The sequence below is a fragment of the Apodemus sylvaticus genome, chromosome 5 (genome assembly GCF_947179515.1).
Source record: "Apodemus sylvaticus chromosome 5, mApoSyl1.1, whole genome shotgun sequence".
NCBI classification, from domain to species: Eukaryota; Metazoa; Chordata; class Mammalia; order Rodentia; family Muridae; genus Apodemus; species Apodemus sylvaticus.
The window spans coordinates 111402432-111524379 of record NC_067476.1 but is presented as its reverse complement, the minus strand read 5'-3'; the positions used below and the strand labels follow the sequence as shown (position 1 = coordinate 111524379).

The following is a 121948-nucleotide window of genomic DNA, read 5'->3' as shown; positions in this document are numbered from 1 at the left end:
TGGGGTTAGAGGTGTGTACCACCATGCCCCATATGAGAGTGCTTTTAGTGCCCTAGGAAGAGCATGAGATATGCAAGTACCTGAACATGACAGTTTGCTGTTGCAAAGTGAGGTGGGTGTTGTGTGCTTTGATGAAACTGAAAGCAAAGTGAAAATTTGTTCAAAAATTTGTGAAAAAAGGGTCCAGTGCTTGTAAGTAATTTGTTAAACCGCTAAATGTGGAGGGGTGGGCCAGTGCAATGGCTCAGCAGTTAAGAGTATATGCTGAGCTGGAGAGATGGCTCAGCGGTTAAGAGTACTGACTGTTCTTCCAGAGGTCCTGAGTTCAATTCCCAGCAACCACGTGGTGGCTCACAACCACTTATAATGAGATCTGGTGTCATTTTCTGGTATGCAGACATATATACAGAACATTGTATACGTAATAAATAAATCTAAAAAACAAAAACAAAAACAAAAAGGGAGTATAAGCTGCTCTTGACCCAAGTTTGGTTCCCAGCACCCATTTCACAAGCATCTGTGACTGCATCTCCAGGACACCCTTGATACCCTCATCTGGCCTAAGGCAACTGTTCCAGCTCACACACATTCCATTTCCATACACATAATTGACAAACACCTCAAAGAAAGAAAGAACCAAACAAAGGAACAAAGAAGGAAAGAAAGAGAGAGAGAGAGAGATATGTATGATGCAATATGTTACTTCATTAAACACAGTTGTATGGTAGAAGGCCAAGTTTTTGCAACTGTTGCTGTGTGCTGACTACATCATATATCATACTTCATAGCATGTGCTGGAAACCAGACTAGAAATACTAGGCTGTGAAATCTCTCTCTCTCTCTCTCTCTCTCTCTCTCTCTCTCTCTCTGTGTGTGTGTGTGTGTGTGTGTGTGTTGGTATGGAAGTGATGTCAGATAGTGTTTCAAGTCTCAGATCAAGGGCTTAAGGGATGGCTCAATTGGTTAAGTGCTTGTTGCATGGAGACCCAGGTTTGAGCCTCAGCACCCACTTAAAAGATCAAGTATGGTGGCTCAGTCTTGTAATCCCAGCACCAGGAACACAGAGGCAGGAGGATCCCTAGAGGTTAATGGCTAGCCAGCCTAGCCTAACCAGCCATCCTCAAGTCCTAAAGAGAGCCTGTCTCAAAACCCAATGTGAATCACACATAAGGAAAAGACACACATCTGGTCACCTATACATCTAAACACACACAAACGTTTTTCAGATCATTGTGAGGTAGTGAGCTGTGATAGGCAGCCTGGTACCTAGTGGAGCACAGGCTTTAAACCTAGGAGATGCAGCAGGTGACTCTGGCTTGCAAGGGACAAAAGGCATTTGGCTACGCCCCTCAGCCCTGTCTTCTGCCACATAGCTACAGCCTCCCACAATCCCTCTCAGAGAGGTTTGTGGCCATCAATCACATAGGAGTAGCATCAAGCCCTCCCACATGCAGATAAGGTATCTCCAAGCTCTCAGACCAAGCCAATGAGAAGTATCTGTTATTAGACCCTGACCCACCCCAAAACTGTATATAAGACTCCTATCTGGAAGGAATAAAGGTGTACAAGAACTACTCTGTCACCTGATAGCTTCTGTCTTAAGAGCTGTAGCACCACTGCTTGGGAAGAGGTCTGCTCTCCCCAAAGCCACCAGAAGCTCTCCTGTAATTCTTGAAGGCTAGTTAGCCTCTTGTTGGCCCAGCCCAGCCTGACTCAGCAGAGCAAGTGAGGAGGCACTGGCAGAGACTGAGGATGAGGCAGCTGCAGCAGCAGAGGAAGAAGGCTCACCCTTCCTGCTTGCACTCTCTCCCCTTTGCCTGAGCCCTTGCACCTGGCCGGGCCAGGGATCTCCGAGGAAAGCCTCCAGTACACATGCCTACAGAGCATCATGGTTCACTGATAAAGCAAATACTAGAGCAGGTTAGAGAGTTCATGGGGAGAAGGATCAGCATCCACAGTGCTTTGGACACGACAAGGTTCTGGCAGCAAATCGTCAGGAATCAGCCAAAGTGTCTAGAATCAGCTGGAATACCATGAGAAGTGCCACAAGAAGTTCTTCAGCACATTTCTCTCTATGAAGTGAAGACCAGTGACTACCACACGCCCTCTCAAGCATCCATCTACTCTAGCAAAATATCACATGTCCATTCACATGTCTGCTTCAGCAAAATATCCTCTCACAAGACAGCTTCAGGGAAAATATCACATGACACAACTGAGTTTCCAAAGAAACCAGAAATGTCCACTTCAGTATATGTAAATATGTGTGTATGTGAGAGTGTGTATGTGTATGTGAAAGTGTATGTGTTGAGTGTGTGTGAGAGTATATATGTAAGAATGTATGTATATGTGTGTGTGTGTATGTGTGTGTGTGTGTGAAGGAGCTGCTACTAAGGGCTGGACAGATTGCTTAGCAGTTAAGCATGCTTGATGCTCTTTGAGACCCGAGTTATGGGTGTTCCTAACACCCATAATAGAATTTTGGCTTCCACGTGAGTGCCATGTCACCTGTGAGTCCCCCACCCCCAATTCACACACCCATATACACACCACACATGCAAATAAATGAAAATGAATAAATAAAATAGAAAAGACTCTCATCCAGAAAGAAGCATTATTATTTTTAAAAGATTTATTTATATTCATATATGCATGTAATGCCTCTCCAAGTTTTCCCCTATCTCTCCCAACACTTTTTCTTTCAAAGTCAGTTTTCTTCAGAGATGCATCCCGAGAGACTATCCATGAGCCAGTAGATGGTCCCACATCCATGCACATACAAACAGCACTAAGTAGACTCATTGGGTATTTTTTTTAAAAGCAGGCTCAACAAGCCATGAGGAGCAAGCCATTATTTCACACTCCTCTGTGGTCTCTGCTTCAGTTCCTGCCCTCAGGTTCCTGCCTTGAGTTCCTGCCCCGACTTCCTGAATGATGTGAGATAAAATACACCTTCTGTTCCATAAATTGTCATTGGTCATTTTATCACAGCAATAGAGAGCTAAGATAGATCTGCTAGAGAAGGGCTATCAGAGTAGGCCTTGTGGTCATATAGGCAGAAACCACAAAGAAGCACCCTAAGAGATTTGCTCAATGTCCATCAATGACGGTTGAGATAACCTTTTTAGTGACTCCCTAATTCCCATCTTGGACAGCTATGTGTTCTGTGTTCCTCAGAGCGACCCAAGAATGAAGAGTACTGGTGGTTAGCCCTGTCTGGAGAGAGGATGAAGAAAAGAGGACAAGGGTAGGTAAAGAAGACATAACAAATATTGCACTGCCTGCACTTTACAACCAAATGCGACCATCTTGCAGATGGATGGATATGTCCCCTCAGTCACGAAGTGTAGTTCACAACAGGTTGTACAGTCAAAAATTCAATAGAACAGTCTATGGGAAAGAGAAAATAAAGGATAACTTATAAGTGTCTCCTTCCTGCCTTGCTCGTATTGGCTGTTAGGTCCCAAAGGCATTCAGGACAAATGGTTACTGAGATGCCTGTTAACAAATCAAAACAAATGTTGGTCACCAGGCTCTCCCAGCAACACTAGAGCCTGGCTCCTCTCAGTACTTATCACCCACCCCATCCCCAAACCTCTTCAGCTTCCCTTCCCCAATCATCCCCCCCCCTCATCACCCAGCCATTTTGGCCACAGGTTGTCTTGATTTCCGGCTTCTCTCTTGGTATTCAGGCTCTTGGTCCTCTTGGCTCTGCTCGCGGATCTCTTTGGGTTTGCTTGGACTTCTCTCTTTTCTTTCTCTTTTGTCCCCTTTTCCTCCTCAATCCTCTCATGGCTTGGTCTATTTTGCTGACTGTCTTTAGAACAGACTCTTTTCAGGAACTTCTGGCTGTTCTCTCCCTCATATCTACAATAAAAACCTCCTCAACCATATCTAGGAGTGGTCATGTCCTTGTTTTCATTCACTTACCAGTTTGCTCCCTACCATTTTGGGTTTCTAAGCATGGCCTCTTCAGAAGCCAATTCCCATATCCCTCATCCAAGTCTGGCAGTGGCAGAAGATATCACAGACTCAAGGAGTATGACAGTGGTTTGGTTGGTTAGAGCACGGTGGAGAGTGGGTTATCTTTCTACTCCGAGTGACTGCTGGCAGGGTTGATGGTGTTGTAGACAGATTGTGTTGGTCAAGAGGATGGAGAATAGAAGCAATGACTCCAGAGAGGCAACTTAAATGAGCTCTTGTTGGGTTTTCTTTTGTTTGTTTTTCCAGATAGCCTTGTTGGTGATAGACTTTTGTAGGATGGTGAGGTTTTGCAGGAAGGAATCAAGAGGTCGGCGGAGCAGAACATGTGGAATATGAGTGTTAATTTGACTGTTTTTGAATATCCAAGCAAGCGAATTTCAGCTCAACAGGCATTCCACTCACCAAGTTCTAAGAGCAATCCTTCCTGTTGTAGGGTCAGGACTTTTGGAAAATTCCACCAGACCCCCGACTTCCAGAAAAGGAAGGCTAATTAACAATCCTCAGAAAATACATTCTGCCGGACAAACTGTAATGGAGACTGACCAAATGGGCTGGGGGCTTGGGGGTTGCCATTCCTCCTTCCGGTTCAGGAGGACCCCAATGATTCCTGGCTCCGTGTTGTTTACTCAGGGGGTCCCCGGAAAGCTCAGGTTCTCCGGAGTCTTCCACTGTTGGAGTGCAGCCTCAAGCTCTGAAGGATGGCATTCCAAGGAAAGGGATGAGAATAAACTAAGATATCAAAGTGTGTGTCACAATACACAATTATAGTGAAGTTATCAAATTCCAACAAACTGCATTTCGGGCCAAAGAAGTGGACTGGAACTCTTTATTCTTTAGACAATGATAGGCCTCACCATTTTTTTTTTTTTTCTCTTTTAAACCTAGAGGTGACGAGCAGTTACCGGACTAAAGCCCATCTTGGGTGGGGGTGTGCGATTTCCGGGTAGTGATTTCCAAACAATCCTGGGAAAACGAGCGATCTCCCTTGCGCTCCAATTCCTCAGTGAGGAGGCACACATCCCCTTTTGAGATGAGAAGGAAACTCAACCAGCTGTAAAAAATAACCTAACTTAACTCAATTGAGAAGGTAGTTCCGGATCTTTGAGATTTGGTTTGTTAAAAAGGTAATGTCGCTACGTGGCTGCCTTCGTGGTAGGCACTCGCACAGACACCTTTTCCAATTGCGCAGGCGCTAGGTCCTCCGCCGCCGCGCGTCCCCGCCTTGCTCTGAGGCAGGTCGGGAAATCCAAGATGGAGACTTCCATTTGAGTTCTTCGCAAGTCTTTGATATCCCGCTGCGGCCCATTCTTCCTCCGGCCTCGGGGAGGGAAAAGGGATGAGAAACTGTGGCGGCGAGGAGCCATCGTGACCGTCCTGCCGCTGCTCTCGGGCCTTCGCGGCCCCTGTGCCTCCGGGGAGCTGCCGGGGCTCGCAAGCGCCTGACGCGTCCCGAGTCACTCAGGTGCGGGCCGGGCCGGGTAGCGCATTGCTGCAACTTGGTGTTGGGAGTTTCGCTGCAACGGGTGACCCAAGGGCTGAGCGCCCCGGGCCTGGCCTTGAGCTCCTGCTGGGGTGAGAAGGACCCCAGCCCCAGACTGGGCTCTCCGGGTTGGCCCGACGCGCCCTGAGCTTGATGCTCGGGCCGTTAGGCGGTTTACTCAAAAGCACGGAGAGCCTATTTTTGTAGAGATACAACCCAGGGTCCCGCTGTTTGCATATGTTCCCAGTAATCAGTAATAAGTTTTATTTCTAGCATGTCAACTCAGTGCTTTTATGTGGCCTGTAACGAATAACACGTTTAACAACTTTTGGAGAACCGTAAAAGTATTAAATATGATGTCTTTGGGTTAAAAGATACGAACTGCAAAAAAGATGTGGGTTTGTTTTAAGCTATAAGGGAATGACATTACATGTTTGGCCAAGGAAAAGTTGGGAAAGTTGCAGGTTCTTTAATGTTGACTGCTTTGTTAAGTAGAATTTGGATAGGCCAGCCACATTTTGAATTTTCTTTCCTACTTTTTATAAGGCGTATGTGGTTCTGTTTCAAGTTCTGTTCTCAATATTGATTTTATTTCTAGGAGGTGAAAGAAACTTGGGCCTGTTTTTGGACGTTGTCATCTCAGGGATAACTTTTAAGTCACAGCAAGGAAGATTTTGTAGCTATAGAGGGCTTTGTATAAACTAGAGGCTTTCAGATTGTTAAAAAAAAGTTTCAAGTCATATTTAGTTAGCAGTTGTTATTATTTATTTATTTATTTATTTATTTATTTTGGTTTTTCAAGACAGGGTTTCTCTGTGTAGTCCTGGCTGTCCTGGAGCTCACTCTGTAGACCAGGCTGGCCTTGAACTCAGAAATCCGCCTGCCTCTGCCTCCCAAGTGCTGGGATTACAGGCGTGCGCCACCACGCCCGGCTAGCAGTTGTTATTCTTAAGTGCCATTACAAACACTAACAGTATTGTGCTGCCATCAAATGTTGTTGTAGGGGTTTTTTCAAAGACAAGATCTGCATATACCATGCCACAGAATGTTAGAATGTTAGCTATCTTTATGTACTGTGTGTCTGAAATGTCTGTGTGGTGGACCCGCATGTTTCGGACATAGTTCCATCCAACTCTTTGTAGTAATAAATTAGTTTTGACTAGAAGGCTGACAAGAATGTGTTTGAATTCACACAGAAATAATGTTGATATTTGGAACCCATGTCGAACTTCTCTGAAGAAAGGGCAACGATGATTGCAGCCGGGGATTTGCAGGAATTCGTTCCTTTTGGCCGAGAGCACTGCAAGCACCACCCTAATGCTCTGAACCTGCAGCTTCGTCAGCTGCAGCCAGCCTCTGAGTTATGGTCTTCTGATGGTGCCGCTGGCCTGGTGGGATCTCTTCAGGAGGTTACAATCCATGAGAAACAGAAGGTTTTATTAATATTCTCATCATACTTTTGAAATATAGAATGTTTATATGAATAATTACTAATGAATTATGTATTAATGTAAAGTATTATATTAATGAATGTAATGAATGTAAAGTATGTACTAATGTAATGTAATGTGTTACATTACATTAGTACATATGTAGTACTAATGTAATGTACTAATATAAAGATACCTATGTGCATGTGAGAAATGAGCGTATGTTGGCATTTGGTTAAAAGCTAATGTTTGGTCATTTCAGTCAGTGCTGAAATACTGTGCTGCCTACTTAGGCATGCTATGTAACTTGTAATGAGAGTTGAGTACTTCAGTCATGGCTCGTTTTAAGCTTCTTCACTTTGTATGTGGATAATCAGGTTTTATACTCATTGATGACTAAATGCTAGAGATTAGAAATGGTACCTGCAACACGTTTCTAGAAGAGGGTTGTTGCCACATAAGAGTGTTGGAGCCGTAGTTCTTTTTATTTTGAGGTGGAGCCTTAGTAAGTAGCCCAGACTGACCCTGGACTTTTGATCTACCACTGAGCTGTACCTCTCTTCTTCTGCTTTACCTAATCTTCATATGCCTTTGGAATCCAATCTCTTGGAATGTAATCTCAGGAACGTTGTAGGTTTCATTCATCTTATGTGTGGGACAAGGGAAAGAAGATGAGTGTATTTGCAGCTGTGAAGCAAGGAAGTCCCCATTGAGTCCCATGTCTATTTTCTGCCTTCTACATACATTTAATACATACTTTTAGTTTCCCTTCAAGCATAGGTTTTTTTCTTATACTCTGTATGTAAAATATACTTTTTGTGTGCCTGTGTTAATATTTGGCAGAACAATACTAGGGACTTATAAGTATAAAAGAAAATACTTCCTATAGAGAATTTTTTGAGTCAGTTTTTTTTTTTAAAAACCTGTTGGTATGTCTGTGCACTGTGTGTGTGTGTGTGTGTGTGTGTGTGTGTGTGTGTGTGCAGTGCCCAAATGGGCCAGAAGAGGGGAGTCAGATCTCTTGAAACTGAAGTTCAGACAGTTGTGTAGGTGCTGAGAATCAAACCCCAATCTTCTAGAAGAGCAGCCAGTACTCTTAACCACTGAGCCATCTCTCCTACCTCTCTTAAGTTATCTCAAGAGTCCCCTGATGTAATGTACCCACTTTGCTAATTCACTTATTGTGCTCACCTGTGTATTGCAGTCCTTTTAGGAGTTAGTCTTGGGTTGAGACTTACTTCACAGGCAGATCTTGCTTCAGACTACTGAAAAAGAAGGAAGAAGTACTGAGCATGTCCTGTGTGTTAATTTATTTTTAAGGAAAGCTGGCAGTTAAGAAAAGGTGTGAGTGAGATTGGAGATGCAGCCGACTATGATGAAGAGCTCTACGTGGCTGGGAACATGGTTATCTGGAGCAAAGGGAGTAAAAGCCAGGCGCTGGCCGTGTACAAAGCGTTCACAGTGGATAGCACTGTCCAGCAGGTGAGTTCATGGAGTTTGCACAGCGAGCAACTGTTCATATAGCTGTTTGGGAAAGAAGTTTGTGTTTTAAAATGATAATAAATGACAACAACAGTGTAACAGTTGTAGCAGTTGGTTGTACATTATGTCATGTAATGGAGACTGGCAGGAAAGTAGGATTTTTATTTTAGCCAACATGATAGGGTCTCTGTAGCCCAGACTGGCCTGGTACTAGAGATCTTCCTGCCCCAGCCTCTGAGTATGACAGGCACTTATCACCATGTCTGGCTCATCACATTCTTATAGTTTTGGTTATGAGCCTAGCCTTTAACGTCTGAGCCATCTCTCCAGCCCACTTATCACATTCTTCATGTTATCCTTTGCTAGTGATATTTTCTTTTTAATCTTCTTTTTCTTTTTTTTTTTTTTTTTTTTTTTCGGGAGATGGGTCTCTAAAACCCTGGCTGTCCTGGAACGTACTCTGTAGTATAAGCTGGCTTTTAACGCACAGAGATCCCATTCCTCTGCCTCTTGAATGTTGATATTAAAGGAGCACCCAGCACAATCTTATTTTTATTGCTATTATTTTTGTAGTACTGAGGATTGAGTTTAGGCCCTTTTATATGCAAGGCAAGCACTTTTACACACACACACAGTATTGCAAATAATACTATTTTAGTGCTAGATGTGAGACTTAAAATTTGTTATTATCCACAAAAATTATGTGAGAATAAAAACACCTAAAAATACATGATTATTGTAATTCATTTCCAGATACTGATACATATAAATCATTGGGTTCACAGTGAAAGGAAATTCACCCTAATTTGCTACTATTGCAGGAGTCGTTGGGATCATTTCCTAAAATTGATAGAAGAAATTAAGCACTTACTACTTCAGGAAGATAAGTAATTTATCACTGTTAGATGAAGGAAACTCCTCACTTATTGAAGAATACCAACCTATAAATGTAAAAGAAATGGTAGAAGCAGAAATCATTTTCTAGTTTCTAGTGTGTTATCAGTTCAGACATGGTTGAAATGGTTATTTACACAGTTGCCGAAAAGAATAATACATGACAGCAAGATAGTACTTGCTAAGTGTAAAGAAACAAATGAATCTTCTCTTCAGAACTGTTTTTGGTTTCTCGCTCAGTCAAATGATCAGGTTCAGCTTAACTTATATTGTATGTACCTGTAGCTAGTTATAATACAGGGAAAAATGTGATGTCTACTATGTTTTCTTTTGAGAAATATGTAATGTGAATATTTAGATCAAGTGTTCAGTTTATAGTAAACTTGAAATCTAGGGCTGCAAATTCCAAAGTAGCATGATATTTGAGGAATGGCTTGGAGGTTACTTAGTGATGGCTGTGACCAGAAAGATGGCTAGGCTGATAAAGGCACTTTCTGCTAAGCCTGACAGCCTGAGTTTAATTCACAGACCTATATGCTGGAGAGAGCGAACTGACTCCTGCAGGTTGTCCTCAGACTGCTATGGTATACACAAAATAAATAATAAAGGTAATCATAAAGAACAGAGGCTGAGCTGGGCGGTGGTGGCGCATGCCTGTAATACCAGCACTTGGGAGGCAGAGGCAGGTGGATTTCTGAGTTTGAGGCCAGCCTGGTCTACAGAGTGAGTTCCAGGACAGCCAGGGCTATACAGAGAAACCCTGTCTCGGGGGGGGGGGGGGGGGGGAAAAAACAAGTCAAAAACAAAACAAAACAAAAAAAAAACGGAGGCTGGGTGTGGCTGTGCACTCCTTTAATCTTAGTGCTTAGGAGGCCAGGCGGATCTCTGCTTTTGAGACCAGCCTGGGCATATCCAGTTACAGGGCAGCATGGGCTCTGCAGAGAGACCTTGATTCAAAATGAATGAATGAATGAATGAATGAATGAATGAATGAATGAATGAAGCTTGCTGGCCAGAGGTGGTGAACGCCTGTACTCCTAGCACTTGGGAGGCAGAGGCAAGTAGATCTTTGAGTTCAAGGTGAGCCTTGTCCACAGAGCAAGTTCCAGGACAGCCAGGGTTATCCAGAGATACCTTCTGGGGGGGATGGGGGGGGGAACAAAACAAAACAAAAAAATGGCTGAAGGCTGATAATTATAAAAGCTGTGGATGGGGATAAATTGTGTTTCCTTTGTGTGTGTATCTGAAAATTTCTGTGATAATGAGTTTAAAAGAAAAAATAGTGAAGTGAGCAACTAGAGGTATTTGGAATTTGGGAATGTTTACATTGTGGTCTCTTAAAACGTGAATCAGGGAGGAGGAAAAAGTATGAACTGTTCTGGATGGCAGACACTAAAATGACATTACCAAATTCCTTCCTTTCTTGAACAGAGTTATACTATGTAGAACTCAGACTGTCCTTAAATGAGAACCCCCTGGCCTCAGCCACTGTAGTGCTGTGATTACAGTCATGTATTGTAAGTGCCAGGCCAAATGCAATATTTTTGAACCTTGTTAAATGAACTTTGCTTGAATTTTGGTTCCAAAAAATTAGGCTAAAAAAAGACTTTTGAGGGGAAGGTAGGGGGCATTGGAATCGTTAAAAGTGTGATTCACTATTAGGTGATATTAGAGTATTATTTTTTCTCTGAAGGCTTATAGTTTTGTGAGTTCTTAACAAAATATCTTCAGCTGGACATGGTGGTGGACACCTCTTCTCAGTACTTAGGAGGCAGAGGCAGGCGAATCTCTCAGTTTGAGGTAGCCTTGTCTACATATTGAGTTCCAGGCTAGGCAGGGATACATAGTGAGACCCTCTCTCAAAAGCAAACAAAAAGAGAGCATCTTTAGTTTTTAAATAAAAATTAGTAGCATTTTAATATTTTTAGAATTGTGGCAGACTATATACACACAACATAAAATTTATGCTTTACACCATTTCTAAGTGTTCAATTTAGTGGCATTAATAGGGGAAACTGTTTTTAAACATTCTTCTAATGTGAGCATAGACTCTAAAGTCTGCTGAGTCACTTAAGCTCTAGAATAATCCTTGTTTTTGTAAGATGCAGGCTTTGTATCTCCTGAGCTGATGTTAGAGCTGTAATTGAAAGACTTAGGTCAACTGAGTCTTTTGATTACTTTGTTTTCCTCTCTCTTAAGATTTAATTGTAAACATGTCTTCTTAGAGTATGTAGTATTTCAGTGCTGTAATCTTACTTTTTGTTACTCTTGTTTGTTGCCATGGTATGTATGACTGTGTGTGTAAATACATCTGTATTGAGCTGAGGGAATGGACTATGTAAATGTTGTTTCTGATGCCATTCGCTTGTGGATGATTATTTAGATATAATTTTCTTAGACAAACATTTTGTTTTGATTTTAGGCATTATGGTGTGACTTCATTATATCACAGGATAAGTCTGAAAAGATCTATAGTAAGTTTCTTTATGAAATTTTATTTTCCATGATTCTAAGCATTTATCTCATTGTGTGATATATTCATAAGCAACTCTTAATCACAGTGGCTCAATATAAATGTTTCGCGTAATGTCTTGATGAACTTTTGCTGTTTGGATTGAACTGTTTAGCAGGAAAATAAACAACTCATAAATCTTGTACTCTTCCCTTTCAGAGAGTCATGAACTAGAGAAATGCATCTGTATATTACAGAGCTCATGTATGAACATGCATAGCACAGACGGGAAGGATTATATAGCTTCCTTACCATTCCAGGTAAACTCAGTGTCGTCAGTCTCTGGTGTGTATTTTGTGTAACATGTAATCATGTGCAGCAGATGTTTAATGTAGGTCTCTTATATGTTAAAGGTGTTAGTTTTTATTTAACTGAATTTCAGTAGTTTTAGTTTACTATGTGACTATTCTTTCCACAAAAATAATTTTGTAGTGAAGTAAATTATGAAGCATGAGATGTTTGTCAGTTTAATGATGTTTACAAAGTCACGTTGGCTCTATTGTATTAGGCATATGAGTAATATTGGCCTTTTTTGTATCACATCATCTTTTAGTGCTCAGAGCTGTTACACTGTGTTAATGACATCAGCCCCAGTTTCACTTTGAGCACCTGGTTTGTGGGTTTTGTTTTTTTTTTGTCTTAGAGTTGCTTGTTAAAATCATAGATTTTGAAATACTATATTTTGTGATGTTACTTTGAAAGCCCTCAGTAAATTCAAAGAGAATGTTCTGTTTTCTGTCTGATTTTTGCTTAAACTGTAGTTTTCTTTCTTCTATTCCCCCACCCTTTTATTGATAGGTGGCAAACGTTTGGGCCACTAAATATGGTTTGCTGTTTGAACGAAGCAGTTCTTCACATGAGGTGCCTCCAAGTCTACCTAGGTATTCATTTTATTATGTTCAGAATATTATTTCTTGGGCTTTTATAGTGTTGATCCTGAAGTCAACATGCTAACCTAAATGTTTGGCTGGTGAGGTATCCATGGTCACAGCACAAGTATCGCACCATTCTCAGAAGTGCCAGTTGAGCTCAGCTCTGAGTGCTTACACAGCACCCCACTGCTCTGTGCTCTCCTGGGGACGCTGAGCCGTAGCTGGAGGACAGGGTTCGATTCTGAGCTCTGCCATGTCTTTGTTGTACCGCTTTGGACAGACCATTATCACTTTCTTCATTTTCATTTTCTTCCTTGTTTCAGGAATGTTCTTCGTTAGCTCTTGGGATCTGCACGGACTCTCACAGGGGGCCCAGTGTCTATTAAGTGCTTAGTCAGTGGTGGATGTCTGTTGATAGTGTGCCTGCTGAAAGGAGGAACGTGCAGAACAAACACAGGGTCTCACAGCAGTAGCAGACACTTGCTGTGTGAGAACTGTGCAGATTTTCATCTCTGTGTTCATAGAAAAGCTAGTTCTTCTCTTCTCTTTTTTTTTTTTTTGGTTTTTCAAGACAGGGTTTCTCTGTGTAGCCCTGACTGTCCTGGTAATTGCTCTGTAGACCAGGCTGGCTGCGAACTCAGAAATCCGCCTGCCTCTGCCTCCCAAGTCCTGGGATTAAAAGCATGCGCCACCACTGCCTAGCCAGTTCTTCTCTTCTTTACCTTATTGAAAATTTCAGACTTAATTACTTGAAGTATTTTTCTCTTCTTTTAAAAAATGTATCCATTTATGAACAAGTGTCGGAGGCTAAATTTCTTGCCTCCTGTAGACACACTGCAACTAGGAGAGATAAGGGACCAGCTTATCTCGAACCCATCGTTATTTTCGGGAGTCTATCCTGTGGCGGCTGCTCTTTGCAGATTCTACCCTGGACATAGTCAGCTTCCTTCTCTATGTGTGTATGCACAGAATTATTACAAGAAGAGTTTAGAACTAAATGGAAGATGCCTTGACAGTTTGTGAGGAATTTAGAAGGTCATTTTTTGAGATGGTAGCTATGATAGAATGCTTGACCGGGATTGCGGGAGGAAGGACTTACTTTGCTTCACGATTTCAGCCCTGTGTTCAGGGAAGGTAAGGCAGAGTTTATGGCAGGGCTGTGTGGCACAGGCTCTGTACGTCCTGGCAGACCAGGAAGTGAGTGAAATGAGGGATGGGAACAGGGCTGGGCAGTAACCCTAAGACCCTGCTCTCTCTAAGGCTCCACTGCCTCCTAAAGCAGTGCTGCAGCTGGGGACCAAGGGTTCAGACGTGAGCCTCGGTGGGCATTTCATGTTCAGTTGGTGGTGTTGGCACCGAGGTGCGCATCGTTCTGGTGACGGATTGTGTGTTTGTTTATTGCTAGAGAACCTTTGCCTACTATGTTCAGCATGCTGCACCCACTAGATGAAATAACTCCACTTGTTTGTAAATCCGGAAGTAAGTGCACTTTCATATTCTTTTATGTAAGTGTGTTTTGACATTGAGGGAAGAAGTAAAAAGTTTATTTTAAAAGTGACTTGTTTTATTAGAAGGTAATTTAAGCATATTATAAAAGTAACTTTTATCGTGAAAATAACTCATTGAAAGCAAGGACAAAAGTTATCTCAGCAAAGCCAAGGCTTATATATCACTGAGGGACACTGACATTTGATAATTTGCTTGTAGGTGTCTGTCCTTTAAAAATAAGAAAATGAAAGATATTTGGATGAACTAAAGTTTTCTTTTTTTTTAAGGGAACGTTCATAGGTCCTGATTGCTGGGTACATTTTATTATTTTACTGTCTTTGTTGAAGATTCCTGGGGTTTGCACTTTGAGTATTTCTAAAGTATTGCTGTATGCTTGGCTTAAAATTTAGGCTTTACAACACACAAATAGGTATCTACAAATAATAGACTGAAGACTAGAAGGGCGTTTAGAGTCTTTGGTCATTTTACTTGTACATTCCAAGTACCACTGAGGTGTTATCTTCTGATCATGAGTCCAATAGCCACTGGCTAAACCAAGCCTTTGTCCTGTTCTAGTAAAACACACCAGCTCTCTTTTAAGTATATATACTTACAATTAGTAAGTGTAGTATATAAGCACAGTAAAATTCTAATTTGACAAAAAATTGGCTGTGATGCTAAGTACCTATAGTCACAGCTGCTACTGAGGCCGAGGCAGGAAGATTGCTTGAGACTAGCACTTTGGGGACAGCCTCTCTTTCTCTTAAAAGATTTTATTATAATTTTTAGTGTGTGTGTACCCAAGTGTAGGTATATACACATGAGTTCAGATGTCCACAGAGGCCAGAAGATAGACTTGGATCCTTGGGGCTGAAGTTAAAGATAATTGTAAGCTACTTGACATGGGTGCTAGAAATTGAACTTGGGTCCTTTGCAAGATCACCAAGCATTCTTGGCCCAGCTATCTCCAGCCCTGTTCCTTCCTCTCCTAAAAAGAAAAGCCCTCTTAACTTTAGGATACCACTGTGTAGCTTCTTAACTCTATGTAGAGTTCCAGACTGGCTTCAGATTCACAAGAGATCTGCCTGCCACTGCCTCCCAAGTGCTGGGATTAAAGGTGTGTGTTACCATGCTTGGATAGTTTTATTATTTCTTTATAAAATTTTTCTATTTCTGAAGAATAATCATGTTTTATTTATTTATCAATTTTTTAAAAAAGATTTATTTATTATATGTAAGTACACTGTAGCTGTCTTCAGACACCCCACAGGAGGGCATCAGATCTCTTTATAGATGGTTGTGAGCCACCATTTGGTTGCTAGGATTTCAACTCAGGGCCTTCAGAAGAACAATCAGTGCTCTTACACCGAGCCATCTCTCCAGCCCCCATTTCCCAATATTTTAACCGAGAATGAAACTGTCAAGGATATGGAACTTGGTTTGTGATGTTATAGAAAAAATAACTGGACTCAGCTGGAAAAACTTCATTTATAATAAGAATGTGTAAAACACATTCTTTACCACTTCTGGGTTATTATTACAGAGGACAGAATAGAACCAGTGAGCAAGTCAGACATTTCCAGTAGATGATTCTAATCTCTAAAGAAGTTGATTGTTAGCTGGATGTTGTGATGTATACCTTTAATCCCAGCACTTGGGAGGCAGAAACATGTGGATCTCTGAGTTTGAAGCCAGCCTGGTGTACATAGTGAGTTCCAATACAGCCAGAACTACATAGTGAAACCCTTTCTCAAAAACAAAACAAAACAAAACACCCGTTGCCTTGGGCTGATGAATTTAATAATGAATCAGGACAAATCTTCACCATTTGAGTTGTATGTGTGTCAGGGTAGAACAGTCATGCTTTGTTTAAGGCATTTAAGGAAGTTGACAATTTAAAATTTGTTGTCAGTTACATTAACATTGAATAATTTTGTGATTTAATTGGCTTGATTCTCTTTTAGGAACAATGAGAAAATTCTTCTTAAAGAATTTTAAGAGCATAAAGCCAATATATTCTGTCCCTGGTCATTTCCATTTTGATTTTTAGGTCTTTTTGGCTCATCTCGGGTGCAGTATGTTGTAGATCCAGCAGTGAAAATAGTGTTTCTGAACATTGACCCCTCCATTGTAATGACCTACGATGCTGCTCAGAATGTGCACTCCGTGTGGACTCTCCGGAGGGTGAAGCCAGAGGTGAGGGACTGATCCTGCTCCTTCTCATGGCAGAGAGCAAACCCTCAACACTTGACGTTTGCGATCAGTTGAGTTTCTTTGGTAAAGAACAAGCCCTTTGTCTCTGCTAACTGCCATCTACATGCATCTTCAAGGCAATTTCAAACAATTTACTCTTTGTTCTGATTGTTTTCTTATTTTTCCCATTCCTTTGACTTAAGGAAGAGAATGCTGTTTTAAAGTTCCCTGAGCAGGCAGGGACCCTGCAGAACGCAGCCACTAGCAGCTCCCTGACAGCACACCTCAGAAGCCTCTCTAAGGGCGAGTCCCCGGTGGCCTCGCCATTCCAGAATTACTCTTCCATTCACAGCCAGAGTCGCTCGGCCTCCTCACCTAGTCTGCACGCTCGGTCGCCTTCCATTTCCAACATGGCGGCTCTAAGGTGGGTATTTGTTTTTGTTTTAAACAAGATAACTGAAGCAACAGAAATCTGCTATTTTAGCTCTCTTATGTTTTGAAGGATTTAAGGTTTCTTTTGACAACTCTTGGATAGTTTTTAGGGGACTAGGCAGAAACCCAACTATGGCTACTTTAGGACTTGAATATCCGTGATGCCTCAGTTTCCTATATCACATTTAGAACCTGTTCATGCTGCTGTACAGTTAATTTGTTTCTCCCATGAGGTATTAGCACTTGGATGAGCATTTAATTCTATAAATATTTTGTTAGTTTTTAACCTTAATTTATAATTTTTTGTTTTATTTTTGATAATATGTATACTTACATATGTTTTTATTGACATAGAGGCTCATAGATGATTCTGTATGTACTGTTTTGCTCTTTTGCAGAAGTCTGAAAGTACAGCATCATACTTTAGACCTTTTTGAATAATGAGTAATTTTCATATATATACATTTATAACTGAAAATGTGTTTATTCTTCAGAAAATATGGTTTAAGTGTTCAGTGTGTGTGTGTGTGTGTGTGTGTGTGTATCTCCTTTCTGTGTAGCCTTAGCTGTCCTGGAACTCAGTGAGTAGATCAAGCTGGGCTACAACTCAGATTTGCCTGTCTCTCCCTCTTGAATGATGGGATTAAGGCCTTGCCCCTTTATGCCTGGTATGACTGCATTTTAATTAACACAGGTTTTAAATAAAGTTTAGGCTGTCATAAAACGAGTTAGGACAAACCGTTTAAATAGCTATTCAATTCTGAAAATGTATATGTTACTGGGATTGTACCGTTAGTTCTTCCTGTGTGTGGGAGTGGAGACTGTTACCAGCATGTGTTAGGAACACAAGCTGCTCACAGTGACGTCCTCTCTGGTTATTTTGCAGTCGTGCTCACTCTCCTGCCCTAGGTGTGCACTCTTTCTCAGGGGTGCAAAGATTCAACCTTTCAAGCCACAATCAGTCACCAAAGAGACACAGCATTTCTCACTCTCCAAGTGGCAGTTTCAACGACTCATTTTTGGCACCAGAAACAGAGCCAATTATTCCTGAGCTGTGCATTGACCACTTATGGACTGAGACACTTCCAAATATAAGGTTTGGTGGATATAATTTTATGTTCAAAGAAAAATATTACTAGTGTTTTTGCAAGATTTTTGGTGTTGTACCTGGCAGTTTAACTCAGTGGTAGAGTGCTTGTCAAATATATGTGAATTTTTAAAGTATCCTTCAACATTAGATTATGGTATTAACACGGAAACTATGTAGAGATACATTTTTATACCACCTTAATTTTAGAAGAATAAATTATTGATACTAAAATGGTTGTAAAAATGTTTTGTCATCAAATATTTCTTTAAGATAGTAATCTTTAAAGGTTCTTCTTTTTCTTAAGGTTTATTTGTTTTCTGTATTCACCATTGCTCTCTTCAGACACACCAGAGGAGGGCATCAGATGCCATTGCAGATGCTTGTCTGCAAACCAGCAGTAGTTGAGAGCTTTACATCCTAATAGTAATCTTTGAGGTTTGAGGTGTTTGAAGTTTTGGGGTAAAACGTCTTAATTCTGTAGTGTTACAGTCAGGCTTCTATTGCTGTGAAAATACATCCTGACTGTAGCAAAACTTATAAAGGAAAGCATTTAATTGGGGCTTACTTAGGGTTTCCGAGGGTCAGTCCATTGCCATATTGGTGTGAAGCAGACAGGCCTGGTGCTGGAACAGTAGCCGAGAGCTTTACATCCTAATACATAGATAGCAGGAGGAGGAACAAGGCACTGGGCCTGAAGGGGGCTTTTGAAACCTCATAGCCTAGTTCTAGTGAGACACTCCAGCAAGGCTAAATACAACCCCAATCCTTCTTTCCCTGATGGCTCTAAACTGGGGACTAAGTATATAAATTTGAGATTGGGACAGGTTGGATTGAGGTGGGCCAATCTCATTTAAACCATCACATGTAGAGTCAGTAATTTGAGATTTTATAGCAATTTTTAGTAAGTTTTATCTTAGTGTTAAATGTCAGCTCTACTTTTTGAGAAATAACTCTAATCTTTCTATGATCTCATTGATACTCTGTGAATTCAGCCTCATGCCAGTGTGTGTGCTAATTGACAAGGTACTTGAAAGATACCTTGTGTCCAACACAAAGCTAAAGGCAGTGCTGCTGGAGCACTCAGTATTCTGTGGGTAGGGTTGGGAAAGACTGGCCCAGTGGGTGCTGTGATCCAGAGAGCAGTTCAGAGAGACAGCATGGACCACAGATACTCCTGGTTTGCTTTGTGATGGAGGGGCAGCCTGATAATGAAGAGGTGTGAGAATGCTCGTGTGTGGGCCTGCTTACATGTGCATAGAAGACAGTCAGCAGCACAGTTTGTAGGTGAGATGAGGCAAGAGAGGTAAATTAGGATTTAGAGTGTAGTGAGCTCGAGCTCTTGAGGTCCTTGGGGTCCTGTGGGGTTCTGGTGTGTCAGGTGACGGCGGTGTGTGTATTGTAAGCTTTTCCTGGGCAGTCTTTAAACATTTACTCACTCTTCACGGTAGTCTGTCACTCCTAACAAGCTAATGCTGAGTGGTGATAAAGGCTAAGGACAGGACTTGGGAGGCGGTGAGGAGAACTGCTACAGAGACAGGAAGTGACATCAAGTGAGAGTAGCAACGGGAACAGCACAACACAGGCATCTCAAGAAGAAAGTAGTGCTGGTATTTCCAGGTGCTGGTGCTGTTTGGCTCTGACCTTTGACCTTGGGAGGTATGCTGATACACTCACCTTAGGCTTGAGGGGTGGTAGGGAAGCTTGGTCCAGCAGGCCAATGGGAGGAGCGGAGTGAGCACAGGCTGAGAGAATCATTAGGTGCTGCCTAAGGGGGTTTCCGCAGTCTCTCAACTATGGATGGAAAGTAGTCTCCAAATTTCACCCGAATTTCTCACTTTGTATATATAAAAGATGAATTTTTGTATGTTTGTTTTTTACCTAGCTGCATAACCCTAACCATCACTGTGAGTAAAAATGGTTGTGTGGTTAGATAAAAAAGAAAAAAACCAACAACAACACCCGAATCCCTTCATTCCCCGCAGCCCCGAGGAGTATGTGTGTGTTTGCTTGTGTAGTTGCACCATATGTACATGTGAAGGTCTGGAGCTGATATCAGGAGTCTTCCTTCATTTTTCTGCACCTTGTTTATTGAAGTAAAGTCTCTTAATTGAATCCAGAGTTGACTGGTCTGGCTAGCCATCCTGTTCCTGGGACCCTTTGTCTCTGCTTTCCAAGTACTGTGTTTATATTTGGACTGTATACTCACCTGACATTTAGTTGGGTTTTGGGAATTCAAATTCCAGTCCTCACATTTGCATGGCAAGTGCATACTAGTTGGCCATCTTCCCAGCCCTCCATTTAACCCCTTGGTTCATCCTCTTCACGCCGTAGTCTAGTCTAAGGCCTAACATGAGAGCACTTGAGTGGGCTCTACTCAGTAGAGAAAGCGTTGTCTGTATAGAGAAAGGGCATGATGGATAAAGGAGGGAATCTGAAAGTGGAGGGATTAGTTTTAGAAGAGATAGTTTATCATATACACAGAACATGAAGTTTTTGTATCTTGATTATTGGTTGATCCAGGAATTACTTAGCTTTCTTGTAAAATGCTTTCAAAGAGTTTTAAGTTATTGAGGTAGATTTTTGGACTAATACTGACAGTTTAATAATGTGTCTACTTCAGAGAGAAAAATTCTCAAGCCTCCAAGGTATTTATAACGGTTGACCTGTGTGGACAGAAGTTCTTGTGCTTCTTAGTGGAAGCCCAGCTTCAGTTACGGTAAGTGTTTCTGTTTCCCATTATCTCTGACGACATTTAGAGCTGGTTCCTTCTCTCCCTTCTGTTTGTCCTTTGTAACCTTATTGAGAAGTAGGTTATATCATAAGATTAACTTGTTGTATCATGATTTTCAGTAAATTTATAGAGGAGTGTAGCCGCCAGCCATCACAGTTCAGGCTTAAAAATTTCTCTCACCACGCAGATCTTCTCTGCCAAGCTAGTCTTAACCCTGCTCCAGTCTCAGGCAGTCATTCTGGGGGCTTTCTGCCTTGTCTCTTGGTTTTCTATGGACATTTAATGTAATCTAGAATCATATATGTTTTTAATTTATTTTTTTTATTTATTTATTTTTTGGTAATTTTGTATCCTTGGCTGGCCTGGAACTTAAAGAGATCTGCTTGCCTCTGCCTCCTGAGTGCTGGAATTAAAGGTGCTTGCTGGATATATATATATATATATATATATATTTTTTTTTTTTTTTTTTTGGATCAACTTTTTCACTTTTCACAGTGATTTTTTTTTTTTTTTTTTAGGATCCACCCTGTTGGGACTTATCTGAGGACTTCCTCAGTGTTACTATACTGTATTCATTGTATAGATAGGTCATGTTCACTTGCTTACCAATTTAATTGATGGATAATTTGCTTACCTCATTGTGTGGCCCTGGTTGTCCAGAAACTTTGTGTAGACCAAGCTAGCTTTCAGCCCACAGACCCGCCTGCCTCTGCCTCCTTCTGGAGTAAAGGCATGTGCCATGATGCCTGCTTGTTTTCACTGTGTGATCACTGTGACTTAGGAACCTGTGGGCAAATGTCTTTGTATGGACATAAGTAATTCTGCTTTTCTTGGGTAGACATCTATCAGTGAAACTGTTGGATTGACTGATAAATTCAAGTTGAATGTTTCAAGAGATTGGCCAGTGTATTTTAAAATAGGCTATACTGTTTTTCATTTCTTCCTCCAGTGTGTGAGGTTCATGTCTCTATACTTTTTAAAATTAATTAATTAATTAATTAATTAATTAATTAATTATTGAAAAAGGAAGTGATTTTATGATAAAATTGAAGATTCACATGGAAAATATTTCTGATAAAATTCAAGAAATACATAGAAAAACACGTTAAAATTGACAATTTTCATGGAAAATTAAAGAGTAAAATGGTAGACATAAAAAACATTGCTAAATTAACTGAAAGTGAAATTAAAAACATTTTGTGGTAAAATTAGAAATTTACATAGGAAATATTTCTGATAAAATAGAAGAAATATATAGAAAAGCATGTTAAAATTGAAGATTATCATGGAAAATAATACAGATAAAATGGTAGACAAAAACATTACTAAATTAATTGAAAGGAATTATAATTATTTTCTGATAAAATTGAAGAGTTACTTCAATATTTGTTAGTCTATGTCTTTTTTTGGGGGGGGGGATTTCTCTGTGTAGCCCTGGCTGTCCTGGAACTCACTCTGTAGACCAGGCTGGCCTCAACTCAGAGATCTACCTGCCTCCGCCTCCCAGTGCTGGGATTAAAGGTGTGTGTCACCACCTCCCGGCAGTCTATATCTTTTTATTGGGGAATTGAGTCCATCGATGTCAAGAGATATTAAGGAATAGTGATTGTTACCTCCTGTTATTTTTTATGTTATTTTTATGTTTGTGTGGGTATCTTCTTTTGGGACCATTGGAAGATTACTTTCTTGCATTTTCTAGGGTGTAGTTTCCCTCCTTGTGTTGGCATTTTTCATTTATTAGCCTTTGTAGGGCTGGATTTATGGACAGATAGTGTGTAAATTTAGTTTTTATCTTGGAATATCTTGGTTTCCCCATCTATGGTGATTGAGACTTTTGCTGGGTGTAGTAGTCTGGGCTGGCATTTGTGTTCTCTTAGGGTCTGTATGAGCTCTGCCCAGGATCCTCTAGCTTTCATGATCTCTGGTGAGAAGTCTGGTGTGATTCTGATAGGTCTGCCTTTATAAGTTACTTGCCCTTTTTCCCTTACTGCTTTTAATATTCTTTCTTTGTTTAGTGCATTTGGTGTTTTGATTATTATGCGATGGGAGGAATTTTCTGTTCTGTTCCAGTCTGTTTGGAGTTCTGTAGGCTTCTTGTATGTTCATGGGCATCTCTTTCTTTAGGTTAGAAAAGTTTTCTTCTATAATTTTGTTGAAGATATTTGCTGGCCCTTTAAGTTGTAAATTATTTGCTCTCTTCTATACCTATAATCCTTAGGTTTGGTCTTTTCATTGTGCCCTGGATTTCCTGGTTGTTTTGTGTTACAAGCTTTTTGCATTTTGCATTTTCTTTGATTGTTGAGTCAATGTTGAGTCAATGTTTTCTATGTTATCTTCAGCACCTGAGATTCTTTTCTTCTATTTCTTGAATTCTGTTGTTGATGCTTGCATCTATGACTCTTGATTTCTTTCTAAGATTTTCTATCTCCAGAGTTGTCTCCCTTTGTGATTTCTTCATTGTTTCTACATTTTTAGATCCTGGATGGTTTTGTTCAGTTCCTTCACTTGATTGTGTTTGCCTGTAATTCTTTTTGTTGTTTTTTTTTTTTTTTTTTTGAGACAGGATTTCTCTGTGTATCCCTGGCTATCCTGGAACTTAATCTGTACACAAGGCTGACCTTGAACTCAGAAATCCGCCTGCCTCTGCCTCCCAAGTGCTGGAATTAAAGGCGTGAGCCACCACCACCACCACTACCACCACCACCACCACCACCACCCGCTGTAATTCTTTAAGAGATTCTTGTGTTTCCTCTTTAAGGGCTTTTATCTGTTGACCCATGTTCTTTGTATTTCTTTAAGGGATTTTTGTGTTTCCTCTTTAAGAGCTTTTACCTGTTGACCTATGTTCTCCTGTATTTCTTTAAGGAAATTATTTATGTCCTTGAAATCCTCTATCAGCATCAGAGATGCAATTTTAAATCCAACTCTTGCTTTTCCAGTTTGTTGGAGTATCTGGGACTTTCTGGGGTGGGAGAACTGAGTTCTGATGTTGCCAAGTAGCCTCGGTTTCTGTTGGTAGGGTTCTTGTGCTTGCCTTTCACCATCTGGTTATCTCTGGTGTTAGTTTGTCTTGCTGTCTCTGGCTGGAGCTTGTCCCTCCTGTGGGCCTGTAAGCCTTGTGTTCATACTCCTGGGAGACCAACTCTCTTCTGGCAGGGTCTGTGCACAGAAGGCTGTAGAGCTTCCTGGCTCCCTGGTGCAAATGGCGACCAGAAGGTTCCTGTCCCAGTTGCTGCACTGATCATATGCCCTGTGTACTTATAGCTGTTCCCCTCCAGAGAGAATGTCGAGATCTCTCCTCCACACTCAGAAGTGGAGGCACTGCTGGGAGATCACTTTCTCCTGGCGGGCTGTGCACAGAAGGCTGTGGAGCTGCCTGGCTCCCTGGTGCAAATGGGAGCCGGCAGTCTCTATCCTAAACAGTGTTAGATGTCATCAGTATCTTTGATTGTGTCTGTCCCAATGAAGCATCAAGTGGTTTCTATTCATATTTCCCTGATGCTTTCTTAAAAATAAATTATTTTGTATGTATGTATGTTTTGCCTGCATGTATGTCTGTGTACTATAGTGCCTTCCATGGTACCTCACAGTGGTTCTTGGCAGAAGAACACGTTGAATCCCTCGGAACTGGAGTTACAAATGGTTGAGTTGTTATGTGGATATTGAGAACCAAATTTTGTTCCCAAGAACAAGGTTGTCTGGAAGAGCAGTCATTTATTTAGGAATTATTATAGCCTTCAGCAAGTTGCAAAATTATAGAGCTGCCCTTCTATGTCACAAAGTCTTTTTAAATTTAAACATTTTTAAAAGTTTTGTGTGTGTGTGTGTGTGTGTGTGTATCATATGGCATTCTTGTGGAGGTCTGAGGGCAAGTTGGAGGAATCTGTTCTTCACTATATGGCCTGTGTTTACACCCAGGCTGTCGAGCTTTACCTGCTGAGCCTTCTAGCTCCCTGGCCCCAAGTACTTTTTTTCCCCAAGTGGTAACTGTATCATGTTTTTTTTTTTTTTAAAGATTTATTTATTATATGTAAGTACACTGTTGCTGTCTTCAGACACTCCAGAAGAGGGCGTCAGATCTCATTACAGATGGTTGTGAGCCACCATGTGGTTGCTGGGATTTGAACTCAAGACCTTCGGAAGAGCAGTCAATGCTCTTAACCGCTGAGCCATCTCTCCAGCCCCCTGTATCATGTTTTTAAAATCAGGAAAGTGGTATGAATATGACCCACATATCTTTCTTTTGTTCACATGTATTCATATACATATATATTTATATGGATTCAAGCACTTTTCTCATATGTGCAGATTTGCATAATAGTCAGAACATCCCATACTGTCTGTCTTCTTGCTCTCCAACTATACTGAACACAGACCCTTCCTTCCCCCACTCCCCCACCCCCTCTGTGTGTGTGTGTGTGTGTGTGTGTGTGTGTGTGTATCCCTGACTGTCCTGGAATTTGCAATGTAGTCCCTGTTGTCCTCGATCTCACAGAGATCTACCCACTTCTGCCTTCCAAGAGCTGAGTTTAAAGGCATACGCCACAGCGCCCAGCCCACACTCCTATAACTCATTTTGTTTGTTTGTTTTGTTTTTATTTTTATATTTAGCTGTGTAAAGTTTCAAGAGAGTAATGACAAGACCCAGCTTATCTTTGGCTCTGTTACCAACATACATGCAAAAGACGCAGCCCCAGTGGAGGTAAGCACACAGTGAAATTGTTATGCTTTATCAGAGTTATTATGGGAAATTATATTAATGTACTCAGAATATAAGAACTTTTGTTTTTGTGTTTTAGAAGATACACACCATGCTGGTGTTGGAAGGCAATGGGAACCTGGTGCTGTACACAGGAGTGGTCCGGGTATGTTGAGAGCAATGCTCTGCTCTTCTGGTAGAACTGCCTCCGTTATTTACAGGGGCCCTACTGTTCTGTACAATTTGGAGGAACATTCTTGTGGAAAATGAAACTAATGTGGAGACCAGTACTAATTTGGATTAAGGTCACTGTTAAATGCATTGACAGTATGCACCTGTAATCCCCAAATGGGAAATTGTGTATAGGTAGTCTTAGAAACCAATTTGAGAATAGAAGGTGGACAGCTTTGGGAAGTGCCAGCATTGTTGCAGGATTGCACTATACTAAGTGTTATATATGTCAGTTGCAGCTTCCTTTTGTAGCTTTTGTCGAGTTTAAGAATATATGCTTATGCTGGACATGGAGGCACACATCTGTAATTGCAGCACTTGGGAGGCAGAGGCAGGTGGATCTCTTGTGAGTTCAAAGTTAGCCAGATCTATAGAATGAGTTTTAGAACAGCAGAGCTACATAGTGAGACCCTGTTTCAAGAAATTATAAATAAACACATAATAAAAAATATATACTTAAAGACACTGAAGGAAATGTATTATCAGTATTTCTATTTTTTTCTATCATTTCTGTTTTTAAGGCAGGGTCTCACTAAGTAGTACAGGTCTTAGGACCCCTGGCTTGGCCGGCCAGTAGCTTTATTACATTTTCTGAGTGCAACTGCCACCTGCCCCTCCCATACAGTATCCTGACACGTCCAGGAATCCACCCCTTGATTTTATTGTTAGCTTTGCGCATATGTACATGTCACCTGAGGTCAGTTTGTTTACTTCTCCTTGTTTTTGAATTTTTATATAAAGGACTTATATATGTGACTCTTGAGTTTATAGACTATATATACGATCTTCAACTTTTTTAAAAAATGTGATCTTTTTCTTTTTTTACATATATAATTTATTTATTTTTATTTTTATGAGTACACTGTCGCTGTCTTCAGACACACCAGAAGAGAGCATCAGATCCCATTACAGATGGCTGTGAGCCACCATGTGGTGCTGGGACTTGAACCCAGGACCTCTGGAAGAGTAGTCAGAGCTCTTAACTACTGAGCTCTCTCTCCTGTCTTCAGCTTTTTTTGCAAAAAAAATTTGCTAAATCAAACAAAAAAATTTTACTGAGGTATTTACAATTGGTAGAATTTGAGAGGTTGCTAAATGTGCATTTTGCTTTTCAGTTGTGTTTAGTGATCATGAATTTTAACATATGTAGAGAACTTTTAGCTTATGTGCCTAAATGTAACTTAAGGTGATGTAGTCACTGACACCTCCCCTCATCTTTTTATTACTCAAAGGTGGGGAAAGTTTTTATTCCTGGACTTCCAGCTCCTTCCCTGACAATGTCCAACATGATGCCTCGGCCCAGCACCCCGCTCGATGGTGTTAGTACTCCGAAGCCTCTCAGTAAATTACTTGGATCAATGGATGAGGTAAGAAGTAGTCTTGTCAAATGTTAATCATGTTTTGAAGAAGTTTGGTCTAGTATTAGCTCTTTCTATAGTTAACTTAATTTTAGGTAATATTTATGAATACATGTTTTTTTTGTTTTTGTTTTGTTTTGTTTTTTTTCGAGACAGGGTTTCTCTGTGTAGCCCTTGGTTGTCCTGGAACTCACTCTGTAGACCAGGCTGGCCTCGAACTCAGACATCCACCTGCCTCTGCTTCCCAAGTGCTGGGATTAAAGGTGTGTGCCACCACTGCCCGGCCAAATATATGTCTTTGAGCACGAGTAGTAGATATTGCATGCTGACCTCCTTGGTGCTGTGAAAGATGTTCTTTGGAAAAGCTCTCAGAATTTCTCAGGATATAGTAGATATGTGATCTGTATAAGAAATCATAATTTAGGATAGCTTATTAAGAGTTTTCGGTGGGGCTGGAGAGAACTCAGCACTTAAGAACTGGCTGCTCTTCCAGAGGACCTGGCTTCAATTCCCAGCAGCCACATAGTGGCTCACAGCTGTCACAACTCTAGTTCCAGGGAAACTGGTCTCTTCACAACAATGCATATAAAATAAAATTATTTTTTAAAAGTTCTAAATGAGGGATAGAAGCCGCTAATGTTCCCCCATTCACTGAACAGAATCCTAGGTTGAATCTTTTTTTTTCCCCATTAATTTATTTATTTATTCACTTTATATTTTGGTCACAGCCCTCCCCCCACTCTTCTCCTCCCATAGTTCTTCTTCCTACCCTGTCTCTTCTCCTCTGAGAAGTGGGACTCCCTGCCCCCTGCTGCTAGGCATCAACCCACCCTGGCACATCAAGCCACTGTAGGACCAGACTCATCCTCTCCCACTGAAGCCAGACATGGCGGCCCAGTGAGGGGAGTGGGACCCACAGGCAGGCAACAGAGTCAGGGACAGCCCCTGCTCCAGATGTTGGGGGGGTTGAATGAAGAGCAAGCTGCCCTTCTGCTACACATGTGCAGGGTGGGGGCTAAGTCTAGCTCATGCTTTCTCTTTTACTGTTGGTTCAGTCTCTGGGAGCCCCCTGGGTTCAGGTTGGTTGCCTCTTTGGGTCTTCCTGTAGGGTTCCTATCCCTTCAGGTACTCCAGTCCTTCCACTGTCTCTTCCACAGGACTCCTGAAAGCTCCCTCTAAAGTCTGGCTCTGGATCTCTGCATCTGTTGCCATTGGCTGCTGGAGAGCGCCTCTAAGAGGACATTTATGTTAGGTTCCTGTCTGCAAGCAAAGCAGAGTATCATTAACAGTGTCAGGGATGGGTATCAAGTTGGGCCAACCATTGGTTGCTGGCCCGAATCTTGAGGGTAAGAAGGGAAAATAAAGGACCATTCAGGGCAAGGACATGAACACAGGAGAGTTCAAAAGACTTTTTCTGAGGCTGTTACATGTAGTTCATGTTGGCCTCAGACTTGCTGTATAAACTTTAATAATCTTGAGCTCCTGATGTCCCTGCCATCAGTTTGTCAGTGCTGAGATTACAGGTATCCACTATCATGTAGCTAGATCTTTTAATCCATGTATCTCCATCTTTTAACACAGTTTAAACTAAAGACTCAACAGATCTGTGGAATGAGGAAATAGTTATGTTGGGTGGTATAGAACAGAGAGTGGGATGATAATAGTTACTACTAATAATAACTATTATTTTAAAATTTTCTACATGCTAGGCACTGCCTGCTCTATCAGTATTTTCCTATAAAAACTTTACCTATTAGGAAGATATTTGGTCCTCACTTTATAGGTGGTTGCACAGAGAGGTACATGGAACCTAGTTGTCTGAAGTTACAGAGCTGTTAAGTGGTAGAACTGGGATCCACACCCTACTAATGTATTTTTGAAGACAGTGGATGAAAAGACATTGTTCTAAGTGCAGTTCTCCTGTCATTGTAGGTTTGTGAGAATTTTCTCATGTCATTATTTGTTTTAGGGTTAAAGTTAGGAAGGTCAAGTGAAGTCTGTGTCTACAGGAAAGATCAGGAGAGTCTGAGCTTCATGAGTGCAGAAAGGAGGAGAGTGGCATGGCAGGCCTGGAGAGTGTGAAGGAGAGTGTGCTGCTGGCCAGCGGTGTTTATTCTCTTAGGCTGTGAGTGCTACTGAGAAATGAGGCTGAGTTCTGGGAGCAACTCTGAGCAAGTTCTGTGAGGCTGGTGCCTGTGCTCATCAGACTGGAAAGCCTAGAGACTAGTGGTCTACATTTGAAGGATGTCATAATGTGGATGTGTATGTATGTTGTCAATCAGATGCTTTTTGTAATTTTCTGTGAAGAACTTGGCTTGCTGCAGGGTCATCATTACTGGAACATTAAACCATATGCAAAAATACAGTTCCTTGTCTTTAATTCTCAAAGTCTTTTCATATGTGTTATATTGTGATTTTTTTTTTTTATAGGTGGTTCTATTGTCTCCAGTTCCAGAACTGAGGGATTCTTCAAAACTTAGTGATTCTCTCTACAATGAGGATTGCACATTCCAGCAGCTTGGAACTTACATTCATTCTGTGCGAGACCCTGTTCATAACAGAGTCACTCTCGTAAGTCCTCCTCCAGAGGGTGGAGTAGCTGGCTGATCCTCTAGAGGGTGAAGTAGCTGGCTAAGGGTTATTTGCCTGATACTTCATATTTGGCAGGATGTAAAATTATGTGTGGAAATGAAAACAAACATTTCTCATGATTTTAAGCATTTATTATTATACAATGTGCATATGTGTGTGGGTGTGCATTCATGTGGCCCTGACGTGAATGGCCACAAGTTTGTGGCGTTGGTTCTCTGCTTCCACCTTCATGTGAGCCGTAAGAATTGAATGCAAGGTGCCAGCCAGGCTTTAACTGCCAAGTCACTTTGTCATTCAGATGTCTCAGAATTTTTAAAACATGCTATCATTTCGTACTATTTTACTTTAATTCTGTCGAGATTTCTATATGAAACATTTACTGAATCCAACCCCAATGGAGGAGCTGTGGGGAGTGGACAGTTTCTGGGGGAGGGAAAGTTAGTTTCCTTTAAGGATGTGACCCTGGTGGGGACCACTCGTCAGCAGATTGCTCCACATCCAGGAGGATATGGGTAGCATGAAATGGACTTGATGGGTTGTTAAGAAGGAGAGAGGACAGGAAGTTGGGGGTTGGGAAATAGGATCTGTGAGGAGTTGGGGCTGACTATGATAAAAAGACATTGTATGAAGTTCTCAAGTAGTTAAAGTATTGAACAAATTTATTTAAAACAAGCATATTTAATCCATCAATTTATATTGCTGTGCTTTTGTCTTTTTGGAGAAAGTTACTTTTTGATGATGTCTCATAGTGTTTAGATAAAAACATTATTAAAAGAATTTTTGAAAGTATTTTACAAAAATGCATATTTAGTTAGAAGCATTCATTTCTCATTAAAAAATACAGCAGTTCATTTTATTGTAGTTTGCCTTGACAGGCCGACAGTAGTAAAAATTACTAATTTTTTTTTTAAAGCTTTTAAAAACTTATAATGCTTAAGCAGTTGGATTTTTGTTTCCATTCTTTTCACTAGGAACTGAGCAATGGCTCCATGGTCAGGATCACTATCCCTGAAGTTGCCACCTCGGAACTGGGTACTGTGACTCTCAGCTTGTTTACTACCCTGTTGATGGAGACAGTTTCTGTTCTTTTTGTTTGTTTGGTTGGGTTTTTTTGTGTTTTTTTTTTTTGTGTTTTTTTTTTTTTTTTCTCCTTTTTGGTCTGAATGCAGTGCCCATGGAGGCCAGAAGAGGCTGTCAGGTCCCCACAGACTAGAAGTAGGATGGTTGTCATTTGCTGTGTGGGTGCTAGAAATTGAACCCAGGTTCTCTACAAGAACAGCCTGTGCTCTCGACTGCTGAACCATCTCTCCAGCCTGCAGGTTCTGGTTGTTAGAAGTGATTCCTTTGCAACATCTGGCTTATTCTTGTTAGGTTTTCAGCTAAAACATGCCTTTTTGGTTTTCTAAGACTTTTAGTCTTGGCAGTGTCTGTGCTCATGTAGCAGATTGATGAGGCCGAGCTGCTAAAGATGGCATGTGTACTGCTGGTTTGTGTGTCAACCTGACACGGGCTGGAGTTATCTCAGAGAAAGGAGCTTCAGGTGGGGAAAGGCCTCCGTGAGATGCAGCTGTGGGGCATTTTCTCATTGATCAAGTGGGGAGGGCCCCTTGTGGGTGGTACCATCTCTGGGCTGGTAGTCTTGGGTTCTATAAGAGAGCAGGCTGAGCAGACCAGGGGAAGCAAGCCAGTAAGAAACATCCCTCCATGGCCCCTGCATCAACTCCTGCTTCCTGATCTGCTTGAGTTCCAGTCCTGACTTGCTTTGGTGACAAACTACAGTGTTGAAGTATAAGCAGAATAAACCCTTTCCTCCCCAATTTACTTCTTGGTCATGATGTTTGTGTAGGAATAGAAACCCTGACTAAGACAGTGTTCATGACAGTGGTGGAACGGAGGGAGTGAGAATGAAAACTGTCTGGAGCCATTTTCTCTCAATAGTGAATCTGTGCTGTTTACAGCAGGCAGGACCCTGGGCTCTCCACTGTAGCTGGTTTTCACACCAATGACCCACTTAGGGCAGGGTGAGGGAAGAGAGACAGGAATGTTTCACTCATTTAGAACTCCTGCAGCATCCCTAAGCATTCCTGTTAGTAGGCACCTGTGTTGCATGCTGAGTCTACTGAAGATTTGATCCATATTTCATATAAATTTATTGGTGTATAAATTAGATATTTTTTATAAAGTAAACTTGATTGTTCAAACTAGGACAGTTTTGCAAGTGAGAAGGGAACAGTTACGTCCTGCAGCAGTGGTTGGAATCAGGGTTATTTCTGGGGAACTGGGCTCCGTGCTCACCTTATTTCTAATCCAGAGTTAGGGATCTGACCGCTCTCCTCAGAGTTTCCTTGTTGAATTCAGTAGTTTAAAGTGATTGATAGTGATGACGTAATGTTTGTCCCAATAGACTCCTTAGTGACAGTTTCTTCTTTAGTGCTGGCCTTGCCATGGTAGCAACTTGAACCTTCCCACTGAAGGGGGGAAGGAAGTACATAGGAAGCATGCTAACAGCAGGGTTTGCTTTTCACAGTGCAGACGTGCCTGCAAGCAATTAAGTTCGTCCTGCCAAAAGAAGTAGCGATCCAGGTACTCGTCAAGTGGTACAACGTGCACAGCGCTCCAGGAGGACCCAGCTGCCACTCAGAATGGAGTTTATTTGTGATTTGTCTCTTGAACATGATGGGTTATAACACAGACCGCTTAGCATGGACCCGAAGTGTAAGTAGTTACAGTTGTTTTCTTCATTATCCTGTTATAAATGCAGTGCTTGTATAACTGGCTATATAACACTGAGAGAACATAACAACCTTAAAAACAGGTATTGGGATAATACTAAGGCTTATTGTCCTATATTGCATGAATCAAATTCTCAGTAGGTTTTCAGTCTTTATAAAAAATGTGAAAAAAAAAAGAAAAAAGAAAAAAAAGAAAAATGTGTTAAAGCACATTTTCCTTTTTTTTTCTTTTTGTCTTTCATTTTCCTTTTTTTTTTCTTTTTGTCTTTTTTAATGTCAAGGTCTTGCTGTGTTCGTAGCCCAGGCTGGTCTTGATTTCACCACATTCCTGACTTTGCCTCCCAAGTGCTGGGATTGTTACTGATGCCTGATTTGACTGTTTCTCGGTTATCTTTGTAAAATGACTTAAATAGACCTCTTGGATCTGTTGGTAGGTGAGGCTGAGAGGTCACAGCCTTAGCCTTGGGGCACTGTTAGTGGTGTGCCGCTCAGCCTCCGAGCCCTTCTTGCAGGGTGTACGCAGACGGTTTACACGCTCACGAGCAGCACGGTGCCCTCAGTGTGCGTGTGCTTGTTCTCTTGGAGATCATCCAGTTACTCAAGCATGGTCACCCTTTTGCCCCCCAGACTCACCTGTGTTTTCGTCTTGTGCCAGCACCTCCATTTTTTTTTAAAAGCTTTTTCTAATTCATTATGAAAGTTAATTTTTCACTTTGGAGAAAGATTTGGAAAATGAAAAAGCAAGTGATTATCTCCTGTTCCTCAGAATAGCTATTGTAGACACTTTTTGGTTTTTTGGATTTAGTTTATTTGAGACAGGGTTTCTCTGTATAGCCCTGACTGTCCTGGAGCTCACTCTGTAGAACAGGCTGGCCTCGAACTCAGAAATCCGCCTGCCTCTGCCTCCCAGAGTGCTGGGATTACAGGCGTGTGCCACCACCGCCCCTGCAGACAGTTTTAATGGTGCCTTTTACATGAAAATAGTAATGATGGGAATTTTGCAAATTCTTAAATTTTTTTCACAGAATCATTCCATGCCATCACATATAAACAAATAGCTAATACTTGGGACTTATTGGAAAGTTGTCTTATTTTGAATAATTTTCTAGTGTTTTTTTTTTACACACTAGTTGTTTTTACACACTAGCTATTTCTCAAGAAATGAATTCTTAAGACATTGGGCCAGATAACATTTAGAAGGGGTGTCTAGTCAATAAATTCTTGCTAAGTATTGTTTAGAAGTACCTCCACTTACCACATTGATTATTTGTGATGTAGTGACCCTTTACTAGATCAGAGCAATATTATCTTATTTCTGTGCAAGTAGGAATGATTTTCTTTTCTCAGGCTCTCATTGGTCAAGTAGGAATAAAATATAACTCTTGAAGTTTTGACCAGCTGTCTGTAGCCTTTTGCTTGTATTTGGACCCTTCTTAGCTTAGCAAAGTCAGGTCATGTTAGTCACTCCTTTGGCTTAGAATTCTTCAGAGACTTCCTATCTCCTTCATGATAGAAGCTGTAAAAGTAACTTGGAAGCTCAGTGCCTCAGTCTGCTGTCCTAGGCCTAGGCCTGGAAACTTCTAGACTCCATACAATCTTACTTAGACTTACAATGTTTTCAGCCTCTGAGCCTTAACTGCTGAATAAGCTCACTCTTTCTAGCTCTTGCTGGCTCTTGCTGGCTGCTCCACCAGCTGTTCTGGCTCAGACTCCTTTCCAAGCTGACTGATTCCATCTGGCTTCTTTTCTGCCTCTCCTGAATTGCTCTGCTTGGTCTCATACTAATGTTGGCAATATGTTCTTAATGTGTAATAACCTTCTGACTTCTCAATTCTCTCTTCAACCTATCTCTGTAAAGCTTTCAAGGCAAACCTGCCTTTTCCCACCCCACACTCCTGCTCCCTCTTACAGCTTCCCTTCCTCGCTCTTCTCATGAGAGTTGGGCATATTTTATTCTGTCAAATCTTTCTCTGATTTGTCACTTTGTCTGCCACTCAATTAGACATCATTTTCAAACATAAGGTATTTCCTTCTACAAACTAATTTTAGTTTCATTGTTTGAGATTAAAGGTATGTTCTATGGATGTGTATGTATTCATACCACAACTGGAAACAGGTTTTTTGTTTTCTTTTTGTTTTTTTCAGTAAATAACACAATCTTGGGATTCACAGTGTGATCATATATCCTGCAACCAGCAGCTGTCATGGTTATGGAGACAATTTTAAAACAAGTATTTATGAGTTAGTTTTGAATTTTTAGAATTTTGTTGGAAATTACAATTTCCAGGTAACTTGATTAAATGACACATTGACCACATGAGTTTCTATAGAATGACAGTTCCTGAAGTTAAGTTTGTGAGTCTACTTTTTATTTTTTTGAGACCAAAGCTTGGGATGAAACGGTCCTCAGTGGCCACTCAGTTTCATTGTGCTCATTTTCTATTTGCTTTGTCCAGACTTATTTGTTTGTGCTTTTATTTCTATGACATTGTAGAGAGTGCTAATGACTCATGTGATTTTTGGTATTCTGTGTAGTTATAATTTGTATCAGGAAGTAGGAAGAGAAAGTCGGAGAGAAAAAGAAATGACCCTTACTGTACCTATGAGCCCAGGCACTGCACAGACTGCTTTACATATCAGTTTAGCTCCATGAGCACTTAAGGAGATTTTTATGTCATACTTCCTGGTGAAAAAAAAGAGTGTCAGTGACATTCTTCAGTTTCTGTAATTAGCAGAACAGAGTCCAAGTCCTTAAACTGATTAGTTAACAGCAATAAAGTCACAATAATATCTTCTGCTTTGGGGTTATGTTTCAGGTTGACTTTGAAGGATCACTTTCCCCAGTCATTGCTCCCAAGAAAGCAAGACCTTCTGAAACCGGATCTGACGACGTAAGCATTGTTACTTCTTGCTAATGTTATCGTCCAGGTGTATATTTCCATCAGTTTGTTATTTTTCCTTTATGTTTTGCTGTACTTATTTTACTTCTAAGGTTATTTTGAAGGATAGAATCTGTCTTGTTTTCTGTTATTTACTTACTTTTGTCTTTAATCATATAAAATTACTATAAACATATATATTTTGCATGAGTTCAGTGTGGGCTTCTGGATAGTTTATTGATAACTGATCAAGTATTTGACAGCATTTACCCTTTTATGTAGCATTTCTCTGGCTTATTCTGAAGTGGTCCAGAGCACAGACCATTTTGTATTATCTCTTTATTTGTAGTCAGTCCCTTTCCCCTTTTCTTCAAGCAAGTCCTGACTTGAAATCTTTGACGACATGTTAGTTGTGCCTGTTGTAGAATTTGTTATAAATAAAATAATACAGTCTGTATTCCAGTATACATAAGGTTTCTTTCATTCAGCATAATATATGGAGAGTTAACCAGTTGTGTGTTCTTTTTATTACCAAGTGGCGAGTCTCAATTGTAGTTTGTTTTACATTCTTTCTGTTGATGGTTATATTAGGCTGTTTTCAGTTTTGTTTTTGTTTTTGAGTGAAGATGCTTATGGGGTCCAGGGATGTTATAACCCCTGTTGGAATTTCAAGTGGTTAAAATCACCTGATATGGGTTCTGGGAACCACCCTTAGGTCCTTTGCAAGAGAAGTGTGCACTCTTAGCTGCTGAACCTCTCCAGCCTCCTGCTGTTATCTTTAAATAGCTCTTCCAGGAGGCATTATGTAATAATTGCTGTCCTTTCTTCTTCTTTTAGGACTGGGAATACTTACTGAATTCAGAGTACCATCACAATGTTGAGTCTCATCTTTTGAACAAATCTCTATGTTTGACTGCTTTGGAAGTTTCCAAGGCAAAAGATGAAGATTTTTCGCAGAACCTTACGCTGGATTCTTCTACTCTTCTCTTTGCTCACATTCCTGCAATTTTCTTTGTTCTTCACCTGGTTTATGAAGAGCTCAAGTTGAATACTCTAATGGGAGAAGGAATTTGTTCTCTTATTGACCTCCTTGTTCAGTTGGCAAGGTAGATGTTAGAACAGTGCAAGAGGACCTTAGAGGGCTTTCTATGATATGTCATAAGAACCTCGGCAGGAAAACTCTCCAATCTACCCTTCTCAGACCCCCACAGCATTGTCTGCAAACCGTAAAGCTGTTGATACTGGAGATGTGTGTGCCTTTAGCATTCTGTGATTTTTAGTTTTCATCTCAGGATTTGGGGAAAGTCACTAGAAGCAAGGGTGACTGTGAGCTTTCTGTTGTGACAAGCCACCTGACTGCACTCTTGCTCCTGTGTTCCACAACAGTGTCTACATTTACATGTCGCTTTCCCATGGAAAATTGTGGTTATGGGTGAAGTGCCAAATGTTCGTCCTGCTGCGGCCTTGGGAGCCTCAGAGCGAGCTAGGCAGTGGTAGAGCAGATGCCAGCGAGTGGCAGGAGTGGCCCCAGTGCTGCAGCTGCTGTGCTGTGATTCCCTGCAGGGGAAGGCGGCTTCCACACTATACAGCCTTGTTTGGGGGAAGGCAGCCCTCCCTTACACTATAACACCCTGTTTGGCACTGTACTTCTTAAGTCATATTTTGTATGTTTGGACTTTTATCACCCTTGGTGACTACTAAGTTAAAATTGGCATTTCAGCCTCTTAAGATGATAGCACTTCTGTGGTACTGAGCATTCTGAAATACTTTTTTGAAACATGGCATGTTTAATTGATGATCCATTTCCCTAATGGCAGATCACCGCTATCATAAATTCTATTTTGTCATTTAATTTTTCTAAATCTTGATCATGGCTTTCTAAAATATATAGTACCTGTCCCTGTAGCTGTGGCTGTCCTCAAACTTTTGATGCTTCTGCCTCAGCCTTTCAAATTTTTGGACTTTCAGATGTGTGCCACTAAGCCCTGTATTTCCCACATATATATTATTTATATACACACTTTATAGTAGCAAACCGTAGTGGCACATGCCTGTTATCCTTGTGCTTGGAAAACTGCTGGAAATACTGCGCCTGAGGGGAAAAAAGCCAAAACAAAGCAAAACAACACAACAGTCAAGATGCCTCAGAGTGAGCTGGGTAGTGTGTCTTTGTTTTCTGGAAGAAAGTCTTGTGGACTGTGGAGATTACTTTCGTAAGATGACACCCCTAGTAAACCACAGGATGGAGCCAGGTAGTGCTCTATCTCTAGTTTGACCTTCCTAAAATTTGTCTAGCCAGAAGGTTGGGTGTGTGACACCAGCTCCATCTGAAGGTACTCTAGGTTTGAAAACCTTCTCATAGCCATGCTTCTTAAATCAAAAAGTCAGCCAAAGGAGGCTGTTATAACACGTGTTTGTGTGTGCTCTTAATGTTCTAGGGACTTAAAATTGGAGCCTTACTTGGACCATTACTACAGAGATTACCCAACTCTTGTCAAAACCACTGGACAAGTGTGCACCATTGACCAAGGTGAGTGTTGACACCACTTCAGGTCTTCAGTGGATAGGCGTTTTGTTGCGTGTCTCTCTCTTTCTGGGAAGAGCAAGAGATAGACATCTTACGTCTTATCTTAGCCAAGCAGTTTTGAAATGGAAGCATTTGGTCTCTGAGTTGAAGGAAACCACAGCTTCTTTAGTTTACCCATTCCAAAGTTTAGATAGCCTCTAATGCCTGGACATGAACCTTCCCCTGTGGTGTCCAGTTAGTAGCCAATGTCCTGTGTTTACTTGGCTTTAATAGCAGTAAAAATTTAGGTCCTTGTTGCACTAGCTGAATTTAAGGTACTTAGTAGTCGCATTGGGCTAGAGGTTACCTTGTTACCGTGCTGGACGGCACAAATGTAAACAACATAGAGCTCCACTGCTCCAGCCTAGACTTGAACTGAAGGGGCTAAAGAGCAGATTTTGTGTTCCTTTGTTTTTCATCTTTATAGAGGTAGACGGGGAAAGTTATGTTCTTTAAAAATTACTTTTATGTGTATTTTGCATATGTATGGTGCATATGTGTATGCATGTGAATATGCATATGCCATTACATATGTGTGGAGTGCAGAGAACAACTTTCTGGAATCAGTTGTCTCCTTCCATGACATTGCTAAATTTCTATTTAGAATGGAATAAAATAGAAGTAATTTAAATTTATAAATAATGTAATTAGGTATTTACTGTGACAGGAATATGATTCATTTTGGATAATATTGAAAATGTAATTCTTATCATTTGAAAGGATATTTATTATGGCCATCTTTTTTGTCTTAAATGTGTTTATGTGTCTTTATAAACATTTTGTGTAATTTTAAAGGTCAGATGGGATTTATGCATCATCCCTCATTTTTTACTTCTGAGCCTCCAAGTATTTATCAGTGGGTGAGTTCATGCATGATGGGTGAAGGGATGCCGCCCTACCCTTACCTTCCTGGGATCTGCGAGAGGAGCAGGCTGGTGGTCTTGGTATGTATTTGGAGTATTGACTGATTATCTTATTTCTTTAAATTTTCATACACACAGCACATACACTATTCACATGTATACACACAAATTATAGTAAAAATCACAGTGTTTCTTTCCCCCATACAGTTCTATACGTTTCAGCAGATAAATAGTTTTATATAATTGCCATTTTAATTATAATATTGAACATTTGTACTAATGATTTTGGAGAGGAGGAGCACTCTCAAATACCTCTTTAAGTTATTGCATGTGCCACTGGATCCTAGCTTTTGCTCACAGACCACTACATACATGTTGCTGCCCTACAGTTTGCTGATCTGATGGCTGGGTTGGTTTCAGTTGGTGCTTAGAAGTGCTGGTGTTCCAAATGGTCACACACAGGCCTTCATGTCATTGTCAGTTTTCATTTCCTTAGGGTGGGACTGAGGGCTGGGACCAATGCATGTACATTAGGTATATGCACAGCTGTAGAGAAATTGCCAACTTTTCCAGAGTGGCTGATTGATTCAAAGTGTCTCCTGCAATGCTAAGAGATTGTTTCCATGAATTCTTCTCCATTATTTGATACTTCAGCTTGGCTGATCTGTGGTCATACCTCACTGCTCTTAAATTGCAATTCCTAGTGACTGTGGTGATGTTTTGAGGTTTCTGCTGAGGAGTTCTGTCAGAATGTGATTTGCTGCTTCTGTCCTGCTTTGTACTTTGTGTCATTGTTCTGCCAAGAAAGCATTTCTCTTTCTTGTTTTTTACATAGCATCTTACTATGTAGACCAGGGTGGTCTTGAACTGGTGATCTTGCCTCAGCATCCAGACTGATGAGATCCTGTGTTACAGTCCGTGGGTCTGTCTCGGGATATCTAGGATTCTTTGGTCTAGGAAGGCACGGTCCGGTTGAGATGACAGACAGAACAAACCACACACACAGAGAGGCAGTTTGAATCTGAATGTATTTTTCTGTTACGTGGCATCATGAATCTTTAAGCACTAGGGGCTGACATTTACATAGAAAAAGATGTATTGGCCAAGCAGGCCCAAGGAACAATTAGCATAACCATTAGGTACAAGGAAGCTTAAGGTTAACCAGGTAAACCGATTTTCCCTTGTAACAAATTGTAGCATGAACATAGACAACAACAAATATTTTGATATAAACTTCTGAAGATAATTAAAGGACATTTTTGTTCAACTTCCTGAGTCTAAATAGAGTCTTTATGAGTAATAAGTATGAACTGTATCTTGATAAGCTAAGAAAGGTTGTTTTCCTCAAGATCTCCCTGCGTGAGGCCTGCAACACAAAAGGCCAATTCTTCATAAACTTCCCTTGCTATTCAGGTGGGCCTGAGATAGCCTGTCCGTAAGCAAGATCAAGAGTTAAAGGCGGAACTGGATTAACTTGTAGGGGAAGGTAGTAGCTATGGGACTAGGTATCAACTCAAATGTAAATTCTTTTTACCTTGCCCAATACTTATCTGTATGGTAGGGAAGATGTAAATATCCTTAGTCTGGCATATTGTTTGGAATCCACCTGCCCTGAAAGGAAATGACTGAGAAGCAGAAAAGAACCTGTGACTAGAGTTTCTGGAATGCCTTTTCTACCATAATAACATAAGTGGTTGGAGCAAAGCAAAGCAGAATTTTTTGCTATAAGATGGATTTTTACATATCTATATTTGCTTGGTTAAGCCATGTCTAGGCTATAAGGAAATAGGAGAGTTTAAGAAATTGCCAAGTGAGATTTATCAGCTTCTAAATATACGGGGAGGTCCATTATTCCCAGGAGACATTTTTTTTTTTCCACTTCTGTCTGTAAAATATCATTTCATAGACTTTACTGGGCCACCGCGGCAATCCTGGGAAATACTACCACCCCTGACTTAGGTTGAGCTTTGTTACTCTCTGGATGTCTGTCTCTTTGTGACCACACCTTTCGTATTTGTGCTTCTGTCAGCAGTCTGTTGGGCACTTTTTTTCCCAGTCTGGACTTGGGGGAACGTTTTTCCTGGTTTGTTGATGTTTGTGCTTTCCACATTGTCTTCATTGCTGTAGTTTCATAGCCTTAAGATTTGTGATATTCTTCCATTATTATTCTTTTTAGAAGTTATCTTAATCTTTGTCTATTTTTAATTATGTATGGTTATTAAAGGTCCTGGTGAAATATTTTTCAAAGATGTATATTTATTTTTGGAATGTTGTCCCTCTTGAATAGTTAATATAGTTATCCTCAAACTTGGATATAGACCCACCCACAAGTCATTGGTAAAGTTGAGTTCCTCACTACATATGCTCTATTTCTTGATGTTGGTACACTGTAGGCCAGTTAGGGAGCTTTCCTGAAGTGGGGTCTTCTCAGGCATATGAGGGACTCCTGCTACTTTTGAAGATTAGAAAACTGTAAATATCCTTTCATCTTTCCCTTTGCTGTTCTGTTCTGTTTCATGTTCTGTTCTGTTTCACTCATGAGAAGGAGTGAGCCTTCTCACTCCTCCATAGCTTCAGGTAGGGGTACACAAGGGTGGTTCCGTGTGTTTTTTAATTCACACATGTAATCATCACCACCATCTTTCTCTACAATTTTTTCATCACCCAGATTAGTTTCATATCCTGTTTCTATGATAAAGCACTCTGAGAAAAGGAGCTTAGGGGAGAAAGGGCTTATTTGACTCACAAGTCCAGGTCCATCTCTGGGCAGAAGACAAGGTGTCAGGAAACTGAAGCAGCTGGTCACATCACATCTGCAGTCAAGAGCAGAGATCAATGACTTAATGCATATGTGCTTAGTTTGTGCTTTCCTCTGCTTAAGAACCGGTCCCACTAAGAATTGTATCAGTTAAGATAAACAGGATAATCCCTTAGACATTCTTAGAGGCTAACCCTAAGTCCAGACAATTACAAATGTGCCCAAAGGCTTGCCTCCTTGGCATTGAGTTGACAGTACTCTGTAACCCAGGCAGGCTTGGACCATGCACTGTTAAACAGTAAATTCCTGTTCCTCTTTCCTTTGGTCCCTGATATCCTCTGTTCTGGTTTTGTGAATTTACCAAATTTACATACCTCTTGTTGGAATACTGCTATAGCCCTTTGGGGTTTTAAGTGATTTGTGAAGATGCTTATAAATAAGGATATTGTAGCCTCATAGTTTTAAAGATTTATTTATTTATTCTATGTAAGTAAGTACACTGTAGCTGTCTTCAGACACCCCAGAAGAGGGCATCAGATCTCATTCTAGATGGTTGTGAGGCACCATGTGGTTACTGGGATTTGAACTCAGGACCTTCGGAAGAGCAGTCAGTGCTCTTAATCACTGAGCCATCTCTCCAGCCCGCCTTTGTTTTGAGTATATCTTTTTCTAAAGAAATTAAAGACTGAATGAGGTCCTTTGGAATAGTTACCACTGTTAGGTACTATTAGGTATGACTAGGCACCTGGAAGGATAATTAAGCATGAGAGGATGGAGCACCTAAACTCTTTAATTATGGGAATAAAAGAATTCTCCAAAATTTTGTAAATTTTAACATGTATTTTCTATAAGCCGAAGCAAGTTTTCTCTCCAATATGAAATATATGGTCACATGAAGACCAGAATGTGAAGGCATGAAGCAGTTTTCTTATAACTGATAGAAACTGGGAACAGCATGTGTGTGCATTTAAGAAAAAAATTTGAAATCTTTAGTTTTATTTTGTGTGGGTCTTTTGCTTGCAAGTATACTATGTACCGTGTATATGCAGTGCCCATGGAGGTAAAACATTGGCTCCCTTAGAACTGGATTTACAGATGGTTGAGAGGCACCACCATGTGGGTGTTGGGAATTGAACCTGGGTTCTCTAGAAGAGGAACTAATCTCTTAATTACTGAGCCATCTCTCCAGCCCATGTTCATCAACTCTTGAGTAGATTACTAAGTTGGCACATCTCTGTAATGGATACTACTCCGTAGGAGGAACAGAGTGCTGATTGTAGCATGACGGAGATGTTGTAATGTAGAACTGGGAAGACTCCATCCTGTGTGATCCCATTTCTGTAATGTAGGACAGATGGGCTAGGGAACAGGTAAAGTTATTTCTAACATTTGTGTAGAGGGATTGTGATAGGACATGAGGGTGGGTGGGCTTGGGGTAATGTTTGGGGTATGATGTAGCTTTTTATGTATTAAAGAGTGATAGTAGTTACCTGGTTGAATAAAGTTTGGCCAGACTCACAGTGTTGTACATCTGAAATGCAGGAGACTTTAATAAGAACAGGTTCCTCTGGATGTGGGGCACAGTCCTGTAACCCCAGCACTAGGGAGTCAGAGGCAGGAGGCTCAGTAGTTCAAGGCCAGCCACAGATTCATGGGGATTTTTTGGGCTACTCTGAGCTACGTGAGACCCTGTTTCATAAAGAAAAATTACCAAAACAACTGAAGATTAAAAGTAAAAAAACAAAAGCAAAACAAGTAACAAGTTCCTTTTCTCTGCAGAGTATTGCCCTCTACACCCTTGGTGATGAGAGTTGTATTTCTGATGAAACTTCCCAGTATTTATCCAAAGTAACCTTAAGTAAGTTGTTACAATGTTTGACTCCCACAGATAGAATATTAAAATGTTCAGTATTGCAAACCTTAGAAACAGCATCTTGCCTCTTTTAGTACTATTTAGTCTATTATCACAGCTGAATTTCAAATACCAGGTTACTTCAAATCTGTCAGACCTGGCTTGTATGACCAATGTGGCTGTATAGGACTGTGTTAGTCTAAAGGAAACGGCTGTCCTCTACAGTTTGCCACAGTACTGCTTGCTTTATTATTTTTAAAAAATTTGGTTAATGAATTCTTCCAAATATCTTCTGCATGTTGCTCTTTTTTTTTTTAAAACCAGGATGTCTATTAAAGTAAAAGTTTCCATTCATTGCCTTTCAGCTCCCCAAAAGCCACAAGCAGAGCAAGAAGAAAACAGGTAGTCTGTTCAGAGTGTGCTTTTATAGTGAAAGTTGAAAGCAATGTTGAGTGTTTGTGTTTAATGTACTTTTGTTCTCCTTAGGTTTACTGTCCAGCATTCTGCTTCAGTTTCAACTCTGGCTGAGAAATTAGTTGTCTGGATGGCCAGTGTAGGTAAGAGCTGTGCTGTTCCTGAGGACTAGCTCCTGCTTCCAGACCACTCTCCCTGGAATTGGGAGGCATGTGGAGAGAGTCAGTGGTTTTCTGTAATAGCTGAAGATGGAGATGCTGTTCAAATGGAACCTTTATAGCTTCCTATAGAAGAGTAGCTGGGACACCAGCGTTTTTTTATTTCATTCCCTGTGGATCAGTTGAGGCTGCAGTTCTGTAAATTGGTCTCAGAATGCAAACTTTAGATACTATACCTCTAAATGTGAAGCCATTCTGAGACTTGAGTATCAAAAATGGGCACTCTGCCGTCATCTAAGATCAATTGTGTAAGCACTTCAGAGTGTGCTCTCAAACAGAAAAGGCCCGAGATTTTAAGCACTGTGATAAATGAATACTCAGCTAACAAGAAGGGAAGAAAATTAATTTTTTTATTTCTTGGTCCAAATGCCATCACTCCTGGGTTTAAAAGTATTTTGTTTGAAAAAATAATTGGGCAAAAGCAACAAAAACCTCTTGCCGGTAGTGGCAGTACGTACCTCTAATCAGGAGGCAGAGGCAGGTGGATGTCTCTGAGTTTGATGCTAGCCCGGTCTACATAGTGAGTTCCAGGGCAGCTAGGGCTACATAGTAAGACTGTATTCCCTGCTGGGGAAAAATGGTTACTGAAATGAGTTATGACTAAAAACTGAGACTGTTCTACATAGTACCTTAAAAAACAATACTTCAAGGAGGTCATATGTGTTTCTTGATTCTCCCTGGAGTCTGTTTTCAGTGAAGGTCTTTACAGTTCTTTATTTTATGACTCATAGAAAAATAACAATAGCTGTCTTACGGTGTACATATAGGATGCATAAATGAAAAATATTGGGTGAATTCTGTCCACTGTATATCACTTAATATTTACTAAAAGTTAATTCTTATGTAAGGAAATATTTTTGCTTCAATAATTGATAAAATTTTATATCATAAATAGTGGATAATATTGTGAAGTTTAGAACATCGTTGCTAGAAAAGAAATTTGAATTGGCCTGAGTTTTACAAGTATTTTAAATGTTAAATGTATTTAACATTCAAAAGTGTGTGGAATGTTTATGTAGAGAATAATACTAAAGCGAATTTGTCTATTGGTCATCCACTTTTAAAAAACACTGTGATCTGTGCAGCCAGTGCTCACTGTCTGCTGTCACTGACAGATGTGTTACCTTTGTATTTTTTTTCAACTAATCATCTTTATTTTGCTTAGGAGTGTATGTTTGAGTGTTTTATGTGTACACATACATACAAGTACCACGTTCAGATGAGCTGATTGGTGTAGCTAAGTCATTTATTGAAGACAGACAATAGGACTTGCCCCAACCCATGCCTTTTGACCCTCATAATGAAACAAAGTTCCTATTTTATTTCTATATTTTGGTGCACATGTGCACAATGTTTTTTGTGGTAACGATGAACCAGAGGAGTGGAGGTATCTTTCATACCAACTCCCAAAGTGCTAATCAGTTCACAGCACTGTTGATTATAGGTGAGGCTTACCTGTTGTTTCCTGTACCTGGCCAGCTCTTAGTACTGGTGACTTCAGTGGTTTTTTACTGACTAGAGGATGATTGGAGAAGTGGCAGATCTCTAACTGAAAAGCATCTTTACCTTTCTTTCACTTCTAGGATTTACTTTAAGAGATCTGGAGACTCTTCCCTTTGGGATTGCTCTTCCCATCAGAGATGCGATCTACCACTGTCGGGAGCAGCCTGATTCAGATTGGTCAGAAGCTGTCTGTCTCTTGATTGGACGTCAGGACCTTTCCAAGCAGGCTTGTGAAGGAAATTTACCCAGAGGCAAATCTGTGAGTGTCGACTTGGGAAGTTCAGTTTTAGCCCCAGATAAAATCAGAGTGGAAGCAGCCTTCATTTTCTTTTGCACCCTTATCTATTTTGGCAACTGTGCATATCAGTTTGCCTTTTATGTTATAAAGCCAGATGGAGCTTATAATTGAACTTGGGAGCTTTGAACTTAGTGACTTCCCTGTGTTGCCTGGACTTTTCTTTACCCAGAATTAGGATAGATAGTCAGCAAACTATCTGCCATGTCTGTTCTCCTACTTGTTCCTGTAGAGGCAACCGATTACTACATAGGCAACCCCAGAGCCTATGTGTACCCTCAGTGTGGCTAGCTATGATGATAGCTGTTTTCTTGTTGATTACTCTTTGAAGCGTTTGATTTTTTGAATTTAGCCTTTTAAATAGATATAAATAAATTTGTATAATCCCAGAATAATAGTAAAATTAAAGCCTGAGGAAGAATACTTTCTCCTTTAGGGTTAAATCTATTTCAGAATGAGTTCTAAGATGCCCAGAAACAAGGATAATTTTTGTTTCATTTTTTATAATTATTGTTGCTGTATTTATTATTAGTAGTACTAGTGGTATTCTTTCTTTCTTTATTTTTTTTTTAGGCAGGGTTAGTATGTATACCAGTCTGGCTGTTAGAGGACTCAATAGAGATCTATGACCTCCCTGAGCAAACAGTAGGAATCAGGCTTGTCTCGTTAGCCTTTGAATCATCACATCATTAGAGTCTAGTTTGGCCATGGGTGTGTTACAATAGGTCTCCTTGTTTGATAGTTGCCTGCCATGAACTTGGGCCAGATTTAGTTTCCATGAGAGTCTGATCTCAAATTTGTATCTAAATAACAACTCTAGTTGACTTGGCGTTTGTCCTGTTTTAAATACAAAATGGTCTTATTTTTTTGACCAAGAAAATACAGATGTGGTGGTATATGCTTGTAACCAGAACTTCGAAGCCTGAGCCAGGAGAATTATCATGAGTTACATAGTAAGACCCTGTCATAACACACACACACACACACACACACACACACACACACACACACACACACACAGACAAACTTTGGCATTTAGATTTCTTCTGTTCTTCAGGATCATTCAGCATATAAACACTATAAATGATAGTCTATAAATTATTTAAATGTCAGTCTAGGCAAGTTTATCTAAATTTAGTTTCTTCAATTATTTGTTGCTAAACTCCACGTGGTTCTGCTATTTGTGTTTATGTTCTGTAGGTTAGGAAATAGAGTCGTCTATTGCCTGACAGTGGCATGCATTCTGAGAAATGTGTCTTTAGGTAGTTCTGACATATGAGCACGATAGTGTTTGTAGCTGCATCACTGAGTATACAGCCTATCTTAGGGAAGCACCATCATGTATGTGGTCTCTTGGTGGAAGTGCTGTGTGGTGCAGGTTATAGTTTGTTTTGCATTAGTTATTCCATGGGAACCAAAATACGTTTTTATCTGGACATATATATCATTTTTTTTCCAGACTAACACTGTTGCCTCCACACTAACTGATGGATGAGAAAACTAGCATTTGTAGGAAGTGGACACTTATATAGACTCGGGAGATAATGAAACCAGAGCACGTGGCTAGTCTGGGCCACATGGTGCTGTCCCAGTGCAGAAGAGCTCACTGTATGACAGTGTTGTGTGACTTCGGGAAGTTTACTGGTTATGCTTACCTCTAGCATAGAGTTCTGTTCCATTAGCCTGTTTGCCCTTCTTGAGCTAGGCACACGGCTACCTTTTAAATCCCTGCTCTAAAATCTGTTACGCAGGTACTCTCATCAGAAGTATCTTCAGGAACTGAGGCAGAGGAGGAAGATGATGGCATGAATGACTTGAACCATGAGGTTATGTCATTAATATGGAGTGAAGATTTACGGGTGCAGGATGTGCGAAGGCTGCTTCAAAGTGCACAGCCTGTCCGTGTCAATGTGGTGCAGTACCCAGAACTCAGTGACCATGAGTTCATTGAAGAAAAAGAAAATAGGTAAAATAGTTCATCTCCTGTTGAATCTGTTAAATTTGAAACTAGCTTGTTTTCCTTTATTTTTTTTTAACTTTTCTTTTTTAAACACTGTGTGAGAGAGTGTGTATGTGGAGGTCAGAGGACAACTTTTGGGAATCAGTTCCTTCTTTCCACTAAGCTTCAGGATAATCTAACTCAGACCATTAGGCTTAGTGGCAAGTGCCTTTTCTCACTAGGTCGTCTTGCGAGCTTGGTGGTTAATTTTAAATGTTATCTTGCCATAGTCTAGAATTACCTGCGAGAGAACTTAATTTGAGGACTTACTTAGATCAAGTTGATCTGTAGGGAATTGTCTTACATAAGCCAAAATGAAGTAACTTACTTTAAAGTTAAAAATCTACCTTTTATATTAACTTTATATCCAATGCCGGTAAAACATCTATAGCTTAAAAATACATTTTGGCTTTTGAGGGTATAATTGTTCCCTCCTCTTGAAATATAACAGTTATTTCAGAAAAGGCAAATCTAAGAGAGTAACAGAATTTATAAATGAAGTATATACTGTACTTATTCTTCTGTGTCTTAATCTAGGAATAGACTTTGAGGCACTTGTTAATTTTTAGAGTGCTTTAAACTCACACCACTTGTATTAGGTTCTTTTGTTGTTGTGAAAAATATCTGACAAACCACTTAGGAAGAGAAGTTGACTTTTGAACACAGTTCTAGAAGGTATGAGGCAGGTGCTGGGAGTGGCTCAGTCTGTAGGGACAGGAGTGTGAGGCAACTGGTCCTCCTTCTACTCTGAAACCTCTCCTTTATGTTTGTCCTCCCCTGGCATCAGACTTACTAAGTTGCTTAGCTAGCCTTGATTTCTCTCTAGCTCAGGCGGGGCTTGCATTGAGCTTCTGATTTCAGGAGATTGAACTGTAGGTGTGTGAGCCAGCTCAGCTTCTTCTCTTACTGTTAGAAGGGTGTCGCCACAATGCTTAGCTGTAGTCTGTTGAAAGGCCCAAATTCTCTCTCACTCTTCCTCACCATGTGGACTCAGGTTATCATGTGAAATTGAGGGGAGAGCACATAGTTAGGAATGGGGGTTTTTGTAGTGAGGCTGTAGTAATTGCTGGATGAACTTGGATAAATTGATTAACATGTTATTTTATGAGTAATAGCTGTAGTAGACATGAGTGTAACAGTTATACCTCATTGGTTATTGGTACCAAATTAGTTCTTTTACAGAACACTTAATATACTTCGTAGTGCATGGTAAACTCACTGTAGTCAGCCATTATTAACAGTACATTGATTCTTTTTCTATGTAATCTTTTAGTACAGTGGTTTTCAACCTTCCTAATGCTGTAACCCCTTAGTACAGTTCCTCATGTTTGAATGACCCTCCAATCATAAAATTATTTTCATTGCTACTTCATAACTGTAATTTTGCTACTGTTAGGGATTATAATTTAAATATCTGATATGAGATGGCCTTAGGGGGCTTCTGCATAAAGGTCATTTGACATTCCCCCCAAAGGTTGAGAAACACTATTGTATTATATCTGAAATCAGAGTGTATCCTTTACTTAATAAATCTAAATTTCATTGGAGATCTTTTTTCTTGGTACTTAATGGGACCATGAAGCATCCTATTAGTGACCTTATGCATCCAGGGGCTACAGCATTGATGCTATTGATTTAATTTAATGACTTTCAAGTGTAATTGGATTATGTGTAAAGCTTTCATCAAAACATTCTATAGGATCCAGCTTCTTGGGTTTAAATTTCACGAATTCCGAGTTATTCATGAAACTACTGCTATAGTTTCAAGAAATGTTAGAACATTAGAATGTTAGAATCCTCTCTAATGAGCTGGAACAGTACATTTATGTGACTAGGGAGAAATCAGCTTAATGAATATTTTTGTTTGCAGCGAGTTTTAGCCCTTTGTTAGTCTTTAAAGGTCCTTTCCTTAGTATCAAATAAAACTTTTAAAACCATTTCTTAGTTATGAATGGCAACTTCCAAATTTTTTGTTAGTTTTTTCCCAAGGACCTATTTAGAGTAGATTCAATGCAGGAACAAAAGTGGGGTGTTAGGGTTTCAGTGTGACCAAGAGAAGCCATTTTTAACTTTGAGCATAGTTGGTGTGTAGACTTGCTGGTGACTGTTTTACTTCCTTTCTTTGTGTACAAAACAGAGGTAAGTGGCCTTTTTGAGGCAGTATTGGTAGAAAGAATGAGGAGGATCTCAGCATACTAATGCAGCTCAACTGAAAGTTACTCCAAGAATGACCTGGATAATATACTTTCTTTGAACAGGTTAGCATTAGCATCAGAGTAGAATTTAAGTCTCATGTTTTACTACCCCAAGAGAATTGGATTTCATTCAAAGAAAATAAACAAAGGAACTCTGTGCTTCATCCTCATGGGAGTAGAATTGTGAGAGGAATTGCAGGCCTCCCATCTTTGCAGTGGTTGCTTTGTGAGAACTTGATTGTTCATCTTAGTTTCTCTCAGAATATTTCTCTCCTGTTAGGTTCCAGCTGTGAACACTGTTAACCATTTGTGTGTTGGTTTGTATTTTCATTATAGACTGCTCCAGTTGTGTCAGAGAACTATGGCTCTCCCAGTGGGACGAGGAATGTTTACCTTGTTCTCATATCATCCTGTTCCGACAGAGCCATTGCCTATTCCTAAACTGAATCTGACAGGTATATTAAATTCTGTGCTCATTAACAACAGACTAAGTTCGTAGTGGCTTTGGAAACTCAAATAGCAAATCGTATTACTTTTCTCGTAGCTATGACAAAATACTGTCAAGCAGCTTAGGGGAGAGAAGAGTCTGGTTCCCGGTTTAAGAGGATGCAGTCCATTACTGCAGGAAAGAATGAGGATAGGAACTACTCATGGCTGGAGCTTCCTCAAGTCTGAACAGTCAGGACACAGACAGGATGGCTGGAAACCTTAAGACCCAGCTCTCAGTGGTTCAGTTCTCCAGTAGTTCCCAAACCCCCAGATACCACAGTCTTCCAGAACAGTGCTACCAATTGGGAAACAAAGAAGTTAGAATATAGTCTATTACGAATTTTGCATTTTAATGTGATTATTTTAAGATATAAAAAGTTCAAAGAGTTATTGTTGAAAAGATGAAACTAATTCGAACTGGATGTGATGGCACACACCTTCCATGCCAACACTTGGCAGGCAGAGCAGTGGATCTCTGAGTTCCAGACCAGCATGGGCAACAGAGTGAGATTCTGTTTTGTTGTGCTTTTCTAAAAATTTTAAATGATGTTAAAGTCTAATATGTACAATATTAGTTCTCTTGAGACATTCATTGTTTCTCTGTGTGTAAGCTACAAATAAAATATTGATCTATTCAGAATTTGTTTTTGATGACATTTTAGACATCTTTAAAATGGTGTCTTCAAAGTTCTGAAGATTTTGATAGCTTTCTTTATTCGTTACTTTATTTGTTTTAAATGTCCATCTCATCATTTTGGCACAGTGGTCATCATATCAGTATTATAAATGTCTGTTGATGAGTTGAGCTAACATAAGCCATTCAGAATTTAAAGATGATTTCACCATGCCTGTTCACAATATGTATAAAAATTCAAAGGAATTAGAAAAAAATCAAGCTGAACTTATAACATCACAAACATTTATATCACTTGTGGACCTTCACATTAGAGAATGTTCCTTACTTGTTCCCTGGGTAACTTCTCTGTAAACAGACACTTTCTGATTTGACACAGTGTCTTACTGTGTAGCTCAGGCTAGCCTCAAAATTCTCATCCTCTTGCGAGGCCTCTTGAATACCAGGGATTATAGGCATGCTCTATCATGTTCAGTTAAATTTGGCATTTTAAAAGAAATTGTTTAGTTGTTGTGTATGTGTGTGCATATGGAGGTGAGAGAACAGAACTGCAGTACAGGTGGCTGTCACCTGATGTGGCTGCATGGGGGCACCAAGCAGGAACCATAGTTAGATGCTTACAGATACCTGTGAAGAGGATAGACATACAAGTCAGAGAAAGAGCAATTTCTGAAGGGCCCTGCCTCTTAAACTTCACATTGCTTTAAAATAATGTTCAGATAGCAACACAGGAGTGAGTGTTGGAAATGAACATCATTGTCCTCAGTCACCTGTTGGAATTCGTTACTCATGTAGTTAAACTGTGACCCTGACCTTCATTAGTTTCCTTTTATCTCCCTGCAGCTGCAAACGCTGTAGAGCAGCGAGAACTCTGACCAGACTGTCTGAAGCCAAGGCTGTCAGTTATTTATTGTGGGTTAGCAAAATGGGCCCAGAAATATTTTAAACAATATGGTTTGCTTTGTTTGGTTGTTGTTTTGGGGAACAGAGTCTCAGTATATAACCCTGAACTCTGACTGGCCTGGAACTCATGTAGACCAGATTGGGCTCTAAATCATTAAGATCCGTTAGCCCTTGCCTCTGGGTTTTGGGATTACAGGCTTGTGCTGCCATGAGCAGGGTGTGTGTGTGTGTGTGTGTGTGTGTGTATGAATGAGAGAGAGAGAGAGTGTGTGTGTGTTTAAAATATTTTATGTGTATATATGTACCTGAGTGTGTGCATGTGTACCATGTGTGGGAAGGAATCTAAAGAGGACAGAAGAGGCATTGAATCCCCAGGGAACAGTCACATAGACTTGTGAGCTGCCATATGGATGCTGGGAAGTAAATCTCGGTCCTCTGCAAGGGAAACAAGTGCTCTTAACTGTTGAGCTATTTCTCTAGCTCTTAATAGGGGTTTTGAATATAACTTTATTTCAAAGACTTGAATTTTAATTATGTAAATTCTCTTAATTCCCTTCTCCTTTGTCTGCCTAGGGCGAGCCCCTCCACGAAACACAACTGTAGATCTTAACAGTGGAAACATCGACGTGCCTCCGAACATGGCAAGTTGGGCCAGCTTTCATAATGGTGTGGCTGCTGGCCTGAAGATAGCCCCGGCCTCCCAGATAGACTCAGCCTGGATTGTTTACAACAAGCCAAAGCATGCAGAGTTAGCCAACGAGTATGCCGGCTTTCTCATGGCCCTGGGTCTGAACGGGCACCTTACCAAGCTGGCTACTCTCAATATCCATGACTACTTGACCAAGGTGAGAACATGGCGTGCCATCCTGGCACAATGCCACATGTCCCTACTGCCCTACCTCCTAATTGTCCTGCTTGTCCTGCTTTATTCCTGCACCTCCAATACATTCATCTCCCAGCAGGACACAGTCTAAAGTGTCGATCTGTGTGTCCCTTACCTAGAACCATCCTGCTCACTTCTGCAGCCTCCTTACTACTGTCCACTGCTCTTCCTTTGAGTGTCCTGCTTCCTTCTACTTTACAGGCTAATGTGATCAGGTTCCTTAGAGAGTCTAATAATTCTCCAGCCCCTCCTAAAAAAATGTTAGTCTCTTAAATAGTCTTCATATTCTCTGTATTTTTTTAAAAAATTAATTGTGGCTTTGTATGTCTTCAATTTAGCATGTTTTCCCATTAGAACACTGAGACCCTAATGCAGAGACCACGTGCATTTATTTACCACTGTGCTCCCAGTGCCTGCCATGCAGAGGTGCTTATTGAGAGACAGGCACCGTTCTACTTAAAACTGTTTGTGACCTGGGGAGATAGCTCAGTTAGTACAGTACTTGCAAACATGAAGACTTGAATTTAGTGTCTAGCACTCACATAAAAATGCCAGCGGTGGTCTAGCACTCTTGTAATTCTGGTGCTGGGGAGGTGAAGAAAAGACCTTGGAGCTTGCTGGTAGCCAGCCTATTTGTTGAGCCATTTCTCTAGCTCTTGTTTTGAGGTCCCATACCTCAAAAACTAAGATGGAGCACTTTCTATGGACAACGTGAAAGGTTCATGTCTGCTTCTGAAAACATGCTTGTGTGTGTGTTCTAGTATTGTCTGAGTTTATTTATTCTGTGTGCCTTTGTAGGGCCATGAAATGACAAGCATTGGATTGCTACTTGGTGTTTCTGCTGCAAAACTTGGCACCATGGACATGTCAATTACCCGACTTCTTAGCATTCACGTTCCTGCTCTCTTACCCCCGACATCCACAGAGCTTGACGTGCCTCACAATGTCCAAGTGGCGGCTGTGGTTGGCATTGGCCTTGTTTATCAGGGCACAGCTCACAGACACACTGCGGAAGTCCTCTTGGCTGAAATAGGTATGCTGTTAATAGTGCGTAATTTTTACAGGTGTACATTTTCCACGCAAACATATACCCTCAAAAAGTGATAAAATTATGAAACTAAAGAAAACAGAGTAGTTTTATGAGTACATAATGATCATCTAGTTAAAAGAAAAAAGAAAGCCAAGCTCACAAGTAATGAAGCTGCTGTACAGGTGGGAAGCCTAGATGGACAAGCCCACAGCTGACCTCTGCTGGACACGGCTGAGCATTCATCTCACACCAGGCAGTGTCTAGCAATGGCCTGCACTTAAAACTCCATTGATTTGGTTCCTAATACCACCTTGTTTTCTTCTGTTGGACAGGAACACTTGAAAAAAACCGTGCAATTATGTCTTGTAACCTGTGCACATCTCATACCTTTCACTTATCTTTCAATCACTGGTAAATGTAAGAGCTTTACATCTTAATATAGAAGCTATGTAAAGAGTGCTATACTTGGATTGTTTAGGGAATAGTGTTGGAAGACTGGGTGTTCAGTGAAAGTAGAGTTGTAAAAGTATTTTTGGTGTGTGGTAGGTTGATTTCATGGGTGCAGAATCTATAGATATGAGGCTACTCTTTGACAAAGTTTAACTTATAAATTAAAGTAACAACAGTAACTGCTGTTAGAGTAGGATGGTCTAGTGACATTAGGCATTTTTATTTCTAGAATTTGGCATTTAATGTGCGCAAAATGTGACTACCAGTAGGGAAACCATGGAAAGTAAAATCTTTGGAGTTCTGAACTTCAGAGTTTGATAGTGAGGATGCATTATTCTTTGGTGTGATTGCGTCCCATAGCTGTTGCTGTTTCGCTTCTACATAGTGAAGCACCATCGAGTGGCCTGCTGACTCTGTCGCAGGCTGCACGTCTGTGGTTCTCTTGCTCTGTTGCTTCTTCACCTGCTGTTCTAGGACCCAGGCTAGAGGTCCGTATTTTGTCTTGCTATGTGTATGTAGGGGAACTCAGTAAGTAGTAAGTGTTTCAGTCCTTTGCTATTGTGTCAGCTAAAGCCCAGGCCACATCTAGCAGGTCCACCAGAAAGCTGTAAGGTGCACATAGAACACGGAAGACTGGGGCTGAGACCCTGATCTGCTCTAGTGGGAATAGAAGTTATTTACAAAACTGAAACATTCCTTGTAGTGACAATTTTGTAATTTTGGTTTCTTAAAAACAACAACAACAACAACAACAACAAAGAAATATAAGAATGTTTTCATTTGAATCCAGGTGTGGACATTGGCTGCTTCAGACCATCCACAGCAGCTGACTATGCCTTGTGCTCAGCAAGGGTGTGATTTTGCCAGCTGCAAAATTGCAGAGGTAGTTTCTAAATGGTGAGACATTCGGAATTTTGAGATCTTTTCAGAGGGTGTATAAATTCCAGGGCCCAAGAGATGTGTTGTTAGGGGGTTGTTAGTTGGTTATTGGGCACTGGTGGTGGTGGGTTATTAGTTGCTGTTAGTTGTGGTTTGTAAAGTAGTTATGTGCAATGAAGAAAAAGAAGAAACAAGATCCAACTTGCCCCCAAGGAACTTGGTGCCTCAATCAGCAGGAAGTAGTCACCCCTGCCAGCCCCTGGCTTTATTCAGGCATCTCTTTCCTTTCCTCTCTTTTTTCTTTCATCTAGTGTTTGGGGATAAAAAGGTCGAAGAAAAAGGGTGGAGGTGGAGAAGGGTGGAAGAAAGAAGAACCCACAGAGGAGCGAAAAGACTAACTACAATTCCTATACCAAAACACAAAGCAGCATAATTAGAGGTCTGAGAAAGTCCTCAAGGGTCCCGAGCACTGCTATTTAGAGTTTACTCATTTAGAGGTTAAGCAGAAGCTGCTGTACCAGTGCTGCCTAGTGGTGCAGCCTGTCTCACAGCCACAGCGCACCCCTCCTATTCTGCAGACAAGATTTGATCTTTGATTCATATGTGTTTCTTGATAAAGTTTTCACCAGGATGCACATGGTATCTGTATTATCCTTTGAAAATGCTTCATTGTCATAGTATCTTTTAAAATTAATTTAATATTGTATATATTACAAAGTTTTCTAAAATTCCCAATTGTCTTACTCCAGAACTTTTATTCTTTTGCTTTAAAATTTTCTTTTTTAAAATTTATTTGTATTATATGTAAAATATTATATGTATGTATGTATGTTTGTTTGTATGTATGCATATATGTATGTGTGTGTGTTTTGCCCGCATGTATGTCTGTGCACCATGTACAGTGTCAGTGGAGGCCAGGAGAGGGTGTTGGATCTTTTGGAACTGGAGTTAAGACAGTAGTTGTTAGCTGCTGCCACATGGGTGCTGAGAATCAAACCTGTGTCCTCAGAAGAGCAGCAAGTGTTCTGAATCATTGAGTCACCTCTCCAGCCCCACCCTCTTTTGTTTGTTTTTAAACATTAGCATGTCAGCCAAGGCTGGTCTCCTTCCTCCACCTCCCATGTGCTGGGATTATAGCATGCACTATCACGTCAAACTACTTTCAGGGGCTATTTCTGTCTCTCTGCTATTATATTAAAGTATTATATTATAAGTATTATGCTAATTATGGTCACATAATCTTTTCTTTTGAATGTTAGTTTTTACTCTGGAGAATTCCAGAAGTAGGAATTTCTTTCTGGAAGGAGAGGTCTTTATACATAACACATTTTGTTTTCCTAAAGCTGTGATTCTTTAATACAGTTCTTCATGTTTTGACCCACAACCATAAAATTATTTTGTTAAGCCAGGTGGTGGTGGCACACGCCTTTAATCCCAGCACTTGGGAGGCAGAGGCAGGCGGATTTCTGAGTTCGAGGCCAGCCTGTTCTACAGAGTGAGTTCCAGGACAGCCAGGTCTATACAGGAAAATCCTGTCTCCAAAACAAACAAACAAACAAACAAACAAAAAAACAACAAAAAAGTTATTTTTGTTGCTATTTCATAACTATAATTTTGCTACTCTTATGAGTCATAATTAAATATTTGATATGCCACCTTAAAGGGGTTACGGACCACAGGTTGAGAACCAGTGCCTTAAAGCATATTGTTAGTAGAATGAAATGCTTTTTTGGAGGGGGGGGTTGTTTTTGTTTGTTTGTTTTGTTTTGTTTTGAGACAGGGTTTCTCTGTATCCCTGACTGTCCTGGAACTCACTCTGTAGACTAGGCTGGCCTTGAACTTAGAAATCTGCCTGCCACTGCCTCCCAAGTGCTAGGATCAAAGGCATGTACCACCACTGCCCAGCATGAAATGCTTTTAAAAGTATGAATTTTTACTATAGACACACATGATTATAACTGTACTTTTGACTACTTTGTTGGATTCTTTTACCTACAACTCTGCTCTACCACATCCCCTCCAACCCCTCCCTCCATACACACACAAACTAGGTAGGAGAGAAATAATGTTAGAGGGGAAAGTTGGTGTCGATCCTGTTAAACTTCTTCCTGTTGATTAGGGGCATTGAGTTATTGGGGCAAGTCCAGTCTTTGTCATCAGGATATCCAATTTCCTCTTATGTCTTTTCTCATGACCACTTGACAAGCAGCAACAGCAGCAGGGGCGGGAGACTCCTCTCTGTCTCTTGGGGCTCTGGCATTTTTATACCCTCTGAAGAGTCCCCAGAATTCCAGACGTGAACTATCTTCAGCTTGGCAGAATCACACCCCTGCTAGAGCATGAGACAAATCATAGCTACTGTGGGCAGTCTGAACCAGTCCCATATCTCACACCTGGATTAAAACAAAAGCAGTCTTATATCTGTGTTTTTAAAGAAAGCAAAATTCTCACTGCACATGCTATTAAATAGACTCAAATGAAAATCTGGAAATACTTTTTAATTAAAAGCAGAAAGTAAATGCACATTTTATTATTCACTTGGGGCATTTTAAATCACATTTAATGCATTTGAAAAATAATAAAAGTAAAATTTAAATTGTAAATTTTGTTTTTAGTAAAAATGGTTTTTTAAAAATAATTGTGTTAAAATAAAAAAAATTGTGTGTGTGTGTGTTTTTTTTAAGTGTTGGGGCTGACTCTTGTGTGGAGATCAGAGGATGGGGGTCCTCTACCCCCATGTGTGTGCTGGGCTGGGGTTGCCCTTCACCCATGTGTGTGCTGGGCTGGGGTTGCCCTTCACCCATGTATGTGCTGGTAAAGCACTTAGGTCATCAGGCTTGGCAGCACTGGGTTCTGGCTAGCCCCAAAGTAATTGTCTCTTTAAAAAACACAATTCTTACTTCTTGGCAATTTTTTTTGGGGGGGGGAGGGGGAAAACCAAGGTTGTCCCAGTATTTGAAAGTCATTGCTGATAGACACTTTAATAGGTAAGTTTAAGAGCTTTTGGGAGCTTTGGGAAAACTGGGAAATTGGATACCTTTTGAATAGTGTCTTTGAACAGTTCAAGCAACTGGAAAATGAGCTCCCTAAAACTTGCATAAGTTGGGGTTTGTAATAAGCTAGCTTGACCTGTGTTTCTCTGTCCTCCACAGGGCGGCCCCCTGGTCCAGAAATGGAATACTGCACCGACAGAGAGTCTTACTCCTTAGCTGCTGGCCTGGCCCTAGGCATGGTTTGCTTGGGGGTGAGTAGTCTGTCTTCTGCTTTTACACAGCCATCTTTGAACTGAAAGGAACAGCCTTGGTACTCAGCTCTGACTGCTATCCTGTGACCTGACCCAGTGCCCAACCTTTTCTTCTTTCTGGATTTTTTTTCCATCGTCTCTAGTTTGCAGTGGAGAAAAACTATAATGAAGTGAGATTTTAAGACTTATTTTTCCTGACTTAGATTTAAGTGTTTGCAGTTAAACTATGATACCTATTTTTATGTATATGAATTTTTGCTTGCATGCGTGTCTTTTCACCATGTATGTGCAATGCCTGAAGAGGCCAGAAAATGGTATTGGATCCCCTGGAACTAGGCTTACAGATAGCTACCATGTGGGTGCTGGGTATTGAACCTATGTCCTCTGGAAGAACAGCTTGTGCTCTTTACCACTGAGTCATCTCTCTAGACCTGAAATTTCTTGAAAATGTTCAAGACATAAGATTAAGATGAAGAATGATAAATCACTCTGGAAGAAACCAAGCTCCGTGGTTGTCTATTGCATAAGCATGAGAACTTGAGTTTGGATTTCAGTACACACTGAGAATGATAGAGCAGGATTCCCAGCATCCTACTGTGGCTCCTGTGCACATACATACACACAAGTAGCCGTACATGTGTAGAACATGCACATACACCACACTCAGACACATATTTATTCACATACATATATTGATATTGATCACTCTTTTTTTCTGTGCATACATGATAGAAATATAGTGAAAATATATATGATTAGAATCCGTAAGAATCTGTTGTAATTGTAGAAATGGCCCTAATCATCTGCTACTCTGTAATCACTGTATTCTAGAGTGTTGCCATAGCAGATCTTGCTTTGTGAAAGAATGCAGTATCTGGTTGACTCATCTTTAACTTCATCCAAGAGAGTCTTCAAAGCTACCAAAAATATCTTATGTAATTACTGTTTTTTGCTTGGAATATGATTTCTTTGAAAAACTACCAAGGCAGTATTGTAGTCAAGCTAAATGATATTCAGAATGTTATAGTGGAGCATGTTGTTTCTTATGTGCATTCTGAAAATCTGTCATTGTTGGCTCTCTGTTTGCTCCTCACATCTGACATACAAGCTAGAGGCAGGTGGCAGTATGTGAAAAGCATCACACTGTGGATTGAGACTAGAATTTTGGTCTTGACTTGTGATGAAGCCAATCATTTAACTACATTAGTATTTGTTTGCCAAGCAGTTCCATGGCTGTTGAGCAGAACTGCTGTGTTTAACATATAACCTTGCCATGTAATAGCTAGGTAACCTAGGTCTGTGTTAAATGCACCTCTCTTTCTGCATAGTAAATGAGATTTTTATTAGTAGCTACTCAGTAGTGTCCTAGTTTTATATTGTTATGTTGTTATGATAAAACACTCTGACCAAAAACACCTTAGGGAGGACGCAGTTAACTGTTGCTTACACACCCATGCAGGGCAGGAGCTCAAGTCAGGAACTGAAGCAGAAACCGTGCGTGCTGCTTGTTTGCGCACTGCCTGGCTGGCCCACAGGCTCATGCTGAGCTAGTGTTTTATAACCCAGGACCACTTGCCTAGGGATGGTGCCACCCACAGTGGGCTGGAGCCTCCCACATCAGTTCATAATCAAGGCAATAGTCCCCCACAAACATGTCCACAGGCCATTCTCATCTAGACAATCCCTCAGTTGAGGCTTTTCTTTTAGGTGACTTTAGGCTATATCAAATTAACAAGTAAAACTAACAAGGACAAATAGGGTTGCTGAATTTAGTGAATTCATTTTAAATACAACAGAATTGAGCATGGTATTAAGTATTCAATAAGTTATCGTAGTTGCTTGAAGATCACTGGTGCAGTAATGAAAGTCCTCGGGTGTTCACAGTTCAGGTTTTGAATATGTACTTGATCTTTTCTTTTACTCTGAGTGTAATTACATCTTTTTTTTTTCATGTATTTTATAAAACAAAAGTATATAGATCTAAAAATACATTATAATTTTTATGAGAATTAATAGCTTGGCATTAATGTGTATGTTTATTATAATTGGAAGAAACATCAAAATTAAAATAGGCTCTTCTGAAGTGTGTCCCTTTATCATGAATGCGTATTCCTAAATTACTGCTGTTAAGACTTTTTTCATCTCAGTTATTTGATTTTTCCAGCATGGCAGCAATTTGATTGGCATGTCTGATCTCAATGTGCCTGAGCAGCTGTATCAGTACATGGTCGGAGGTCATAGGCGTTTTCAAACTGGAATGCACAGGGAGAAACATAAGTCTCCAAGTTACCAGATCAAAGTAAGTGAAGTCAGAGGGAAAGGCCAGAGCCATAGGCTGAGGGGTTAGCTGCATCGTAGTGGCTTTCCTACCAACATCTGTGAGCGTGCTGGAGCTCTTACCTGAGTAACTTCTCTCACCAGGAAGGAGATACCATAAATGTGGACGTGACTTGTCCAGGTGCTACTCTGGCTTTGGCTATGATCTACTTAAAAACCAATAACAGGTATCGCACCCTCCCCTGTCCTGCATGACGCACGGCATCCTGTTTGCCCTTAGCGGTACACTCTTCTCATGTCTACCTCCATGAGCTGAGGAGCCTGATGTCCGTTCTCTCTGTTCTCTAGATAATGGAGCTCAGTAGACTTTATGTAGCACCGCTTTCTTTGGTAATGGTGTGCGTCAGATCTTGTCTCCGTGTCTTCAGGGTATTGGTTCCAGAGCCTGTATAGACTAGAACCCACAAATGTTCAAGCCTGCCACATAAATGCATGAAATATGCATGTAATTAATGCACTTCATTTTGCTACTTTAAATTATCTACAGACAGGTTACAATATGAAATATATTTGTATTTACCATATAAATGGCTGTTTATACTGTATTGTGTAGAGAATCAGGATTCAAAAATTAAAAGACCATCTGTGTTTAATTTAGATGTAAGTTTCCCGTCCCCCTCCAGCCCCCCGACCCCCTCACCCTCCACCCCCACCCCTGTGGTATTTTCAAGTGGATATGGAAGCAAAGGTTATAGAGGGCAAGCCCAAAGAACTGCCTACCTACTTCCTTTCAGTAATGTACCATATCCTTATGAGTACTGTTTAGCCAGAAATACTTAGCATTATTTTGTATTTGGTTACCATTTATAAAAATGGTTTCTGCTTTGTTTAGAAGCTTCTTAATGATTAACCCTTCTCTATCCCCAGTCTGTCTTGACCTATGTCCTCAGCTCAGCTTAATTCTTTTAATTTGAAAAATATTCTGAGATTCATGAAACTCAGCAATGTTCTCAGTTCTTCTAGTTGGGAAAATTCTATACAGAATTAACAAAGTGGCAAAAAATATTATTATTAATCTATTTGGATGAATGTATGTTAACTAATATTGGAGATACTTCGATGAACAAGACAAAACTAAACATACCCTTGTGGAACTTATGTATACTGTAAGACATCAAAACATAAATATTACAGCAGCATTTGTGAAGCATCATGCAAGCATTATTTGCTAGAGGAGAGAGATGATTTATTTGGTTTCTTGATTTTTGAATGCCTGGCCTCTTCCTTGTGCAGTAACCTTCCCTGGTGTCCTCTGCCAACAGATCCATTGCCGATTGGCTGCGAGCTCCTGATACCATGTATCTGCTAGACTTTGTGAAACCAGAATTCCTCTTGCTTAGGGTATGGTGCTTTGTCATTTTCTTTTTTCTTGACATGAGGGGGCCAAGTTTAGCTGCAAAAATCTAAATGCCTTTCCATGTAAGGGTTTACTTTAGCCTGTCATGTTTTTCTGATTGGCAGTATTCTTTTGAAGTTCCCCAAAAAGAACTTAGAAGGGCTAGGAGAGGTGACCACTGTGATAGATAATAATTGGAATGATGTTTCTTATATTATTATTAAAAACCCACTAAAAGGCCACATGTGACCAGGATCTTGTGTTATTTTTAGTGTCCTTGAGGATGCAGTAGTACTGTTATGGTTGTAATGAGAGTAACCATTCAATGCTGTCTAAAACTGTCCTGTCTTCCTTTTATGTTTGAACTTACTAAGCTTTTAGATTGATATGTATGCTGAGCTATGACTCTTTTCCTTTGTGATTTTTCTTTCACAGTGCCAGAAAGCCTTCTCCAAACCCCTCATACATTGATCATGATGAACTAAATTTTTCTTTAAGATCTAAGTCTTTATTTTTATGTATTTAGTTGATAGTCTGTGTTTTAAAGTAGTTGTTAGTTGGGAACTAATTCTTAGTTTACTTACTGTTATAATTGTTGGGAAATATATGAGCTTTGCCTAATTAGTTTTGTCTGTAATTTGTTTTTAAGACACTTGCACGGTGCCTGATTTTGTGGGATGATATTTTACCAAATTCCAAGTGGGTTGACAGCAATGTTCCTCAGGTAGGTACAGATAATAAATACTGTAACATTAATAACGAAAATTGTGATTTCTTGTGAGATTTTCCAAAGTGCTATAGAATATGTTTTTCTTGTAGAAGCAATTGTTTACCCGTAGGTATCTTCTTTCTAAGATTTATTTTTTGATCATTTTTAAGCATGTATGTGTTTAAATATGGATGCTGCTACTTAAGGAAGCACTGGATCTTCCTGGAGTTGGAGTTACATGCAATTGTGAGCTGCCTATAATAGGTGTTGTGAATTGAACTCAAGTCCCAGAAGAGCAGTGCCTGCTTCTAACTGCTAAGCAGTCTTCCTGCTCATCTTTAGGGGATCTTTTGAAGACAGAGGAACTTTAATTTTATGAGTGTATACTGAAGGCCAAGGAGATGACACAGCAGCTAAAGTGCTTGCCTTGGAAACAAGAAAACCACAGCTAAAATGTCCAGTCTTTCCCCAGGCTGGTACTGCTTTGTAGGGGTGGTCATGGGCTGAGGTAGCCTGGTCCTTCAAGTGCTCACATTCTTCAAGTGAACCATTCTATCCCAGACAGTGGAAGCCCAAGACTAGCTCTAAACTTCTCCTGGCTCTCTGATAGACTGATGTGGTGGAATGGGTAGTGCTAGAATTTTGTTTACTAAACTTACTGTGTATACTCTACTTGTGTGGTTGTGCTTTCTGAAATGCTAGGGTGTGTGTGATGTTAGGGTCCCTGGGTCCCATATAAATTACGGTGGGAGAAGGTAGAGATGGGATCCCCTGCACAAGCTGGCTAACAAGACTTAGATATATTGTTTAAGAGATCCTATTTCAGTGAATAAGGCAGAAGAAGGACCCAGGGAGATTTCTGACCTCAACCTCAGGCCTCGGTGCCTGGAGGACTCAAAGTCTGCTAGAGATTTGTCCTAGAGGGAGAAAGGGAAGGGAGTAAGAGAAAGAGAGGAGATAGAGGATGAGGAGAAGGGGAATGGGTAAAGGGTATTTGTCCCAGAGGGACAAATGACTGTCTCTGGGTAGAAAGGATACAGACAGGAGATGAATGTTGCCTGTAGGTAAAGGGCAGTTTATAAAGATGAAAGGGAAAATGCCGTGTTAGGATGAGTTGGTTAAATTTTAACTGAATTTATTTTAACGAAGTCACCTGCAGTACATATCTTTTGTGTGAACCTTCTGCTCGGTGCAGTGTGTGATATCACTGAGAGTATTAATCGTCCATCTGTAGGTCTGTTCTGTCTTGTGAATGTGCCAGTTTCTTTGCTTTTGCCTTTTGTTGGACACCTGGGCAGCTTCAGCTTCTGCCTGTTGTGGGTCAGGCCACCGTGAAGATTTGCAATGACTAGTATATATTTGCTGGAGTTTAGTGCATTGTGCATGTTTCCTGGACAAAATCATTCAGATTGGGAGGGTGGGAGCAACCCAGAAGCAGGCTCTTAGGACTTGGCTGGTCTAATACTTGGAATCCTCCTGTTTCTACCTCCTGAGTGCTGGGCTCACAAGCACACACCACACACCACACTTTTCTTATTTCTTGTACACCTCTAACCTGCTTCAAGTGATTCTGGTTTGATCTTTCCTGTTTTTATTTTTTATAACTTAAGGAAATCATAGGAAAAGGACCAAGAACCAGATTCTAGAGAGTTTTTCTTCCCATTTATTTACAACTCATATTCTTAGGGATGCTTTTTTCAGTTGATGATCAGTGTGGTCTTGTGACCATGGCTATATAGGGAAACACAAAACACTTTAGTATGTAGCTTGCTAATTCTAAGCTGTCGGTAGATTAACGTCCTATGTTTGTTTATAGATGAGTCACAGAGCTGTCAGGCAACTTCTGTGTGGCCTTAAAGTTGGGCTTTGAAGCTAGGCCTTTAAGCTTCAGGGTACATGTTCTATTAAAGATCCAAAGGAGGCCCAGCAAGATGGCTCAGTGAGCTCAGTGAGTTGGTAAAGGCTCTTGCTGCCAAGCTTGGTGACCTGAGTTTAATCCCAGGATTGTCTATATGTAAGAGAGAAATGTAGGTACAAGAAGTTCTCTGAATGTGCATCCCGACACACACACACACACACACACACACACACACACACACCAAACAAATAAAAAAAAATGATTCAATAGATGTGTCTACTCTTAAATCTGAAATAACCTGTACCCATATGATGGTATAGGTAAGTTCTATTGCATATGAATGTTATAGTTATCAATGTATCCACTAACTTTGGGGTTTATTTTCTATAATATGGTCGTGACAGCTAGTTCATGACATATTTGTAATTAGAACAGAGGTGTTCAGATTTTATCGCTTTTCTGTCTTGACAGATTATAAGAGAAAATAGTATCTCTCTGAGTGAAATTGAATTGCCTTGTTCAGAGGACTTGAATTTGGAAACCTTGTCGTAAGTAATGTAATATATTAGTTAACTATGTTAGCACCTGTCAGATCAATTTACTTACATAGGAGAACCAGTACTTGATTTGAGTAATTCTGAATCCCTCATGTGAGATACATGAGATCCTCTCTCCAAAAGAAAATAGAAAAAAAGAAAAATTTAATTGTACTTTCTCTTCTTTTTTTCCTTCTTTCCTTGGTGGGGGAACACTTTAAAGGTGTCCTTCCTTATAGTATATGAAAAATGTCATGTAAGAGGCAGGCTATATCAGTGAGGGTTACATGGTCTTCTGCAGAAACCCACAGAGATCTGTTGATTGGATAGAGATCCTCTTTACCCTTCTCAGGAGTCTGTAAATTAGTTTGTAAAAGATGAATATTTATTATTTTTATTCCAAGACAATGGCAATAATGGATTTTAAAGGACAATGACAACATTATGTTTCTTGTCATTTGTTTTCAGGCAAGCACACGTCTACATAATCGCAGGAGCCTGCTTGTCTCTGGGTTTTCGATTTGCTGGCTCAGAGAACTTATCAGCCTTTAACTGTCTGGTGAGGACTGTCTTGGCTCGTGCTGCTGTGCTGTGAGTTGTCCTTCTGCCTTACAACCCAAGCCTTAAGATGCCACTTTTAACTTTCAATTTTTCTTCTCCTTTTCCAGCATAAATTTGCTAAAGATTTTATGAATTATTTATCTGCACCCAATGCTTCTGTAGTAAGTCTTATTTTTTTTCTTTCCCCTATTTTGGAATAAAGTAAACAAAGAACATTTATAGATAAACCAGAAACTTGGAGGTTATCAAATACCTTTGCTATTTGAATTTAAAGCAATGTTTGAAGCACTGCTCTCTTTATGTTTTGGTTTTAAGGTAGTCAGTTAGGAGAATATGATTACCCTTGAGACTATGATTAGTCTAGAAGGCTGTGTCTATTTCTAATTCTTGTGACAAGAGAATAAATGAAATATATAATATTTGTGGATTGTCATATTCATTTTCTGTCATGTTACTGAATGCCAAAATGTCCTTTAAAAACAGACAAACAGCTAGTGACTATACAGTCGTTCTCCAGACATTACTTCTCTGATAACAAAGAGACTGCAAGATTATATATCCTGGTTAATGACATAGACCTGTGCAGTAGTTTTTATAATGTGAAAAAAATTTAGAAATATCAAAAATGCCCAAGTATTTGAGTTATAGCATATCCATATGCTCTTATACATTGGATGTAGCAAGATCATGCTATATAAGGTTTTATGCATTTGAAAATTGCTTATAAGTTATTAAAAGAGTTAGCATGTATAGTAGTGTCTGATTTTCATCAATGAGTACATATGTATGTACAGGAAGAATTTCTGAGAGTGATGTCTATAGGAATAATAAGTTTTCTGTGGGTGGTGCATTGTATCCATTATAATGCTCCAGAGTATTCACTTTTTTAGATTTAGTTTTAAAATACTCCGGAGTATTCTTTTTTTGTTTATATTTAGTTTTAAAATTACAAACATTTGTAATCTTCCAATGTCAGATATTTTTGGTAATGAAGAAAGGTAACACTAGGTAATGTTTTTGTGTCACCAGACTGGGCCCTATAACCTCGAAACCTGCCTAAGTGTTGTCCTGCTGTCTCTTGCCATGGTGATGGCTGGCTCTGGGAACCTGAAGGTGTTGCAGCTTTGTCGCTTCCTGCATATGAAGACAGGCGGGGAGATGAACTATGGCTTCCACTTGGCCCACCACATGGCCCTAGGCCTTCTCTTTTTGGGAGGAGGAAGGTAATGAATGTTTCTGTTTTGTTCTTTAATAAAAGAGTTCATGAGTGAGATCTATATACGTGATCTATTTTTTTCACTTTTAAAACTATGTTTTTCCATCATTGGCTTTTTTCATAAAAATGTTGGAATTTGTCATTTTTCATAGTGAATAACTGGATATAACATTAATTAGAACTGCATTGACTGCACCAGCTGCAGAGGGTTGAAGTCTCTTGCCATGTTGTCTTCAACTATGGCTACACTTATGTGGTGTCTTGTGAGGTAGAGATTATGAGCAAGTTGTATATTTTCTTAGTATAGTTTGTGACAGTTGCTTCTTTTTATTAATTTAGAATTATCAATGCTTAAAGGCTGGGGCTGTAGCTCAGCCATCAACATTTGCCTATCAGGGACAGGGCCCAACCTGTGAATTCTTGGCACAGCAATAAAAATTAAAAGAGCCAACGAGCATGGGTAAAGGAATATTAGTTATAAGATTTTTTTTTTAAGTATTTTATGACTTTTGAAAGTATTTTCTTTCAAATAAGTACGTGCATTTAATGAACACTCACAGTCACATCTTCATCATTCCACGGGATGTGACTCCTTGCTTCTCTTTAAGATTGAATCACTTTCTTTACCTGAGATTCTGCCTTTATTTTTTTAATGTTTTATTTTTAATTATATATTTGTGTATATATGTCTGTCTGTCTGTCTTTGTAAGGGTTTATGCATGTGCGGACTGGTGCCTGTTTGGATTCCCTGAAGTTTGGGTTACAGCCAGTTGTGAGCTACCCAACAAATTGACTGAGAGCCAAACCTGGGTCCTTTGGAAGAGCAGCTCAAACTCTTAAGCAATGAACCATCTCTCCAGTCTCTGGCACTGCATTTTAGTGGTTGTTTTATTTTTAAATTGTCATATGTTTCCTATAATATTGATATTTATAGCATCCTGTGCTGTTGGGTTTAATCTAATGTTAATATATGAATATTCATTTTTGAATTTTGATTTATCAAAGTGATAAAATACTTGATCATCCTCACTGTGCTATTTTAGGGTAAGCCTTGCTTATTAATTCCTGGTTGTTTTAACATTTGTAGAATAGCTTCTGCTTTGACTAGTAGTCAGTCCAGAAGTGATGTAAGGAGTAACTGTAAAGAAGGTGTTCCCCACCAAGGGTGTGCTTCGTTTGTCATGGCCTCTTCCTAGTGTTCGTTGTTATAGAGCTCCTCTCATGACCCACGCATGCGTGAAGACACAGCGGGGACGCTGACAGTCTGTCCCCTGGCTTTGCTCTGCAGGTACTCTCTGAGCACATCCAACTCATCCATTGCCGCCCTTCTCTGCGCCCTTTACCCACATTTCCCAGCCCACAGCACTGACAACCGGTGAGTCTCTTGCATTTGTGCTTAGCCTGTTTCCTGAGGTCTACTTTATTTCCATGGACTGTCACTTTGTTTCTGAACTTAGCTCCCTAGTGAAATCTTTTAAATGTCTCTTTCAAAGTATTAGATTAGGAGAAAATTCTGGACGTTTGATGCCTGATTATTCTCACATCTGTCAAGCTGTTGTAAATCCAAATGTAAGCCAGATAGAGTTATCTTTAGGTATAAATTAACCATTCAAACTTTAGGGAAGTACAAAACAATACCTTTTTTCTGTTACAATTATTTAATTCCAAGAAAAATACTTAATCTGAATTAGTGACAATGTGAGTTCTTTGTTTTACACAATTGTTGAGAGGTTTTGTATAAATGACATCAAAGAGGGATAAAAATGGAGACCTATAAAAAATAAAACAGACAACTTAGAAGTGGCAGAAAGCAGTAGTCTGAAGTTATATAACGTGAGCATTAGAGAGCATTTATAGAGCTTTGTAGGGCACAAAGAATGACTAACATTTCCTTTTCTAGGGAAGTGTCCAGAATAAGGGACTTCTTTTGTGTATTAGGAAAGGGAAGACAATAGTTCCTGATAAATGACATTGTAGGCAGCCGGTACTGGGTCGACTTGTCTGTCTGAAAGTCAGCAGCATTCTTGTCTAGTAGTAAAATGTCAGGAGCCCTTAAAGCCACTTACCATGCATGACTTTGCACTCTAGTGTCAAGTATAACCAATGACAGGAAAAGTCTGCTCTGTAAAAGTAGTCTCTGAAGTTCAAACTCTGTTAAGTGGAACATAAGAACATTGCTAACTCTGACATGAGGCCCCCATCCTGTCATTTAGAATGTGAGTTGTTATAGTCAGTTACCAGGTCATTGCAGGGGAGTGCTGGATATATGATTAGTTGACTTTTTCTTTCTCTCCCTGCCTCCCTCCCTCCCTCCCTCCCTCCCTCCCTCCCTCCCTCCCTGCCTCCCTTCCTCCCTTAGGTTTTAATGTGTATTCAAAGTTTGCATGGAACTAGTATGTGACCCGGGCTGCCTTTGAACCTGTAATCTACTTCAACCTCTCAAGTATTGAGATTATAGGCATGTGCTGCTGTATGCAATTTGGTGATAATTCTGAAGAATCTTTATGTAGGTTTGAGAGTGTAGTATAGTGGCAGAGTGCCTGCTTAGCATGTGTAAAGCCCAGTATTCAGTACCCAATTCTGCCCTTCCCCCATTTTTAAATATAACTAATAGCAGGGATTTCTCTCCCCCAACCCTTTATTTTTAATACACTGACAGTGGTGAGTAGATTTGAGTGAGAAGAAGAAGGCTGTTTTTTTTTTTATCACTAGTTTTTCCAAATTGTACATGTATGCATGCATGTGTGTTATATGTATGGCCTGTATGTGCATGTAGAGGCCAGAGATTGACATTGGATATTATTTTTGTCTGTCATTCTCTACTGTACTTTTTGAGATAGGGTTCCTATTGAATCTAGAGCTTACATGGCTGGCCACCAAAGCCCCCAGAACCCCAGGATCCACTTGTCTTCACTCTCCTGGCACTGGAGGAATTACAGGTCTATGGCTCTGCACCGACTTTTATACTGGTTCTGATGATCCAAACTCAACTCTTCATACTTAAATCATGTGTGTTTTACCACTCCACTGAGGCATTTCCTCAACCCTGGTTTGTTTTTTGTTTGTTTTTGTTTTTTAATCTCATTTCGTTACTTTTTAATGGGATCTAAAACTTAAACATTTATATTTACATTCTAAAATAAAAATTGTTAAAGTTAAAATTTTTAATGTGAAGATTCAAAAGTGAATGTACACACACATCGGCACTTTCTCCCATCGGTGTTTTACTAGGTATTTCAATTGTTTGTGTGCAAGGATGTGTACATAGAGAGTATTGTTCTCTGAAGAGAACCAACTGGTGTCCTTTCTTCCCTACTAACTCTGAGGAAAATTATAGCGGCCACAGCATATCCCCAAGAAAGGTGATGAGAGGTGTCTTGTGAAGAGCACCCAAGAATGGTCGAATGGGACTGTTGCTTTAAATCAGTGTTTAGACCACCATTAGTAAATACTCTTCTGTTAGGACAATTGTTACTTTCTTGTAAAAATTTTTACCTGTAAATTCAGATAAAGAATTATTGGATCAAAGATTACATAAGTACTTTCTTAAGATTTCTTAGTACCCTTTAGTGTCTGCAAGATGGTTCAGTAGATAAAGGTGTTTGCCTACCAGCCTGATAGCCTGAGTTAAATCCCCAGTACCCACATGGTGGAAGGAGATAATGAACTCCTTAAAAGTTGTCCTATGACCTCTATGTACATGTATCACATGCATATACACACACACACACACACACACACAACTGTATAATACAAAATTTAAACTAGAATTTCTTTATACTTTTAATTGAATTTGTCATCTTCATTTCAGATTCTTCATAGGAACATATTTACCACCCCAGCTTTGTGTAGCCTGTCAGCAGTGGCAATTGTCAGGCTCCTTCATGTCACTGGTCACTTCTCTGGTTTTTGTGCACAGGTATCATCTCCAGGCCCTTCGGCACCTCTATGTGCTAGCTGCAGAACCAAGGCTCCTGGTACCTGTGGATGTGGATACAAACACTCCCTGCTATGCCCTTATAGAAGTTACTTACAAGGTAACTAACTCTCCGTGTCAACTTTGCAGGTTAGATTATTTTAAAAGCGTGTTAGCAAAAGGTGATGATGCGAAGTTGGACAGTCATAAAAACCAGTTTCTTAAGTTGCTGCTCATTGCCAGGGCGGCTCACTCTCGTATTTGTGTGTAACTTTTGACATTATCAGCTGTTCCTTTGTCCTTAGAGCTGATCACTGGAAAATGTTCCTGGTAACTTTATGTGGCTAATTCTAGTGTTCTACAGAGTGAGTTTGGTTTATAATGATTCCCAAATGAAGTTTGGGTTTATTGAACATTCAAAATCTCCAAATTTTGTATTTGTGTGTACTAAATTTGTTTATCTTTAATTGGGATTCATACGTAGATTACAACTCATGTAGTCTGTACCACATTATTAAATACTTCTGTTCATCAGAATGTGTTACATTTTGAGACGTGAAAGTGCAATGATGATGTCATTCCTGAAGGAAATGAGGGGCCAGGTGTGGGGACAGTGCTGGCAGTGTGAGACTTAGAGGGCTGTATGGAGTGCTCTTATCTAGCTGAAGAGTTTGGGGCACCTGTCACAGAGCAAACCAGGCTGACAAATGGGGCTTGTGTATAAACCCATGCTGTAGAAGCGGAGCCCTTCGGCATTGCAGCTCAGTGAAGGGCAAGGCACTGAGGTGTTGAGGGTGATGACTGCCCCGTGATGGAATGTAGGCTTGAGTATTAGCTCAGCTCTAGAACACTTGCCTGTCATCCACCAGGCCCTGGACTCAGTGTAGCGCTGCCAAGCAAAGACTGTTAGAAAAGTTATACTGTTTCATAGTTAGTGCAGACCATGAGCAAGGAGAGACACAGTGACCATTTGGCCCATGCTGGCTGTTTTACCTTTGTAAAGGGCACTCAGTGGTATGAACAGACCAAAGAAGAACTGATGGCTCCAACCCTTCTTCCAGAACTTCATCTTTTAAAGCAGGTAAGTTGGTGTGACTTTGGAGGTTTACCAGGGGGCAAATTGAAACAGAATTGCATATCTATAAAGGTCCTCCTATTTAAGACAAAGGAACTGCAGGAGGAACATTCATGAAGGGCAGAGGAAGTCCTATCTTAGAGGTTTTTATTGATGGTCTGTGTCCTTTCGAACATGGTTTACCTGCCTTTTGGATGGCTCACAGGCAACTGGGTCTCCTTAACTTATAAGTGGCTCATTGAGTGAGTCACTCTTCCTTCTCAGAAGCCTGCTCAGTTTGCCAGCTTTGAGTGACTATGTTTACAATTGTCTTTGCAGATGAAAGTTAAAGGGCCAAGATACTGGGAACTGCTTATAGATTTAAGTAAGGGAGAACAGCACTTGAGGTAAGTATGCTGAGTTCTCACCTTAGCTTTTCCAGCAGTGCATGAATGTCTACAGGGAGGTGGGTTCTAGAGCAGTGTCTGGATAGCATTACTGATTGGTCTCATGCATGACAGCATATTCGGTATGTTGAGCAATGTGGTCTATATCTTTGAAGCGGGATTTGTTTTAGAATGTAAAAGTTTTATTTGAAAGTCAAACGGTAAATGTTTACACATGTTCATTGAGAAACTAGAACTGACTCAGCGTTAGATAGTAATGGGAACAGTAATATTTAGTGTAAAGGGGACTATTTATAACATCCGATGCCTTTAGGCATCTCCTGTTGCTTCTGTGTATTGTTGTCTTGTTACAACTAACATAAGGCTATGGGAAATTCCTTTCAGGTAGAATAAAGTATATTCAAATAATTACTTAGCATGTTATTAGTTTTATACATTGGAAAGTATATAAATTGTTTAAATTCACAGAATGTTTTGACAAGCATGTGAAAGTTTCATAGTCTGGTTCCAGTTATGTCTTCTTATTATCTAGTAGCTAACTTCTATTTATTCTTTCTTAGATTAATTAGTATTTTCTTTCTACTGCAAAAACAGTTACTAGATCTTTAGCACTTTCAGTATCTTAAGCATATTGCTAGGGACACAGGAATCAGCAGTGTTAGGTAAGACCCTGGAGAGGCTCACTCTTGAGCAGGTGGAATCCTCACTGAACAAGTTCATGAATCTCGACATCACAGAAAAGTGGGGGTGCATTCTACCCTCCCTTATATGCACTCAGTCATTTGGTACAGAGTTAGTGACCCTGCCAGAGAATGAGGACAACTTCCTCCCCTATAAAAGTGGCACTGGAAAACACCAGCGTCAGCAGAGAGCCTCCCATAAAATCATCCTTGTTTTTCCTTCTTCCAGGTCCATTCTTTCCAAGGATGGAGTTTTATATGTAAAGCTCAGGGCAGGCCAGCTCTCCTACAAAGAAGACCCAATGGGGTGGCAGAGTTTATTGGCACAGACTGTTGCTAACAGGAACTCTGAAGCCCGGGCTTTCAAGGTAGTGTTCATTTCACTAGCGTCTTCTGTGATTGCTGCAGATTGTAAAGCTGAAGGCCATGGTTTCTCTTGCTGTCTTATGTGACACCCATAATAAAATAGGGATGGCCTGCTAGTATTCAGTGTGAGCCTTGTGTTTAGTACCACCTATAAAAACCTCCACTACAAGCAAGATGTGGTTTATTTTACTTACTCGTCCCTCTAAGAGAGAAAGCATTTGTAAGTTAGCATGAGCGTTTTAGTATGGTGACCAGGTTGCAACACCTCTCCTGGCTCCCCTTGACTCTCTGCTGTTCAGTGTGGGAGGTTGAACCCAGGACTTTATGCATGCCAGCATTAAATGTTCTATTACTCAGCTATAACCCAGGCCTGGCCTCAGACTGTGTGATTTCCTTGCCTCAGTCTCCTAAGTGCTGGGATTATAGGCAAACCCCACCTACGCCATTGGAGGGAAAACCCATTTTTAAACCACATTTGTTGCTTTAATCTTGATGAAAAGAAAATGACAGCTTGAGTCTTGCTTTTTAGTTTATTATTTCCTAGTACTTAGCTACAGTAGTGTTTAAAATGAAAAAAAGAAAAGTTAAAGCATGAGTTAAAGCTCATTACTATGAAAGGTTCAATGCATGTTCTGTGTTCTAGAATTCATTTTTGTCATTAAGAATCTGTTCTGTAACACATCTAGCTTTAAACTTGGGAATTTAGTCTCAGTTTTAACAGTTCAGGGGCAGATGTTTGTTAAGCGTCTGAGTACCTGGGTCTCAGGCCATAAGCAAAGATGTGTTAGTGCAGCAGCCAAGGGGCAGCCACAAATTTTCGCTTCCTTTATTCCTGAGTAAGGAGATAACAGTTCATTGTAGTTCAGCTTACATCTCATCTGATTTGGTCACTTGACATTGATCCTTTCTCCCAGTTACCAGGATGTAAATGTATAAAAGTTCAGCCTTGATGTCAAGTGTGGATGCTGAAATATTTTGAAGATTTTTTTTCTTTTGGCTTAAGTTAGCACTATTTCTTTTTTCTAAAAATTAGAGTCTATATGAAAAGCTAATTCAATTTATAGGTAAACTTGAGCTTAATTTTGAATATTGAAAGTATATACAAATAAAGGACAGCTCCTTCCGGGAGTCCAGAATTAAAATAGGAACCAAAACTGAAGTATTCTGGTTTCAGTTTCGAATAGTAAGTGCTAGACCAAGGGTTTTTCCTACTAAATTCTTTTTAATCCAGTAAAATACACAAAAAATAAAATTAATACCTTAGCTAATTTTAAATGTGAATTGTTTTTAAATGTGTAGCTATCACTAGAACAATTATAGCTTGAAAACTTAAGCTGTCCCTATAACACTTAACTCCTCAACTGTGCGTACGCCTCCCCCCCACACCCCTTGTCTTTTTGTCGGTGTGGTCCCAGTTCCTCTAAGGACCTCATCCATGAAGGATCATAGAAAATGTCCTGTTTTGGAAGCTCACTGGAGTGAGACTCCTTTCCTTACTCTTCTATAGTATTTGGGGGTTTTGTTGTTGTTTGTTTGTTTGTTTCCTAAGACAAGGCTTTTCTGTGTAGCCCTGGCTATCCTACAACTTACTCTGTAGACCAAATTGGCCTCAAACTCAGAGATCCACCTGCCTCTGTCTGAGTGCTGGGATCAAAGGCGTGCAATACCAGTGCCTGGCTAAGTGTTTGTACTTTTTTGTTGTTGTTGTTTTTGGTTTTTCAAGACAGGGTTTCTCTGTGTATCCCTGGCTGTCCTGGAACTCACTCTGTAGACCAGGCTGGCCTCGAACTCAGAAATCCGCCTGCCTCTGCCTCCCAAGTGCTGGGATTAAAGGCATGCGCCACCACTGCCCGGCAAGTATTTGTACTTTTAAGCCAGCTTTTTAGTTAGACAGTGAATGTGGGTAGTTTATAAGAAAGAAGACATTTATTATTGACCTTTTGGTAAATCAATACTTCATATTACCTTTGCAAAAGCTTGTAACTTTCTAACAGACCAGAATGACAAAGCTCTAGCTTGTTTTGACTTGTGGGATCATTGTGTGAAAGGAGGGGATAGAGTTCTTTTTTTATTTCTTTACTGGGGGGAAAGGGGAGGCGAGCTCGAACTGAAGTTTCCCATTACCACAAATTATGCAGTCGAGTTCCCCGCATTTGGGGAAATCGCAGGGGTCTTATAACTACAGGCCTCAGGGTGTGAGCAGGAAGGGAAATAATAGTTGGCTATCTCATTTAAAGCGGGCTTTGTTTTTCTTTTTAGCCAGAAACAATTTCATCATTCACTTCTGATCCAGCACTTCTGTCGTTTGCTGAATATTTCTGCAAGCCAACTGTGAGCATGGGTCCAGTAAGTATTGCTTGCTGGGTACCAGGATAGGACTTTGTTAGTTCTATCAATAGACAGCCAAAGTCACCTGTAATAGTCATGTCTGCCTTTGAGATTGATGACATCCTTTACATGTATTAGAGATTGCTGATTCTGTTGCCACCACCACATCTTCCTCTCTCCCGGGCCCCCTTGTGGATTTGACTCCGAGAGCTCTATTTACCTGGGTGTTGTTCACCCCTACATCTCTGTTGGTGTTAGGCTGCCTTTCTGGATCCCATTCCCAGCCTTCTGAAGGCTCGTCTCTGGTGTTCTCACAGCTTTTTTTTTTAAAACCCTAGATCTTTAATCTACCAGATCACATGCTGCTACCGCACCATTCTTTCTGGGTTTTCATTGATGTTATAACACTGCATGGACTCTGACTTTCTAAAGAGATGAACTGTTCACACTGTTTACCATAGAGCTTCAGAATGAGCTATTAGTGCCTGTTACACGGTTGTTCCTTGATTTGATTTTGTGATAGGCTTTGATGTGCTATAAAGTAATTGTGTTTTTCCATAGAAACAGGAGATTCTGGACCTGTTTTCTTCAATACTTTATGAGTGTGTTGCTCAGGAAACCCCAGAGATGTTGCCTGCCTATATAGCAATGGATCAGGTATGATTCCAAAATTATTTGTATTCTGATGCAATTGATGGTATACTGCAAATGACCTACTACACAGTGTGGGAAGTTCCTTATGTATTCAGTTTTCAGTTTCTTGCTTGCTTTTAGACATCTTATCAAGAAACCATTTCCAGGTGACAGTTTTATGCTGATGCCCAGAGGCTGGACTTGGTGCTAGCAGGAGTGCTCTCTGGAAGGCTGCCTTCCTCTTGGAAGTCTCACATCCCTTTCTGTCTTCTTCTCTTGGTTTGGGGAGGGAGATATCATTTCCTTTCTTGATTTAGTCTTCCTGTATCATCTCTTACCTCCTTTCTTCATGGGAAGGCCACAAATGAGTAGCAGCCCTATGTGCCTGGTGTTTACAGGATATGAATTTCCACCTCCTTGGCTATGTCTGCAGGCACTTTAAAACCAGGAGCTGGTGATTTAGGGAGATGGTGTTCATTTTTTCTTGATATTTTGTAAGTGCCTAACAGGGACGAAATGCCTGAGAGCTTTCCTAAAGCACTGACCTTCTTATCAGGGTTGTTATTAATCTAGTTTTCTCAGTCTCATAGTTTTTCAGACCCATGTTTACAGTTTAGCTTAGCCAGTAGTTTTCTAACCTGGCTAAAATTAATCTGGGGAATCTTAAAATGCAGATCTTCAAATCCTTTTCTATACTTTCTAAGTGGGCAATATCCAGAACCCATAGTTTTAAAAATTCTGCAGTAAATATGAAGAGTTTATAGATTGGCATTTGGGACTCTCTCTCAAGCCAAAAAACTAAATCTTTGATGGTAAAAATAATCTTGTGGATAGCTGAGTGGGAAAAACATTTAGGCAAGAAATAATTCCCCAGGCATGAAAATCACAGTATGTAAAGTAGTGTTCTACATTCCAGCAGAAGCAGGGCCAGAATGCTGTTGCTGCATGAATCCGTCGCTTCTCAGTTGCAGAGAATGATTGTGGTACTGGGCTGGGGCTTGGCTTGCCGCCTCTCTTGGCAGAGCAGCTAAATTAGGCTTCTTGGTTGCTGGTTAAATGTTCTCTTTTTAAAAGCTTTGGCTACCCTCCACCATCTAGAACAGTCTCCATGGATGAATGTGTCTCCTCTGGGGGTAGCCATGGTACCTTTTTGGTGATTCTTAACATCAGTGTGATTAGGCCTCTGCCACACTGGGATTCCTGTCTGTCCCTGCTATGTCACTGTACCCCAACTTCTTCCCCAGAGACTTATACCCCAGTGTGTAGGGGGTCTTCATTATTCAAGGTTGCTGAGCCAACCCCATGAATCTCCATAGCCTGATCTTGTCAGCCATATTTGAACATACCCTGAAGACAGCATCATTAGAACATCTTGCCATTTGATTAAACAAGCTATTCTTTCTGTTTTTTTCACATAGGCTCTAAGAAGTCTTAAAAAGAGAGACATGTCAGACACATCTGATCTTTGGCAGATAAAGTTGATCTTAGAGTTTTTCAGTTCACGAGGCCACCAAGAAAGGCAGCAAACCTATCCTAAGCGAGGGCTCTTTATAAACTCCGAGTTCCTGCCTGTGGTGAAGTGCACTGTTGATGACACCCTGGACCAGTGGCTACAAGGTATGGTGACATTGTGTCCTTGTGCTTGAAGGGTGACTCAACTGAGGCTTTTCTGTTCTTAACAGTTTCCGTTGACAAACAAGGTAAACCTGGGCATAATCTATAGCTTGATTTTTAAAGAGTCAAAGTCTGGATATGTACTTTAATGACTTTTAAAAAACAATACATTTACCTGCTCTAGAAAAGGACATACTGACTGAGTCAGTGATATCCTTGAGCATCCTGTGACCCTGGCTCTCTGCCAGAAGTGCTAGCTCGAGAAAGAAGGAAACTATCAAGTTCCTCATACTGACTCCCATCATGAATGCTATTGTGGGAATCCATCGATGTGTCTCTAGTACCTGAGCTTGACTTTTCTGCAGTCATTTCCTGGATCTTTATATTCCTTTCAGTTTATTCAAGTCCTTACACCAAGTATCTGATGGTGACCTGCTTTCAGTACAAACAAACCATGTTTGCAATGGTCATGACAGTTATTGCTTCAGTATTTAAGCTGTCCTGCTGTGACACCAGGAAATAAGTTTCTGACAATCAGACTGTAAAGAGGCTTATGAAGAGCAAATGAAGGACACAGCTATACCAGCACTGTGTTAACTTTGAAATGTTTTTGATAGACATTTAAATCCCCCTCCCCTTTTGCAAAAATGTTATGTAATAAATGTCAGTGTTTTCTTTCCATTGGGTTTGGTATTTCAACACCTATAGAAGGCCTTTGCTATTGAGAAGTAGTATGCCATTGAGTCTTGGCAAATTCTCTGATGGCAAACATCTTAGAATGTAAACACTATTTGGCAGTGACAAGCAGTCTTAGAATAAATAGAGACCTAGTTGGTTTGTGGTTCTTTAGGACACTTGATGAATTCAGTTTTCCAGACATCTTTATCTCTCTTATTTGTTCTCTCAAATTTTCTTTTTTGGTTCAAATGTCTTATGTCTGTAACAGAAGACTGAACTGAACTGAAATATTGAGGCTAGCAGTAAGCTCAGATTACACAGTTAAGACAGGGTTAAGAGACTCAGTAATTGCTGGACCTACAACTTTTACACCTAAAGTTCCATTTGCTGTCCTCTGCTTGGTCACTTTGTCCCCTTGTGGTACTAAAACAATCAACAGTTCCTTTCCTCCAGATTTTCATGCCACTCAGAGAGAAAGGAGATGATTTTAGGAACCATGGCATGAAGATAGGCTCATTCCTACCCCAGAAGCACATGAGTTGCGCATCTCGATTGTGACCCAAGCTGCATCTCAATCTCAGCCTGTTCCTCGGTCCACCCCTCCTATCACAGAGTGTCTTCACTGAATGGCCTAGACCACTTGTCCTCAGCTGACCACTGTGTCCAGGATAGGACTGCCTTGCTTATTCTGGGCTAGGATTCTTGAAGTCTGGCTCCTGAGCAGCGGCAGTGCTTGCTTGCACTAGGCTACATGTGCCTTTCCTGCCAGGACTCCAGACCCACCACACCAGAACCATGGCCTGTGTCAGACTTGCAGACACACTCTGATAGGGATTGCATTTGATCATCTCCTGCTAAGAATAGATTCTAGTCCTGGGCTGAAATCAGTTTCCTTGAATATTTACACTGGAAGGAAAGGTTTGACAGTGGGCATCTGTTACCCTGGAATCACCTGTATTTGTATGTATTTCTTCACTTCTTCACAGCACACTAAACTGGGCAGCGTCAGGCTGTGCAGCCTGTGCAGCACTGCCTGGGTTGTGCCGGAAGCTAAGTATGCACTTGATGAACAGGTAACAAAAGTAATCATCCCCATTTTGTTCATCTCTGCTCCTGATCCATTCACCTCCTTTTGTCCTCTCACAGCCGGGGGTGATGTGTGTGTGCACGCCTACCTTAGTGGGCAGCCCGTTGAGAAGTCTCAGCTAAGCATGCTCGCCTGCTTCCTCGTCTACCACTCTGTGCCAGCACCACGACACTTGCCACCCATGGGTCTGGAAGGTAACCCATATCAGCCTCTTTTCAGTATCTGTCCTCCCTAATGTCTGGTTAGGGGGAAGCTCCTGTCAGTCACCTTGTCCAATGCAGTTCTCAGCTTTGTTCATGCTTGGCGTTTGTTGGGAATGCTTCCTGAAAGGAGAACAAACCATATCTTTTTACCTATGAAAAAAGATGTTTTTAGAGCAGGGCTATAAGTTAAATGTGTATATTATTCCATATATAAAGTACACCTCTCTATATATTTAAGTTATATGGCTTGAACTCAAGGTTTTGGGCATGATAGTCACACATTCTACCACTGAGCTATATTTACATAACTTACTTGATTTTTCTTATAACTTTGTATGATTTCCTAGTTTGTAAAAGGTTTATGTAATCATAGTCTCTGTTACCCTAAAAACTTAAAAGCTTGATTGAGTGTTATGTCCAGTATGGAATCAGGCCCTAAGTTTGTCTGTAAAACAACCTGATTTGTTCATGTCACATTTAAATTGCTACCCTTTAGTTGAGAGTGAAAAAAATATTTTTGAGAAGAAGATTGTTCTATTAATGTGCAATCACTTTTGGCTTAATGACATTTTTTGCTTATGTGATTTAGGACACCTCAGAGAAAAATGTAGTATAAACAGACCTAGTTATAGCCATGAGGAATTGCTTATATTTTGTGGCCTTTCCCATGGAAACAAATACAAAAGTTAGTCGAATGCATAAGATAGCAGTTAAAGCTTTGTTGTTACCTTTTCTGGTTCGATTGTTTGGGAGTTTCTCGACTGTGGTAGGGAAAGGGAACCCATGTATTGCCAGGAAAACTTCTTGAGTTGTGGGAGAGACATGAGGGTTTAGAGAGACCAAGGGAGCCAGAGTTTGCAAGGTGTATATCAGAGAGGAACAGGCTATGTTGAAAGTACCAGGGGGAACTCCTAGTTTTAGAAGTTATTGGCCAAAAAGTTGCATATAAAGGAATTCCCTGGAGGGAAGAGCTTGCAAGTGGACTAGAAGATAACCTGCCAGTTGTTTATTAGTGCCTGTCCCTCTGCTTCTTAGAATTCTTACTGGAATGTAGGAGGGTATGGCCTCAGTCATAGGAAGTAAATTACCTCTGGGCTATACAGTGTAGTGGTCACGCCTTACAAATCTCAAAGGATCAACATGATCATAGCTGCATGTATGTTTTCTTGAAATTTAACTGTACCCAGATCTAAGCCCAATAACTATAGAACATAGAAGTACCCAGCAATGAAAACAAAGTAGGTGAAATTCAGTATGTTGCATACAATAAAAACAGCCTCCCCCCCCCCAGTAACCCACACCTATGTGTAGTCTGTAGGACCAAGAATAAGAGGCAGTAGATCAACTCTCAGTCTTCAGTATGTGGAGGTTGTTTGTAAAAGATGAAACTCACATATCAAAAATCAAGTATTAAAATCAGTTTTCAAAATCACTTATAGTAATTGAGGTTAATTGAATTTAATGTACACAAATAAGTTTTCACAGTGGTTAATTTCTAAAGTAGAGAATGGATAAATTAAATTCTTAAATTGTTTTAGGAAATTAAAGATTCAAGGATTGCCACCGGGGTGCTTTTGTCTTGAAGGAAGACTTCCTAGCCTTGGCTCGTGTGGTGTGCTGAACTTGGGAGGTCTGTGTGGCTGAGTCTGTGTAGTGATGTAACCTTCTGCATCTCTCTATCTTCAGGGAACACAAGCTTTGCTGAACTCCTCTACAGGTTCAGACACCTGAAGATACCAGTCCGAGCTTTGCTAAGACTGGCTCCTGTGCTGCGTGGGAATCCACAGCCGATGGTTATGTGATCACCCCTGGTGGTAAACCCACCCCCAAAAAAACGACTGCCGCACAGAATCCTGATGGCAGCAAAGTTAAGGCAGCATTTCTGTTTTGTGACCAATGGAACTCAGATGCATACACCTCACTGTGTTTAAAATCCATGTTGAAAATACTACAGATAACGCTGGTGCTGTCCACATGTCATATGATGTATAAAATGTCAGTCAGAACTCACTTTTGCAAATAAATATTTTTGGTTTGTTTTCAAAACTATTGATGATTACTTTGGACTTCAGAGAATAGATCGACAGGCTGAGTTTTGAAGCCTTTGAACTTCATTGGTTCAGGTTCTATACTCAGAAGGGCAAGGCTTAAAAAGCCACATCGTGAGAGTGGACTTTCTGCTACCACAGGGGAGTTTCTTTGTTGTCTCTTCTTATCTTCTCTACAATGAGTCTGTGCTTCCCGTGGGGGATGATGTCATTACTGTGAGCAGATTTCTATTGAATGAAGAATTGCTCAGCATGGAGTTGGAGCAACTACGCCCAAGCCCTGCCCTTGGTGCAGCTGTGGAGGCTGCAGCTCTTTGGAGGTAGCCAAGGCTAAAGGACACTCTAAGGGTGATTCCCTATTTGGTAGATTCGATGGCCTTTCAGAAGAGGAAAGAGATGATTTTTCTCTGTACCATGTGAGAACTCATAGCACAACTGCCCACAAGCCAAGAAGATGCCCTTGTGAGGAACCAGTCAGACAGTCTTGGACTTCAGCACCTAAAAGTATAAGAAAGAAATTCCTGATGCCTAAGCCATCTTGTCGGGTACTTGGGTTTTGTAGCCTGTGCAGGTTAGTGCATGGCACCTACTCAAAATACCTAAAATACAGAATTTCCCCACAGGGGAGTGTCAAGAGGAAGTCAGCCTGTCTGAACTAAAGGTCTGGAAAGTGCTTTTGTATTCTGAGTTTCAGGACAGCTTATGATGCCCCATGTGCAGGAAGAACGCTTCTTCCACTCCATTTCAACCTGTGCTCACAGCTTTCTCTCAGACCAGTGGGACTGTAAACAAGTAGGAACTTCAAAATGCCTACTCAGTGATTTCCTGCTTATTTCTGAAAAAAAAAAAAATAGAAATTGCTCCACTGGGATTTGGTAATGTCCATCTGCCTGCCTGCCAGCCTGCTGCAAGATAATTTGTGGCTGACTTTGAGGGCAAAATTTGCTTTCCTTCACTCTCAGATTAAGGATTGCAATTAAATGGCAGGTGGTAGTGAACATTCAATTTGCATCAATATTGAATCTAGTGTCCAAGTTATTTTTCACTTTCAATTGTTAATGGTTGCCATGGGAGGATGTGAAAAAAGGACTGAAATCAGTGGAAACCACATTGACGGGCCTGTTGGTCAGCTGGACGGGCACCAAGAAGAGACTCTAGTGCTCTTGAGTCAGCATGTTAGGATCATCAGATAAACTATTATATTTACTAGTCTCCAAATCATCCTGTGGGAACCAGTCCTCCCATACACAGCTGCCAGCCTCCTGGGAACCACGTTAAGGGAAGAACCAGAGAAACACCTGAAGTGTTCTAGTGTCAGAAGTGGCATTTGTGACTGCAAAGGAAGGCTGATTACCCAGGACATTGCTTCACCTCCGATATGTGTGGAGTGGAGACACAAGGTGTACCTGCTTAGACTTTAGGTACTGTCCAACAGACAGACAATTGAGTGGCGTGCTCAGATTCTTCCCCAAAGGGTACTGATGTCTGTGCTCCTCCCTCAAGGTGTGATGTGGGAGCAAAGGCAAACTGAGCTCACATGCCAAGCTTCAGGTACACTGCTCCATCATAGTCTTCAACATTCTGGGCTCTACCCAATCTGCTACACCCTACCCTGCTCTGGTCTGCTGCTGCCTGCATGGATTCTGAGTCCAAGAGAATCAAACAACTCCTCAATGTGAACTGAAAGGACTCGCTTTGGCAGAGTTATGGACACGCTGCAAAGCAGTTGGGCATCTTTGCAATCCCATGGGCTTTTGTGTGTTTTCTTGATGTTTCTCCCATTGACTTAGTCTATCGCTATTGATCACACCATATAGAGCATCTTGTTTAAGCCTTCGTCTTTTAGCTAAGAACACTTCTTTGGTAAACTTTTAATACTGCAATCTTTCTCCTTTAGAATATTTTGGAGTGTACTTTTAAGACTTTTTTTTTTCCTTGAAACATTCGTATCAGAATTTTAAAACAGGAATTTCATAATAAATTTAGTAAGATTTATAGGCACTTGCCAGATCTTAATTCCTGTTCTTTTATACTCCAATGCTTAGATGAGCTGTTAGCTTTTCTCTGTAGCTAATGGATGTCTCAAGTCTCTGCCTGTGGGGCTGCAGACCATGTTTTAAGAACTCAAGACATATTGGGTCATGCTGTCATGGTCACCTCATAGGTGGAGGGCGGGTAAAACAAGGACAAAAGCCAGAACCTAGTATTCCTGGTGTGACATGGTGATTTCGTTCTGATTGAAACATCCTTCCAGGAAGGAGGAGGGGAGGCTCAAGGCACTAAATAAACATCACGTGCCTCAGAGAGCTGAAGCTTCAGAGTCACAAAGTGCTTCCCCAAGGCTGTAGAAATGGAACTGTATGGAATAGGACAGAAAGGGACAGGTTGACTGTTACTAGCAGAGCTCCCCAGAGGAGGTGTGGCCGCCTAGGAGAGGAGATTGCCTGACTAGTCAAGCAGCCTGCAAGTTGTGTAGAGTTGTTACCCATGTTGAGGTGGACTTTGGTGATATAGCTGCTTTTGAGTCGTTCCTGCTTCTGGAACAACACAAACCCCTACTCTTACAAGTGACCCCAATAAACTCATTATATTGCTAAGTTGGACTTTGGCAATGTTATTACTTTGGTATGTCATTGATTCTCTGATGCATGGGTGCATGTGTGTATAGAGAAAACCTCCTCTGTACTATATGGATGCAGTACCTGTCATTTAAAACTGATTCGTCTGTAGCCGATGCAGGAAATAGAAGGTGGGACATCTAATAGGCAGTAAGGATCTTAGGCTTGAGGCAGGCTGGGGAGGAACTGACCACAGAGGAGAGGATGGTTGCATGCAGGTTGTTATTCAGGAGCTTGGGGCCAGGAGGAAAACTTGGTTTTTACAGATGACACTCAACATATAAGGCAAGAAATTCAAATCTTTTAATTTCATATTCAGCTAATTAGAGTCGTGGATGGAAAGTGTGCTAGAGAGCGTTTGATTGAGGCTGGTGAGCATGCAGTGTCTCAGACCAGAAGAGCTAACCCACCTGCTGCGGCTAGAAGGGACAAAGGAGCGCCTTTAAAGTTACAACACTTGCTAATCTTTGGCACATGTGTTTCTGTAGGCCAAAGAAGACTTCCCCCCTCATTGCAGCTGGGAAATAGCTGCTGCAACAGGCCACAGGGAAAGGGGTCGGTCATCCAGATCATGCAACCAGAATTTAAAGATTCAAAGAACAGCCCTCGGTGAAACCCTAAGGGCATAAGGCAGAGTGGGGAAAGGTCACAACATGTATTTGTGTTAATGTACACTGCACCCACGAGAGTCTAGGACTGCTGGGATCCAGAGACAGATTTTTTTGCCATTCACTCTTCCCTATAAACCTAGGAGCCAGAAACCACTACGGTATCCTGAGCTGAACAGCAGAGGGAGACAAAGGAATCTGAGCACAGTGAAACTTGAGAAAGGTAAAAAAATCGTAAAAAAAATAATTGGATATTAAAGTTCACATATACATACAAGCAAATAAAAATAGATAAATTTAAAGATATAGGCATGTAAAGATGAAAGAGACAGTAACAGGTTTTAGAGTTTGTCTAATGCTCTTTAAAATGATTTCTAGATAGAAGTAGAAAAGAGATCATATTATGGCATCACATTAACAAGCCTCAATTTTAACCTTAATAATCGTTTTTGACTTTTTGTGTCCTCTCAAGGGATGAAACTTTAGGGAAAAATTACAAAATTGTATAGATCAGACTTGAACCTCTGCATTCCTGCTCCATGATCTGGATGACTGACCGCTCTCCTGTGGCCTGTTGCAGCTGTCCCTACCTGTCTGTTCCCAGGCAGGTCCCTACCAGCTGCACTGAGATGAGGGGCAGTTTTCTAGAATATCTAGAGATGAAACAAAATGAGAGAAATACATTTTGGAAGCAAGCTTTAGAGGAAAATTTACAAAAACAGATCAGACTAAAGAAAATGCTAAAATACCAGTGATAAAACAAAGAATGCAATTTGAAAACAAACTTTAGAAGAAAAATTAGGTTTATAAAAAAGATGTAAGATGATAATGATCTAGGAAAAGAATGAAAAATGGAAACAAGTCTTAGAAGAAAATTTATAAAAAGTTCTTTAAAATATTGAGATAGATACTAAGGTACTCAAGAAGACCAGAACATATAATACCATCTTGTAACAAGACTGTAGGTCAGTATATATATATCTGTTAAGAAACCTAAAATGATTTTCACAACCTTGATAAAAGAATTAGCAGATGAGGGAATAATTCAAATGGTAACCAGGATTTCAAAAGGTTTGTTTTTCTTTTTTTGGGTTTTTTGTTTGTTTTTTGTTTTTTGAGACAGGGTTTCTCTGTGTAGCCCTGGCTGTCCTGGAACTCACTCTGTAGACCAGGTTGGCCTTGAACTCAGAAATCCGCCTGCCTCTGCTGCACCACCACTGCCCAAGTCTTCAAAAGGTTTAAGGAAGCAGTAAGCAAGTTATGGCTTACACTCACCATATGTCAAACCGATACTTAATAACTGGGCACACAGAATCATATATAATTCCAAAAGACTGGAGAGATTTGATTTCAGCCATCCTAGGGCCTGGTCCTCAGTTACAATGACTAACGTGGGAAGATGAGGCCTCGATCATGGCGCTCGTGGAGTAATAGTACTAGAGGCATTGATATTGCTAAGGATCAGTGACAGTGAAGGTCCATATTCTGAATTGAGAGTACAGATTACCCTCAATTGCTGGCGATGAGCTGAATCATTTACAAAGATAATCCAGGGTTCAAGTGAACCTTTCATTGACTTTTTACAAAGATTATCTCTGAGTAGAGTGATGTCAGATCCAAATGCTAGAGAAAGTTTAATTGAATCTCTAGCTTTTGAGAATGCTATTGCTGAATGCAAAAAGGCCATTAAACCTCTAAGAGCAAGATCTGCACTCTATGAATGGAGTAAAACTACTGCAGACTTCTGTAAATGCTCACAATTTGGTTATATTTAGGCAAACAATTACAGGAGATTTAAAAACACAAAATGCCCATTGTGGCTGTGAAAGATCACATCATTTCCCTAAAGGACTGTGAAGAAATAGTTCTTAAGGATAGTTTCTTCTATAACAGTAATAGTTCAGGGAAAATGTTTCCTGGTAACATGTAGATGATGTGGAACAGCCACGTGGCTCATGAATGTAGCGCATCCAGGGATATCCAAGGCAATTCCTTAATTTCGGAAAACTGACTAAGGGACTTTGCTCAAGACCCATCAAAAGACATGAGCCATTCATTTCATGTCCACCAAGGAAAGATTATTCTGAAAAACAGATAATTCAAAGCCTGATAAGACAAACAGCTGCTCAAGACTTAAACCACGTAATGGAGATAGAGATAGAGCGGCTCTTAGGGAAATGAGATTCTAAAGATGCCAACAAAGCAAAACAAATACCCTTCCCCCATAGTTAAAATTACCATTAGATGCCCTTGAGATTGAAGAATTTGTAAATACTGAAGCAGATGTAACAATTTCCCAGGATTCCTGGAATTCAGCTTGGGTACTTCAAAAAGTTTCTACATAGCTTCTAGGGATTGGGACATTGTCTCAGGTAAAACAATAAAATGGATTAAATGTATAAGACCAGAGAAGGTCAAATAGAAAGGTTAAAGCCTTGTGTGTCAGATATAGCCATGAAGTTATGCGGAAGAGATTTATTGCAATAATGGGAAATACAGATTAACTTTGCTTCAACTTTAAAGACAGGCTGTGAGGGAGGAGATGTTTCTGATAAAGAGATTAAAAGATGAAGACAGTTACTGACTGCCCAAGCTGACCATAAGTAGGATACAATAGAGGCTGACTCTTCAACTTTGTATGGGAAAGACACTGCTGATACAACACTAGCTGCCTTACCACTAAATTGGCAAACTGAGTGCCTGGCTTCCCTCAGGTTCTGAAGGCCTTAGATGCTCTAAGCTGGCTTCCCTTCCTCTGGCCTCCAGATGGCACTCTCGTCTTGGGGTTACCAATTACTTGTCCTTCCTATCCCAAGCATAGTTTTTAGTACTTCAGTATGATCTTTCAAGCAGTGAAGAGCTAGATTTTGCTTTTTGTGAGACAATTAGGGTCCTTTTTAGCAAAACATTTATTAATAAAAATAATGTAGCCCAACTACCATTAAGTAAAACAACAGAACCAAAACATAACAGAATATATCTCAAATAATGTAACTAGTATAATGTTCCTCAGCTATATGGTCCATGTGTAGTATTTTCTTATTTTAAGTTTCTATCTGATCTGCTTTCTTTGCTCTTTTGATACCTACCCATGCTTCGCACTACCCATGCTTTGCACTACCCATGCTTCACACTACCCATGCTTCACACTACCCATGCTTTGCACTACCCATGCTTTGCACTACCCATGCTTTGCACTTATGATGGCTCTACTTCTCCAGGCCCTCTTTCCCATCCCTTGTCTTCCAACCTTTTGTTTCCAGTGTTTCCACCCCTGCCTACCTTACCTCTTCTCTTCCTCCTCCTGGGTCCTGATGGCTGCTTGTTAAGTCATTAGGGCATGCAAGTTGCATATTAAGTCACTTGTGTTACTACTTTTATTTCAGCCTCACATCCCTACCCTAGAATGCCCTGTACCTCAGGGCTTTATCTCAGATTTCCCCACAAATTCCTTCATTGGATAATCTGGTAGACTGTGCAGAAAGGGCTCTGAAGACAGCTTCCCCAGGAATGTCATCTCGGAAAGCCCTTCATCCACTGATGTAAGTCTCCATGCCTCCAGGCTGAATTATTCTCTCCCCATCTCAGTTATCTCTTCCTGGCCGCGTCTCCCCTCTCCTCCCCCCCCCCCCCCCCCCCGCCATCTCTTTACCTTCTTCCTCAGTTGTCTAGGACTCTCAAGCTTTCCCCTATAACCTTCCTCTTCCTATCCTTGCTTTCCAAGAGTACAGCTGCCCTTGGGTGTCCTTCCAAATTGCTGTGAGATATTGCCCTGGATACTCAGGGGACCTTTGTCGGGTACCCATTTGAAGGCAGAGGACAGTGGTTCCTTGGCTGAGGGCTGCTTGTTCTCACTGGACTTTTCAGCCTACATCCTGAGGAGGGCTGGAGGTGGGTGGCTGCCATTGTACAGATACTGGATCCCGGGGATAAGGCAATGGCTTCTCAGCAGGGAAGGGGCTAGTAAGGGTAGGCAAGGACTAGACAAAGGAAAAGTGCTAGGAAACTCTTAAGCATGGAAGAAAAGAACTGGGGAGCTCAGTGGTCACTCACCTGTCTATGAAGGACAAAATCCTAGGGGCCCTGAATACTATAGCATTTGGAATTTAAAGATTCCCAGTGTGGTTGTTTTTGACACTCCCATAAAACCCCCAGTGGTTAATCTTTGACCAACTAGCTGACTGCTGAAGACAAGGTTCCTGCTTTCCTCTTTCCCTTTTTTAATTGTCCAAGGTCAAAATAGATGGACACACCCTGCAATATACAGGCTATCTAGTGGGTTGTTTTAGCATAACCATATGCCTAGACAAAGACTCTTGAACATTTCACTAGAGTTCTCTCTCCATTTCAAGTAAATCCAAATAGAAAGGGAAATTTCAACCAAAGAGACTGTGCCTTGGAGTGTGATGCCAGACAGGTTGTCTCTGTGCTATATAGCAGTTGTCTTCCTCACAGGACTCCCTGCCCATTTGCTCTGTTTTGTTCCTTGCAATCTCACTGTTTTCAGAGACTAGCAATGTCAGGACTTCATTTGCCCATGGAAATGTGTGACCTGATCACGTCCTTCACAGGCCCACCTCACAGACCTTCTTTCATGGGGAGTAAAACATACAGAACCCAGGAGCCAAGGTTGGAATTTCTCTTCTTTTCTCTCAGGAACCACATAAAGTCTCTTCTCCAGAGTGGATTCCTTCAGTGTTTTTTGTTTTTGGTGTTTTTTCCCCCAAGGCATATTTTTAAATGTCACCTGAGCTCAAATTGGCTGTTACCTGGACAACATGTTTCTGCAAGTTAAAAAACAAAACATAACACACACACACACATACACACACCAAAAACAGACATGCAAATTGAAACCTTGTGCCATGGATTACATGGTCCTGTGATACAATCCAGTTGGAGCCCTGGGATTTATACACTTTCTGTACCTTAGTACTGCTCATGTGCTCTCATCCAAGAGGAAACCCCAAGATGGAAGGTAGCACAGCTTCCTCCCAATGTCTATATAGCCTAGAATACTGCTTCAGGGAGCCAGAGGACAGAGATAGCCCACATATGTACAGCTCCCTGCTCCATGACTGTGCTGATGGTTCCCAGGCCTGGGAACCTAAGGGGTGCCCTGGCGCACCCGGCTCCAGACCCAGTGGTGTGGGTTCTGGTTCTGGATCTGAGAGGGAAATGAGGTGAGTCCAGGAGGATGAGCCCGTCCTTGCTCTTCCCAGGCAGGACCCTGTCTACCCACTCCCCTGGCTGAACCCTGGCAGACCTCTAGACACTGCTCTGGTGTGACCCAGGCTTGGAAGAACTCTTCTGTAGCCTCAGGAAGTCTTTGTGCAAGTCTTGCCAGGTGTCTCTGCCCAGCAAGATGCTCCCCTTAGGTATGGGATCATCCTTTTCTGTTCACAGGCAATGGGGGAAAGTGCATGTCCTTAACCACGACTCCTAGGCAAAGGCAGGGCAGTTTCGAGAGGTTACAGTGGGGGAAGTACAGATCTAAGAGACAAGGTAGGTATAGGGAAGTCGTATCTTCAGAGTGACCTGAGTCTACAGGAACCCCCCCCCCCCCCAAGGCATTCTCAACACTACGTTCATGTGCCTGAATGGTGTTCAGCTGAGGAAAAAGGAAGTCCTCTTTCACAGTGGTGTCTTCCTTTAGGTAGCTCAGTCTATAGATGGCTACTGGTGATTACCAGCATGTCTGTCCATGACCTCAAGTCCTGTCTCCCCTTCCTACCTGGCCATTTGAAGATTTCAGTTGTGTGTTGAGTCACCACCTGGCACACAGAAGGATCCTGATGGAGTGATGGAAGCTGTATCAGTTGGGGTTTGGACAGATTGAGAGCTAGTCCTCAGGAGATGCTCACAGGGTCAGGAAGAAGTAGATCCTGTTGTAGGGATGCCCAGGCAGCCCAAATAGGCCAAAGTATTCCACCATCATGGACAGCATGTACTGTGAGCACATGGGACAAAATATCTCAATGGACTCTGGGACCATCCCTTTGCCAGGCCAGAAGTTTCACATATGAAAAGACTTGCTGAGGGGTCTAGAAGCCTTGTGGCTGTGAAGAAGGAGTTCAGGCACAGTAAAGATGGGCAGCGTCACCTCCCAGGAAATCCATTACAGGACATTTCTTTTTCTCCTGTCTCTAGGAATTACTCCTTAGACCCATCCTCCCTCTCTGGTGTTGCAGGTGCCTCTTAGTCACCTTGAAGAAAATGTCAGCTGCCAAGATGCTCTGAATCACAGCATCCTAGGCAAAGGAAGGAGAGTAAGAAAGGCTGAAGGTGCCAACTAGGAACTAGTGGTCACGTGTGGGCTTTCCTCTCCATGGATTCTTTGGCCGCTAAGAGTGGCAGCTGTTTCTTGGGTGAAGTAGCCACCTCTGTGCAGGAGGTCCTCAGTCCGGTATCACAAACCATGCTTGCTTCTCTCATTAACACACACGTGTTGCATGTTAAATCTGTTAAATGTTATTGTTGTAGATCCTTTAATGTGGCAAATGGTGGGTTTGATCTGTTTCTCTGTGGTTCTCAATGTTTAATACATTTTCCTCAACTTAACAACCTGGCTTTTGTTCTATTGACTCTATGGTACCACATTCTATCAGTTCACCACATGTCAGCACATGCCTCCTCTCTCTTTATATGCTGACTGATGCTCCGGCAGGGATGGAGCGTTCTTGGCCCACTGCTCACAGTATCCTCCCCTTACTGCTTTCTTGCATCTTCTCACTGCCTGCATTCATGACCATTTTCCTCTGCACAGAAGCTCCTTGCTTTAGAGTTCTTTTCCAGAGGCATAGATTTTATGTGAAGATTGGAGAAGTAGGGACCTTTATAGTCTTTGCCACTTGCCTTCAGTGCTGTGACTGCCCCCACCTGGGGAGAGGTGGCTGCCTGTCATTTGTCAGCCTCTTGATGCATGAAGGGAGACTCCTTACACCTTACATAGCTGGTGGTCCTTGAATCTGTGCCACCTAGGTTTATTCTGAAGCCTGGAAGAAGATTCCTCAGAGCCAGCCCTAGGCATTTCCCCAGTTCACAGAACATACCCAGAAGCCTTCAGAAGGCCTCTTGGTCCTTGGGGCAGTAACTGGGATTTTCCTTCTTATTTATCGAGAGTTTCATTCCCTGGTGTATGCTCTACAGTCCGCATGCTCCTCTTCTACCTCCTGGAGAACTTCAACTCTGAAGCAGCTTCACTGATGGCTTCAGAGGCCTGCAGACCACTCTTCTGGAAAGCTTCAGAAACAAAACCCTATAAGTAAGTGCTTCCTGGCCACTACTCTGAAACTTAGACATCATCTCATGAGGACAAGGTGACAAGAGGTCACTGAGCTATCACTGGGCCTTCAGGGACCAGGAAGTTCAGGGGTGATAGAGTATGCATACCTCCCTTGACATCCACCAACTTGCTTTGCCTCTGGCCCCCCTTCCTCTTGGTTCTCTCCTCGGGGACAGCCTGTGCAGAAGCATCAGTCACTACAGCTGACCTGAGGAACTGCAGGGAGACAGGACCCCACATAACCATGAGAGAGGCCCACCCTGGCAATGCTTCCTACTTTCTAAATCATGGTGAGGAATTTGCATGTGAATTCTGCGGACAGGAAAGGAATGGTCAGTGTCTCCCCTCCCTAACCCTACTATGTACTGTTCTTTGTCAAGTACGTGCTGCTCTCTGGCTCAGTTTTTCATGGATCGATTATTCTGCCTGCAGGATGCATGCCTCTGTGGAGAGGCATGTACAGATGAATTTGTTGGGCTTCTCTCCTGTCATAGTTACAACAGTGAGCAAGGGATCATCCTCCTGGCACATCAGGATGCCCCTTGCAGTGCCCCTCTTGAACTGGACTTTAAGAGTTGAGCTGGTGGTGAGAGGAAGCTTGGTTTCTACTCCTCATTCACCTGGATACTAATGGTGAAGAGAACTAGGAACACACCTTCCATGGACACTTCCTTCTTTGTTGGTTCTCATACTTTGGAACCATCTCTGAGGCAACTGGGGAGGACAGGAAAGAATCCTGTCTTCTCTCAGTCATCTCAGAACAGCTAAGACTCAGCCTGATTCTAACTAGGCTATTTCTTTCTGCTTAACCTGCTTCTTGGAGAAAGAATAAAGACACAGTAATAGTTACAGTCTTTCTCTCTCCCTCTGTCCTTCCTTCCCTCCTTCCCTCCCTTCCTCCCTCCCTCTCTCTTTTCCTTTCTGTTTCAAGTGTTGGGACTCTAGTGTAGGGACTCATGCATGCTGGGGAAGTGCTCACTACTGTACACCCCCACAATTCTTGATCCCTCGCTAAACTTTAGATGCTACTTTGTACAGTAAGAATACCTCACTTAGACTTTATAATGTCAGGCATGAACTATAATTCACCTGGTTTACAGATGAGAAAATGATTATACATGGTATAAAACTTGCCTAGGGTATGAACCTTGACTATTCCAGGCCAGAAACTGAATAGTAATGCTATTCTTTGTCAAGCATAGGCTGCTCTCTGGTGTTTCTTTTCTGTATTATTCTGCCAGATTTGGGCCAGAACTGTGTGCTGCTGTGTGTCAGTTATATTTCCAAATAGGGCCAGGCCACCCAACCTCATGTGCTGGTTGTCTTATCATTTGCTTTTATCTCTCTGTGAACGAGAACAAATCCAATTGTAATTAAGTCTCACTCTAAAACAGAATGCTGATGACACAACCGCCTGCCCGGTGATTGCCTCTCAAGGCAGTCATGGTGAACAAGGTTCCTGTACATCACCCTCCCTGCTTTCTCTTTATTTTTGCTCTTTTGCTCATATCTGGCTCTCTGTTCCCTCTAACCCCAAACCTGTTTCCACTCCCACTGTATCACCAGTTGTTCATCCAGAGACTCCAACGGATCCATGACACCCCAAGACTCTCTGAAGGAACACAGCTGAGCACCTGACCTTCAGCCTAGCACAGCATTGGGTGACAATCACCTGTGTGAGCACCTGTTCTGCTCTCTCAAGATCTAGGCCTTCCAGGAATATTCATTCAGAGTTTACCCAGAGCTCAGTCTCACAACTACGAGGAGGGCAGTGACAGTAGCTAAGTGAATTCAAACATTCTGAAGGTGCTGATTGAAAGGAGAGGCATTGAAAGTAAAGGACTTTCAAAACTTTCTAAATGGCCTAGAAGTTTAATAACAGAAAAGATCAAAAAGACTGAAAGCTGGATTTGATGTCATCTGTGTTGGCAACTTTTGCTTAGGAATAGCGCTCAGGAAGTGCAACAGTATTGAAGCCGATAATTCACTGCATGTAACATAAAAATTAGTATTAATAAACACAATATGGCAACATATTTGTGACTCTTCAATCAAAGAAAAAAACTTTTATCCGTAGATCCAAAGTACCTTTAATAAAGTATTATAATTGGCATAGAAGGAATTGACATATATATGTTTATATTTTCTATAGTTTTTGATATGATTTTTTAAAACTATTTGAAAATCAAATGGAGATTCAATTATTTTGTGAATATTGGATATTATTACACTCATGTTATAAATCCCCCTCTATAAGATTAACACAACCAAATAAAACTACAATTTATTGACATTTCAGAAAGATAACCTAAAAGTAACTTAAAATTTTGTTATCAGAATGTAAGAATAATATAAATCTGTTTTTCTAGTTTAGTGTGAATTTGTGAATAATGTATAGATCAATGTGTTTTAAGTTCTGAGTACCTCAAGGTGGATTAGTATTGCTTAATGTAGTGGGACATAAAAGATCAATACATTCTAAAAATATTAATATTGGATTTAAAACTTGAGCTGGGCGGTGGTGGCGCACGCCTGTAATCCCAGCACTCTGGGAGGCAGAGGCAGGCAGATTTCTGAGTTCGAAACCAACCTGTTCTACAAAGTGAGTTCCAGGACAGCCATGGTTAAATAGAGAAACCCTGTCTCAAAAAAAACCAAATCCAAACCAAACCAAATCAAACCAAAACAAACCAAAACAAACCAAAAAAAAAAAAAAAAAAAAAAACTTGAAAGAAAAGTGGACTGTGATATTGAATATTCATGACTTAAACTCCATTTGGACTGTAAAAGTCATAACAAGATGATAAGAAAATGCATCTTAGATGAGAAGATGCAAAGTAGAAGCAATCCCTAACAAAACTACATTCAGTTAGACAATAGACGAGAAAAGTATGGACCAGCCTGTGGTCGTGGGAAAGGACCTGCAGCAGGAAGCAGCGACATGGAACGACATTGGACAGCACAGGGAGGGAATGAGTTAGGAGAATCATGGACAGGCTGCTGTTTCCTCTTCCAGCCATGGGAGTCAATGGACATTTTTGTAAAATTGGATGATAATATTGTTTCTAGAAGAAACAAAGTCAATGTAATACTTCAAAATGCCCAGAAACATTTGTACTTACAGCTGGTCCAGGATAGCCACCCATTCCTCCTACTCCAGACTTGACATCATATGAATCGAATTGGGGAGAATAATTCTGCAGCAAAAGGGTCAAGTACGTAGATTAAATCACATTAATATAAGGATTATAGTTATTTTCCAAAGCATTCATAGTTAATGCATGCAATATGTACTGTTTGCTGATTATTTCTGCATGCTATATGTGATATGTATATCTTGCTTATTCTGTCTTTTTATGGCTTTAAATATTAGACACACTACAGAAATGTTTGCTTGTGTAATGTATGGAGATTTTTTACCAACTATATTAAATAAAAACTGTCCTTTCAAAAAAAAAAAAAAGAGAGGCATTGACTCCGGATCCCCAAGACCAAGTTCTCAGCATAAAGCAGATTTATTCGCCCCAAAGGGACAGAGAGCACAGAGAATAAGAGACAAAGAGATAAAGGATGAGGGAGAAGGGAAAGGCAGCAAGGGAGAGGGAGGAGGGGTATTGGTTCCAGAGAAACAAAGGACTGCCTCTGGACAGAGAGGAGACAGAGGTGGCCCATAGGCAAATGACAGTTTATAACGGTGAAAGGGAAAGCCCATGACAGGATGAGGTGTTTTATTTTAATTGTACATGTTAATTAGGTGAGCCAAAGATGGCTTTTGGTTGCTGGACTTTAATACGTTGGTATCTGGACCTTGGTAGTCAGCCTTAGGAGGAGGAAGTGGCAAAGGGTCTGACTGGATCTTGGGGGCTAACTTTAGGGATGTAATTAACAGTTTTTAGCAAGGCAGAGGGAATGGGGGGGCGGAAAGGACAAGGCGTGCCAGAGTCAGGCCTGCTCCCCACACCCGAGCTGGCCTGAGTCTCTTCACTGATGACATACCATTCCACCAGAACCTACTCTCTGGTTTGTTGAAGAAACATGCTCCAGGGACAGGCCATGGGCAACAGAGGTAAAGGTGGCATCTCCTCTGAACCCTCAAGAGATCTTCTCTTATCCCCATAAAACTTTTATATTTTGCTATATTCACATGCATTTATAAGAAGTGATTCAGGGAGTTTATCCATCCTTTCCCTGTATTTTCCATTTTGGACACTTTCATAACTGTAGCACACTATTCCTGAAGAAAGGAAGATTTCATTGCTGTGTCGTCTGTATTTCCAGAGTGAGGATTGGTGGGATTTCAAGTCCTGTGCATGAGCCAGTACTTCACCATGGCCTCGGGGCAGGGCTAGTCACGCCCTTCCGACTGGCCGTCCCTCACCACCCTCACATCTCCAGCTCTCCCTCTCTTCAAGATGCCCAAACTGCTGTTTCTCCTTGTCTCCCATCTCTCTACCACAAACTTGCACATCATAGTGACTCCCCTGCCCATAGTGGCAGGGTAGGCAGGGTGGGCAGGTCTCCGGGTAACTTCCGCCCACCCATGCTGCCTGAGGGCAGGAGATCTTTTAAAATTATGAACACACACACACACACACCACACCACTCTCCTTTCTCTCTTCAGTTGGGCAATTTCCTTGTTTTGAATTTTTTGTATATCCTGGTTAATCCTGTCAGATGTAAACTGGGCCGAGATCTTCTCTGCCTCTGCAGGCTGTCTCTTTACTTAGCTGCCACCCTTACTGTACAGAGAGCTACACAGCATCTCGAGCTCACATCCATTGTTGGCCTTCTTTCCTGAGCTACTGGAACGTTTGGGAACCCTTCACCTACACCTATGTCCTGAAATTTTTCCCTTATTTTACCTCTGACAGTTTCAGGTCCTTTTGTTTTGTTTTGTTTTTGAGACAGGGTTTCTCTATATAACCCTGGCTATCCTGAAACTTACTCTGTAGATCATGCCTCGAACTCAGAAATCTGCCTGCCTCTGCATCCCACGTGCTGGGATTAAAGACATGAGCCATCACTGCCCAGCAACAGTTTCAGGTCTTCTGTTACTGATTTGGCGTTGAATCTGCTGCAGGGTCAAACATAAAGCTCCTGTCTCATTCTTTGTGTAATAACTGGTTTCCCAGATCCATTTGTTTACATGCCTGTCTTTTCTCCCATGTGTATTTTTGGCATATAGGTCAAAAATGTAAGGCTGGAGTTGTGTGGCCTTTCACCTTGTCAATTGATTTCATCATCCTGTGTGCTTTGTGCAGGGGCCAAACTAATTTTATTGCCATGGGTCTGAAGAAGATGGAAATCAGGCACAGAGATAATCTTTGATATTATTTTTTAATAACACTAGTTTTAGATTATTGTATTTGTGTGGATGGATGTGGTTTAATGTCCAGATACCCTCCTGATTCCCAGGAGCTTAGGTGCTAAGAGTCTTCTGCCTACATGTCCTTCAGGTCTCTGGTGGCGGTTTGATTTTGGTTTCTTTCCCTTGTAATCCAGAGTTGCATCCTATTCATCTTGGGGTGCCAGATCCCCCTTCCTCAAACCTTGGTTTTAGCAGCTCAGAAGCACTTTGGTATCTCTCAAACAGGAAAGAGCTGAATTTTTCTTTGTGAACTACTCAAGAATCCTCTTTAGCAATAATTTATTTTTATTGATACAAATAATGTTGTAGCACAAATAATATAAGCCATATGATGTAACAGCCAAATATTACAGCCAAAATAATATAACCAGGACAGCATTACTGAAATATTATAATAAAAATTTAAGATGAAAATAATATAACTTTAGTATGTAATGTAACTTAATATGTAATGCAATAATCTAATTTAAATAATATAACCAAAATAGTATAATGAAAATAACTTAAGAAAAATAACATAGCCAAAACATTACAATCAAAATAAATAATATAAACAATTATTATAACAAAAATAGTATAATAAAAATAGTGTAAGCAAAATAACATATACTAAATACTATAATAAAATAATGACAAAATTATAACCCAAATAATATAATGAAAATAACATAACAGAAATGTAATAGAAACATTATAAGCAAGATGATTAAACTAAATATTACCAAAATATTATAAAACAGCAATTATAACCAAAACCAAAATTTAATGAACCAAATGTAACCATATAGTAAAAAAATAACAAAATTATAACAAAAAGTATAATCAAATTATAAGCAATTATAACAATAAGAGTTAAAGTGTAGCCAAAGTAATATAACCAAAATAATGTTAACAGTGTCAGCTGTGTCCCAAATTTATATGCCTTTGTTTTTTCTGTTTTAAATCCTGTCTGCCTTACACTTGCCAAGACTGCGAGCACCAGTCACCCCGGGACTGGCCCCATCCGTCCTCTGTGAGTCCACCCGTCTTTCCTCTTCTTCAGCTTCCACCATTTTGTTCCCACTGTTGGGAATCCATCCCTTCATATCTTCCTCACCCATTTTTGCTTCTCTTATTTGCAAGTTGGGTCATTGCCCAGTGGTAGTAGCCTGCACTTTCATGTGACCCCCTTCTCCTGTCCTTTGATTACACCTCAGGTCTCCATATCTTTATGCTCAGTGTCTCAGTGCATCCCATCAGCCCCCTGGGGAGAGTTCTCCATCATCATGTGGGGTAAGCCATTATCGGATGACCTGGTGGACTATTTTGGAAATTGACAACAATTTCCAAAGACATTGCTTGCCCAGTAGGTGGGCCCATTCTCATCTTCCGACTTCAGTTGTTCCTCCTTTCCTGGTCTCCTGCTATACCCCAGAGCCTGCACTGGCTTCTTAAGTTCATCCTCCTCTGGTCCAGGACTCCTGAACTTTGCGTGACATCATAGCTCCTCAGTAGATGGAGACAATGGGTTTTGTGGACCCTTCCAAGCTGCTATGGTATCCAGTGAAAAATTCTCAAGGCAGGAGCCTCTATAGGCTGCCACCCTCGAAGCTGAGGCTCATTGGCTGCATTGCCTTCCTGCTTCACATGGCTAAGGCACATGCTTTCCTGGTTCCTTTATCCTGAAGGTTTAAGGAGAGCCAGGGCTGGATGATGGCTTCTTCCAGTGCCTGTGTCATGGGGATAAGCTCTAGCTTCTTGTTGGGGGGAGAGGGGATGGCAGGGGTGGGCAGGAGCTACAAGGAGAGAGAGTGTGTTGTTAGGATAGAAAACACAAATTCCTGCACATTACACACAAAGTTTAGGGTGGAAAATGCTATGGAAGCTTAGGGTGACTTCTCACTGTTCTGAGTGATGAAGCTAGAGTAGCCATGACTTCTGATGCTGTATCTTGAGATCCCTGTATGTGTTTGTGTGGTGAGTTCTACTATTCTAGGAAAGTCCAGGGGACGAGGCAAAACTTCCACTAAACTGGGTTTCTTATATAACTTGGGGTTCCTGATTTCCTCTCTCCCCTACTCTCTCCACCCACTGGGACAGATAAGTCACACTCTGCAGCATGGTAGAACAGCTAGTGGGCTATTTAGCACAACAGTATGGCAGGACAAAGAGACACTTAAGTGTTTCATTAGAGTTCTCTCTCCACCTCAAGTAAATCCAAATAGAAAGGGAAATTTCAACCAAAGAGGGTGTACCTTGGAGCGTGGTGCCAGACATGGTTGTTTCCTGTGCTATACAGTGGTTGTCTTCCTCACAGAATTCCCTGCCTGTTCGCTCTGTTTTGTTCCCTGCAATCTTACTATTTTCAGAGATTATCGATAGATACGACTGACATGTGACCTGATCATGTGATCTGATCATGTTCTCCATGGGCCCAGTTCAGAGAACCTTTCTTTATGTAGGTGTGAAACATACAAAACCAGAGGTTGGAATTTCTCTTCTCTCCCAAGAGTCACACAGCGAAGCCTCTTCACCGGAGTGGACTCCTCCAGTGTTTGTCATCTAGGTATATTTTAAAATGTCACCTGAGCTCAAACTGGAGTTGTTGCCTAGACAATATAAGTTTAAATTTTTTTCTGTGAGTTAAAAATAAAACACAACACAACACAACACAACAACAACAACAAAAGGCATGTGGATTAAAACCTTGTGCCATGGATTTCGTGGTCCTGTGACACAATATGGCTGGAGAATTGAGGTATACTCTATCTCAGCAGTGCTCATCTGTTTCCTCTCATGTCTACACAGCCCAGAATACTGCTTCAGGGACCCAGAGGACAAAACTAGCCCATGCACGTGGAGCCTCTGGCTAGGACCTCCACTCACCTGGCTCATGTGCAGTCCCATGCTCCACGACCCTGCTGATGGTTCCCAGGCCTGGGAACCTAAGGGGTGCCCTGGCGCACCCGGCTCCAGACCCAATGGTGTGGGTTCTGGTTCTGGATCTGAGAGGGAAATGAGGTGAGTCCAGGAGGATGAGCCCGTCCTTGCTCTTCCCAGGCAGGACCCTGTCTACCCACTCCCCTGGCTGAACCCTGGCAGACCTCTAGACACTGCTCTGGTGTGACCCAGGCTCGATAATCCATGGCTTGGAAGAAATCCTTCTGCAGCTTCAGGAAATCCTTGTATAAGTCTTGCCAGGTGTCTCTGCCCAGCAAGAATTGGAAGATGCTCCTCTTGGATATCGGGTCATCCTCTTCCATGTCACAGGCGATGTAGCTGCCACAGGGAGGGGGAAGTGCATATCCCTAACTGTGACAGTCAGACTTAGGAAGAGCTGGCGGAAGCACATAGTTGAGAGAGAGGGGAGGGAAGTAGACCGTGCAGGTTGACCTTGGTCTAGACCATCCCCAGGGCGTCCTGGACACAGAGCCCATTTACTTCTCAGCTCAGGAAAAGCAAACATGTTTCCCAGGAGCTTCTTCCTTCTCAACAACTTCCTTCAACTTTCAGGACCCTCTCCTTCCTCCTCTACCTGGTCCCTTGAAAGTTTCAACTACTCTGGTTTGAGGGTCATCACTTGGTCCTGATGGTGTAATGGAAGCTGTGTGAGTTGGGGTTTGGACAGATTGGGAACTGGTCCCCAGGAGATGCTCACAGGGCCAGGAAGAAGTGGATCCTGTTGTAGAGATGTCCAGGAAGCCCAACTCGTCCAAAGTACTCCACCACCATAGACAGCAGGTACTGTGTAGAGAGACAGCTGGTGAGAGGAGGCAGGTAGTAGACAAGAGGACAAGAAATCGCAGTGGGCCTGAACCTTCTGCATCCAACTGCCATACCAAATGATACACAGAATGAGGGGCTGGAATACACTTGCTTTGTGGATATGAGCTGACTGGAAAACCAGGAAGGAGTTGGGGGAATATAATAACGGGCAGTAGCAGACGGGTTATCCTGGGTTCCCACTGTCTAATATTGTCTGCCTGTCCTTTAAGGGCTGTGACTGTAGAATGTCTGAGGCTACCTTGTCAGTCACCCTGAAGAAAATGTCCGCTGCCAAGAAGTTCTGGACCACAGGATCCTCTGCAAAGGAGGCAAGCATGAGAGGGACTTGGAGCTCCCATCTGGTGGGCCAAGGGTATTATTGTGGGGGTCCCTCCTCTCAGGAGGACATTTCAGGAGTAATCTGTGGCCTCCAGACCTCTCCCCATGAGCTGGATCCTTATAGGAAGCAGGACCTCTCTTAAGTTTATAACCTTTGTATCAAAAATATAGTTTGTCCCTGTCATTGACACACCCATGCTGTTTTGGCAGTGTTGAATTTTGTTGATTCTTGAGCTTGGTCAGTAATGACATTTGATACTTTTCCTCACTGAAGGGATTTAACATAGCTCTCAATGTTAAATCTTACTGCAACTCAGGTGTGGCCTTAGATCTCTAGGAATGCATGGCCTGCCCAGGCACCATATTGGGACTGGGCCAGGATCCCCTGCCCGTACAATGACTGAGTCCTTGGGCAGTGTAATGGTTTATATATGCTCGTCCCAGGGAGTGGCACAATTAGAAGGTGTGGCCTTGTTGGAGGAAGTGTGTGACTGTGGGGTTGGGCTTAGAGATCTGCCTCCTAAATGCCTGAGGATGCCCAGTCTGTTCCTGGCTTCCTTTGGATAAAGATGTAGAATTCTCAGCTCCTCCCACACCATGCCTGCCTGGATGCTGCCATGCTTCTGCCTTGATGACAATGAACTGAACCTCTGAACCTGTAAGCCAGCCCCAAGTAAATGTTGTCTTTTATAGAACTTGCATTGGTCATGGTGTCTGTTCACAGCAATAAAACCCTAACTAATTCAGGCAGAGGAGGAGAATTCATAGCTTTATGTTTACAGCATCCCTCCCTCCCTTCTTCCCTGGGTGGTCTCTCTCCCTGAGATAGTGACAAACTTTGCCTGCTCCACAGGAGATCATCTCTAGTTAGAGCTCCTTCCTGAAGGCAGCCCTTTCTGTTGAAGACCTGTGCTTGTAGTGTCCTGCGAGTCCTTCACCAGTTGCCTAGGCAAATAGCACTTGTACAGTGTATATCTTCTGTAATTTTCCTGACCCTCAGAAGAGCACTGTCAGATGGAGCATTCTCAAGTGATTAAAACATTCCATTCTTTTGTCATACAACATGGCTCCTTAGAGCCACATGTGGTATTGAACACTGGGATGCAGTGGAGGAAACTGAGGGGCCGAATGGATGTGCTTTAATTCATTTAAAATGCATAAATAACTGACTATGGCTGGTAGATGCTCTACCAAGTAGTGTACATGGAAGTTGTTTCCACCCAACCCTCCTCCCCCGTACTTGATCCCAGATCTATGGCCTGATATCACCTTGGAGAGGCTTTCTGTGCCTTTCTAGTTACATAGAGCTCTCCTGCCATAGTCCTTACCCACCTCCAGGTGGTCTTCTGCAGCTCTCCTATGACACTAACAAGAGCTGATAACAACTTTATTTTGTAAATGTTTGGGTGCTAGAGCATCCCAAAAGCCAGATCAGTAACTTTTCCTGTTTTCTTCTCTCCAAGGATTTGTCACAGAAAGAAAACACTTCCACATAACCCTGGGCCCTTCATCCGTGTTACTTGGAGGCCTATGTGCACTCTGAGGAGCACTCTGGGGAACACTTTGGGGAGCACTCTGGAGAGCACTCCTGGGAGCATTCTGGGGAGCACTCTAGGGAGGTTCGAACCATTGCTCCCTATACTCAATTCTCAATTTTGAGAGTTGGCCCCAAGTATCCAATCCTCAGTTCAGAGAACCCACCCAGAAGTCGGTAGAAGGCTTCGAGGTCCTCAGGGCGGTAGCTGGGTCTTCTCTTCTTGTTCATTATGAGTTTTGTCCCCTCCACACGGTCCACAGTCCATATGCTCTTCCTCTTCTCCCTCCTGAGGAACTTGAGCTCTGAAGTGGCTCCAGGGCCAGCTTCAGGGATGGCTGTACTGGAAGCTGGCATGCTACTGTCTTGGGTAGCTATGGGAACAAAAGCTTCTGAGTAACTATGGGTGTGGACAAGCTGGGGACACTGGCAACTTCCTGACCATTGTTCAGGAATTTGTCACTTCACGAGGACTAAATGACAGGAAGTAACTCGGCTGTGACTGGCTCTTCATACAGGGACAAAGAACGGACATATACCTGCTTTGGCATCCACAAGTGTCTTTCTCTTGTGGACCCTCTTCCTTTTGGCTCGCCGCACGGGGATATCCCCTGCAGAGGCATCACTGGAGGCAAGAATGATACAGGCTTCTGGATCTGCAGGAAGAGACCTCACATGACCACAGGAGGGACAACCTGGACGTGGTTGGATTCTTCCTTTCTCAGATTCCATGTGACATCTGGAAACATCTGGGAAGAATGGCTTTTACTCATCTACACATTAGACTAGACACTGAGTTACAATGAAATATTCTTTGTCAAGCTCCAGCTGTTCTCTGGTGCCTCTTTCCCTGAAGCAATCTGCCTGCAAGACACCCCATGGAGACAAATGAATTTGTTGATCTTTCATCTACCATAGCTACAAAAAGTGAACAAGAAGCGACCTCCTGGCTCAGCAGGACACCCCTTGCTATATATAGATAGCCCTGTAGAACTTGATTTAGGAGACTTTGGGAAGAGGGAGGGACTAGGCATAATGGTATGCTGTCTCAAGCTGCATTCATACTTGGACAAGAATGTCCAGGGGCAGACACACACCCGTCTTGATATTCTCCAGTTTGCTTTTTCTTTGGCCCCTTTTCCTCTTGGATCTCTGCTCAGGGACATCTCCTGCAGAGGCATCACTGGAAGCCAGAAGACTGCTGACCTGTGGAGCTGCAGGAACAGAAGACCCCGCATGACCATGAGAGGCACCCACTTGGCCAGTGCTGGCCTCTTCCCTGCTCAAGCATATTGAGGACTTTATATGTAACAAATGAAGAGAGCAAGAGGAATGCTTCTCCCAACCCCGTAAACATTTATCTGCAAAGGTGGCTTTGATCTGATTTCCTACACACCTTTTTTTGCCAAGCAAACACTATCCTCTGGCACCTCTTTCCCTGATTCATTCTGCTTGCCGGACACCTTCGGAGAGACAGGTGACATCTCTGATCTGTCTGTCAGAGCTACAAAAAGTGAACAAGAAGTGACCTCCTGGCTCAGCAGGACACCCCTTGCCTTACCCCTGCAGAACTTGATTCAGAATAGCTGGGGAAGAGAGAGGAGCTATGCTGTTCCACCCTGCGTTCTTCTGGGGACCAGGGCTGAGAGCACCAAGGGTCACACACACCTATCGTTTCTTTCCCAGGCACTTTTTTCTTTTGACCTTTCGCTGGCTTCTGAAGCCTTGGTGTGGTGTCTGAGGCAACTGGTGTGGACATAATGGAATCCTGTTGTCTTTGGTTTCCAAGGAAACGGCTCTGATTCCACCCCAGGCTATCTATGTGTAACCAACCGTCTTTATTCTAAAAGAAAAGAATAATAAAATTTATAATAGTGGTTAACAATTTAGATGAAAGTTTCTTTTGCTGTGATGGGACTTGAATATAGGACTTCACACATGCTGGGGAAGGGCTTCACCCTCCAGCTCTGCACCACCATTCCTGATTCTTCTTTTGTAATTTAAAAATGTATGTATTTTATGTATGAGTGCTCTATCTGCATGTACACCTGTATGTCAGAAGAGGGCATCAGATCTCTTTATAGATGGTTGAGAGCCACCATATGATTGCTGGGAATTGAACTCAGGACCTCTGAAAGAGCAGCCAGTGCTCTTAACCACAGAGCCATCTCTCCGGCCTCCATTTTTGATTTGTTATGAAACTAGAATTTAATCTGTGCATAAAGAAGACATCAGCCCTTGTAATCTGTGAAGAAAGGACTGTAATTCACCTGCTTTACACATGAAAAGGTGGGCTTGCATAAGGTGTGTCCCCTGACTGTGGCTAGGCCACAGTGGAATTGCCAATGGGAAGAATGGCTACTGCCAGTCGTGTTCCCAGTAGGGTCAGGCTGGATGATTTTACAGACCTGTTTTCTTTCACCTCTTTACACATCTCTATGAACCATTATAAATTCACAGGCAATGAAATCTCCTTAAAAATACAACCCATGTGACCCACACCATCCTCCTTGTGGCTTCTTCTCAAGGGCAGTCATTGATGGACAAGATTCCTCTTGACTGTTCCCTCCCTGTTTTCACTCTTTCCCCTTTTGCTCACATTACCTCTTGTTCTGTTTCCCTTCATCTAAAACCCGTTTCCATTCCTGCTGTATCACCAGCTGTCCATCCCGAGACTCCCGGAAGATCCCTGACACACCTCAAGACTCTGAAGGAACACAGCTGAGCACCTGACATTCAGCCTAGGTGACATTGGGTGACACCCATGTGAGCACCTGCTCTGCTCTCTCAAAATCTAGGCCTTCCAGGCATATTCAGAGCTTACCCAGAGCTCAGTTTCACAACTGTGAAGAAGGCGGTGATGGTAGCTAAGTGAGCTCAAACATTCTGAAGGTCTTGTTGACATCACACCATTCCATCAGAACCTGCTCGCTAGATGCCACAGCCATCTAGGGTTAAAAAGATGGATGCCCATCTCCTCTGGATGATCAAGTGATCCTCTCTTGCCCCACTGATAAATTCTTTTTAGGCTTCACCCTGTGCCTGATCAGACTGTGTAAGAATACAAATGAAACTGTGTTCCTGACAGAGTAGATTCAGAACACACAAGCATTGACCCCCCTCATCCATAGTACAAAGCTGTGCAGTTTACTTTTTTTGTTTTATTTGGGGTTTAGTTCCTAATATGATGCAACCAAATCATCTTTCAAATCTTCCATGTTGATACTAAGATTGGCATGCAGGTTCAGAACTTATACCAAATTATCTTCTCATGAGAACAACTTACATACCCCAGGGATGTGGAGATTGGCAGAAGTCACCAGCCTTGCTTGGGTTTTCCATATTGACAAGTTTGTGCTTATGTGTCTGTATTTTGTTCTGTGCAGCTAGCTGTATGTCTTGTTCGTGTTTCGTGATCTCTATTAAGATATATGCAATTTTATGACAAGGAGCCATTGTGGTTCTCAAAGTGACTCTCAAGGAGTCATTGTGATTCTGTTTCTCCAACATCCTTGGCAATCGTTAATTTCATCTGTGTATAAAAGTGAGGACACGGCCACTTCAAGGTATGGTTTAGTGGAATGTTTTAATTGTAGATGTGAGGGAGAATACAGCCAGAGGCACCTGGAGGAATCCAGGGTTCTTTCTGTTTGTTTTTTCCTATTACTTACCTAATTAATTTATTTATTTTCTATCCCAATTGCTATCCCCCATTCCAGTCTCTCCCTCATGAGGGTCCCTTCCCCAACTCCCCTCCCATTCTCCTCTGAGAGGATTCCCTCATCCCCCTACCCTGACACAACAAATCTCAACAGGGTTAGGTACATGTGGGGAGCTTTGGGGGCTACTTGGCAGGAATCTGACATTAGGCCATCACAAGGAAGTAAGCTCAGGCAGGAATCTAATTTTAGGGTAGAACAGGGAAATAAGTTCAGTCAGGAATCTTAATTTTAGGGTAGAACAAAAGAAGTAGGCTTCAGGAAAGAATCTGACTTTGGGGTTGGACAAGGAAGTGAGCTCAGATAGTTTGGTCATCCTGACGAACCCTTAGAAACAGGAGTAATCACAGGACTTTGCTTATTGCCTTGCTTGTTCCTTGACTATTTGTGTTTATTGTACTGTTTGTCCTTACTGATTGCATGTAATTAAAATGATATAAAGCAGATTGGGAGAAAAATAAACCTACCTTCAGTCCCAGAATTGACTGAGGCCATGCTGCAGTTTTGTCTAATTGTCTCTTTCTCTTCAATCCTCACTCCTGCACTGAAGAACCTGTTGATTGACTGAGCGGACTTGGTCAGGCACATCCTCTCCCACTGAGGCCAGACAAGACAGCTCCTAGGGGATGGATTCCACAGACAGGCAATAGCTTTAGGGACAGTCCCTGCTCCAGTTGTTGGAGGATCCACATGGAGACTGAGCTGCATATGTGCATATGTGCCCCTACATATGTGCCAGGGGGTCTTGGTCCAGCCCATGTGTGCTCTTTGGCTGGTAACTCAGTCTCTGAGAGCTCCCAAGAGTCCAGGTTAGTTGACTCTGTTAGTCTTCCTGTGGTGTTCCTATTCCCTTCTGGGCCCTCAATCCTTCCCCTAATTCTCCCATAAGCATCCTCAACCTCCATGAATTGTTTGGCTGTTTGCCTCTGGCATGTCCTAGAGAGTCCCTCTACCTCCACAACCCTCTCCTCCAAACCTCTCTCCTCCAAACCTCTCTCCTCATACCTGATCCTGCCCCTCATTCCCCTCCCATCCCCGCTTCCACCCAGTTCCTTCCTTCCCTCCCTCTGCTTCCTATGACTATTTTATTCCCCTTTCTAAGTGAGATTCAAGCATCCTCTCTTGGGTCTTCCTTCTTGTTTAGCTTCTTTGGGTCTCTGGAGTATTGTTGGATTCCATAGCTGCCAGCAGCTATTACCACTGAGTTGCTGGAACAGAAGCTGAGGGATGGATAGGGAAGGGGCGAAAAGAAAAATGGCCAAGACAATATTCACTGATCAAAGCCGGACACTTTAATGGCGCCAGACCTTTTAACAGTTTGGGCAAACCCTTCCCCCCAGACTCCGGGCTGAGTTCCGGTGGAAGTTGTCTAGCTTCTCTTGGAGGTCCTTGTCTTGTCTGTTCAGGCAGCTGGGTGGGTCACCTGCTTAATTCAGGAATTCCTAGACCTGGAGGAACAATGAACTTAACCTTTACTTTGAGCACTCCACCTTAGGTGGAGCAGGATCCTAGCTATCTGGGAGAAGTTAACCTTGACCATAGTCAAGTACAATCTTAGCACTCCACCCAAGGATAAAAATTCCTGCTTTAACCTATTTCCCTATTATGTCCCAACAGCAGATTCCTGCCCGAAGCCAGAGATTGTCCTTGACCAAAGTCAAACTCCAACCAAGTGCACGACTGCCCCAATATGGCTCTGTACAGAGTATATCATGGGTATGTTATATTTTATGACCAATATCCACTTATAAGTGAGTGTATACATGCATGTCCTTTTTTGGTTGAGGTTACCTCACTCAGGGTGATATTTTTTAGTTCCATCCATTTGCCTGCAAAATTCATGGTGTCTTTGTTTTTAATAGCTGATTAGTATTCCATTGTGTAAATGAACCACATGATCGAACTTCATATGGAACCCCCACCCAAAAAAAAAAAAAGTACAACCCAGGATAGCTAAAACAATCCTGAACAATAAAAGAACTTCTGGAGGAATCACCATCCCTGATCGCAAGCAATAGAGATAAAAAACAACTTCATGGTATTGGTGCAGAAACAGACAAGTTGATCAATGGAATTGAACTGAAGACCCAGAAATAAACCCACATACTTATGAACACTTGATTTTTGACAAAGAAGCCAAAACTATACAGTGGAAAAAAGAAAACATCTTCAATAAATGGTGCTGGTCTAACTGGATGTCTACATGCAGAAGAATGTAAATAGATCCATATTTATCACCCTGCACAAAACTCAAGTCCATGTGGATCAAAGACCTCAACATAAAGGCAGATACACTAATTGAAGAGAAAGTGGGAAATAGCCTTTAACTCATTGATACAGGAGACAATTTCCTGAACTAAAGCTCTAAGATCAAAAATTGATAAATGGGACCTCATGGAACTGAAAAGCTTCTGTAAGGCAAAGGACACCATTAATAGGACAAAACAGATTGTGAGAGGATCTTCACCAACCCTACATCTGACAGAGGGCTAATATCCAAGATATATAAAGAACTCAAGAAGTTAGACTCCAACAAACCAGATAACCCAGTTTAAAAGATGGCGTACGGAGCAGTGTGAAGAAGCAGTGAGCACGAACCCCAATGGACCAAACCCATGCGCTGCTGATTACCCGTGTTCAGCGCTGCCGCCCCCTGCTGCCGCTGTGCCCAAAAGAAAAGTTGAAGGGGACGCTAAAGGAGACAAAGCCAAGGGGAAGGACGAGCCACAGAGAAGATCTGCAAGGCCATCTGCTAAACCTGCTCCGCCAAAGCCAGAGCCCAAGCCTAAGATGGCCCCTGCAAAGGAGGGAGAGCAGGTTACCCAGGGGAAGAAGGGGAAGCCAACCCCGGTAAGGACACAAATAACCCTGCAGAAAATGGAGACGTCAAAACAGACCAAGCACAGAAAACTGAAGGTGCTGGAGATGCCAAGTGAGGTGTGTGTGTGTGTGTGTGTGTGTGTGTGTGTGTTTGATAACTGTTTGCTTTACTTCTGGTGACTGTTTGAAATACTATTTTTTATCAAGTTTTATAGAAATCAGAATTTTGTTTTACTTTTTTTTTTTTTTTAAAGCTGTATTGTTAGCTCACAGAACACTTCATTGTTGGGGGGTGGGGTGGGAATTATGTGTCACTAACAAAATATCTCCCAAGCTGTATTGAGGACAGAAAACCTCTTTCCTTGATAATTTTGAAAGGTTCCTGTTGGCTTCCAGGAGAGACATCCTGGTCTTGACATAAGTGGCCACCAAGGCACAAAATGCCTTTGTGGTCCGGGAAAACTATAAATTCATTATTATATCCTCTTCCCTCTGTACCATCAACATAGACTTAATTCCCTTAAAACCAGAGACCTATTGGAACTTGGCCCCCAAAATTGGTTTTTCAGTCTATTGGGCGATGTAGACTTTGCGGTGAATTCGAGGGTTCTCAGAAGAGCACTGGTTCCTTTTATAAAAGATTGTGGATCTTCAGATTAATAATTCAGCCATATTCGTTTCCTGAAGTCAGAGTCGGCTTGTGAAAAGTTGTTAAACAACATCCTTATGTGAAATGCCAACCCTCACTCTAAGCTACTTCTCCCTTTCCAAAGCATTGAATGAAGACTTCATTGGGTCTTTTGGTGGCTTTCTGATTTTGGTAGTCTATACAAGAAGGGAATTTGGAAGTTCTTGTATATTGTTGATTGTTTGCCCATGTCCTGTCTGAAATACCATGATTGTTTATGAAAAGTATCTTTAATAAAGCTGGTTACAGTTAGAAAAAAAAAAAACATGGAGTACAGAGCTAAATAGAGAATTCTCAAAAGAGGAATTTCAAATGGCCAAGAAGCACTTAAATGTTCAAAGTCCTTAGTCACTAGAGAAATGCGAATCAAAATGAATTCCATCTTACATTGGTCAGAATGGCTAAGATCAAAAACTCAGGTGACAGCAGATGCTGGCAAGGATAAAGCGAGAGGGGAACACTCCTCCATTGCTGGTGGGACTGCAAGCTTGTACAACCACTTTAGAAGTCAATCTGGTAGTTTCTCAGAAAACTTGAAATATTTCTACCTATAGACTTAGCTATACTGCTTCTGGGCATATACTCAAAAGATGCCCCACTAGGCCACTGGGACACTTGCCCAACCATGTTTATAGCAGCTTTATTTGTAGTAGCTAGAAACTGGAAACAACCCATATGTCCCTTAACCGAAGAAAGAATACAGAAAATGTGGTTCATTTACATAATGAAATGTCGCGGTTCTCTAGGACTGTGGAGCTCCGGAAGGGAAGCCTATGACCTGAGAAGCTTAGGGCAGGGGGTGGGGTGGGAGGAGTTGGAGCTGCTGGGGTAGAAGTTGGAGTGCTTTGGTATGCTAATAGGTACCACTCATCGTCAATCATCCTGACTTTCTTTTGGACCTGACAATCTGCAACTCTATAATTTTGCTTCCCCCCCTCCCCCACTAGAATAGTATGTAACTAGCAATCGGAAAGTATATAGCCTGGGATTAACATTTTTCCTCAGGAACATTCTCTGAGATCCATCTAAATAATTACAAGAACCAATAGTTAATTCCTCTTTAGTATTTTAAGATCATATCGATACACAAATGGGTTAGTCATCCTGGCTGTTGGGCATCCGTGAGCTTAGCTCAACGCCCCCAGCTGAGCTGTTTTCACAAGTTTCCTGAGAGTGGAACATCCTGCGGCTCAGCTGTGCCTGACCTATGGCTATAACTGTTTTTTTTTTCCCTGTTGTTTTTCCTGGCCTCTAGTATATATTGCTGGTCCCTCAGGAAAGCTTTGGCATTCTCCTTATTGAATGGCCCGAGTCTGTGTCTTCTGTCAATCCCCCAGGCCTACGCCTGATACTTGGTACCGTGGTAGCGTGGGCGTTGTCATCTGGCAATGGAACAAAATTCTGAGACAGTCTATCTATCTCAGAAGAGGCGAAGTGGGTGGTGCTTGCTGCCAGTCAGCCTGGTAACCATTCCCTTGTTAACAAGCGTAATGACCTAAGTCTCTAAAACCCTCTTTTAGAGTCATCATCATCATCATTTAAAAGTCCTTAAGGCCTGTTTGGAGAAGCCTCCATTTACTGAAGGTTCCCTCTGCCCTTAGCTAGCTCTCCCCATTCCAATCTGCAGTGACGTCTCAATTGGCACATGGTCCCCACAAAGCCACAACTCCCATGCCAATGATCCTTTCTCCATGTGCCAATGGTCCTCTCCATCAGTGGTCCCCTTGGTACTGATGGTCGTCCTTCCTCCATGTGCCAATGGTCCTCTGACAGAAACAGAGCTGTTTCTTGACAGAGAACACCTACAAGTTGTTCTGACCTCCACATTACATCATGTGAAACATGCACATACACTAAGATACACACATACTGAGACACACACTGAGACACACACACATACTGACACAGAGAGGGATTGATGAGGAGAGGGACACAGGGAGAGAGGGAAAGAGGGAGAGAGGGAAAGAGGGAGAGAGGGAGAAGGATACAGGGAGAGAGGGAGAGAGGAAGAGAGGAAGAGAAAGAGGCTGGCCGCCAGAGGTGTGACTTAGCGGTTGATTGCTGTGCCTAGCATACAGGGGGACCTATGTTCAGTCCCCTACACTGCAAAAAGGAAAATGCAAAAGGTTCATTTCATATCTGTCTGTGGTTGTTTGGCCATGTTGTCAGGCAGAGGCAACCTATCACTGCAGGGACTGTGAGGTAGACCATGATGCTTACCTCACGATGGCTGGGAGGTAAATGGAAAGGAAGGACACCACAGTCCCCTCAATGGTACCCAGATTCAGCCTCTTCAAGGACTGGCACCTCCACGTAGACTTCACCTTTTAAATGTCCCACCTAGAAAGCCGGAGACCAAGCTTTAACACGCGGTCTTCTGGGCTCCTGCAGATCTCAGCCACAGCAAAGCCGGCTTGTTTTGTATGCCCTGCCAGCATCTGCTCTAGAATGACCAACCATTCTACCTTCCCATCAGCAGCGGCTGAGCAACGTGGCTTACTTCATGGACAGACTCTCAGGGTACTACTTTTATGTGTATTATGTTGTTTTTTTTAACTGACATTTTTCTAACAGCAAATGATAAATTTTCCATATACTCATCTATGTGTCCTTTTGTAGGAAATGTTTGATGATGTCTTTTCTAATTTAGTTGTTCCCTTCTTATAAAAATTTGTTAACAAGCATGTGTGTGAGAGTGTGTGAAAGTGTGTATGTGTGTGTACGTGCATGTGCATGTGTGTGTGTGTGGCAGAAGTAGATGTTACTATCTTCCTCGATTGCTTTTTCATCTTATTTTTGGGGGACAGCATCTCTCAGTGACCTTGGAGCTCTCTGTCTTGTCTAGGCTAGGAGGTGAGGTGAGGCTCTGTAAGGGTCAAATGCTAAGACCCATCATGAGGCTCCACAATTTTTTGGAATGGTGCTGTCTGCCTGCTATGGAGAAGAGGTAAGAGGCTGTGAGTATAACAGCCTCACATATCCCCATAGCATGTGGGTCCTGCAGCCTTACAGGTTAGCCTGATGGTGAATCTGATATGTTGCCCTAACATAGAAACCAATCAGAGATGTTCAGCAAGAACATCGAAAGAGGCAGGATGAGTTACCATGGGTTCCTTCTAGGGAGTAAGCATGATGTATGATATAAATCCAGTGAGGATCTCCAGACTGGAAAGAAAAGATGGATCCAAGGCTATATGAGGGCTATATAAGGCTAACTATGAAGTATTGGCTAACTATGAAGTAACTATGAAGTATGAGTTATAAGTAAGTGAATAGAAAAGAAAAAAACATAAACATTCAGTGTGTGTGTGTGTGTGTGTGTGTGTGTGTGTTGGGAGGAGTCACACAGAGGCCTGGTTCATTGCACAGGAAGGAGTGATTGTGAACACCAAGTAGGATCATGACCCAGGAGGATGGACTGTCAGCACACAGAGGACCATTGGCACATGGAGGAAGGACGACCATCAGTACCAAGGGGACCACTGATGGAGAGGACCATTGGCACATGGAGGAAGGACGACCATCAGTACCAAGGGGACCACTGATGGAGAGGACCATTGGCACATGGAGGAAGGACCGTTGGCATGGGAATTGTGGCTTTGTGGGGACCATGTGCCAATTGAGACGTCACTGCAGATTGGAATGGGGAGAGCTAGCTCAGGGCAGGGGGAACCTTCAGTAAATGGAGGCTTCTCCAAACAGGCCTTAAGGACTTTTAAATGATGATGATGATGATCTTACACAGATGGCTCTGGCTGTCTGAGCTAGATGTCCACCCAGCAGACAGAATGTAGCTATGGTGTAAGCAGACCTTATTTCTTTGCCCATTGTCAATTTGTGTAAAAGACCAAAAATTAATGTTTTTCATTTAGGTGGAAGAGATTTGAAGGCTGGATAATGGGAAGAAGAAAGCAGTACTCCATTTGTACTGTTGTCCTGGATGTAAGTTAAAAAAAAAAAAATGAACTCAAGAATCATTGATTCCTGCAGCAGCACAATGAAATCCTTTTCTTATCCACTGACCCCAGGCTCCATGGCAGGATTGGCTAAAGCATGATTATTTGTTATCTGCAAATGTCCATAAGAACATGTCAAACCGTGATGGGGCCTGGGTCATGTTTAGGGTGGCTTAGAGTGCCCCCTAGTGGGACAGTCTCCCAACTGTAGCACCTCTGCAGCCTAGTAGTAGTGTAGAGATCCCAGGGCACTGTAGGGCTTGAGTATGTGATTAGACAGGTGTTAATATGACTGTGAAAATGTCACCATCTTACATGTTTAATAGGCAGGAATTGTCCTTATGTCTCCTATAAATGAGCCAGGTGCTTGGTTACTTCACACCGGCTTTGAGAATACCACCATCATATGTGGGGTTTGCAAAGAGGAACTTACAATGTCCCAGTTGAACATGACCTGCGGCATTTGTAGGGCAGTTTATTATGTTATGTTTATTTATTCTCTTCCTTGTATATTTGTTGAGCTCAGTTCTTTCCCTCTTAGGGAAGGTGGGAAGCCTTTTTAGTTCCTGCCAGTGGAGCTGAGTCTGTGGGACTGTGCCTCATGGTTTTGGGGGCCCAGCTTAGAAGAACTGTCCTTCTGTAGATCCTGGTTTGCAGACACACTCATGGGACCCTGCTTTCTCTCATTTCCATGCGATAGGCTCAGTGGAGCAAATGACACGGGCTGTGAGTAGCCCTAAGGCAGGACCATGTCTGCGGTGACGTCATTCCTGACCACTCCACGTACAGTTTGATTGTAGCTTCCTCCCCCTTTGACTGCCACTTCTTATCTTCATTACTCTACTTGTCTTTTTATCTTTCATGATTCCATCCAGTACACTTATTGTTCACAGGAGTCTGTATGTCTAGAATACAAAATCCTCAGTGACAAGCCTCTTTGTTAGCAAACCAGTGTATAAACATCCACACCTCACGGGGCTGTGAAGGGGCCATTCAGCTACTGTATAAGGGAGAAATCTTGGGAAGGAAGGATTCCTCTTGAAACCTGAGGGAAGTCCCATGTGGCAGGATTTGTGTTTGTTCTCACACCTACACGGCATGGGACATGAATATTGGATGGTGCGCAGATCTTGAAGGCACAAGCCACTATTTAGCCTTAACTACTTAACTACCACTCAGTTTATTTCTGGTGTTGTTACCCATTTTGCCAGCTTGGATGGGGTGCCCAGGGCAGATCCCTGTTAAGCCACCCTGTGACTGTGACATTCCCCTGGTGACTCTTCCCGGCTCTATCATTCGTGACCACTTAGCACCAGCATCTTTGGCTTTCATGTAAGGTAATGGAATCATGTAATGTGATTGATTCCCCCCAAATTCCTGGATCCTTGCTATGGTTTAGAGGTGGTTTGAGTGTGTCTATGAAATATTTTCTCAATTAATGATTGCTGTTGGAGGGCTCGGTGGTGCCACATGTGGGCTGCTGTTCCTGGGTCGTATACGAGAGCAAGCCCTGAGAAGCAAGTCAGCGAGCTGTGCTCATTGTCTCTCGATGTCTCTGTGTCAGCTGTCTCCAGGTCTCTGCCCTGAGCTCCTGCCCTGGCTTCCCTCCCTGGACTGGGACCAGGGACTTGTACGCCGAAGTCAACCCGTTCCGCCCCAGGCTGCTTTCACCTATGGTCTTTATCACAGCAACAGAGAAAAGACTAGGACTGCTGGCTGAGTTTCAGGAAGAAGCCTTGGGTCAATGTTTGCAGAAGCATTGGAGCAGTGGGGCCAAGGAGACAGCGTCCTGTCTGAGCTTCCTTGTGAACCACCTCATGGGTTCCTGTTGGCCCTGGGACAGAGGGGGAGGAAGTGGGGAGAGGGGAGAAGGAGGGAAAGGGGAAGAGGGTAGGGAAGGGGGAAGAGAGAGAGGTAAGGGGGAAGGAGGGAGGGAGGGAGGGAGGGAGAGAGAGAGAGAGCATGGATAGAGATTATGTCTAAGAACTTTTATTAGTTTTGCCTTCCAGTTTCCTGTGTTCATAGACTGGTAGTCATTCCTTTACTGCGTCACAGAGATGTCTGGAAATGGAATTCCCGGCCCATTTCTGCCTTGAATCTTGGCCAGAAACCTTCTTCCCTGTTCTCTCCAGAGCAACGGCAGCCTTCAGGATTCAGCTATAGACATCTAATAAGAAAATGGCCATTACTAAGAGCTAACAGATATACATTGCTAAATATATTGATATAAACATTATTTTGAAATCTTTACCATAGGGAATCTGTCCCTCCCCCACCCCCAACCATGAACTCTGAGTTCTAGAAGCTCATAAATCAACAGTGCCATCCCTGTGAAGACCTGGGTCCCACTCTGCAGGCTGACTGCACCCCTGGTTCCAGGTTCCAGTCAAGTTAATGCTGTGAGGAGTAGAGGGGACGGGAGGGGAGGGGAGGGGAAAGGAGAGGGGGGCCTATACCTCACATCAGCAGGACGCTGCCTTGTTTTTAGATGGAGTTGTGCTCCTGATTACGCCAAGGGGAAACTGTGGGCTCAAACTGCAGGCCTTATTTCTTTCTCTTCAGTAAAGACAAGGGGGCTGATGATCATTATCCATGGCCTACTAGAAAGAGGCAGGAAAGTGAGAAGACGCAGTGTCTAGAATGTTCTTCCTGAAGGGATGGGCCTGTCTTTGGGGGAGGTTGCCAGGATGACTGATTCTTTCCCTAAATTTCAACTGTGGGTCTAAGACTGATTTTTTTTTTTAAATCAAGCTATATATTTCCACGGGTGTAATCCTGTCTCACCTGGTCACACTTGGAAATGTTATGTCTTTGCATACTTCCACTATTGCTTGAATGCCTGTGAGGGGCTCCAGAGCATGAATATCCTCAGGGGTAGCAAAGTTTCAGGATGTAAGGCTTGTTTTGTTTTGTTTTGTGGAAATAGCCATATGTTTGTTGATACGAACAGCAAGGTAACGAGGACACAGCCACTTGCTACACCACTGTATGAGGTCTGGAAAATGGTGACCTTGTCATGGTGTCCTTGTCATGGTGACCTTGTCATGGTGACCTTGTTGTGGTGACCTTGTCATGGTGACCTTGTCAGAGTGAACCTGGATGGAAGCATTAGCTGCTGTTTGCTGTAGGGCTTCTTTTTTTTTTTAAATAAAATTATTTATTTTTATTTCACACGTGTTGGTATTTTGCCTGCATGCACATCTGTGTGAGGGGATCGGATTGTCTGACCTCCAATGGTTGTAAGATTGGTTGTAGATGGTTGCAAGCTGCCATGTGGTGTTGGGAACTGAACCCAGATCCTCCGGAAGAGCAGCCAGTGCTCTTAACTGCTGAGTGTCTCTCTGCCTCGTAAGCCAGATCTTCCGGATTCTTCAGAGCACACTAGACATCTTTCCAAGGGTGTGTTTGCTTTGAAAACGTGGAGGAGGGGGGACAGGAGAGATGACCCAGCATCAAGAGCACTGGTTGCTCTTCCTAAGTTCCTAAGCAAAACACATAAAGTAATAACATTAAATTAAAAATGGAGGGACAAGATAGTAATTTCATTGTAGTCCTTCTCTCCAATATATATTTAGTGATGCTTCTGATCCCTTGGCATATTCGGTTCTCCAGGTTTCCCTGCCTCTAAAATGAGAACAATGGGGCTTGTTTCATACACTGTTTCTAAGAGTTGAAGGAGATACTATTTGGCAACTGCTACAGGGACAATGATGCAAATGAAAGTTGTGGGCAATAGACTCCACTGAACCCAATAGCTGAGTATATACTCTGTGATATAATGCCAAAATATATGATTCAGTGTGTGTGTGTATGTGTGTTGTGTGTGTGTGTGTACACACTATGTATCCTCCTGTATTGAATTTTCTAGCTATCTCTCCTCGGCAGGTAGAAGCATTGGGCAAGTGATGCTACCATTGGCCAGTAGGTGGCAGAAGCTGTCCGTCCTGGACACTAGTTTGGTAAGAGCTTTCCCTAATCTAGGCAAGGCTTTATGGCAATGCTTAATCACATGGCAAGGAACATGCAATGACTACTGGTATTTCTGTAAACACACATGCTAAGAAGCAGCTGCTAGCTAGGGAGGAGGGAACATTCAGCCAGAGGTCTCCTGAGGACAATCTACAGAAGGAGAGCCCTGTGACTTTTTTTTTCTTCTTTTAAATCCATCAGCCAGTCAACCTTCCTGACTCATTGAAAGGAACGTTTAGAATCAGAAGGACCGTGATAATACATGCTGTGGGCTGTGGCGTGGCTGACGATGCCTGTCTCCTCCCTCCCTCCCTCAGGGGTCAATCCCACCTACCGAGTGCGCCTGCAGGATTCAGTTCCTTCTGCAATGTTGCGGGTGGGGTTGCTTCTTCTGTTGTCCTGGCAACTTGCCAGAGCTAGTCCTTTCTCTAGAGGAAAGTTGATTTGAACTTCACTCTACCATTAATAAAATTGGCACCAGATGGATCTGTAGCTGAAGACACATCTCAGCCAAGCAAAAAATGGAATCTGCCGAACCTTGGGCAGCGAAGGTTTCAGTGCAGGCGGAAATGTTGCACAAAAATTGTAATGGTGGTAAAATACACAATAGGATGAAAAATCATCATCTCAGGGCTATTTGTTTATAGACAGGGCCTTGCAGTGTAGCCCAGGCTGAACTAGAGTTTATAATCTCTAAAGTCCTGGGATTACAAGCATGTGCCACTAATCCCAGACACCTTCAGCACTTGAAGGTATTTAGTTGAGTATCTTCAGATTTAGCATAAAGAACTATATCCTATATCCTATAGCCCTATCTCCATTCTGCTATCTGGTAAACACTAGAGATTCCTTCAACAGCTGCCAACAACCACCATCTTGCTCTCTGTCGCTAGGAATGGGACTCCTTGAGTGCCCCCATGTAAATGGAATCATAGTGCACTGGTCATTTTATGATGGGACATTTTATGTATTATGTATTATATATTATATATTGTATATTCCTGTCTTCTCCCAGACAAATAGTATTCCATTGGATATGTTCATTTTTAAAAAGTAATTTTATTTTATTGTTTTATTTATGTGTCTATGTGTACATATATGCATGTGTATGTGTGTGATTTTGTGTATATGTATTTGCTCACAGGAGGCCACAGAAGGTTGTTGGATCCCCTGGAGCTGGAGCTACAGGTGACTGTGAGTCTGTGGATTTGAACTCCTTTGCAAGAAGGACAAGCTCTCTCAGCTCTGGGCCTCTCCAGCCCCTGAGATGATTAATGTCATATGGCACCTTGTCTGGGCTAAGGAGGGACCAGATAGTTGGCAGACATTGTGTCTGATGTAGCTGTGAGGGTTTCTGGATGAGATTAGCATTTGAGTCTGTAACTGAGTAAAGAGGTTTATCTTCGAATAGGAATCACCCCATCTGCCCAGAGCCCAAATAAAACAGACGGAGGAATAGTGCATACTCTCTCCCTGAGCTGAGATGTATCTTCTCCTGAGTCTGGCACTTCAAGGCTACTTAGTCTCAGAGCTTTAGACCTGGGGACCCTCCACCCCTGTATGCACAGGCCTGCACTTCAATGAGCCACCACTCATGGGAGCTTCCTGAGTCTTTGGGCTAATCTGGGCTGCATACCAAGACCCCAGCAGTAACAACATCAACAAACCAGTACATGGCCCAATAGCGTCTGCAACTGTGGTTTGCAAGGCAGTTTGAGAAATAGAAAATCTTCCCTCAACGCTACAATGCTGAGTGTGAGGACTAAATGCAGACTGGCCTCCAACACACACACACACACACACACACACACACACACACACACACACACAAACATGCACACGCACACACACATTATGCACCTCTGCATGCTTTGTCATCTAGTTCAAGTTTCTCCTCATCACAGCTCTCGTCCTGGTGAGTTAAGCAATAGCAGCACATGGAGGGGGCCAGCAACATGGTGAGGAGTGTAGGAAGAAAGAAGGGAGTTGGGGCCAAGCCCCAGACAAGGATTTCTGGGGAACCTAAAGACTGAATATACTTCACCAAGTCTGGCTTTCAGCTGCCCTTCTCCACTTTCACATAAACTCATCAGTTTGATCACAAAAGCCTAATACCTTCTGCGGCTTTTGAAACTGGGCATGTGGGGCAGTGTTTAGCAGGGACGGAGGATCCTGGCTGCGGCCCAGGGCAGCTGTTTAGGGACCACAGGCTGCAACCTTTAATTTGGGGGCCACTGTGGTATTGTTGGTATTATTCAGGGGTTTGGCTTCAAGAGACTCAGCGCTGGTGTCTGTGTTATTTCACAGAAATTGGTACCAACTGTTGGCACGTTCTGTGGTAGCGTTGGTTCCCCTGTTTGCTAACACCTTTCCAGTGAGCAGGGTGGTGGGAAGAGCCTGTGGTCAGTTTGCTGACTTACACATCTCAGTTGTGGGGTTGCTCACTCTTGCTCAAAAATTTTCCCAGGCTCCATGCACGTGTGACATCTGGAAAAATAACCAACCAACCTTCAGTGTTTGTCCTCTAAGTAAGTAAAAGCGTCATGGCTTGTTTTCTAGTGAGGGAGAGAGAGAGGGAGAGAGAATCTTGGCCTGTCTTATAGGAATGCCATGTCTCCACAGCTCAGCAGTTATGCTTGTTATACCTCCTACACACACACACACACATACACACACACCACACATCACACACACATGCACACACATCACACACGTGCATACACACCACACACATCACATACATGTGTGCACACACACACACACCACATACACCACACACATCACACACACGTGCATACACACACCACACACACATGTGCACACACACATACATACCACACACATGCACACACACCACACACACCACACACATCACACACATCACACACACGTGCACACACATACACACCACACACATCACACACACGTGCACACACACACACACCACACACACATGTACACACACATGCACACACACACACACACACACACCAGGGAAGGCAGAGCAGAGCAGTGTGTGCACACAGCTTCTGCTTATCTTCCTGCTGAACTTAGCTCGTCTCTGAACAAATACCCAATCTGAAGCGAAATGCTATGTAAATGTTGGTAACTCTAGGTTCGTGGTACATTTTATTGTGGTGACCCTATTTTTATTGAGTTTTCTTCTATAATATTTTCCAGTGGATTGAATCTGAGGATGTAAAGGCTTCAGCTGTGGAGACTCCCTCCTCCTTTGGAGGGCTCTTTCCCCTGTTGTCTATTATGCCCTGAGGAAGATGCTCACAGCTTGTCAGTTTCTCTGCCTTGGGACAGTTCATGCGCACTGCTGTAGGTATCTGAAGACCACTTACTGGAAACACTGTGAGTTCTGGTTATTGTACATGTATGTTGTCATGCAGCCACCAGCGACAGGTGCGACACACAGCACGCCACTGCCCCACACAAGGTCCCTGACCATTTCTGCAATCCTATTCTTATCC

General features: G+C 41.8%; 2 protein-coding genes and 1 pseudogene across 2 annotated transcripts; 2 read left to right on the top strand and 1 right to left on the bottom strand.

The window, feature by feature from the left end:
- The first annotated feature begins 5219 nt into the window (after positions 1-5219).
- Positions 5220-84418, top strand: Anapc1 (anaphase promoting complex subunit 1). The gene is made up of 48 exons (XM_052183566.1): positions 5220-5446; positions 6661-6897; positions 8215-8376; positions 11693-11744; positions 11942-12042; positions 12581-12663; positions 14060-14133; positions 16193-16338; positions 16539-16759; positions 17654-17863; positions 20478-20573; positions 25200-25290; positions 25388-25453; positions 26751-26885; positions 29307-29447; positions 30440-30500; positions 31996-32183; positions 35017-35091; positions 35917-36185; positions 37518-37609; positions 38441-38589; positions 43046-43124; positions 43484-43520; positions 43605-43675; positions 45334-45512; positions 47300-47514; positions 50079-50197; positions 52342-52613; positions 53450-53684; positions 58163-58254; positions 60419-60553; positions 60676-60758; positions 61854-61932; positions 62577-62651; positions 64966-65042; positions 65499-65589; positions 65699-65752; positions 66621-66814; positions 68096-68182; positions 70727-70844; positions 71727-71804; positions 72117-72184; positions 73094-73232; positions 75490-75576; positions 76120-76215; positions 77610-77808; positions 79630-79764; positions 81460-84418. Exons 2-48 carry the CDS (start codon positions 6685-6687, stop codon positions 81573-81575), a joined length of 5835 nt encoding a protein of 1944 aa, XP_052039526.1. The 5' UTR covers positions 5220-5446; positions 6661-6684; the 3' UTR covers positions 81576-84418.
- A 16206-nt stretch (positions 84419-100624) lies between these two features.
- On the bottom strand, positions 100625-105076 carry LOC127685889 (speedy protein E4-like). The gene is made up of 9 exons (XM_052183576.1): positions 104986-105076; positions 104714-104821; positions 104415-104531; positions 103857-103973; positions 103485-103691; positions 101704-101762; positions 101338-101423; positions 100784-100958; positions 100625-100684 (listed from the first exon to the last, which is right to left on the bottom strand). Exons 1-9 carry the CDS (start codon positions 105074-105076, stop codon positions 100625-100627), a joined length of 1020 nt encoding a protein of 339 aa, XP_052039536.1.
- A 3672-nt stretch (positions 105077-108748) lies between these two features.
- Positions 108749-109972, top strand: LOC127684914 (non-histone chromosomal protein HMG-17-like; annotated as a pseudogene).
- Positions 109973-121948: the final 11976 nt, after the last annotated feature.

What these genes read in the sequence shown, in the direction of transcription:
- LOC127685889 (XM_052183576.1), bottom strand. Translation starts at nt 105,076, where the DNA reads ATGTCCACACCAGTTGCCTCAGACACCACACCAAGGCTTCAGAAGCCA. An exon ending in GCCTGGGAAAGAAACGATAG is followed by an intron (nt 104,822 to 104,985) that starts GTGTGTGTGACC and finishes CACTTTTTGTAG; the next exon opens with CTCTGACAGACAGATCAGAG. An exon ending in ATCCACTTCTTCCTGGCCCT is followed by an intron (nt 100,959 to 101,337) that starts GTGAGCATCTCC and finishes TCCCTGTGGCAG; the next exon opens with CTACATCGCCTGTGACATGG.
- Anapc1 (XM_052183566.1), top strand. Translation starts at nt 6,685, where the DNA reads ATGTCGAACTTCTCTGAAGAAAGGGCAACGATGATTGCAGCCGGGGAT. An exon ending in TTCATAACAGAGTCACTCTC is followed by an intron (nt 29,448 to 30,439) that starts GTAAGTCCTCCT and finishes TCTTTTCACTAG; the next exon opens with GAACTGAGCAATGGCTCCAT. An exon ending in TCCATGACTACTTGACCAAG is followed by an intron (nt 52,614 to 53,449) that starts GTGAGAACATGG and finishes GTGCCTTTGTAG; the next exon opens with GGCCATGAAATGACAAGCAT.